The following is a 121,896-nucleotide window of genomic DNA, read 5'->3' as shown; positions in this document are numbered from 1 at the left end:
TGATCGTGTATGGGGTTTTTGACAACATAATAGAGATAAATCAGAGGAGAAATGTTCTGTTTGACTACATGTGAACATGGACACCATGCAGCTCTCACGTGTCTTATCAACGGACCCTTACATGAAAAAGAATTTCTTAGACGTGTTTCCCTGCGATTGGCTCCCTGGCGGCAAGCTGTCTCAGAGACCCCTAGGTTTGGTGGTCAACACGCATCCACACAACCGACCGGGTGAACACTGGCTTGCCGTGTATCTGGTGGAGCGTAACCTTGGAGAGTTTTTTGACTCATACGGGCATCCCCCAAACAGTGTGTTCTTTCCTAAAAGCATTATGAAATTTTTAAACAAAAATGCCACAGACATTGTGTTTCACAACAGACAATTACAAGACCCCAGCTCCGTCGCCCGCGGCTATCACTGCGTGTTTTTCTTACACCATCGTAGCAAGGGTTTATCTTTTGACCGGATTTTAAAATTGTATTCTAATGACTTAGTGCAAAACGACCGGATGGTGATGAATTTTGTAAAAAATAAATTTAAATACTTGGCCATGCCTAGTTCCTCTACGGAACCATCAATGGCATCTTCTACATCAGATACTAATTGAGAGTCAGACTCTGAGACGCCCCCGTGAGGGTCATTGGGAGTAGATGGGACCCCGTCTAGAGAGCCCTCTGGGGAATTTTCTAAACCAGAGTCTGATTTCGCCTCCCCATTTTCAGACATGACAGTTTGAGAGCCTCTGGTAGGGGGCATCTCTTTTTGTTTTTTTTCCCTCATTACCTCTTTAGCCCTTTTTAAAATTTTTACAGCGACCCTGGCCTGGAATTTTTTGGCAGCCATCTTTTTATCTCCCAAGCGCCGTCCGCCCTTTTGTTTACACATGAGCTGATGTGCACCCTTGAGGGTACCCCTTTCCACACCTAGTCATGCCTGATCAGAGCCACCCTTTCCAGCCCCCCTTTCTTTTAGGCCCCCTGAGGATTCAGCGTCCATCAGTTTTCTGAACAAAGCGTCGTATTTTTTCCAAATCTTTTTAGAATGCTGTAGTTTTAGACCCCCCGAGGATACAGCGTCCATCAGTTTTCTGAATGAAGCATCAAACTCTTCCCAAATACTAGAATATGGGGGATCTGTGACAAGCTTATGGTTTTGGGAGAATGGCTTGTCAGTCCTTAGTTTTTTATTCACAACCCCTAGAGCGCCTGCTCTGGGTTTGTGAATGTGTGTGTTTCTGCACATATTCAGAGCCCCTAGTGTGCTTACTCCGGGTTTGTGAATGTGGACGTTTTCGCTCACAGTTTTCTCAGGGCGTGGTGCGGCAGTGGCCGCTGAGGAACTGGAGTTGTGTTTGCATGGTTGCAATACCTTGGCATCGCAGGTGTTTTCAATCCTTGGTTTTTTATTCACAACCCCTAGAGCGCCTGCTCCGGGTTTGTGAATGTGGGCGTTTTCGCTCACAGTTTTCTCAGGGCTTGGCATGGCGGTGGCCGCTGAGGAACTGGAGTTGTGTTTGCATGGATGTTTTTTACCAGAGTGTTTTGTTTTGTCCTGGGGTTTGACGTAAATGAGGTTTGGACTGGGCTGATGCTTCATCTGCACTCTTGTGCTGTTTTGCGTTGTTAAAGGTCTCAAAGCAGATTCCTGGTTCTTTGGTGGTTCTCGGGGAGGGGTCCTTGTAGCTCCCACTACAGCCTTGTCAGAAGGGCTGCATATGCCTGATTGGGGCAGGGGGGAAAAAAAAGCATTTTACAAAAACATAACTTTGCCAGCTTTCTCACCCACACCTATGTATGTACTTAAAATACAAAACCTCATAAATTAACCAGACTAATAAGCAAAATATATTTACCCGGCTTCATCCATCCGTCACTGATACTTGTGAATTTTTCTTTTCAGTTGTCTCTTTCCTTTTTCTTTTGAGCATTTTTACCCGCTCATGTTTTGACCATGCTGTAAAGCAAACAACATTCTAATAAAACACATGAAACTGTCTAGTAAACTTTAAAATAAAATAAAAAATATCCATTAGGGTGTTTTTTCTATTTAAAAAAGCCATAGCTTTAAAACAAAATAATCCATTTCAGGCTGTACAACAAACACAGGTTTTGAGTTTATTTCTACCACTTTGAAAACAACCCCCACAAATATTTTTTTTAAAAAATACATCTCGTTTTGCAAAGTAAAAACCCTGTTAATTGGAAACACACCATCACCATCAGTTTGTAGACATACACTTTTTAAAAACCACCTATGTTTTCACACACACACACACACACAGTTTAAAACACTGTTTGCAACAAAATACTTTTCAATAAACTCACATGCTTTTAAAAAGACCCCTGGTTGTTCTGTCCCCCGCCCCGCCCCAGCCATGTGTGCTTGGGGTCTTTGGGGTAAAAAACAAGCCAAAATGTTAGTTAGTATTAGCTCCCAAATCCCTATTCAACCTATGTAATACCTGAAGTTATTAAGCACAACTACAGTTAAAAATGGTTTTTACCTTGGCCTGGTGATGAACTGCAACTTAAAGTTACTGGCTCCATGCTAAACAGATCACACTGCAATAAAGTAATGCACCATTATTTACTAAGACAGCATAGCCAAAGAATGGCACTATATAATATATATATATATATATATATTTTCAGAGTTAAAAAAACAGGGAACATACCTCCACTTGCAGTCCAGCAGCAATTCAAGAGAGTTTCTGTTGAAAAGAGACAGTCTCCAAGCTACCTGAGGTTTTGTTTTTTTTTACACCATCCTAACTCTTTTGTTTCAAAATAGTTAGCAGGTTGATTGGATCACCCCTCCCTAGCATTCCCTTTTGTGATCGGGAGTGGGGAATAAGTTTTCTGCACAATTGGGCTGCTTTTCTTTTTTTCTTTTTTAAGTTCAAATACTTTTTGTTTTTTTTCCCCCCTGTAGGGCCTTCTTACAGTAACCATTTCAAGTGAGGGGCCTTTGCAGATATCAATGAATGTCTTGGGGCTTGTTTTTGTTTTTGTTTTTAAAAACATGTTTCTTTCATGCTTAAAGTTTGGTGGGGCGGGGGTGCTTTCTAGAAAAAGTGCCCCGTGGCTTTCAACCAACTCCTGGGCCATATTTAAACTGGCCTATAGCGTTCCACCAACTCCAGGGGTTATATTTAAACTGTCGAATAGCATCTGCGAACTCCTGAGGTTTTATTTCACTTCATATTAATCAGAACTCACCATCCTCACCCACCCACCTCCCTTACTATGGGTGCACCCCCATCAAAATTAACCCTATGGCAACAAGGGTGAGTAATCACAGTCACCCTGGCTATTCGGTGAGGGGGGGTGGTTAAACCCGTTCAGTTCAACAGAACCAGTCAGCTCTATTGTACTCAACCACATGTCTGAACCATCCCTGTTTGTTTTATTGTAAACACATTTTTAGGATATTTTTCCTCCTCCCACAACATACATTTCAGCTTTTTTTTTTTTTTTTTTTGCTGTAAATGGGTCTCTCTTACACAAAAGACACAAGAGCTAGGTTCTCACAAACAATTTTTTTTATTATTTAAAAGACATACATCTCCTTGAAAACAAACCAAGATGCTCCATTAAAAAAAGAAAGAAAAAAACCAACAACTTTAAGCTCCCTTAAGGGCCAGAGACCTTTTAACAGAAATACAGATAGTCACAAAGCCCTTTTCAATAGATTTTTTTTTAAAATTTACAGCTACCAAGTTTTATATCGCATGTTTGGCCCCTCACCATTTTCTAACTTAATCCTTTTAGATTTCTTACAAATAGCCTTTTTCTTAAGCAGAGTTCTGTAACTTTTTGTGCGGACCAGACGGTCAATATAACGCTCTAAGCAGGCATCTTCCGGTTTGGTCATTTTCTTTAAAACATGGTCAAGGTCTCCACTGAATTGCACAGCATTTATCAAGGTCACCCCTTGTGCTAAATGTTCTTGGGTTAGGCACAGACATTGCATAGCATCACCTATGGCAATAACAGTGTTTAATAAGCTTTCCAAGCACAGCTCAGCACACAGGCCCTGGAGCTTGCAGTTTATATCCACTGAAGTCCAAGTCACACAGTCATGGTGCCGCTGGCCTGGTGCATCTATGACACAGCCCTCACAATCTTCAAAAAGCTTTTCCCTAAGACAGTGATTAAGAACAGAATAAACAGCAACACGTAAAATAGTCCGCATGACTTTTTTACGCTCACAACGTGGCACTGGCTCAGTCAGTTCCATGCCAAGCCTCCTCCTAAACTCCTCATAGCCGTCATCCTCGGAGTCCTCTTCAACATTTTGTATCGGCGTTGAGCAAAAACAAGGTGGGCCCGGTTCATCTTCGCTGCTTGGTGCAACGCTGTCCAGGGTCTCCGGGTCCGCTAGAAAGGCATCGTCGAACTGTCGAGAGATTTTTTTTTTTTTTTTTTTTTAGAAAAGAAACAGCGTAAGCACCCCACTGCTTGGTTTTTGATTTACACAATCCCTGGTTCCTAGCCCCGTTACACACCCAACCTCGACCGTCACCTCTTCAGCGTTCATTTACCTGAGCGTTGTCTCTTCCGTTCATCTTGTCCACTAGTGACTTCCCCGAGCTGCGATCACCTTCCTCCTCCAGGGGGGTGGACAACAAGAGGCCATCACACTCATCGCGGGGCCCCACAAGCGGCTGGGTTTCAGGGTCCGGGGTATCCATCAATGGCTGGGCCAAAGGGCTCCCCTCAATCGCCCCCTCCTCCTCCTCGGAACTGTCGCTGAGGTAGCGCTTTCTCCGCGGTTTGGCGAAGGCCCTCGGGGCTAAAACAAAGTCCGAAGTTCTCACGGGGGTGGTGAAGGAGTCCATGTTTCCACGATTTGTAAAACACGCGCTCTTGGTAAAAGACAGCTTCTTCCGCCCGACGCTGGGACTTATGGGGTGATGGTGCTTACGCTCGTTGTGACGTGTTGCATTTTTGTCATCATCACACGTCACAACATTTTTGATGATTTTTGTCATCATCACACGTCACAACAACTTACGCTCGTTGTGACGTGTTGCATTTTTGTCATCATCATCAAGCCTGGTGCTTGTTGAAGGTAATATTGTATTCGGAAGCCCAATTAGTAAAATCTTTTGAATAATATTTAGTGTTGAAGGTCCACAAGAAAAAGATACTTGCATTTAAAATGGGCTTTTACTGCTAGAATAAAACAAATCCAACATTAAGATGACTTGCAAGTAGCATGTTGCTATGTAGTCTTTCTCTGACTATGAAAAATACGGACTTGCTAGGATTTAACTGGGGACAGTTTTGAAAGAGAACTATCCTAAATGAGGTAACTCGTCCTCCAAGACATTTTAACCAGAGCTATCTATTAAATAGGAAAAGACATGCACATTAGAGAAGAAAATCAGTACATTGCTTTCTTGCATTCCACTGCGATTTTTACAATGCCCAGACTAGCCCACGTACAACAATGACTTTGTGTGAGAAAACAGGATTCTGACCAACAGTTTCTGATTCAGGACATGGCACAATGTGGCTTGTTTTACTCAACCTTTGTCAAAACACATACACCTTTTTTTTGTGAGAAACAATGATCAAACACACAACTGAAATCTAAAACTCAGAAGTTTTAATGTTGTGTATTGTTTTTGTGTTAACTTAATCCCAGAGACAGTTTGCTGTCTGAAAATGTTAAGCCATAGGTTTTTCCAGTGATTAAAGTTCAGTTTTTAGGAAACACTTTTAAAAGCTTTATACTTGTCTTTAATTAAATTGCATACTGACCAATCTTTTGTCAAACTATTAATAGCTCTTTTGAATGTTTTCCAGAAGAGAAATATGCTTAAATAAATCTGAGACTTCACTCAGTAAAGGGGTACTAGCACATATGCTAATTATAAATTAGTCCTACACACCCAATCATGTGAACCTGAAGCTTGACACCTCTGTTTGCTGCAGTCCCTTGGGGATGTTTGATGGGCAGAAATATGAATATAAATATTGATAGGAAGCTTGAGTTAAAACTGTGCTTCCTTTAAAAGGGGCATAGCTGGGTAGATTGCGTATAGATTTTACCTTGTATGGGATTTCTTTCACAATTGAGTTTTAATAGAAAATTGTACATAAAATTTTATAACATTTTTGGATTTAAACATCCTCTTAGCTTTTACAACACTGCAATGCTGCATTGTACTAGTGCTTGGAAAGTAAATTTTCCCTATGTGCATTGAAAGAAATGCAAAAATAAATAAATAGCATGAACTAATTTTTTAAAAAAAATCTTTCACTTTTTTTAAATCATCAAATGATATGGGAATAACACACAAGGATTTTTTTAAACCAGTTAACCTCATGACTGTAGAATTCTAGAACTCTGAGAGAGAGGACCTGTCGAGTCATCCTGTCCCTGCAAAGGCAGGATTGTTCTCTACAGTACTTTTTTCTACCATTTTAGTCCATGCTAGTTTTAAAAGTTCCAGTTAATAGGGCTTCCACTACTTCCCCCTCCCCTCCCTCCACCCCCCAAAAAAATCCATTGCCATCAAAAAATTTTCTAGTATTAAGCATCAGTTTTCTTTGGAGTTCTAATTATGTAAAAAGCTTCCTTTAAAGAAGCAAAAGCAACTTTGATTTTTACTCTTGAATTCTGGAGTCATATTTTATTGAATTAGTTTCTCTCCTTTCTTGCTGTTCAGCCCATATGATGCAAATCAGCGCTTCAGTGATCTACAGGAACGTGGAAAAAAAACTAACTCGGGTCTTGAAAGGTATTTTTGAAGTAAATATTTTCTATAATGTGAAAAGATGGTGTGGTTCTGATGAACCATTATCTGCAAGAACATAATACAACTGTGCAACATATCAATTAAATATAAATTACTTTGTTACCTTTGTTCTGTGGCCTGAACAGATATGTTGAATGTGACACTTTTGTGAATATCCACTAAATTCTTCATTTCTATGTAACCATTTTGTCAACTACAGCAGTTATGAATGCATTGTGTGCCTTATGTCCTTGTGATGTAACTTGTCATTAACAGCTCTGTCTTAACACATAAAAACGTTACTTCAGTATATTACCATTTTGATAATATAAGAACAGATATTTTCTCCAGAAGAATATTAATGCTATAAAGCCCATGTTAGACTTTCATTTCTGGTGTAAGGTTGCAATTATATCCTTAAATCCGAGACTTCATTCAGTAGATTAGTAGTAACATACAGACTTTATATTTTACAATTTTGTATGCAGAGCTTTCCAGCAGGCAGGAGATGCTAAACAGATCTCTGCTGAAGAAGAGCTCAGGTGGTGTGGGTGTGTTCCATAGTGGGTTCACTGTGAAACCGTGGGCCCTGACAGTGTACAAAAGTACTGTTGACTCTTCAGTAGTGCTCTACGTGGTATTCTTGGGGTGTACAGTTGAATAAGATTCTTCTATAATGTGATTAGTCAGTGAAAGAAACTAATATGTCCTAAAACAGTGTTACGTTATCGATGACCCCCCTCGCCTTTCCAGTGCTCTAAACAGTTGAGCGTTAGGGGAAGGGAGCATAGATAGTCCAGTTCTCTTGTATTTAGGATATGTAATAGCTAACTTATCACGGTTTGCCAACTTTGATTACAGATTAATCCTACTCATGAATTTTTTTCTGCCTCTTTTCTGTTTTGGACATGGCCTCTGAGAAGAAACAGCATGAATGGTGCTTTAATTGGAAATTAGTTAATGTAACTCTAAAATTAACAAAACAAATCTTTCAGACAGAACATAAAATGAAGAAACTCATTAACCTAAACATCTGGAGTGAAGTCAAGATATGCATTTTTACTTTGGTTATAACACTTCCTTTATTTTGGTTTTGCAGGAAAGATGCCTATCATTCTTGCAGTGCTGATTACTAACTTGTTCATCAGACAGTGAACATGATATTGGAAGAAAATAGAAAAATTGTGGGCAACGTCCTATGATTGTACTAAACTTATCTCATGATCCCAGAGTCCTCTCACTACAGTTGTATTCGGGGTTGTAGATTTTGCTATTGCGAGCAAGAGCCTGTTGAGATTTGTATTTGGAGGTTTCTATCTTTAAGTACTTATTATCCCTTTTAAAATACAGATTAATGATGCCAAATATACTCCTTGAACTGCTGTAGGCTTTTATTAATTCAAATGTATCTTCAGTTTTTAAATCACATCTCCAGAATAATCAGTGTTCCTTTGCTATCATGTCCAGGAAACTCCAAAAACAACAATAACAAAAAACAACCCCAAAGTATTCTTACCCCAAGTCTTGTGTTCAGTGTGTCCTCAGTGTAGCATCCCAGGATGAAGTGCGCGGATGTGTGTAAGACTCAAGTGTTCAGAATCCACACGATCAAATTTTTTAAGTTTGTACCGAGAGCCAAAATAAATGATCTCTGTTTCCTTATGAGCACTTTCTGATGAGTAAGCAGTAAAATGGTTATACTTGTGGTTCTGTGCCTAAAGGAAATGTCTTTTATTTTTCTATTTCAGTGGCTGAAAATAAGTTTGGTAGCATTTAAAGCAAGCTTATTACATTCAGGAAATAATTCTCTGCCGTGAGAAGGTATTCATAACCAAATGCTGTTTTGTCACTATCACTGAAAACATAAATTTGTATTTATATAAGTTGTACAGAATTTTACTTGGCAATCTGCATATTTATGAAATGAAAAAACTGGAATTTCTATGTTGTACTTAAGTCTTTTCGCTGAATAAAAGGAATACTGTACAAAGATGACAGCATCCTGATTATTTTTTCCCTTGTGCATTAAAATAGAAACTGTCTTAATAGCGATGTAAAAATGTGTTTGAAATCTACCCCTCTACTATGATCTGGTCGCTGCTTTCTAGAGCAGATGAAACCAGTACTACTTTTTGCACGCATGCTCCCTCCTTCCCTCCCCCCCCCCCAACACACACAAAAATCCATGATTTCCTAGGGCATGGATCTTTCTAGCAAGGGGTAGCACTTTGTCAGCCTTGTAACAATGCACTGCCAGGAAACTACAGGGTGTATACCTTCTGTGGGATCACTTGTGCAGTAAGATACTATCCAAACTGAATAAGAGCATGATAGTGTTACCCACACACCTCCTGGGTGTGGTGTTCTGTCCCATTTAGTGGCACCAAGACCACTTAGAGAGAGACATGAGTCTGCTCTACAGCCTTTGCTAACAGCCAGTTGGCTTTCAGCTCATGCGGTAGAGGCTCATGCACTAAGCTCCAGAGGTCCCTGACTGGGGTCTGTCGGTGTTACAATAGGATTAGGATCTATGTGAAAGAAACAGATTTCTGATACTCATTAGAAACTGCAAAGATGTTTAATCTAATGAACCTTTGCCTTTGCTCAGATTACCTGAAGGATGTGTCTGGATTTAGATGTTGTAATTTGCCACTGTTGCTAAGGTCATAGCTACACTGGGGATGTGTCCTGGTTTTCAGTTAGCAGTTCAAATCCCCAGCATAACATCAGGTTTGCCCTATCAAGCCTTGTTTTGCACGAATACAGTTTATGTTTTCAAGCCTGGGTAGGTGTAAGCAGTTTATAGCAGTTTTCCTGTCTATACTATGGCTGAGCACTGATGGAGCTATATTGGTGTCAGACCACTAGTGGCTGAAAGCAGGACAAAGGCTCAGGCCATGTCTACACTACTGGCTAAATGGGCGCTGCTGCAATTGATGCAGCGGTGTCTATTTTAGCAGGTCTGGTGAAGACGCTAAGTCGATGGGAGAATGGTCTCCTGTTGATGTCTGTACTCCATCTCCCTGAGAGGCAGAAGCTTTGTTGACAGGAGAGTGTTTCCATTGACACAGCTTGGTGCAGACACCACTGTAAGTCAACCCAAGTTATGTCAACTTCAGTTACGTAAATTGCATAACTCAGCTTGACTTACAGCCTTAGTGTAGACCAGCTCCCAGTGTACACAAGGCTACCAACGGCGGTAGCATTGGGAAGCTTAGAGTACATAGGCCAGTGGGTGCTTTTGGCATTTTAAACACAATTAATGGTGTTTTCAAAAGAGCCCAAGTGAGTTAAGGAGGAAAAGTCCTATTGAAAGTTGTTGTGAGCTGACTTGAGATGAAAGGGAGTTGATGTGAGTCACATTAGCTGCCTGTCTCTGTTCCGTAGCATAGTGATTCTGCTCATAACTTTCCATACAATGAGGTTATGAAATGGAAATTGTTGAAAAAACACTTTAAGGTGAAGTTGAGGCTTCTCAACTGCAGGAAAATAGTAAATGCTTTTTTCATAAAATGTGTAGAAATGCATCAAATTTGATAAAGGTTAGTGAGGGGCTGGGATGGTGAAGTAAAACAGATTTAAAAATTTTATTAAAGCTAACAAAATTATATAATTGGGAAGAGTGTCTATACATCTGGGTATAGTGCTTAGATTATCCACAAATACAAAGTTTGTTTTTTAAAGTCATATGATACTTAGAGTACACAATCAACAATAACCCAAATTTAGGTGAATAGATTAAACAATATAGTTTAGATATTAGAATCCAAATGCTCGAGTACATCACTCATGAAAAGTTGTACAGAGATTTAGTTGTGAAAAGCAAAATATATCAATGAGTGGTGGTACTCGTTCAGCCTGGCAGTGTTGTGTGCTTAGACTAAAGTTTCTGCAGGCAGTAGATGCTGTATGTGGCTCTCCATCTCTCATCTTGCTGGTCACCCTGCGCTGCAGGTGGGGGTGTGTGTGTGTGTGTGTGTGTGTGTGAGAGAGAGAGAGAGATGAGACCAGTTTTAACGTGAATCTGTGGGAGGTTAAGGTCTAGCTAACCCAGTGCATGCAGTTTTAAATATGAGATAGAAACTTCAACCTTGTGCATGTTACTTGATAATTAACAGAATGGGTTTTCGATACCTGCCTCTTATGCTGACCTTCAGGAAGGAGAGATGCATGAAAGGAAATGCAACTGAAGCCGCAGATAGACAGCATGCTCCTCTTCAGCTGGTTCCACAGCGCCAGTACTAGTGCGGGACTTACGAGCGTCACTTGCAAGTGCCGCATCCCTCTAGTTGCTCATGAACTGCACAATTCTCACTGACTTGCTCATAGATGAGGAAAATCCTCCTAGCTACACTTTTACCTTAGTTTTGTTTTTGTGCCTTTTTTCTGCCCTTTGCATTGTCTCAGCTTCCTGCCCTGTGCCACTGACTCCCTTGACGCCTTTGAGGAGCAGTGGGCGCTGTCCGGGGTCCTCTGCTCCGTGTCCCCATCCGGTTCCCTTCGTCTGACCCTTTGACCACACTCCTGTCCCTGTTGTTCATTAGTTGTCCCCCATAATTATTTGGTTTTCCAGATCCTGTGGACCACCCCCCCTTAGGCTAGAGGGGGATCCTTTAGCAGTGGGCGGGCGGATTCCAATAAGGCTGTTTACAGCCCTTTGGGACATGGGGGTTACTTTTGACCATGCTAAAAGGGTGCTCTGGGAAGGAGGAACAAGCCCTTCTTCTTGGTAAATTCACAGGTAACCACCCTCTTTGTTCTCTTGAACAATGCAATCACAGTAAACGCCTGTGCCCTTGCAACAGCTGAGCAACTTCTCTTTTTGCAGCAATCACAGACAATTCACTCTGCAAAAATCCCCTTCTCTAAACATAGCCCCCATCCAAGAAAGCACCCATACAGAAGTTTAGTGACCCCCTGCTAGCACGGCTGTTCCCTCGAAGTTTCCCAGCTTTTTTCAAAGGTCAGTTGGCAAAGGTAAATGCCACCAGCAGTGGCAGAATTGCCAAGCCCAAGTCTTTGAAAACCTCAACTCAGGCCTCCAAAAACAGACTCTGCTTTTAGAAAGCTGGAGATGATGCTTCTTAAAGTACACTTTTGGGGGTCTGGGTTTTTTGTTTTTGGCCTTTGGGTCACTCGAGCAACTTTCAGTATTTAAATTTTTAATGTCCCTTGTTCGCGTGGGAGCGGGGTGGTGGTGGTGGTGGATGGATTTGAGAACAAACACCCCCTCGTGTGAGACTGGGGATACAGCGGCCCATGAACGGAGGCTTGGACTTGGGGGCCAGGTTTGTCCAAAAGGGAAAAGGTGAAATCCGCGCCCCACAGCAGTAAATGGCAGAGCTCCCCCCCGACCCCTTGGCTTCCTCCCATGGTTTATGGCCCAGGCCCCCATCGGCCCAGGGCAAAACACAAACCCTGCAGCTCGCCCCGAGGCGTGACCCCTCTCGCCCGCCCCGCGGCGAGGCGGGAACCCGCTGCGCACGCGGCTCCTCAGGGGACCAGCGAGTCTCCCCGCGCGGTTCCCCCGGGGGGGGGCAGCGCTTGTTCCTCTCACGCCGCCCGCGGAAAGACCCGCCGCCTCGCCCTGGTCCCTCCCCGGGGGCGGGGGCGGGGGCGGCTGCCGGGCGATATCTCCCGCCGGCCCCGGGGGGCCCCCGCACTCGCTGCTGCCCCGCCGGGCGGGAGGATGCGCCGCGCCTCGCTCCTGCTCCGCCTTCTGGGCGGCCTCGCTGCGCTTCTGGCCGCCGCCGCCCGGGGTGCAGGTGAGGGGCCGATGCTGGAGCCCTGCGCGTCCCTCTGGTCCCCGCTCCCGCTTCTCCACTCCCGTTCCCCAACCCCCCCGGGTCCATTGCTCTCCCTCCCCTTCGCTCTCTGCCCCCGGGCAGGTGCCTGCGGGTGAGCGGAGCCAGCCCTGGGTGTGTTATCACTCGGGGGGGGGCGTGTTTTCGGGACCCCGCCCCGCAACACCAGAAAAAAGGGGGATTTGGTGCCTCTGAAGGTCGGCGCCCACTCTAAGGGGGCCGTGTCAGGGTCTAGAAGGACACGCCGGGGTTCAAGGCCATGTGTTGACAGCAGCTCTCCCCTTGCATTATCCACACCCTCCTGGGGTCTTAAAGTGGGAAGGGTGGTCACAAAACCATCTCCTGTCTCTCTCTCCCCCTGTGTGCTGCTGGGTGACGTTTGGCCCTTAGCTCCCCTTGGGACAGTGGGACTAGGCTGGGCAGAGTCATTGTCACGTGGGCAAGTCCCTTCATCCTTCTGTGCTTTCCTTTTGCTCCTCCGGGAAATGGGTGTAAGTACTCTGCCATAGGCTCAATGAAGTGTTGTCAGGTAAAAGGTGCTGCTCAGATGCTGGTTTGTTCTTTTAGGTCAGCAGACCAAATTCTGAATTCCCTGACTCAAGCGTTAACTCCCCACTCACAACCACAGGGGTCTTGTTTAACTCGGGAGTATGGAATTTCACCCAGTTGTGACTGGCTAACTAGCTAAAGACAGGTTTCAGAGCAGCAGCCGTGTTGGTCTGTATTCGCAAAAAGAAAAGGAGTACTTGTGGCACCTTAGAGACTAACCAATTTATTTGAGCATAAGCTTTTGTGAGCTCACGAAAGCTTATGCTCAAATAAATTGGTTAGTTTCTAAGGTGCCACAAGTACTCCTTTTCTTTTAACTAGCTAAAGAAAGTCATCATTGCAATGGCATTTATCATGACGATGTGGGAAGTGAGACCTCAGGTTAAGCTCTGATGCACTGTATTTTTGAAATAGAAGGCATACTTTATACATGGATAAATATAGTAGGTCGATGAGCACTGTCAAACCACTACCGTTCATTTGCAGAAGTGAAAGATACGTGAAGAATTAAAATATTACATAGTTGTACCCCATTTCCTTTGTTCACTGCATTAAACTATAGGGTTTCTTAGCTACTGAATGAAATTTGATTCGGGAAGAATCCCTTTGTTTTATCAGGATAATGGTTGCTTCACATAGACAGTCAAAACTCTCGGAGGAGACTATCTTCTAAGACTCTTAATAGAGACAGGGAAGGCCAGATGTAATATTTCTTTTTTTATGGGAACTCTTTAGTGTAATCACTTCAACCCTGATCCTGCAACTAGTTAATAATCCTACAGGATTGTGACGACATAAAGTGCTGTTTAAGTGCTCAGTATTATTAAACTTGGCTGGGAGACTGTAGCGGTGATTCTTGGTTCAGGGTAAGGCTTTTATGTCAGTGTTAAACTGTGAGTCTTCATAACTTTTTATTTTGTTGGTTTCCCACCAGTTCTGAAACCAACTGATTTCTAATTTTGCAGATGTCATTGTGGTATTTCAGTGGCCTTCAGGCAGTTAAAATCTGACTGATAAAGGAGTTTGATATCTGCCTTGAATTCAGAAAGCTCAGAAATTTCATTTTTGTAGCTGCAAGCCTTTTATTTTGACGTCCATTTCTTTCCAATAATTGTACCTTGGGTTCTAAATAATGGCCCCTTTTTCTTGCAGTCTGCAGGTAAGCTGTTAATAATTTTAGGGAAGTGGAGAACCTTCAGGGTTGGTGTAAGAACAGCAAAGCAAGCAGTAGCACTTGAGCGCTATTTAAACGGCTTTCCCTGGGCTAAGTAATGTAGCTTTGCACCATTTAGCAGAACGTTGCAAAACTTGATGCAGAAGAGTTCATGAAAAGCATTTAGAAGGCAGTAGTGTGGCCTCCTAACCCAAAAGAAGCAGGAAGACAAAATACACAAGGAGAAATCGCTCATAGCCACAATAATATTTACTGAAGTAATGAAAAACTCCCTCTGTAAGCCGTTTCCTATAACTGAACCTCTCCAAAAAAGCCCACTCTAAACAGCGTTTCCGATAACTGTGGAAAAGAGAAGCAGAGGAGGTTCTATTATGTCTTCTAGCTGCCTCTTCTCTGCTGATCTATCTAATATGGGAAGTGCTCAGGTACTACAGGCACAAATATAAAGCCCTAAGAAAGAAAGAAAACTGATAAGGGAATCTAATTTAAAAGGGAAACTTTAGTAGACTAAAAGACAGAATTAAAGAAAATGTAATAGGACTGGTGTGAGTTTTTAAATCAGGTATTAATTAATAAAAGTATCAAAGTTTGTACGTAGAGAGGAACAGGCACAGATTGGGGCATTTTAACCCCTGTTTAGTAAAGACTTTTTTGTTACTTTTATATAATCTTGGGTTTTTTTTTAAAGTTGGAAAGTGATGTCTCTGAAATATCATCCCTTGTTTTCTGAGTTTGCAGGGTAAGAGGTATTTCTGTGGGAATATATCCAAACATCCATCGAAAGGAATGGAAAGATTTGCAGAAAATCAGTATAACAGGTGCTCCATGTACACAATCAAAACTGTCGGTGGGGAATAGTCACCAACCCCACTAATAGAGACTGGAGAGCTCAGTCTGAATATTCATTTATTTTTAGGAATGCTTTAGTATAAACAGTTACATCCTGCTCCTGCAATTAGCTGTCACGATGCTCAGGGGTCTGCTTGTTTGGGACCGTTGTAGGATTGGGGTCTAACATATACATATTAAACATTAGATGTTTTGTTCTAGCTTACCAGCCTGATTCAGAGGAAGGAGGCAGTGTGGTCTAGTGGAGAAAGCACTAGACGGGGACTCAAGGGATCTGGTTACAATGGGAATTAATTCATATATTTTAAGGCCAGAAGGGATAATTATAATCATTTAGTCTCCAGCTGATAGTACCACTGAACAAGGGCATAATTTATGACATTGGACTAAGGAAATCCAGTGATGAATCTTTATAACCAGATGGAAATGGGGGGGGTGTGTGTGTGTGTTAATCACTCGTGTAACATCTTGAAGAATGTTATAAGGCAGATCCTCAGTTAGTTTTTTGGCCATGTCTACACTAGTGAGCTGACAGCAGCACAGCTGTACTGATGCAGCTGCACCACTGTTAGATTGCTCAGGTAGTCTCTCTATGCCGACGGGAGACAGCGCTCCCTTTGACAGAATAAAACCACCCCAGAGCGCGGTGGTAGGTATGTTGGCGGGACAAGCACATAGCCCTGTGCACCCTACCACTTATGCCAGTGAAATGTATGTCGCTCAGGGGGTGTTTTGCCAGCATACGTGGTAGCGTGGACATCGCCTTTGTAAAACTGTTGTTTTATCTGCCTGCACCTGCCATGTTTGCATTTTATGTACCATCACAGTAGATGTGGCTTTTCTTTCTCATCTGTGTTTCCTTTCTTGCTAGTTGGCTGTGGAGTCCCAACGAGGTTAAGGTTTGCTGAGCTGAGGAATGAGTATAAAAATCAGAATAACTTTTCTGTTGAGGAGACTGCAAAATACACTTGTCGGCCTGGATATAGAAGAGACCCGCAGCTACAACCCGCTATTACATGCCTTGAAAATGGAAGCTGGTCAAAAGCACTCGAGTTCTGTAAAAGTGAATATTTTGTTTCCATTGTTAGAAAAAGGTCTTAAAGGCACTAGGTTGTGTCCACGCTGCAAAAATGTAACGTATCTTTAAATAGTTAATTGTGACTAGTAAAGCTCTCTAGCTGTGCCTATTCTGGGCCCTTCTAAAGGCCATCTTTTTGGGGAGTGTTAAATAGGACAGATCTTGGAGATAATTGTTGAATTGAAAGAGAGCATCCTAATCCTAGCCTTGTTCTCCACCAGAGAAATCGTGTGGTCATCCAGGAGAGCCGGAGAACGGCAGAGTTATTGTAACAGATATCCATTTTGGGTCAACCGTCAACTTCACGTGTGAAGAAGGGTAAGTTTCAGACTGCCTGAGCTGACTACTTGTGCTTCGCTTTCAGCTGTGGAACACAAATGGATATCCTCATATTCTCCCAACTCCTGAAAGCAGTTTACTCTTCCATACTAAAGCAGCCCTCCATCTCCTTGGCTCAATCAATATAATTTTTATATGCGAGGGAAGAGGGATTGGCATAAGTCTTCTTCTTTTCTTCATTCATGCTCTGCCATTGATTGTACAAACTTTAGTTATAATTTGGCCAGCTGAATGCTCTACCTGCAGGTGCTGGCTGAGCACAGATGTCTCCTGTGGAGAGTAGGATCCAAGTGACCAGGGCAAACCTTGGAATCTCTTGGATTTTACCCCTGCTTGGACATGGGAATAGTTCTTCTTCTGAATAATTGGAAATGGCTGCCTTTCCTCAGGGCCATGCAGAGAAGGGGCTCCTTGGCTAACTTCCCATCTATCTCCAAGGACAAACCCAGCTCGGAGAGCCGTCTGAGTTAGAGCTTTGGGGATATGGTGGCAGAAGAGCTGTTGCCTGCCCCCTCCTTTGAAAGATTAAGACTGTGCTTCAGTGGCCTGAAAAGCAGAGGTCTGCAGCTGCAGGATGGGCTGGAACATTTGTAGGGAGTGTCATGTCTGTATTGAAAAAGGAACAATCTCTTCTTGCATAAATTCCCATGTCATGGAAAACAGCCATAGCAGCTGCTGGTGTTGAACTCTAGACCCAGCTCTGCATTGGTTTATTCAACAATATCTGTGCATAAGGACCTGTGTGATGCGGTGGCTTATATCACCTGCATGGGTTACGACTGGCATGACTGATTATCTCAAGCTAGCCAGACCCCAGCTGGGTCTGCCTGGCCCACAAAAACCTATTCACTCCACTGCGAAAAATATAAAACCAAAATGGAGCAGGCACAATAATAACCCCCCAGCAGCCTGCCCAAAAGTGCAGATGTTACTAGTTTGCCTGTGGCTTGTGATTCCATGGCAGGGAATGACCCTGCTGATGTGGCGAGAAGGACTTGAGAGCACAGGAAGGACATTTGGATCCCCTGGCTCAAAGAATGCCACCTCATTGGGCCTACATAGGATTCTGTTCCAGGGTTTAATTCTTTACGGGGCTGGGGAGTTCTGAGTTGGCAAGGAGCCTTTTCTCCTATGATCATCACTCAGTAGTCAGTGGTGTTGGTCCCCACCTGCTGTGGCTGGGGAGAAGAGCTTCCCAAGTAACTGAGCTTCACAAGAGAACTCCTACACCAAAGGACTAGGTAACAACTGATAACTCCCTCTGCCTAACTCCAGGCACCGGTTGATTGGACAGCCTTACAGACGATGTGAGATTTCTGGCAGGCAAGTTGCATGGACTGGTGCTGTTCCCATTTGTGAGCGTAAGTAAATTACAAACGTCTGTCCAGGTGCTTACGTGGGCACTTCTGTCTCTTATCTGCTTGCCTCTTAAATGTTAAAAAACGGGTAGGGAAGCTTTATGATCACCACTTTAGAGAGGGAGAACTGAGAAATGGAGAGATTAAGTGATGTACCCCGGGTGATACAAGGAGGTGGTCAATAACAGAGCCAACATTTTAATCCAGATCTCCAAGTCCCAGGTATCTTAACCGCAAGAGCATCTTGGGTTGATATGTGTGTGTGTGAAGGGGGTTTATCCTAGGAAGAAGTTTCTTGTTTCAAGGTCCTGACCATAAGAACTTAGTTTTTCTTTGACAGCTGAGTAAATGAAAAAGGCACTGAGCTTGGTGTGGCAACGATGTTCTACCAGGATGGTTATTGGCCATTCTGCATGTTTAAATAAAGTAAGAGGTGTGCCTGATAGGTATTTGTATTAATCCCAAATTAGAGAAGAAGCTCATTACCTGCACTTCAAGGCATGCCTGTGCCCTGGTAGTGTGGCCACCAGCTTATTGTGCAGCAGGAAAATCATGCGTTTTTCCATGCTTGATTGGGATGGAACACCTTGATCTTAAAACAGTACATATTGAAGTACCTTCCTCAATAGAGTGTTAGATAAAACTCCTCCAGAAAGCGTGGAGATGCCACGCTTCCTGTATACTCGGCCAGCAGCTCTCAACCTTTTCAGACTACGGTACCCCTTTCAGCAGTCTGATTTGTCTTGCATATCCCCAAGTTACACCTCATTTAAAATCCGCTTGCTTGCAAAATGAGCCATAAAAGTACGCAACACACTGCTACTGAAAAATTGCTTACTTTCTAATTTTTACCACATATAATTATAAAATAAATCAATTGGAATATAAATATTGTACTGACATTTCAGTGTATAGTATATAGAGCAGTATAAACAAGTCACTGTATGACATTTTAGTTTGCACTGACTTTGCTAGTGCTTTTTATGTAGCCTGTTGTAAAACTAGGCAAATATCTAGATGAGTTGATTGATCATAGAATCGTAGGACTGGAAGGGACCTTGAGAGGTCATCTAGTCCAGTCCCCTGCAGTCATGGGAGGACTAAGTATTATCTAGACCAGTGATTCTCAAACTTTTGTACTGATAACCCCTTTCACATCACAAGCCTCTAAGTGCGACCCCCACCTTATAAGTCAAAAACACTTGAAAATATATTTAACACCATTATAAATGGTGGATGCAAAGCGGGGTCTGGGTGGGGGCTGACAGCTCGTGACCCCCCATGTAATAACCTCACGACCCCCTGAGGGGTCCTGACCCCCAGTTTGAGAACCCCTGATCTAGACCATTCCTGACAGGTGTTTGCCTAACCTGCTCTTAAAAGCCTCCAATGATGGAGATTCCACAACCTCCCGAGGCAATTTATTCCAGTGCTTAACCACCCTGACAGTCAGGAAGTTTTTCTTAATGTCTATCCTAAACCTCCCTTGCTGCAGTGTAAGCCCATTGCTTCTTGTCCTGTGCTCAGAGGTTAACGAGAACAATTTTTCTCCATCCTGCTTCTAACAACCTTTTACGTACTGGAAAACTGTTATCACGTCCCCTCTCAGTCTTCTCTTTTCCAGATTACACAAGCCCAATTTTTTCAATCTTCCCGCATAGGTTATGTTTTTTAGACGTTTAGTCATTTTTGTTGCTCTTCTCTGGACTCTCTCCAGTTTGTTCACATCTTTCCTGAAATGTGGCACCCAGAACTGAACACAGTACTCCAGTTGATACCTAATCACCGCAAGGTAGAGCGGAAGAATTACTTCTCTTGTCTTGCTTACAATACTCCTGCTAATACATCCCAGAATGATGTTCGCTTTTTTTTTTTATTTTGCAACAGCGTTACACTGTTGACTCATATTTAGCTTGTGATCCACGATGACCCCCAGATCCCGTTCCGCAGTACTCCTTCCTAGGCAGTCATTGCCCATTTTATATGTGTGCAACTGATTGTTCCTTCCTAAGTAGAGTACTTTGCATTTGTCCTTACTGAATTTCATCCTATTTACTTCAGACCATTTCTCCAGTTTGTCCAGATCATTTTGAATGTTAATCCTATCCTCCAAAGCACTTCCAACCCCTCCCACCATGGTACTGTCCGCAAACTTTATAAATGTACTCTCTATGCCATTATCTAAATCATTGATGAAGATATTGAACAGAACCGGACCCAGAACTGATCCCTGCAGGACCCCACTCATTATGCCCTTCCAGAATGACTGTGAACCACTGATAACTACTCCCCTGGGAATGGTTTTCCAACCAGTTTTGCACCCACCTTATAGTCGCTCCATCTAGGTTGCATTGCCCTAGTTTGTTTAGGAGAAGGTCATGCAAGAGAGTGTCAAATGCTTTACTAAAGTCAAGATATCCCACGTCTACCACTTCCACCCCATCCACAAGGGTTGTTACCGTGTCAAAGAAAGCTATCAATCAGCTTGGTTTGACAGGATTTGTTCGTTACAAATCCATGCTGCTTGTTACTCATCATCTTATTATTTTCTAGATGTTTGCAAATTGACTGCTTAATTATTTGCTCCATTATCCTTCCGGGTACAGAAGTTAAGCTGACTGGTCTGTAATTCCCTGGGTTGTCCTTATTTCCCTTTTTATAGATGGACACTATATTTGCCCTTTTCCAGTCTTACTCATCAGTAAGCTACTACAGTTAGCACTTGTCTTAGTAAGTCAGCTTGGTGATTTACGGAACATCAGTGCCCAATCAAATCCGACATCCCTGGGCCGTTGCCTGTTGGGCTAGTACATTCTAGTGGTTTCATAGCTCACGCACCTAGTTTTCTTTAGCAGATCCAGTAACTGGAGATGCTTCTTTACCAGTATTGATTCTAAATATCTTGTGTCTCTCCAGGTATTCCGTGTCTTCCGCCTCCTGACATCCCCAATGGAAGGCACACTGGGGTGATAATGGAGGACTTCTCTTATGGCTCAGTTGTAACTTACAAATGTGACAATGGTTACCCACTCATTGGAGAGGCCTCTATTCACTGCACAACCAAGGACGGGCTAAACGGAGAGTGGAGTGCGCGTCCCCCTCGGTGTGGAGGTAGGGTTTGTGTAGGTGAAAAACTCCTGCCAGCTCTGCTGTTTCATGTGTAGAAAGTCCAGGTCCAGACAAACCCACAAAGGTGAGACTCCACTAACCTGCACTTAGTGTGCCTGCCCGTGGCAACATCTCCACAAGATTTGCATGATTCATGTTAGACAGAGAGTGAATAGCTCTGGAGCAGGGCTGAAGTTTGAGGTGGAAACTGGTGCATTTGGATGCACCCATAGAGCAGCTCTGTTAGCAGAGCAGTTAGGGTCACAACTGTATAGGAATGCTGTTAAAGGTCTTTAACCCTTGCGGCAAAGGGATGACACTGGTGAATGTTAGGGAGGTGGTGGGTGTAAGTTTCTAGATCGCATGCCCAGGCAGCTCTCCTAGCTGCTCTGCACCCCAAGCAGATGGCTCTAAGAAGTCCTAATCCAGTGACGTGGGTGACCATGTATGGCACTGGGATAATTGTGTTAATTTGTGCAGGTTTCAAGAACTGAGGGACGTATGCTGCATACAGGGGCTGTGGGTGTCTGGGCTGACTGTGTGTGCTGGTTGTGTTGTGTGGGTGGTTGTTCTGATTTGTGTCTGTGGGTGGCGAGGGAGTGGTGTGTGCTGCGGGGAGAGGCTGTTTTGTGAGGGGTTATTGTGTGTGGCGGTTGTGGTGTTGTGTGGGTGGTTTGGAAGAACTGCGGCAGTTGGGCCAAAGAATCTACTTTCTGTGCAATCTCCTTCACACCAATGATCTGTTCCAACAGCAAGGGTTAACTTATTTCTGATATCCCAATGGTCTTGCGCTGTTGGTGTAGCTAGATACGTACCTTACTGTTTTGTTATAGGTAGATAGATAATCTTGGGATATTTGTAAGTTGTGCAGTTTTGTGTTTGAAGGAGTTTGGTAGGCAAGTTGAAAGACGCTGGCTCTTCTAATGCTAACGAAGAGAGGGTACGTTGCTGGGGCCAGCAGCCTCCTGAAGCATCTTGGGCCTGACTGTGCGGATTGCTGAGCTCCCTCGGTGTCTGATGTCAATGGGTGTTAAGGCCCCTTGGTTCTTTTAGGACTGAGCTCCTTGGCTTTACCCTGGGGGTGCTCCCATGACTTGGAGATTGGTGCACAGGACACTCCATGAGGAGAGAACCCTTGCGAAGTAGCTATGAAGGGACTGAAGCTGTTACCAGTGTATCTCCATCTCCTCCTCTCAGGGTGGCCCTCCACATTTCCCACAACAATCTACAGTTTCAAGTAGGAATAATATAGGCTAGTGCAACAAGTTACAGGGAAAATGTTGAAAGTGTAAAAAAGGCTTGAGAGCAGCATAGGCTGCGGAGATGTTTTTCTTCCTCTCTGGCCCTGTGTTTCAGCTAAAGCGTTTCTTTTTCAGAGGTTAGATGCCCAGCCCCACAAATCCAGAATGGAAGAAGAGTATCTGGTGATAGACATGTCTATTTATATAATGACAGTGTTACCTTTGAGTGCGATCCCGGCTACACCATGAAGGGTCACAGTCTGAGTCAGTGCCAAACTGATGACACGTGGGATCCACCTCTGCCAGTCTGTGAGCCAGGCAAGTGTCAAAACTCTGATTTGTTTGTATTCTGCATCTAGAAACAGGTTTCCCGTCTGTCTGATCCGCGAGCACCTCCAACGCTAACCCCGTCTGGATCTGTCCTGCCTGCTGCTCGCCTCAAATCAGGAGACTTTACAGACTGGTTTGAGGGGAGAGGTGGACGGTCCCAGTTGTTAGGAAGAGACGTAGAGGATAAGAAATGAACCAGGTTGGGGGCGGTGCTGGCAGGGCTCCGAGAGCAGTGGGGATGACAGATGAGTAATTTTGTCCCTTCTGTTTTATTGCAAAGCTTGTGCTTTCCCACAATGCATTTGGGGGTCAGGATTCCTCCAACTGCAGCAGCTGCGAGAAGTGACCCAAGTTGGCAAGAGCCATGGGTCTGCTGAGGGGAATTACTGTACCATAAAGGTGAAAGCAGAGCACTTTTATCTTCTTCTGCTCAGGATCCTCATGTCTGTCCCATCTTGAAATGGGAACTGGAAGTGATTTAGAAGATGATATTCAATAACTTCTTGGTCCACCGCAGCTTTTGCGGGTGGTACTTCTGCTTCCTCTGCTGAATTTCACTATTTTTATCAATTATGAGCAGTCCTTCCAGTAACTACACACGCTTTTCACTCTTCCTTTGGAGGTGGAATATGTCCCTCTAGTTCCTGCCTGTGGAATAATCATGAACTCACTTCTGATTTTCCCTCTCACTCTGGTCTTTCAGTCAAGCTCTTTTCTATAATGGGGTGGGGATGAGAGTGTTACAAATGAGTAAAAGATTCAGAAAAGCAATCGGCCGTTAGCTCTTGCAATGTAACACACTAAATAGGGAGCCTAAATTGTCCAATGATTTTTGGTTGCCCAAAATAAGATGCTTAAAGGGGCTTGATTTTAATTCTGGGTGGTGGATGTTTGTAAATTACGGTTGTGATCCTGACTACTCCCTTCTTGGGGAGGCATCACTTCATTGTACGGCGTCTGGAGCTTGGAGCAACCCCCACGCTCAATGTGAAGGTGCGTTTCTGTTCTGTTTGCTGCTTCCCTTTGTCTCGCTCGGTGCGTCAGACACGCAAAAGGATTTAAATAGATACCCCAAGAACTTTGAGACAAGCCACCAATTCAGCAAATTCCACAGCTGGGGACTAAACCTCCAGGGAGACTCACCGGGCCAAAGTCACTGCTGGCAAGAGGAGCTCCTTTAACTTCAGCGGCATTGCATCCACTCGTACCAGTGGTGAATGATTCTGTGAGTGCAGCCGGGTAATGTTCATGCTGAAAGAATTGCTACAGGTGACAAGAGGACGTGAGAATGTAGAAATACTTATGAAATTGAAGTAAAAGACTTGTCAAAGGCAATGGCTCAGTGGGTAAGCTGCCCATTTCATCCCACACGTGCGTTAGAGACTAAAGGGTTTGTTATGCTTTCCCTTTCAGCCACGTGCGTAAGCCCAGAAGTGGAGAATGGAAGAACAAATGGGGTACAGCGTGCCTACAGACCCAGCTCCTGTGAGGGGCCCACAGTTTGGCGTCTACTCCTTGCACAAGCTCCTATCACAGGATTTAAGATGAAAGACAAGCTCACCAGTGCAACAGAATGAATAGCAGGGAATTAAAGCTCCATTTAATTAGACACATGGTGAAATAAATGCTTTTGAAAATATAGGCATTGTATGCGCACTCTGCGCTTGTGCACACAGATATACCCCCCACGAGGAAAATATTGCGGGGGTTGGGGGGGAAAGCATCTGTCTGAATCCCGAGGCACACTTGACATGAATCACAAAAACTGGAAACTAATATCTACGCTTCCGTCACACACACAGAGAGAAACACATAAACCTCTGCCGCCAATCCCTACCCCTCGCTACAAACTCAGTCAACAGAAAAGATTTGCAGTGGGTACTGGAAAGGCCAACAAGCCTGAACTGTTTCAGACCAAGTGCAAGGAGTAGATCCCAAACTGTGTGCCCCTCACAGGAGCTCTCCTGCCAGCCCTGCTCTCTTTGTCACTGAGAGGGAGCCAACTGGGGCCTCTGCTCCCCACAAGAGGAGCAGTATGGAACCCCGTGGTATGTGGTTTTAGGCAGGCTTGCACGATAGTGTTTGCAGCGGAGAGGTTAAAAGCAACACCATAAACTCTCTTCCCATAAACTGGTAGGGAGTCAGTGCAGAGCACAGGCACCAAGGCCCCACTGAACAGCACTTCTTGCCGGGCAGGCTGACGCCTTCTGCACCTTTTCAATTTCAGAGGTTCTCTGCATCGCCCCAGCAATCCAGAATGGAAGAAAAGTAGCTGGACATGGACCTGTCTACAGACCCAGGGACACTGTTAGGTTTGAATGTGATCCTGGCTACACCCTGAACGGCAGCCGTCAGATTCAGTGCCGAGATGAAGGAACCTGGGATCCTCCTGTTCCAGCCTGCACACAGGGTGAGTGTGAATCAAGGTTGACTGCAGGGTAACTGAGATGATCAACATCTGGTAGGGACGTGCCTGGACGCAAAAAAATAAACGTCCTTTGAATCCAGGGATCCCTTTTCAGCTGTGAATGGGGAACATACAAATATCCGCCCACCCTCTAATCTTTTGACTGTGCTCGTCCCTGTGATAGCTGATCCCCTGCATCCTGCCCTGCCCTCCTGACAGGCAGAGATCTGGCAATGGTCTGTCTCACTGAGCATCCTAAAGCTGTGAATGGAAACACAAATCAGCAGAACTCGTCCCGCTCTCCACAAATTATATTTTGGATTCTTAAGGGAGTGAAGGGCGATTTCTAGGGACCGAAAAGTAGCAGACTGGGAAAATCTGAGTTCCGGGGTGAAGGGGAATCGAGGTCGGTGATATTTAATCTTTTTTGGATGTGTTGCATCACCACTGCGATGCAGGGTTTGACACAACACAGGCATCCTGGGCTTTCCCCCCTCCTGGAGACCAGCCTATTTTATGCTCTTCTTGAACAGGGTTCAGATTTTTTTCACTGAAATATTCTTCATACCCTCTCCCCCCGTTAGTGTTGCTGTGTCCCCCACCTCCGGTCATCGTCAAAGGGAAGCACAATGGCAAGCCACTGGCAGTTTTCCCCAGTGGAGCATATGTGAACTACAGCTGTGACCCCGGCTACGCCCTCCGTGGAGAGGCTTCGATCTATTGTACCACATCTGGAACTTGGAGCCACCCTTCTCCTCTATGTGAAGGTGAATGGATTTTCGGTTGGCTTCTTCCTTTTGTCAGTAACCCAACAGGATTGATAGCGAGAGAAAGAATGTTCAGACACACCAGCTAATGCAACAAAATTCACAGCTGGGAATAGGTTTCAGAGTAGCAGCTGTGTTAGTCTGTATCCGCAAAAAGAACAGGAGGACTTGTGGCACCTTAGAGACTAACAAATTTATTTGAGCATAAGCTTTTGTGAGCTACAGCTCACTTCATCGGATGCATTCAGTGGAAAATACAGCGGGGAGATCTATATACATAGAGAACATGAAACAATGGGTGTTACCATACACACTGTAACGAGAGTGATCAGGTAAGGTGAGCTATTACCAGCAGGAGAGCGACGGGGCGGGGAGGGAAACATATTGCAGTGATAATCAAGGTGGGCCATTTCCAGCAGTTGACAAGAACATCTGAGGAACAGTCATGGGGGAGGGAGGGGAATAAACATGGGGAAACAGTTTTGCTTTGTGGAATGACCCATCCACTCCCAGTCTTTATTCAAGCCTAAGTTAATAGATTCCCCAGGGAGACACACAGGGCTATAATCACTGCCGGCACAAGAAGCTCAGTTAACTTTGGTGGAACTTGCACACCGATGCCGGTGGAAGCGTGGCTCTCTGAGTGCTGCCGGACAAGATTACAGTTGAAAGGATTTATAAAAGTGTCAGGAGGAAGATGGAATAGTGTAGAAATACTCCCGAAAATGAAGTTAAAGGCTCTGCAAAAGAAATGACTCTGTAGACAAACTCCCACGCAGACTCTTAGGGCATGTCCACCCATCGATGTTGCAGTGGTTTCACTAATGGTGTGAACCCAGACACTTGCTGTTATTACAAATGCAAATATATTCTTATGAGACAATTGAATTTGAAAATGTAAACGAAGGAAGTGGCAGAGAGTGCGTTCCCCAGAACAGTCTGAATCTCCCAAGGTGCGAATCTGGGTGTGTACACACTGCTAGATACAATGAGAGGTCAGCGCTCACGGTTGAGGCAGCGCGAGGAGTGGTTATTTATGTTCCCACGTCTGCCGTCGGTGAGGTGTGCTCGTCCTATCGCCTCAGCCGCTAGATGAGAGTAAGGGAGAACTTAAGTGTCTTGAGTCAATGGGATGTCGTATCAGTTTGTGAAGGGCTTGGGCCCTTTAACAGATGATGCTCTATGTGGGTATTAATTCCGTTGGGCATTGCTGAACCTATAGAGTCCTATGCTTTCAGGCCAGAAGCCACGATTGGGACCCTTTCGTCTTTCGCTGACAGTACTTCTGAAAAATGGCACATTTTAGCGTCCTGGGAGTAGGGCAGCCCAAGGATGGATATTAGGACCTGAGGTAAACAGGGCAGGTGTACGTGTTGTTTTAGTTGATTAGGAAATAGAGGTTCTTGTGCCAGCAGTGAGTTTGGCCCAGTGTGTGTTGTTTTAGGTTCAGTGTCCAGCTATGGATTTTGTTGCATTAGCACCTTTGTCTCATCGTTCTTCTTCCCTCGGCTTCAGTCCTAGTGTAACACCTGGAAGAATATTTATAAAGCAGATCTGCAGCTGTTTCTCTGTAACTGTTGTTGTATCTACCTGCACCTGACGTGGTACATGCCAGCAGAGTAGATATGGTTCTTTTTTTCTCATATGTATTTCCTTTCCTCCTAGAGGGCTGTGGAGTCCCAACGAGGTTAAGCTTTGCTGAGCTGAAGAGCGAGTATAAAAATCAGTCTTCCTTTCCTGTTGGGAAGACTATAAACTATACTTGCCGGCCTGGATACAGTAGACACCCGCATATGCAATCCACTGTTACATGCCTTGAAAATCGAACGTGGTCAGAAGCATTCGAGTTCTGTAAAAGTGAATATCATAATGAATTTTGTTTCTATTGTTCAATAAAGGTCTTCGAGGCACTAAGTTGTGTCCACTCTGCAAAATGTTACGTATCTTTAAATAGTTAATAGTGACTAGTAAAGCTCTCTCGCTGTGCCTATTCTGGGCCCTTTTAAATGCCATCTTTATGGGGAGTGTTAAATATGGACAGTTCCTGGCGATAACTGTTGCATTGAAAGAGAGAAGCCTAATCCGAGCCTTGTTCTCCACCAGAGAAGGTCATCCAGGAGAGCCGGAGAACGGCAGAGTTATTGTAACAGATATCCATTTTGGGTCAACCGTCAACTTCACATGTGAAGAAGGGTAAGTTTCAGACTGCCTGAGCTGACTACTTGTGCTTTGCTTACAGCTGTGGAACACAAATGGATATCCTCATATTCTCCCAACTCCTGAAAGCAGTTTACTCTTCCATACTAAAGCAGCCCTCCATCTTCTTGGCTCAATCAATATAACTTTTATATGCGAGGAAAGACGGATTGGAATAAGTCTCCCTCTTTTCTTCATTCATGCTCTGCCATTGATTGTACAAACTTTAGTTGCAGTTTTGGCCAGCTGAATGCTCTGCCTGCACGTGCTGGCTGAGCACAGATGTCTCCTGTGGAGAGTAGGATCCAAGTGACCAGGGCAAACCTTGGAATCTCTTGGATTTTACCCCTGCTTGGACATGGGAATAGTTCTTCTTCGGAATCATTGGAAATGGCTGTTTTCCCGTACGGAGTTGGGTGGAAGGGTTTTCACTGACTAACTGCCCACCTGCCAGACTGATGAGGTGTCTCCAAAGGGAAACCCTGCTGGGGAAGGTGCCCGAGTGAGAATGCTGGGGATACGGTGGCAGAAGAGGGCGTCATATGCCCTCTCCATTTGAAGATGAGGACTGTGCTTCAGGGGTCTGAGAAACAGAGGTGTGCAGCTGTAGTGCTGGCTTGTGACCTTGTAGAGCGTGTCCTATGTGAGGGCGAAAGGGAAGAACCTGTGACCACAGGAAGTCCCATTTCACAGACGCTGCCTGTAACGACAGCTGGCTGCTGAACTCCAGAGCCAGCTCAGCTGAGGTTTGCTGTATAGCGTCTGTGTTTTGGATCTCTCTGCTGGGGTGGGGTGTTACTCCTGCATGCATTACAACAGTCTTGATTGACTTAGTTTATGAATCTCAAGCTAGCCAGACCCCAGCTGGGTCTGCCTGGCCCACACCCACGGAAATGTATCTCAACCATCATGAGAAAATCAAAACCCCTCTTGGCAACCTGCCTGAAAATGCCAGGGGGAAATGCTGTAGTGCTGTTCCTAGTTTGCCTTTGGCTTGTGGTTCAGTGGTGGGGAATGATCCATCTGATGTGGTGAGTAGGACTTGAGGGAACCAGGAGGACATTTGGATCCCCTGTCTCACAAAATAGCAGCTCATTGGTCCGACATAGGCTTCTGTACCAGAGATTAATTCTACAAGAGGCTGGGGAGTTCGGCTCTGGCAAGGAGCATTTCTCCTGTGATGGCCACTCAGAGGTCAGTGGTGTTGGTCCCCACCTGCTGTGGCTGGGGAGAAGAGCTTCCCAGAAGAACTGAGCTTCACAGGAAAGTTCAAACGCCAAAGAAATAGATAAGAACTGATAACCCCCTCTGCCTAACTCCAGGCACCGGTTGATTGGACGGCCTTACAGACGATGTGACATTTCTGGCATGCGTGTTGCATGGAGTGATGATGTTCCCATTTGTGAGCGTAAGTAGGTCACAACTGTCTGTCGAAGTGCTTAGGTGCCCCCCCCCCCCCCAGAAATGTGAATAAACAGATATGGAAGAATTATGATCCCCACCCTGGAAAGTCTCACCTGAGGCACAGAGTGATTATGTGACATATCGTTTAGGGAATCAGTCAGTAGCCAGTCAAAAATTGAACCCAGGTCTCCTGAGTCCAATGCCAGTATCTTAAGAACAAGACCATATTGAAGGGAGGTTGCACCTTAGAGAGAAATGTTTGTGTTAACTTCCTGACAATCAGAATTTGGTCTTTCTTTGATAACTGAGTAATAACAAAAGGCATTCAGCTTGGTATGGCAAAAATGCCCCACCAAGGTGGTTATTGGCCCTTCTGGATTTCTGAATAGCACAACAGGTTTACCTGATACCCACTTATATTCATCCAAAACCAGACACGAAGCTCATTACCTGTGCTTTAAGGCGTTCGCCTGCCCTGGCGTGCTCACCAGCTTATGGTGCAGCAGGAAAATCATGCGTTTTTCAACACCTGGTAGGGATTCAACAGGTTGGTCTTAAAACAGTCCATATGAAGGAAGGTGTAGATCATTAAGACACCATCCTAGTCAGTCTCTTTCACAGTTTACAGACCATCAGTGCGAAAGAGAATTGGGTATAATTACCCGTTGCGCATTACCTGTCGGCCTTGCTCGTTCCAGTGGTTTCATAGTTAGGGCTCCTAAATTTCTTTAGCAGATCAAGTAACTGGAGCTGCTTCTCTACCAGTATTGATTCTAAAATACACTCCTCCTGTGTGTCTCCAGGTATTCCGTGCCTTCCGCCTCCAGACATCCCCAATGGAAGGCACACTGGCGAGTTCACAAAAAACTTCTCTTTTGGGTCAGCTGTAACCTACAAATGTGAAAATGGTTACTTGCTCGCTGGAGAGGCCTCTATTCACTGCACAACCAAGGACGGGCTAAACGGCGTGTGGAGTGCACGTCCCCCTCGGTGTGGAGGTAGGGTTTGTGGAGGTGAAAAACTCCTGCCAGCTCTGCTGTTTCATGTATAGAAAGTTCAGGTCTAGACAAACCCACAAATGTGAGACTCCAGTTAAATCCCTGCACTTAGTGTGCCTGCCCGTGGCAACATCTCCACAAGATTTTCCAGGATTCATGTTGGAGACTGAATAGCTCTGGAGCAGGGTTAAAGATTTGAGATAGAAACTGGTGCCACCGGATGCACCCATAGAGGAGCTCTGTGTTCAGCCCATGTAGGGTCATAACTTCTGTTAAGGTTGTTAAAGATCTTTGATCCCAGCCACAAGGGAATGAAAGTGGGGGATGTTATGGTAGCGCTCTGTTTCCCATTAGTATGGGGATTTCTATTCTTGGCATTTGAAGGGACAACTGAATGCACATCAGGAAAATCTTCCTTAAAAAGAATTAATCCTGCGAGACCTCTGTATGCGGAGCGTGCATAGCGTTTAGTAGTAATTCCTTCAGTGTGGATGCAAAGTCTACCCCGCTATGAGTGAAGGACACAGGCTTGCTGGTGCAGTGGATAATGGGGTGGAGTAAAGCTGTGTCAGTCCCAAGCACTTGACCTCTTATTACTAATGCCCTTGGGATAAAGATAAGCCAGACTTGTGGAATTTTATATTTGGAGGAGTTTGGTAGGCAAGCTGAAAGACCTGGCACTTCTAACGGTAATGAAGAGAGGGTACGTTGCTGGGACCACCAGCTTCCTGAAGCATCTCGGGCTTGACTGTGCAGATTGCTGAGCTCCCTCAATGTCTGAGGTCAATGGCTGTGAAGGCCCCTTGGTTCCTTGTAGGACTGAGCTCCTTGGCTTTACCCTGGGGGTGCTCCCATGACTTGGAGATTGGTACACAGGACACTCCTTGAGGAGATTATCCTTGCGAAGTTGCTATGAAGGGACCTAAGCTGTTACCAGTGTATCTCCATCTCCTCCTCTCAGGGTGGCCCTCCACATTTCCCACAACAATCTGTATTTTCAAGTAGGAATAACATAGACGAGTGCAGCGGTTCTCAAAAACTGTAAGTCAGGACCCCAAAATGGGTTGCGGCCCCGTATTAATGGGGTCACTAGATCTGGCTTTACTTGCTGGGGCCTGAGATTGAAGCCCGAGCCCCGCTGCCTGGGGCCGAAGCCAAAGCCCGAGTCCCACCGCCCATGGCCTAAGCCCGAGGGTGGCCTGGGTGGCTGGGCTCAGGTCACAGGTTCCCTAACTGGGGCTGAAGCTCTTGGGCTATGGCTCCCCCGCCTGGGGAACAGGGGCTCATGCTTTGGCTTTGGCCACCCTGCCCGGGACGGCAGGGCTTAGGCTGGCTCAGTCTTTCTTCCCCCGCTCCCAGGTCGTGTGCTAATTTTTGTTGTCAGAAGGGGGTTGTGGTGTAATGAAGCTTGAGAACACATGGGCTAGTGAAACAAGTTACATGGAAAATACTGAAAGTGTAAAAAAGGCTTGAGAGCTGCGAAGGCTGCGGAGATGTTTTTCTTCCTCTCTGGCCCTGTGTTTCAGCTAAAGTGTTTCTTTTTCAGAGGTTAGATGCCCAGCCCCACAAATCCAGAATGGAAGAAGAGTATCTGGTGATAGACATGTCTATGTATATAATGACAGTGTTACCTTTGAGTGCGATCCCGGCTACACCATGAAGGGTCACAGTCTGAGTCAGTGCCAAACTGATGACACGTGGGATCCACCTCTGCCAGTCTGTGAGCCAGGCAAGTGTCAAAACTCTGATTTGTTTGTATTCTGCATCTAGAAACAGGTTTCCCGTCTGTCTGATCCGCGAGCACCTCTAACGCTAACCCCGTCTGGATCTGTCCTGCCTGCTGCTCGCCTCAAATCAGGAGACTTTACAGACTGGTTTGACGGGAGAGGTGGACCGTCCCAGTTGTTAGGAAGAGACGTAGAGGATAAGAAATGAACCAGGTTGGGGGCGGTGCTGGCAGGGCTCCGAGAGCAGTGGGGATGACAGATGAGTAATTTTGTCCCTTCTGTTTTATTGCAAAGCTTGTGCTTTCCCACAATGCATTTGGGGGTCAGGATTCCTCCAACTGCACCAGCTGGGAGAAGTGACTCAAGTTGGCAAGAGCCATGGGTCTGCTGAGGGGAATTACTCTACCATGAAGGTGAAAGCAGAGCACTTTTATCTTCTTCTGCTCAGGATCCTCATGTCTGTCCCATCTTGAAATGGGAACTGGAAGTGATTTAGAAGATGATATTCAATAACTTCTTGGTCCACCGCAGCTTTTGCGGGTGGTACTTCTGCTTCCTCTGCTGAATTTCACTATTTTTATCAATTATGAGCAGTCCTTCCAGTAACTACACACGCTTTTCACTCTTCCTTTGGAGGTGGAATATGTCCCTCTAGTTCCTGCCTGTGGAATAATCATGAACTCACTTCTGATTTTTCCCTCTCACTCTGGTCTTTCAGTCAAGCTCTTTTCTATAATGGGGTGGGGATGAGAGTGTTACAAATGAGTAAAAGATTCAGAAAGGCAATCGGCCGTTAGCTCTTGCAATGTAACACACTAAATAGGGAGCCTAAATTGTCCAATGATTTTTGGTTGTCCAAAATAAGATGCTTAAAGGGGCTTGATTTTAATTCTGGGTGATGAGTGTCCATACATTACCACTGTGATCCTGACTACTCCCTTCTTGGGGAGGCATCACTTCATTGTACGGCGTCTGGAGCTTGGAGCAACCCCCACGCTCAATGTGAAGGTGCGTTTCTGTTCTGTTTGCTGCTTCCCTTTGTCTCACTCGGTGCGTCAGACACGCAAAAGGATTTAAATAGATACCCCAAGAACTTTGAGACAAGCCACCAATTCAGCAAATTCCACAGCTGGGGACTAAACCTCCAGGGAGACTCACCGGGCCAAAGTCACTGCTGGCAAGAGGAGCTCCTTTAACTTCAGCGGCATTGCATCCAATCGTACCAGTGGTGAATGATTCTGTGAGTGCAGCCGGGTAATGTTCATGCTGAAAGAATTGCTACAGGTGACAAGAGGACGTGAGAATGTAGAAATACTTATGAAATTGAAGTAAAAGACTTGTCAAAGGCAATGGCTCAGTGGGTAAGCTGCCCATTTCATCCCACACGTGCGTTAGAGACTAAAGGGTTTGTTATGCTTTCCCTTTCAGCCACGTGCGTAAGCCCAGAAGTGGAGAATGGAAGAACAAATGGGGTACAGCGTGCCTACAGACCCAGCTCCTGTGAGGGGCCCACAGTTTGGCGTCTACTCCTTGCACAAGCTCCTATCACAGGATTTAAGATGAAAGACAAGCTCACCAGTGCAACAGAATGAATAGCAGGGAATTAAAGCTCCATTTAATTAGACACATGGTGAAATAAATGCTTTTGAAAATATAGGCATTGTATGCGCACTCTGCGCTTGTGCACACAGATATACCCCCCATGAGGAAAATATTGCGGGGGTTGGGGGGGAAAAGCATCTGTCTGAATCCCGAGGCACACTTGACATGAATCACAAAAACTGGAAACTAATATCTACGCTCCCGTCACACACACAGAGAGAAACACATAAACCTCTGTCGCCAATCCCTACCCCTCGCTACACACTCAGTCAACAGAAAAGATTTGCAGTGGGTACTGGAAAGGCCAACAAGCCTGAACTGTTTCAGACCAAGTGCAAGGAGTAGATCCCAAACTGTGGGCCCCTCACAGGAGCTCTCCTGCCAGCCTTGCTCTCTTTGTCACTGAGAGGGAGCCATCTGGGGCCTCTGCTCCCCACAAGAGGAGCAGTATGGAACCCCGTGGTATGTGGTTTTAGGCAGGCTTGCACGATAGTGTTTGCAGTGGAGAGGTTAAAAGCAACACCATAAACTCTCTTCCCATAAACTGGTAGGGAGTCAGTGCAGAGCACAGGCACCAAGGGCCCACCGAACAGCACTGCTTGCCGGGCAGGCTGACGCCTTCTGCACCTTTTCAATTTCAGAGGTTCTCTGCATCGCCCCAGCAATCCAGAATGGAAGAAAAGTAGCTGGACATGGACCTGTCTACAGACCCAGGGACACTGTTAGGTTTGAATGTGATCCTGGCTACACCCTGAACGGCAGCCGTCAGATTCAGTGCCGAGATGAAGGAACCTGGGATCCTCCTGTTCCAGCCTGCACACAAGGTAAGTGTGAATCAAGGTTGACTGCAGGGTAACTGAGATGATCAACATCTGGTAGGGACGTGCCTGGACGCAAAAAAATAAACGTCCTTTGAATCCAGGGGTCCCTTTTCAGCTGTGAATGGGGAACATACAAATATCCGCCCACCCTCTAATCTTTTGACTGTGCTCGTCCCTGTGATAGCTGATCCCCTGCATCCTGCCCTGCCCTCCTGACAGGCAGAGATCTGGCAATGGTCTATCTCACTGAGCATCCTAAAGCTGTGAATGGAAACACAAATCAGCAGAACTCGTCCCGCTCTCCACAAATTATATTTTGGATTCTTAAGGGAGTGAAGGGCGATTTCTAGGGACCGAAAAGTAGCAGACTGGGAAAATCTGAGTTCCGGGGTGAAGGGGAATCGAGGTCGGTGATATTTAATCTTTTTTGGATGTGTTGCATCACCAGTGCGATGCAGGGTTTGACACAACACAGGCATCCTGGGCTTTCCCCCCTCCTGGAGACCAGCCTATTTTATGCTCTTCTTGAACAGGGTTCAGATTTTTTTCACTGAAATATTCTTCATCCCCTCTCCCCCCGTTAGTGTTGCTGTGTCCCCCACCTCCGGTCATCGTCAAAGGGAAGCACAATGGCAAGCCACTGGCAGTTTTCCCCAGTGGAGCATATGTGAACTACAGCTGTGACCCCGGCTACGCCCTCCGTGGAGAGGCTTCGATCTATTGTACCACATCTGGAACTTGGAGCCACCCTTCTCCTCTATGTGAAGGTGAATGGATTTTCGGTTGGCTTCTTCCTTTTGTCAGTAACCCAACAGGATTGATAGCGAGAGAAAGAATGTTCAGACACACCAGCTAATGCAACAAAATTCACAGCTGGGAATAGGTTTCAGAGTAGCAGCTGTGTTAGTCTGTATCCGCAAAAAGAACAGGAGGACTTGTGGCACCTTAGAGACTAACAAATTTATTTGAGCATAAGCTTTTGTGAGCTACAGCTCACTTCATCGGATGCATTCAGTGGAAAATACAGCGGGGAGATCTATATACATAGAGAACATGAAACAATGGGTGTTACCATACACACTGTAACGAGAGTGATCAGGTAAGGTGAGCTATTACCAGCAGGAGAGCGACGGGGCGGGGAGGGAAACATATTGCAGTGATAATCAAGGTGGGCCATTTCCAGCAGTTGACAAGAACATCTGAGGAACAGTCATGGGGGAGGGAGGGGAATAAACATGGGGAAACAGTTTTGCTTTGTGGAATGACCCATCCACTCCCAGTCTTTATTCAAGCCTAAGTTAATAGATTCCCCAGGGAGACACACAGGGCTATAATCACTGCCGGCACAAGAAGCTCAGTTGACTTTGGTGGAACTTGCACACCGATGCCGGTGGAAGCGTGGCTCTCTGAGTGCTGCCGGACAAGATTACAGTTGAAAGGATTTATAAAAGTGTCAGGAGGAAGATGGAATAGTGTAGAAATACTCCCGAAAATGAAGTTAAAGGCTCTGCAAAAGAAATGACTCTGTAGACAAACTCCCACGCAGACTCTTAGGGCATGTCCACCCATCGATGTTGCAGTGGTTTCACTAATGGTGTGAACCCAGACACTTGCTGTTATTACAAATGCAAATATATTCTTATGAGACAATTGAATTTGAAAATGTAAACGAAGGAAGTGGCAGAGAGTGCGTTCCCCAGAACAGTCTGAATCTCCCAAGGTGCGAATCTGGGTGTGTACACACTGCTAGATACAATGAGAGGTCAGCGCTCACGGTTGAGGCAGCGCGAGGAGTGGTTATTTATGTTCCCACGTCTGCCGTCGGTGAGGTGTGCTCGTCCTATCGCCTCAGCCGCTAGATGAGAGTAAGGGAGAACTTAAGTGTCTTGAGTCAATGGGATGTCGTATCAGTTTGTGAAGGGCTTGGGCCCTTTAACAGATGATGCTCTATGTGGGTATTAATTCCGTTGGGCATTGCTGAACCTATAGAGTCCTATGCTTTCAGGCCAGAAGCCACGATTGGGACCCTTTCGTCTTTCGCTGACAGTACTTCTGAAAAATGGCACATTTTAGCGTCCTGGGAGTAGGGCAGCCCAAGGATGGATATTAGGACCTGAGGTAAACAGGGCAGGTGTACGTGTTGTTTTAGTTGATTAGGAAATAGAGGTTCTTGTGCCAGCAGTGAGTTTGGCCCAGTGTGTGTTGTTTTAGGTTCAGTGTCCAGCTATGGATTTTGTTGCATTAGCACCTTTGTCTCATCGTTCTTCTTCCCTCGGCTTCAGTCCTAGTGTAACACCTGGAAGAATATTTATAAAGCAGATCTGCAGCTGTTTCTCTGTAACTGTTGTTGTATCTACCTGCACCTGACGTGGTACATGCCAGCAGAGTAGATATGGTTCTTTTTTTCTCATATGTATTTCCTTTCCTCCTAGAGGGCTGTGGAGTCCCAACGAGGTTAAGCTTTGCTGAGCTGAAGAGCGAGTATAAAAATCAGTCTTCCTTTCCTGTTGGGAAGACTATAAACTATACTTGCCGGCCTGGATACAGTAGACACCCGCATATGCAATCCACTGTTACATGCCTTGAAAATCGAACGTGGTCAGAAGCATTCGAGTTCTGTAAAAGTGAATATCATAATGAATTTTGTTTCTATTGTTCAATAAAGGTCTTCGAGGCACTAAGTTGTGTCCACTCTGCAAAATGTTACGTATCTTTAAATAGTTAATAGTGACTAGTAAAGCTCTCTCGCTGTGCCTATTCTGGGCCCTTTTAAATGCCATCTTTATGGGGAGTGTTAAATATGGACAGTTCCTGGCGATAACTGTTGCATTGAAAGAGAGAAGCCTAATCCGAGCCTTGTTCTCCACCAGAGAAATCGTGTGGTCATCCAGGAGAGCCGGAGAACGGCAGAGTTATTGTAACAGATATCCATTTTGGGTCAACCGTCAACTTCACATGTGAAGAAGGGTAAGTTTCAGACTGCCTGAGCTGACTACTTGTGCTTTGCTTACAGCTGTGGAACACAAATGGATATCCTCATATTCTCCCAACTCCTAAAAGCAGTTTACTCTTCCATACTAAAGCAGCCCTCCATCTTCTTGGCTCAATCAATATAACTTTTATATGCGAGGAAAGACGGATTGGAATAAGTCTCCCTCTTTTCTTCATTCATGCTCTGCCATTGATTGTACAAACTTTAGTTGCAGTTTTGGCCAGCTGAATGCTCTGCCTGCACGTGCTGGCTGAGCACAGATGTCTCCTGTGGAGAGTAGGATCCAAGTGACCAGGGCAAACCTTGGAATCTCTTGGATTTTACCCCTGCTTGGACATGGGAATAGTTCTTCTTCGGAATCATTGGAAATGGCTGTTTTCCCGTACGGAGTTGGGTGGAAGGGTTTTCACTGACTAACTGCCCACCTGCCAGACTGATGAGGTGTCTCCAAAGGGAAACCCTGCTGGGGAAGGTGCCCGAGTGAGAATGCTGGGGATACGGTGGCAGAAGAGGGCGTCATATGCCCTCTCCATTTGAAGATGAGGACTGTGCTTCAGGGGTCTGAGAAACAGAGGTGTGCAGCTGTAGTGCTGGCTTGTGACCTTGTAGAGCGTGTCCTATGTGAGGGCGAAAGGGAAGAACCTGTGACCACAGGAAGTCCCATTTCACAGACGCTGCCTGTAACGACAGCTGGCTGCTGAACTCCAGAGCCAGCTCAGCTGAGGTTTGCTGTATAGCGTCTGTGTTTTGGATCTCTCTGCTGGGGTGGGGTGTTACTCCTGCATGCATTACAACAGTCTTGATTGACTTAGTTTATGAATCTCAAGCTAGCCAGACCCCAGCTGGGTCTGCCTGGCCCACACCCACGGAAATGTATCTCAACCATCATGAGAAAATCAAAACCCCTCTTGGCAACCTGCCTGAAAATGCCAGGGGGAAATGCTGTAGTGCTGTTCCTAGTTTGCGTTTGGCTTGTGGTTCAGTGGTGGGGAATGATCCATCTGATGTGGTGAGTAGGACTTGAGGGAACCAGGAGGACATTTGGATCCCCTGTCTCACAAAATAGCAGCTCATTGGTCCGACATAGGCTTCTGTACCAGAGATTAATTCTACAAGAGGCTGGGGAGTTCGGCTCTGGCAAGGAGCATTTCTCCTGTGATGGCCACTCAGAGGTCAGTGGTGTTGGTCCCCACCTGCTGTGGCTGGGGAGAAGAGCTTCCCAGAAGAACTGAGCTTCACAGGAAAGTTCAAACGCCAAAGAAATAGATAAGAACTGATAACCCCCTCTGCCTAACTCCAGGCACCGGTTGATTGGACGGCCTTACAGACGATGTGACATTTCTGGCATGCGTGTTGCATGGAGTGATGATGTTCCCATTTGTGAGCGTAAGTAGGTCACAACTGTCTGTCGAAGTGCTTAGGTGCCCCCCCCCCCCCCAGAAATGTGAATAAACAGATATGGAAGAATTATGATCCCCACCCCGGAAAGTCTCACCTGAGGCACAGAGTGATTATGTGACATATCGTTTAGGGAATCAGTCAGTAGCCAGTCAAAAATTGAACCCAGGTCTCCTGAGTCCAATGCCAGTATCTTAAGAACAAGACCATATTGAAGGGAGGTTGCACCTTAGAGAGAAATGTTTGTGTTAACTTCCTGACAATCAGAATTTGGTCTTTCTTTGATAACTGAGTAATAACAAAAGGCATTCAGCTTGGTATGGCAAAAATGCCCCACCAAGGTGGTTATTGGCCCTTCTGGATTTCTGAATAGCACAACAGGTTTACCTGATACCCACTTATATTCATCCAAAACCAGACACGAAGCTCATTACCTGTGCTTTAAGGCGTTCGCCTGCCCTGGCGTGCTCACCAGCTTATGGTGCAGCAGGAAAATCATGCGTTTTTCAACACCTGGTAGGGATTCAACAGGTTGGTCTTAAAACAGTCCATATGAAGGAAGGTGTAGATCATTAAGACACCATCCTAGTCAGTCTCTTTCACAGTTTACAGACCATCAGTGCGAAAGAGAATTGGGTATAATTACCCGTTGCGCATTACCTGTCGGCCTTGCTCGTTCCAGTGGTTTCATAGTTAGGGCTCCTAAATTTCTTTAGCAGATCAAGTAACTGGAGCTGCTTCTCTACCAGTATTGATTCTAAAATACACTCCTCCTGTGTGTCTCCAGGTATTCCGTGCCTTCCGCCTCCAGACATCCCCAATGGAAGGCACACTGGCGAGTTCACAAAAAACTTCTCTTTTGGGTCAGCTGTAACCTACAAATGTGAAAATGGTTACTTGCTCGCTGGAGAGGCCTCTATTCACTGCACAACCAAGGACGGGCTAAACGGCGTGTGGAGTGCACGTCCCCCTCGGTGTGGAGGTAGGGTTTGTGGAGGTGAAAAACTCCTGCCAGCTCTGCTGTTTCATGTATAGAAAGTTCAGGTCTAGACAAACCCACAAATGTGAGACTCCAGTTAAATCCCTGCACTTAGTGTGCCTGCCCGTGGCAACATCTCCACAAGATTTTCCAGGATTCATGTTGGAGACTGAATAGCTCTGGAGCAGGGTTAAAGATTTGAGATAGAAACTGGTGCCACCGGATGCACCCATAGAGGAGCTCTGTGTTCAGCCCATGTAGGGTCATAACTTCTGTTAAGGTTGTTAAAGATCTTTGATCCCAGCCACAAGGGAATGAAAGTGGGGGATGTTATGGTAGCGCTCTGTTTCCCATTAGTATGGGGATTTCTATTCTTGGCATTTGAAGGGACAACTGAATGCACATCAGGAAAATCTTCCTTAAAAAGAATTAATCCTGCGAGACCTCTGTATGCGGAGCGTGCATAGCGTTTAGTAGTAATTCCTTCAGTGTGGATGCAAAGTCTACCCCGCTATGAGTGAAGGACACAGGCTTGCTGGTGCAGTGGATAATGGGGTGGAGTAAAGCTGTGTCAGTCCCAAGCACTTGACCTCTTATTACTAATGCCCTTGGGATAAAGATAAGCCAGACTTGTGGAATTTTATATTTGGAGGAGTTTGGTAGGCAAGCTGAAAGACCTGGCACTTCTAACGGTAATGAAGAGAGGGTACGTTGCTGGGACCACCAGCTTCCTGAAGCATCTCGGGCTTGACTGTGCAGATTGCTGAGCTCCCTCAATGTCTGAGGTCAATGGCTGTGAAGGCCCCTTGGTTCCTTGTAGGACTGAGCTCCTTGGCTTTACCCTGGGGGTGCTCCCATGACTTGGAGATTGGTACACAGGACACTCCTTGAGGAGATTATCCTTGCGAAGTTGCTATGAAGGGACCTAAGCTGTTACCAGTGTATCTCCATCTCCTCCTCTCAGGGTGGCCCTCCACATTTCCCACAACAATCTGTATTTTCAAGTAGGAATAACATAGACGAGTGCAGCGGTTCTCAAAAACTGTAAGTCAGGACCCCAAAATGGGTTGCGGCCCCGTATTAATGGGGTCACTAGATCTGGCTTTACTTGCTGGGGCCTGAGATTGAAGCCCGAGCCCCGCTGCCTGGGGCCGAAGCCAAAGCCCGAGTCCCACCGCCCATGGCCTAAGCCCGAGGGTGGCCTGGGTGGCTGGGCTCAGGTCACAGGTTCCCTAACTGGGGCTGAAGCTCTTGGGCTATGGCTCCCCCGCCTGGGGAACAGGGGCTCATGCTTTGGCTTTGGCCACCCTGCCCGGGACGGCAGGGCTTAGGCTGGCTCAGTCTTTCTTCCCCCGCTCCCAGGTCGTGTGCTAATTTTTGTTGTCAGAAGGGGGTTGTGGTGTAATGAAGCTTGAGAACACATGGGCTAGTGAAACAAGTTACATGGAAAATACTGAAAGTGTAAAAAAGGCTTGAGAGCTGCGAAGGCTGCGGAGATGTTTTTCTTCCTCTCTGGCCCTGTGTTTCAGCTAAAGCGTTTCTTTTTCAGAGGTTAGATGCCCAGCCCCACAAATCCAGAATGGAAGAAGAGTATCTGGTGATAGACATGTCTATGTATATAATGACAGTGTTACCTTTGAGTGCGATCCCGGCTACACCATGAAGGGTCACAGTCTGAGTCAGTGCCAAACTGATGACACGTGGGATCCACCTCTGCCAGTCTGTGAGCCAGGCAAGTGTCAAAACTCTGATTTGTTTGTATTCTGCATCTAGAAACAGGTTTCCCGTCTGTCTGATCCGCGAGCACCTCTAACGCTAACCCCGTCTGGATCTGTCCTGCCTGCTGCTCGCCTCAAATCAGGAGACTTTACAGACTGGTTTGACGGGAGAGGTGGACCGTCCCAGTTGTTAGGAAGAGACGTAGAGGATAAGAAATGAACCAGGTTGGGGGCGGTGCTGGCAGGGCTCCGAGAGCAGTGGGGATGACAGATGAGTAATTTTGTCCCTTCTGTTTTATTGCAAAGCTTGTGCTTTCCCACAATGCATTTGGGGGTCAGGATTCCTCCAACTGCACCAGCTGGGAGAAGTGACTCAAGTTGGCAAGAGCCATGGGTCTGCTGAGGGGAATTACTCTACAATGAAGGTGAAAGCAGAGCACTTTTATCTTCTTCTGCTCAGGATCCTCATGTCTGTCCCATCTTGAAATGGGAACTGGAAGTGATTTAGAAGATGATATTCAATAACTTCTTGGTCCACCGCAGCTTTTGCGGGTGGTACTTCTGCTTCCTCTGCTGAATTTCACTATTTTTATCAATTATGAGCAGTCCTTCCAGTAACTACACACGCTTTTCACTCTTCCTTTGGAGGTGGAATATGTCCCTCTAGTTCCTGCCTGTGGAATAATCATGAACTCACTTCTGATTTTCCCTCTCACTCTGGTCTTTCAGTCAAGCTCTTTTCTATAATGGGGTGGGGATGAGAGTGTTACAAATGAGTAAAAGATTCAGAAAGGCAATCGGCCGTTAGCTCTTGCAATGTAACACACTAAATAGGGAGCCTAAATTGTCCAATGATTTTTGGTTGTCCAAAATAAGATGCTTAAAGGGGCTTGATTTTAATTCTGGGTGATGAGTGTCCATACATTACCACTGTGATCCTGACTACTCCCTTCTTGGGGAGGCATCACTTCATTGTACGGCGTCTGGAGCTTGGAGCAACCCCCACGCTCAATGTGAAGGTGCGTTTCTGTTCTGTTTGCTGCTTCCCTTTGTCTCCCTCGGTGCGTCAGACACGCAAAAGGATTTAAATAGATACCCCAAGAACTTTGAGACAAGCCACCAATTCAGCAAATTCCACAGCTGGGGACTAAACCTCCAGGGAGACTCACCGGGCCAAAGTCACTGCTGGCAAGAGGAGCTCCTTTAACTTCAGCGGCATTGCATCCAATCGTACCAGTGGTGAATGATTCTGTGAGTGCAGCCGGGTAATGTTCATGCTGAAAGAATTGCTACAGGTGACAAGAGGACGTGAGAATGTAGAAATACTTATGAAATTGAAGTAAAAGACTTGTCAAAGGCAATGGCTCAGTGGGTAAGCTGCCCATTTCATCCCACACGTGCGTTAGAGACTAAAGGGTTTGTTATGCTTTCCCTTTCAGCCACGTGCGTAAGCCCAGAAGTGGAGAATGGAAGAACAAATGGGGTACAGCGTGCCTACAGACCCAGCTCCTGTGAGGGGCCCACAGTTTGGCGTCTACTCCTTGCACAAGCTCCTATCACAGGATTTAAGATGAAAGACAAGCTCACCAGTGCAACAGAATGAATAGCAGGGAATTAAAGCTCCATTTAATTAGACACATGGTGAAATAAATGCTTTTGAAAATATAGGCATTGTATGCGCACTCTGCGCTTGTGCACACAGATATACCCCCCATGAGGAAAATATTGCGGGGGTTGGGGGGGAAAAGCATCTGTCTGAATCCCGAGGCACTCTTGACATGAATCACAAAAACTGGAAACTAATATCTACGCTCCCGTCACACACACAGAGAGAAACACATAAACCTCTGTCGCCAATCCCTACCCCTCGCTACACACTCAGTCAACAGAAAAGATTTGCAGTGGGTACTGGAAAGGCCAACAAGCCTGAACTGTTTCAGACCAAGTGCAAGGAGTAGATCCCAAACTGTGGGCCCCTCACAGGAGCTCTCCTGCCAGCCTTGCTCTCTTTGTCACTGAGAGGGAGCCATCTGGGGCCTCTGCTCCCCACAAGAGGAGCAGTATGGAACCCCATGGGATGTGGTTTTAGGCAGGCTTGCACGATAGTGTTTGCAGTGGAGAGGTTAAAAGCAACACCATAAACTCTCTTCCCATAAACTGGTAGGGAGTCAGTGCAGAGCACAGGCACCAAGGGCCCACCGAACAGCACTGCTTGCCGGGCAGGCTGACGCCTTCTGCACCTTTTCAATTTCAGAGGTTCTCTGCATCGCCCCAGCAATCCAGAATGGAAGAAAAGTAGCTGGACATGGACCTGTCTACAGACCCAGGGACACTGTTAGGTTTGAATGTGATCCTGGCTACACCCTGAACGGCAGCCGTCAGATTCAGTGCCGAGATGAAGGAACCTGGGATCCTCCTGTTCCAGCCTGCACACAAGGTAAGTGTGAATCAAGGTTGACTGCAGGGTAACTGAGATGATCAACATCTGGTAGGGACGTGCCTGGACGCAAAAAAATAAACGTCCTTTGAATCCAGGGGTCCCTTTTCAGCTGTGAATGGGGAACATACAAATATCCGCCCACCCTCTAATCTTTTGACTGTGCTCGTCCCTGTGATAGCTGATCCCCTGCATCCTGCCCTGCCCTCCTGACAGGCAGAGATCTGGCAATGGTCTATCTCACTGAGCATCCTAAAGCTGTGAATGGAAACACAAATCAGCAGAACTCGTCCCGCTCTCCACAAATTATATTTTGGATTCTTAAGGGAGTGAAGGGCGATTTCTAGGGACCGAAAAGTAGCAGACTGGGAAAATCTGAGTTCCGGGGTGAAGGGGAATCGAGGTCGGTGATATTTAATCTTTTTTGAATGTGTTGCATCACCACTGCGATGCAGGGTTTGACACAACACAGGCATCCTGGGCTTTCCCCCCTCCTGGAGACCAGCCTATTTTATGCTCTTCTTGAACAGGGTTCAGATTTTTTTCACTGAAATATTCTTCATCCCCTCTCCCCCCGTTAGTGTTGCTATGTCCCCCACCTCCGGTCATCGTCAAAGGGAAGCACAATGGCAAGCCACTGGCAGTTTTCCCCAGTGGAGCATATGTGAACTACAGCTGTGACCCCGGCTACGCCCTCCGTGGAGAGGCTTCGATCTATTGTACCACATCTGGAACTTGGAGCCACCCTTCTCCTCTATGTGAAGGTGAATGGATTTTCGGTTGGCTTCTTCCTTTTGTCAGTAACCCAACAGGATTGATAGCGAGAGAAAGAATGTTCAGACACACCAGCTAATGCAACAAAATTCACAGCTGGGAATAGGTTTCAGAGTAGCAGCTGTGTTAGTCTGTATCCGCAAAAAGAACAGGAGGACTTGTGGCACCTTAGAGACTAACAAATTTATTTGAGCATAAGCTTTTGTGAGCTACAGCTCACTTCATCGGATGCATTCAGTGGAAAATACAGCGGGGAGATCTATATACATAGAGAACATGAAACAATGGGTGTTACCATACACACTGTAACGAGAGTGATCAGGTAAGGTGAGCTATTACCAGCAGGAGAGCGACGGGGCGGGGAGGGAAACATATTGCAGTGATAATCAAGGTGGGCCATTTCCAGCAGTTGACAAGAACATCTGAGGAACAGTCATGGGGGAGGGAGGGGAATAAACATGGGGAAACAGTTTTGCTTTGTGGAATGACCCATCCACTCCCAGTCTTTATTCAAGCCTAAGTTAATAGATTCCCCAGGGAGACACACAGGGCTATAATCACTGCCGGCACAAGAAGCTCAGTTGACTTTGGTGGAACTTGCACACCGATGCCGGTGGAAGCGTGGCTCTCTGAGTGCTGCCGGACAAGATTACAGTTGAAAGGATTTATAAAAGTGTCAGGAGGAAGATGGAATAGTGTAGAAATACTCCCGAAAATGAAGTTAAAGGCTCTGCAAAAGAAATGACTCTGTAGACAAACTCCCACGCAGACTCTTAGGGCATGTCCACCCATCGATGTTGCAGTGGTTTCACTAATGGTGTGAACCCAGACACTTGCTGTTATTACAAATGCAAATATATTCTTATGAGACAATTGAATTTGAAAATGTAAACGAAGGAAGTGGCAGAGAGTGCGTTCCCCAGAACAGTCTGAATCTCCCAAGGTGCGAATCTGGGTGTGTACACACTGCTAGATACAATGAGAGGTCAGCGCTCACGGTTGAGGCAGCGCGAGGAGTGGTTATTTATGTTCCCACGTCTGCCGTCGGTGAGGTGTGCTCGTCCTATCGCCTCAGCCGCTAGATGAGAGTAAGGGAGAACTTAAGTGTCTTGAGTCAATGGGATGTCGTATCAGTTTGTGAAGGGCTTGGGCCCTTTAACAGATGATGCTCTATGTGGGTATTAATTCCGTTGGGCATTGCTGAACCTATAGAGTCCTATGCTTTCAGGCCAGAAGCCACGATTGGGACCCTTTCGTCTTTCGCTGACAGTACTTCTGAAAAATGGCACATTTTAGCGTCCTGGGAGTAGGGCAGCCCAAGGATGGATATTAGGACCTGAGGTAAACAGGGCAGGTGTACGTGTTGTTTTAGTTGATTAGGAAATAGAGGTTCTTGTGCCAGCAGTGAGTTTGGCCCAGTGTGTGTTGTTTTAGGTTCAGTGTCCAGCTATGGATTTTGTTGCATTAGCACCTTTGTCTCATCGTTCTTCTTCCCTCGGCTTCAGTCCTAGTGTAACACCTGGAAGAATATTTATAAAGCAGATCTGCAGCTGTTTCTCTGTAACTGTTGTTGTATCTACCTGCACCTGACGTGGTACATGCCAGCAGAGTAGATATGGTTCTTTTTTTCTCATATGTATTTCCTTTCCTCCTAGAGGGCTGTGGAGTCCCAACGAGGTTAAGCTTTGCTGAGCTGAAGAGCGAGTATAAAAATCAGTCTTCCTTTCCTGTTGGGAAGACTATAAACTATACTTGCCGGCCTGGATACAGTAGACACCCGCATATGCAATCCACTGTTACATGCCTTGAAAATCGAACGTGGTCAGAAGCATTCGAGTTCTGTAAAAGTGAATATCATAATGAATTTTGTTTCTATTGTTCAATAAAGGTCTTCGAGGCACTAAGTTGTGTCCACTCTGCAAAATGTTACGTATCTTTAAATAGTTAATAGTGACTAGTAAAGCTCTCTCGCTGTGCCTATTCTGGGCCCTTTTAAATGCCATCTTTATGGGGAGTGTTAAATATGGACAGTTCCTGGCGATAACTGTTGCATTGAAAGAGAGAAGCCTAATCCGAGCCTTGTTCTCCACCAGAGAAATCGTGTGGTCATCCAGGAGAGCCGGAGAACGGCAGAGTTATTGTAACAGATATCCATTTTGGGTCAACCGTCAACTTCACATGTGAAGAAGGGTAAGTTTCAGACTGCCTGAGCTGACTACTTGTGCTTTGCTTACAGCTGTGGAACACAAATGGATATCCTCATATTCTCCCAACTCCTGAAAGCAGTTTACTCTTCCATACTAAAGCAGCCCTCCATCTTCTTGGCTCAATCAATATAACTTTTATATGCGAGGAAAGACGGATTGGAATAAGTCTCCCTCTTTTCTTCATTCATGCTCTGCCATTGATTGTACAAACTTTAGTTGCAGTTTTGGCCAGCTGAATGCTCTGCCTGCACGTGCTGGCTGAGCACAGATGTCTCCTGTGGAGAGTAGGATCCAAGTGACCAGGGCAAACCTTGGAATCTCTTGGATTTTACCCCTGCTTGGACATGGGAATAGTTCTTCTTCGGAATCATTGGAAATGGCTGTTTTCCCGTACGGAGTTGGGTGGAAGGGTTTTCACTGACTAACTGCCCACCTGCCAGACTGATGAGGTGTCTCCAAAGGGAAACCCTGCTGGGGAAGGTGCCCGAGTGAGAATGCTGGGGATACGGTGGCAGAAGAGGGCGTCATATGCCCTCTCCATTTGAAGATGAGGACTGTGCTTCAGGGGTCTGAGAAACAGAGGTGTGCAGCTGTAGTGCTGGCTTGTGACCTTGTAGAGCGTGTCCTATGTGAGGGCGAAAGGGAAGAACCTGTGACCACAGGAAGTCCCATTTCACAGACGCTGCCTGTAACGACAGCTGGCTGCTGAACTCCAGAGCCAGCTCAGCTGAGGTTTGCTGTATAGCGTCTGTGTTTTGGATCTCTCTGCTGGGGTGGGGTGTTACTCCTGCATGCATTACAACAGTCTTGATTGACTTAGTTTATGAATCTCAAGCTAGCCAGACCCCAGCTGGGTCTGCCTGGCCCACACCCACGGAAATGTATCTCAACCATCATGAGAAAATCAAAACCCCTCTTGGCAACCTGCCTGAAAATGCCAGGGGGAAATGCTGTAGTGCTGTTCCTAGTTTGCGTTTGGCTTGTGGTTCAGTGGTGGGGAATGATCCATCTGATGTGGTGAGTAGGACTTGAGGGAACCAGGAGGACATTTGGATCCCCTGTCTCACAAAATAGCAGCTCATTGGTCCGACATAGGCTTCTGTACCAGAGATTAATTCTACAAGAGGCTGGGGAGTTCGGCTCTGGCAAGGAGCATTTCTCCTGTGATGGCCACTCAGAGGTCAGTGGTGTTGGTCCCCACCTGCTGTGGCTGGGGAGAAGAGCTTCCCAGAAGAACTGAGCTTCACAGGAAAGTTCAAACGCCAAAGAAATAGATAAGAACTGATAACCCCCTCTGCCTAACTCCAGGCACCGGTTGATTGGACGGCCTTACAGACGATGTGACATTTCTGGCATGCGTGTTGCATGGAGTGATGATGTTCCCATTTGTGAGCGTAAGTAGGTCACAACTGTCTGTCGAAGTGCTTAGGTGCCCCCCCCCCCCCCAGAAATGTGAATAAACAGATATGGAAGAATTATGATCCCCACCCCGGAAAGTCTCACCTGAGGCACAGAGTGATTATGTGACATATCGTTTAGGGAATCAGTCAGTAGCCAGTCAAAAATTGAACCCAGGTCTCCTGAGTCCAATGCCAGTATCTTAAGAACAAGACCATATTGAAGGGAGGTTGCACCTTAGAGAGAAATGTTTGTGTTAACTTCCTGACAATCAGAATTTGGTCTTTCTTTGATAACTGAGTAATAACAAAAGGCATTCAGCTTGGTATGGCAAAAATGCCCCACCAAGGTGGTTATTGGCCCTTCTGGATTTCTGAATAGCACAACAGGTTTACCTGATACCCACTTATATTCATCCAAAACCAGACACGAAGCTCATTACCTGTGCTTTAAGGCGTTCGCCTGCCCTGGCGTGCTCACCAGCTTATGGTGCAGCAGGAAAATCATGCGTTTTTCAACACCTGGTAGGGATTCAACAGGTTGGTCTTAAAACAGTCCATATGAAGGAAGGTGTAGATCATTAAGACACCATCCTAGTCAGTCTCTTTCACAGTTTACAGACCATCAGTGCGAAAGAGAATTGGGTATAATTACCCGTTGCGCATTACCTGTCGGCCTTGCTCGTTCCAGTGGTTTCATAGTTAGGGCTCCTAAATTTCTTTAGCAGATCAAGTAACTGGAGCTGCTTCTCTACCAGTATTGATTCTAAAATACACTCCTCCTGTGTGTCTCCAGGTATTCCGTGCCTTCCGCCTCCAGACATCCCCAATGGAAGGCACACTGGCGAGTTCACAAAAAACTTCTCTTTTGGGTCAGCTGTAACCTACAAATGTGAAAATGGTTACTTGCTCGCTGGAGAGGCCTCTATTCACTGCACAACCAAGGACGGGCTAAACGGCGTGTGGAGTGCACGTCCCCCTCGGTGTGGAGGTAGGGTTTGTGGAGGTGAAAAACTCCTGCCAGCTCTGCTGTTTCATGTATAGAAAGTTCAGGTCTAGACAAACCCACAAATGTGAGACTCCAGTTAAATCCCTGCACTTAGTGTGCCTGCCCGTGGCAACATCTCCACAAGATTTTCCAGGATTCATGTTGGAGACTGAATAGCTCTGGAGCAGGGTTAAAGATTTGAGATAGAAACTGGTGCCACCGGATGCACCCATAGAGGAGCTCTGTGTTCAGCCCATGTAGGGTCATAACTTCTGTTAAGGTTGTTAAAGATCTTTGATCCCAGCCACAAGGGAATGAAAGTGGGGGATGTTATGGTAGCGCTCTGTTTCCCATTAGTATGGGGATTTCTATTCTTGGCATTTGAAGGGACAACTGAATGCACATCAGGAAAATCTTCCTTAAAAAGAATTAATCCTGCGAGACCTCTGTATGCGGAGCGTGCATAGCGTTTAGTAGTAATTCCTTCAGTGTGGATGCAAAGTCTACCCCGCTATGAGTGAAGGACACAGGCTTGCTGGTGCAGTGGATAATGGGGTGGAGTAAAGCTGTGTCAGTCCCAAGCACTTGACCTCTTATTACTAATGCCCTTGGGATAAAGATAAGCCAGACTTGTGGAATTTTATATTTGGAGGAGTTTGGTAGGCAAGCTGAAAGACCTGGCACTACTAACGGTAATGAAGAGAGGGTACGTTGCTGGGACCACCAGCTTCCTGAAACATCTCGGGCTTGACTGTGCAGATTGCTGAGCTCCCTCAATGTCTGAGGTCAATGGCTGTGAAGGCCCCTTGGTTCCTTGTAGGACTGAGCTCCTTGGCTTTACCCTGGGGGTGCTCCCATGACTTGGAGATTGGTACACAGGACACTCCTTGAGGAGATTACCCTTGCGAAGTTGCTATGAAGGGACCTAAGCTGTTACCAGTGTATCTCCATCTCCTCCTCTCAGGGTGGCCCTCCACATTTCCCACAACAATCTGTATTTTCAAGTAGGAATAACATAGACGAGTGCAGCGGTTCTCAAAAACTGTAAGTCAGGACCCCAAAATGGGTTGCGGCCCCGTATTAATGGGGTCACTAGATCTGGCTTTACTTGCTGGGGCCTGAGATTGAAGCCCGAGCCCCGCTGCCTGGGGCCGAAGCCAAAGCCCGAGTCCCACCGCCCATGGCCTAAGCCCGAGGGTGGCCTGGGTGGCTGGGCTCAGGTCACAGGTTCCCTAACTGGGGCTGAAGCTCTTGGGCTATGGCTCCCCCGCCTGGGGCACAGGGGCTCATGCTTTGGCTTTGGCCACCCTGCCCGGGACGGCAGGGCTTAGGCTGGCTCAGTCTTTCTTCCTCCGCTCCCGGGTCGTGTGCTAATTTTTGTTGTCAGAAGGGGGTTGTGGTGTAATGAAGCTTGAGAACACATGGGCTAGTGAAACAAGTTACATGGAAAATATTGGAAGTGTAAAAAAGGCTTGAGAGCTGCGAAGGCTGCGGAGATGTTTTTCTTCCTCTCTGGCCCTGTGTTTCAGCTAAAGCGTTTCTTTTTCAGAGGTTAGATGCCCAGCCCCACAAATCCAGAATGGAAGAAGAGTATCTGGTGATAGACATGTCTATGTATATAATGACAGTGTTACCTTTGAGTGCGATCCCGGCTACACCATGAAGGGTCACAGTCTGAGTCAGTGCCAAACTGATGACACGTGGGATCCACCTCTGCCAGTCTGTGAGCCAGGCAAGTGTCAAAACTCTGATTTGTTTGTATTCTGCATCTAGAAACAGGTTTCCCGTCTGTCTGATCCGCGAGCACCTCCAACGCTAACCCCGTCTGGATCTGTCCTGCCTGCTGCTCGCCTCAAATCAGGAGACTTTACAGACTGGTTTGACGGGAGAGGTGGACCGTCCCAGTTGTTAGGAAGAGACGTAGAGGATAAGAAATGAACCAGGTTGGGGGCGGTGCTGGCAGGGCTCCGAGAGCAGTGGGGATGACAGATGAGTAATTTTGTCCCTTCTGTTTTATTGCAAAGCTTGTGCTTTCCCACAATGCATATGGGGGTCAGGATTCCTCCAACTGCACCAGCTGCAAGAAGTGACCCAAGTTGGCAAGAGCCATGGGTCTGCTGAGGGGAATTACTGTACCATAAAGGTGAAAGCAGAGCACTTTTATCTTCTTCTGCTCAGGATCCTCATGTCTGTCCCATCTTGAAATGGGAACTGGAAGTGATTTAGAAGATGATATTCAATAACTTCTTGGTCCACCGCAGCTTTTGCGGGTGGTACTTCTGCTTCCTCTGCTGAATTTCACTATTTTTATCAATTATGAGCAGTCTTCCAGTAACTACACACGCTTTTCACTCTTCCTTTGGAGGTGGAATATGTCCCTTTAGTTCCTGCCTGTGGAATAATCATGAACTCACTTCTGATTTTCCCTCTCACTCTGGTCTTTCAGTCAAGCTCTTTTCTATAATGGGGTGGGGATGAGAGTGTTACAAATGAGTAAAAGATTCAGAAAAGCAATCGGCCGTTAGCTCTTGCAAAGTAACACACTAAATAGGGAGCCTAAATTGTCCAATGATTTTTGGTTGCCCAAAATAAGATGCTTAAAGGGGCTTGATTTTAATTCTGGGTGGTGGATGTTTGTAAATTACCGTTGTGATCCTGACTACTCCCTTCTTGGGGAGGCATCACCTCATTGTACGGCGTCTGGAGCTTGGAGCAACCCCCACGCTCAATGTGAAGGTGCGTTTCTGTTCTGTTTGCTGCTTCCCTTTGTCTCGCTCGGTGCGTCAGACACGCAAAAGGATTTAAATAGATACCCCAAGAACTTTGAGACAAGCCACCAATTCAGCAAATTCCAGAGCTGGGGACTAAACCTCCAGGGAGACTCACCGGGCCAAAGTCACTGCTGGCAAGAGGAGCTCCTTTAACTTCAGCGGCATTGCATCCACTCGTACCAGTGGTGAATGATTCTGTGAGTGCAGCCGGGTAATGTTCATGCTGAAAGAATTGCTACAGGTGACAAGAGGACGTGAGAATGTAGAAATACTTATGAAATTGAAGTAAAAGACTTGTCAAAGGCAATGGCTCATTGGGTAAACTGCCCATTTCATCCCACACGTGCGTTAGAGTCTAAAGGGTTTGTTATGCTTTCCCTTTCAGCCACGTGCGTAAGCCCAGAAGTGGAGAATGGAAGAACAAATGGGGTACAGCGTGCCTACAGACCCAGCTCCTGTGAGGGGCCCACAGTTTGGCGTCTACTCCTTGCACAAGCTCCTATCACAGGATTTAAGATGAAAGACAAGCTCACCAGTGCAACAGAATGAATAGCAGGGAATTAAAGCTCCATTTAATTAGACACATGGTGAAATAAATGCTTTTGAAAATATAGGCATTGTATGCGCACTCTGCGCTTGTGCACACAGATATACCCCCCACGAGGAAAATATTGCGGGGGTTGGGGAGAAAAGCATCTGTCTGAATCCCGAGGCACTCTTGACATGAATCACAAAAACTGGAAACTAATATCTACGCTCCCGTCACACACACAGAGAGAAACACATAAACCTCTGTCGCCAATCCCTACCCCTCGCTACACACTCAGTCAACAGAAAAGATTTGCAGTGGGTACTGGAAAGGCCAACAAGCCTGAACTGTTTCAGACCAAGTGCAAGGAGTAGATCCCAAACTGTGTGCCCCTCACAGGAGCTCTCCTGCCAGCCCTGCTCTCTTTGTCACCGAGAGGGAGCCATCTGGGGCCTCTGCTCCCCACAAGAGGAGCAGTATGGAACCCCGTGGGATGTGGTTTTAGGCAGGCTTGCACGATAGTGTTTGCAGTGGAGAGGTTAAAAGCAACACCATAAACTCTCTTCCCAGAAACTTGTAGGGAGTCAGTGCAGAGCACAGGCACCAAGGGCCCACTGAAGAGCACTGCCTGCCGGGCAGGCTGACACCTTCTGCACCTTTTCAATTTCAGAGGTTCTCTGCATCGCCCCAGAAATCCAGAATGGAAGAAAAGTAGCTGGACGTGGACCTGTCTACAGACCCAGGGACACGGTTAGGTTTGAATGTGATCCTGGCTACACCCTGAACGGCAGCCGTCAGATTCAGTGCCGAGATGAAGGAACCTGGGATCCTCCTGTTCCAGCCTGCACACAGAGTGAGTGTGAATCAAGGTTGACTGCAGGGTAACTGAGACGATCAACATCTGGTAGGGATGTGCCTGGATGCAAAAAAACAAACAAACCGTCCTTTGAATCTAGGGGTCACTTTTCAGCTGTGAATGGGGAACATACAAATATCCGCCCACCCCCTAATCTCTTGAGTGTGCTCGTCCCTGTGATAGCTGATCCCCTGCATCCTGCCCTGCCCTCCTGACAGGGAGAAATCTGGCAATGGTCTGTCTCACTAAGCATCCTAAAGCTGTGAATGGAAACACAAATCAGCAGAACTCGTCCCGCTCTCCACAAATTATATTTTGGATTTGCTTTCCCACAATGCATTTGGGGGTCAGGATTCCTCACAGTGCAGCAGCTGCGAAAAGTGACCAAGGTTGGCAAGAGGGGACCTGCTGAGGGGAATTTTTGTAACTTAAAGTTGAAAGCAGAGCACTTTTATCTTCCTCTGCTCAGGATCCTCACGTCTGTCCCATCTTGAAATGGGAACTAGAAGTGATTTAGAAGATGATATTCAATAACTTCTTGGTCCACCGCAGCTTTTGCGGGTGGTACTTCTGCTTCCTCTGCTGAATTTCACTATTTTTATCAATTATGAGCGGTCCTTCCAGTAACGACAGATGCTTTTCACTCTTCCTTTGAACGTACTTAGATTGTACTTAGATTTTCAGAAAGCCTTTGACAAGGTTCCTCACCAAAGGCTCTTTCGTAAATTAAGTTGCCATGGGATAAGAGGGAAGATCCTTTCATGGACAGAGAACTGGTTAAAAGACAGGGAACAAAGGGTAGGAATCAATGGTAATTTTTCAGAACGGAGAGAGGTAACTAGTGGTGTTCCCCAAGGGTCAGTCCTAGGACCAATTCTATTCAACTTATTCATAAATGATCTGGAGGAAGGGGTAAACAGGGGGCTGGCAAAGTTTGCAGATGATACGAAACTGCTCAAGATAGTTAAGACCAAAGCAGACTGTGAAGAACTTCAAAAAGCTCTCACAAAGCTAAGTGATTGGGCAACAAAATGGCAAATGAAATTTCATGTGGATAAATGTAAAGTAATGCACACTGGAAAAAATAACCCCAACTATACATACAATATGATGGGGGCTAATTTAGCTACAACTAATCAGGAAAAAGATCTTGGAGTCATCATGGATAGTTCTCTGAAGACATCCACGCAGTGTGCAGCGGCAGTCAAAAAAGCAAACGGGATGTTAGGAATCATTAAAAAAAGGGATAGAGAATAAGACGGAGAATATCTTCTTGCCCTTATATAAATCCATGGTGCGCCCACATCTTGAATACTGCGTACAGATGTGGTCTTCTCATCTCAAAAAAGATATACTCGCATTAGAAAAGGATCAGAGAAGGGCAACTGAAATGATTAGGGGTTTGGAACGGGTCCCAAAGGAGGAGAGATTAAAGAGGCTAGGACTTTTCAGCTTGGAAAAGAGGAGACTAAGGGGGGATATGATAGAGGTCTGTAAAATTGAGTGGTGTGGAGAAAGTGAATAAGGAAAAGTTATATACTTGTTCCCATAATATAAGAATTAGGGGCCACCAAATGAAATTAATGGACAGCAGGTTCAAAAAAAATAAAAGGAAGTTCTTCTTCACACAGAGCACAGTCAACCTGTGGAACTCCTTGCCTGAGGAGGTTGTGAAGGCTAGGACTATAACGGGGTTTAAAAAAGAACTGGTTAAATTCATGGAGGTAAAGTCAATTAATGGCTATTAGCCAGGATTGGTAAGGAACAGTGTCCCTAGCCTCTGTTTGTCAGAGGCGGGTGATGGATGGCAGGAGAGAGATCACTTGATCATTACCTGTTAGGTGCCCCAGAGTGAGTGACCCTGGCATTGGCCACTGTCGGTAGACAGGATACTGGTCTGGATGGACCTTTGGTCTGACCCAGTATGGCCGTTCTTATGTTCTTATGAAGGTGGAATACGACCCTCTAGTTCCTGTACGCTGAATAATCATGGAACCATTTTTTGTTTTTCCCCCTCACACTGGTATTTCAGTCAAGCTCTTTTCTGTAATGGGGTGGGGACAAGATTGTTACAAATGAGTTAAAGATTCATAAAAAACAACAGGCATTAAGTACTTGCAATATAACGCACTGAATAGTGAGCCGATATTGTCCAGTGATTTTTGGTTGACTAAAATAAGATGCTTAAAGTAGCCTGATTTTTGGGGCTGGGTGGGTGGGTGATGAGTGTCTGTAAATTACCATTGTGATCCTGGCTCCTCCCTTTTTGGGGAGACATAACTTCATTGTACAGTGTCTGCAGCTTGGAACTGCTTCCTCCTTCAATGTGAAGGCGCGTTTCTGTTTTGTTAGTTGCTTCCCTTTGCCTCGCTTGGTGTGTCAGACACACACGAGGGTTTAAATTGAGACCATGAGAACTTTGAGACAAGCCACCAATTCAGCAAATTTCACAGTTATGGACTCCAATGAAACACACGGGCTAAAGTCACTGCTGACAAGAGGAGCTCCTTTAAGTTCAGTGGCATTGCATCCACTTGGAACAGTGGTGATGGATTCTGCGAGTGCAGCTCAGTAATGTTCATGCTGAAAGAATTGATAAAAGTGACAACAGGATGTGATAGTATAGAAATAGTTATGAAATTGAACTACAGTAAAAGACTTGCCAAAGGAAATGGTTCAGTCCATTCCATCCCACGCCTGCGTTAGAGTCTAAAGGGTTTGTTATGCTTTCCCTTTCAGCAACATGCGTAAGCCCAGAAGTGGAGCATGGAAGAACAAATGGGGTACAGCCTGCCTACAGACCCAGAGACATGGTTGTGTTTGAATGTGACCCTGGTTACACCTTGAGTGGCAGCCCTAGGACTCAGTGCCAAGCTGATGGTAGATGGGATCCTCCTGTCCCTGTCTGTGAAAGATGTAAGTGTGACTAAGGCTTTGATCCCATTGTGATGAGTCAGATCTGGCAGGGCTGAGCCGGGAGGCCAAAAGGACTGTGGGATTAGTTTGAGATCTGACAAGGGAAATGCAAATATCTGTTTAGTTATCCCAGTGTTCCCTGTGTTCCTCTCCATTGTATCTGGGCTTTTCCATTCTCCAAAAAGATCCCTGAAAAACTGAGTCCTGGTCCGTTTTATCCACTTAACCTCCCTCCCAAGTTAAGGGAACTTGTGGGTGGGCCCTACCAACGAATAAATAGTCCCAAAGTGGCAGCATTTCCCATATAAACACAAAATATAGAGTGGAAATGGCTCTTGGACCCTTACTTAGGCATCTGGGAAATGTTTGGGGGTTACAAGAAGCATAACTGAGTCATCATTCTTTATAGGCATTTGGGGGGATGTGAATGGATGGAGGTATGTGATCTGCATTTGTCTCACTGCTGTTGTGTTGGGCATGACTCAACACAAGCATGTGGATATTTTCCCTTCTGGAGATCAGCCTGCATCAGCTCTGCTTCAGTTAAAGCTCTCCTCCCTCCCTGCAGCGGTGCAGTGTGTCTCTCCTCCAGCCATCGCCAACGGGAAGCCCAGTGGCCAGGCCTTGGCAGTGTTCACCAGTGGAATGTCTGTAAATTACAGCTGTGAGCCTGGCTACTCCGTAACTGGGCAGGCATCTATTTATTGTTCGGCATCCGGAACCTGGAGCTCTCCCCCTCCTCGGTGTGAAGGTGCGTTTATGTTCTGTTACCTAGAACTAAGAGGAAGAAGCTCCTACCACAGAATGTAACTCAAAAGACAAGGTCACAAGTGCAACTAATTTAACAGCAAGGAATTAAAACTCCGTATAATTAGACACAGGGTGAAATAAATGCTTTTGAAAATAAATGTGCTGTATGCAAACTCTGCACTCCTGTGCATACATACACACCACATTCGTGAAACATTAAAAGCTGCAGCTGTCTGAAACCCGAGGCACCCTTGACATAAATTAGAAACACTAGCAACTAATCTCCACACTCCCCTCACACTCACAGACAGGCACACTATCCCCACTCTTGTCTTGTTACATGCGAGTAAAGAGGAAAGTGTGTCCCCCAAAGGCGAACAGGCCAGTATTGTTAAAGACCATGGTGCCAAAATGAGGGTACCTCACAGGGAGCTCTCCCACCAGCCCTGCTCTCTCTGTCACTGAGAGGGATTACTCTGGGGACTCTATTCACCACGAGAGGAGCAGTAGGGTACCTCGTGGGATGTGGTTTTAGGCAGGCTTGGGCTATACTGTTTGCATTTTAGAGGTTAAAAGCAACACCATAAACTCTTCCCAGACAGTCCAGAGCACAGGTGCGAAGCGCTCACTGAACAGCAGTGCATGCCAGTGCATGCTGATGCCTTCTGCGGCTTTTCAATTTCAGAGGTTCTCTGCATCGCCCCAGAAATCCAGAATGGAAGAAAAGTAGCTGGACGTGGACCTATCTATAGACCCAGGGACATGGTTAGGTTTGAATGTGATCCTGGCTACACCCTAAACGGCAGCCGTCTGATTCAGTGCCAAGATGACGGAAACTGGGATTCTCCTGTTCCAGCCTGCACACAGGGTGAGTGTGAATCAAGGTTGACTGCAGGGTAACTGAGATGATCAACATCTGGTCGGGATGTGCCTGGATGCAAAAAAATAAACATCCTTTGAATCCGGGAGTCACTTTTCAGCTGTGAATGGGGAACATACAAATATCATCCCACCCCCTAATCTCTTGAGTGTGCTCGTCACTGTGATAGCTGATCCCCTGCATCCTGCCCTGCCCTCCTGACAGGGAGAGATCTGGCAATGGTCTGTCTCACTGAGCATCCTAAAGCTGTGAATGGAAACACAAAACAGCAGAACTCGTCCCACTCTCCACAAATTATATTTTGGATTCTTAAGGGAGTGAAGGGAGATTTCTAGGGTCCGAAAAGTAGCAGATTGGGAAAATCTGAGTTCCGGGGTGAAGGGGAATCGAGGTTGGTGATATTTAATCTTTTTTGGATGTGTTGCATCACCAGTGCGATGCAAGGTTTGACACAACACAGGCATCCTGGGCTTTTCCCCCTCCTGGAGACCAGCCTATTTTATGCTCTTCTTGAACAGGATTCAGATTTTCCCTGAAATATTCTTCATCCCTTCTGCCCCCGTTAGTGTTGCTGTGTCCCCCACCTCCGATCATCGTCAAAGGGAAGCACAATGCCAAGCCTTTGGCAGCTTTCCCCAGTGGAACATATGTGAACTACAGCTGTGAACCTGGCTACGCCCTCCGTGGAGAGGCTTCCATCTATTGTACCAGATCTGGAACTTGGAGCCACCCTTCTCCTCTATGTGAAGGTGAATGGATTTTCGGTTGGCTTCTTCCTTTTGTCAGTAACCCAACAGGATTGATAACGAGAGAGAGAATGTTCAGACACACCAGCTAATGCAACAAAATTCACAGCTGGGAATAGATCCCCAGGGACACACACAGGGCTATAATCTCTGCCGGCACAAGAAGCTCAGCCTCAGCCGCTCAATGAGAGTAAGAGAGAACTTAAGTATCTTGAATCAATGGGATGTCGTATCAGTTTGTGAAGGGCTTGAGTCCTTTAACAGATGATGCTCTATGTGGATATTAATTCCGTTGGGCATTGCTGAACCTATAGAGTCATATTCTTTCAGGCCAGAACCCACGATTGGGACCCTTTCGTCTTTCGCTGACAGTACTACTGAAAAATGGCACATTTTAGCATCCTGGGAGTAGGGCAGCCCAAGGATGGATATTAGGACCTGAGGTAAACAGGGCAGGTGCATATGTTGTTTTAGTTGATTCGGAAATAGAGATTCTTGTGCCAGTGGTAAGTTTGGCCGTGTGTGTGTGTTATTTGAGATTCGGTCTCCAGCTATGGATTTTGTTGCATTAGCACCTTTGTCTCATCGTTCTCTTTCCCTCGGCTTCAATCCTAGTGTAACACCTGGAAGAATATTTATAAAGCAGATCTGCAGTTGTTTCTCTGTAACTGTTGTTGTATCTACCTGCACCTGACGTGGTACATGCCAGCAGAGTAGATATGGTTCTTTTTTTCTCATATGTATTTCCTTTCTTCCTAGAGGGCTGTGGAGTCCCAACGAGGTTAAGCTTTGCTGAGCTGAAGAGCGAGTATAAAAATCAGTCTTCCTTTCCTGTTGGGAAGACTATAAACTATACTTGCCGGCCTGGATACAGTAGACACCCGCATATGCAATCCACTGTTACATGCCTTGAAAATCGAACATGGTCAGAAGCACTCAAGTTCTGTAAAAGTGAATATCATTATGAATTTTGTTTCCATTGTTCAGTAAAGGTCTTAATGGCCTTAACATTTTGCAGCGTGGACACAACTAATGTGCCTTTAAATAGTTAATAGTCATTCGTAAAGTTCTCTCTAGCTGTGCCTTTTCTGGGCCTTCTAAATGTCTTCTTTGTGGAGTGTGTTAAATATGGACAGATCCCTGGGATCATTGTTGCACTGAAAGAGAGCATCCTAATCCTAGCCTTGTTCTCTATCAGAGAAATCGTGTGGTCATCCAGGAGAGCCGGAGAACGGCAGAGTTATTGTAACAGATATCCATTTTGGGTCAACCGTCAACTTCACGTGTGAAGAAGGGTAAGTTTCAGACTGCCTGAGCTGACTACTTGTGCTTCGCTTATAGCTGTGGAACACAAATGGATATCCTCATATTCTCCCAACTCCTGAAAGCAGTTTACTCTTCCATACTAAAGCAGCCCTCCATCTTCTTGGCTCAATCAATATAATTTTTATATGCGAGGAAAGACAGATTGGAATAAGTCTCCCTCTTTTCTTCATTCATGCTCTGCCATTGATTGTACAAACTTTAGTTGCAGTTTTGGCCAGCTGAATGCTCTGCCTGCACGTGCTGGCTGAGCACAGATGTCTCCTGTGGAGAGTAGGATCCAAGTGACCAGGGCAAACCTTGGAATCTCTTGGATTTTACCCCTGCTTGGACATGGGAACAGTTCTTCTTCTGAATAATTGGATCTGGCTGTTTTCCCATATGGAGTTGGGTGGAAGGGTTATCACTGACTAACTGCCCACCTGCCAGACTGATGAGGTGTCTCCAAAGGGAAACCCTGCCGGGGAAGGTGCCCGAGTGAGAATGCTGGGGATACAGTGGCAGAAGAGGGCGTCATATGCCCTCTCCATTTGAAGATGAGGACTGTGCTTCAGGGGTCTGAGAAACAAAGGTCTGCAGCTGTAGCGCTGGCTTGTGCACTTGTAGAGCATGTCCTATGTGGGGGCGAAAGGGAAGAACCTGTGACCACAGAAAGTCTCATTTCACTGACACTGCCTGTAACGACAGCTGGCTGCTGAACTCCAGAGCCAGCTCAGCTGAGGTTTGCTGTATAGCGTCTGTGTTTTGGACCTCTCTGCTGGGGTGGGGTGTTACTTCTGCATGCATTACAACAGTCATGATTGACTTAATTTAATTATCTCAAGCTAGCCAGACCCCAGCTGGGTCTGCCTGGCCCACTCCCTCAAAAACTTATCTCATCGGTTATGAGAAAATCAAAACCCCTCTCGATCAGGCATAATAATACCCCTCCGCCAGCAACCTGCCAGAAAGTGCTGGGAGAAAATGTTGTTACTTGTTTGCGTATGGCTTGTGATTCCATGGAGGAGAATGATTCTGCTGATGTGGTAAGTAGGACTTGAGGGCACAGGAAGGACATTTGGATCCCCTGGCTCAAAGAATGCCAGCTCATTGGGCCTACACTGGATTCTGTTCCGTGGTGTAATTCTACAGAAGGCTGGGGAGTTCTGAGTTGGCAAGGAGCCTTTTCTCTTATGATCATCACTCAGTAGTCAGTGGTGTTGGTCCCCATCTGCTGTGGCTGGGGAGAAGAGCTTCACAAATAATTGAGCTTCACAGGAGAACTCATATACCAAAGGAATAGGTAAGAACTAATAACCCCCTTTGCCTAACTCCAGGCACCGGTTGATTGGACAGCCTTACAGACGATGTGAGATTTCTGGCATGCATGTTGCATGGAGTGGTGGTGATCCCATTTGTGAGCGTAAGTAGGTCACAATTGTCTGTCCATGTGGTTATGTGCCCTCTTCTCTCTTTTCTGCTTGCCTCACAAATGTTAATTAAGAGGGAGGAAAGAATTATAATCTCCACTTTACAGAGGGAGAAATGAGGCACAGAGATTAGTGAGTTATCTGGATGATACATGGAGTTGGTCAGTGGCACAGCCAAAAATTTAATCCAGATCACCAAGTCCCGAGCCAGGACTTTAACCACAAGAGCCTCTCAGGGTTATAGGCATGAGGAGGATTGTACACAGGACACTGCTTGAGGAGAGAACCCTTGCAAAGTTGCCATGAAGGGACCTACGCTGTTACCAGTGTATCTCCATCTCCTCCTCACAGGGTGGCCCTCCACATTTCCCACAACAATCTGCAGTTTCAAGTAGGAATAATATAGGCTAGTGCAACAAGTTACAGGGAAAATCTTGAGAGCCTAAAAAAGGCTTGAGAGCTGTCTAGGCTGCGAAGATGTTTTTCTTCCTCTCTGGCCCTGTGTTTCAGCTAAAGCGTTTCTTTTTCAGAGGTTAGATGCCCAGCCCCACAAATCCAGAATGGAAGAAGAGTATCTGGTGATAGACATGTCTATTTATATAATGACAGTGTTACCTTTGAGTGCGATCCCGGCTACACCATGAAGGGTCACAGTCTGAGTCAGTGCCAAACTGATGACACGTGGGATCCACCTCTGCCAGTCTGTGAGCCAGGCAAGTGTCAAAACTCTGATTTGTTTGTATTCTGCATCTAGAAACAGGTTTCCCGTCTGTCTGATCCGCGAGCACCTTCAACGCTAACCCCGTCTGGATCTGTCCTGCCTGCTGCTTGCCTCAAATCCAGAGACTTTACAGACTGGTTTGAGGGGAGAGGTGGACGGTCCCAGTTGTTAGGAAGAGACGTAGAGGATAAGAAATGAACCAGGTTGGGGGCGGTGCTGGCAGGGCTCCGAGAGCAGTGGGGATGAGTTATTTTGTCCCTTCTGTTTTATTGCAATCCTTGTGCTTTCCCACAATGCATTTGGGGGTCAGGATTCCTCCAACTGCACCAGCTGTGAGAAGTGACTCAAGTTGGCAAGAGCTATGGGTCTGCTGAGGGGAATTACTGTACCATAAAGGTGAAAGCAGAGCACTTTTATCTTCTTCTGCTCAGGATCCTCATGTCTGTCCCATCTTGAAATGGGAACTGGAAGTGATTTAGAAGATGATATTCAATAACTTCTTGGTCCACCGCAGCTTTTGCGGGTGGTACTTCTGCTTCCTCTGCTGAATTTCACTATTTTTATCAATTATGAGCAGTCCTTCCAGTAACTACACACGCTTTTCACTCTTCCTTTGGAGGTGGAATATGGCCTCTAGTTCCTGCACGTGGAATAATCATGAACTAACTTCTGATTTTCCCCCTCACACTGGTCTTTCAGTCAAGCTCTTTTCTATAATGGGGTGGGGATGAGAGTGTTACAAATGAGTAAAAGATTCAGAAAAGCAATCGGCCGTTAGCTCTTGCAATGTTAGACACTAAATAGTGAACCTAAATTGTCCAGTGGATTTTGGTTGTCCAACTGAGATGCTTTAAGGAGGCCGATATTTTTTCTGGGTGGTGGATGTTTGTAAATTACCGTTGTGATCCTGACTACTCCCTTCTTGGGGAGACATCATTTCATTGTACAGTGTCTGGACCTTGGAGCAACCCCCACACTCAATGTGAAGGTGCGTTTCTGTTCTGTTTGCTGCTTCCCTATCGCTCGGTGCGTCAGACACACAAAAGGATTTAAGTAGACACCACAAGAACTTTGAGACAAGCCACCAATTCAGCAAATTCCACAGCTGGAAACTAAACTTCCAGTGAGAGACATGGGCCAAAGTCACTGTTGGCAAGAGGAGCTCCTTTAAGTTCAGTGGTATTGCATCCACTTGTACCAGTGGTGAATGGTTCTGTGAGTGCAGCTGGGTAATGTTCATGCTGAAAGAATTGCTACAGAGGATGTGAGAGGATGTGAGAATGTAGAAATACTTATGAAAGTGAAGTAAAAGACTTGTGAAAGGAAATGGCTCAGTGGGTAAACTGCCCATTTCATCCCACAAGTGCATTAGAGTCTAAAGGGTTTGTTATGCTTTCCCTTTCAGCCACGTGCGTAAGCCCAGAAGTGGAGAATGGAAGAACAAATGGGGTACAGCGTGCCTACAGACCCAGCGACATGGTTGTGTTCGAATGCGACCCTGGTTACACCATGAGCGGCAGCCCTGAGACTCAGTGCCAAGATGATGGTAGATGGGATCCTCCTGTCCCTGTCTGTGAAAGATGTAAGTGTGACTAAGGCTTTGAGGTTGATCATCTTTGATCCTGTTGTGATGAGTCAGATCTGGCAGGGCTGAGCCGGAAGGCCAAAAGGACTGTGGGATTAGTTTGAGATCTGAAAAGGGAAATGCAAATATCTGTGTTGCTATCCCAGTGTTTCCCATGCTCCTCTCCAAAGTATCTGGGCTTTTCCACTCTCCGAAAAGATCCCTGAAGAACTGAGTCCTGGCCAGGTTCTCCCACTTAACCTCCCTCCCAAGTTAAGGGAACTTAGAGAAGGCCCCACCCAACTAGCCATCCAACCAATGAATGGTTCCAAAGTGGCAGAATTCTCAATGTAAACACAAAATAAACAATGGAAATAACTGTTGGAGCCTTACTAAGATGGCTGAGAACATGTCTGTAGGTGTCAAGAAGCATGACTGAGTCATCACGCTCCATAGGTATATGGGGGGATGTGAATGAGGTCGAGGGAATGGAGATAGGTAGCTTTACCCTGGTGTGCGTTAGGGTTACTGCTGTCGTGTTGGGTACAACTCAAAATGAGCATGTGGATCTTTTCCCTCCTATAAATTAGCCTGCATGAGCTCTGGTTCAGTTAAGACTCTCTTCCCTCCCTGTAGTGCTGCAGTGTTCCTTTCCTCCAGCCATCACCAATGGGAAGCCCAGCGTCCGGGCCTTGGCAGTGTTCACCACTGGAACGTCCGTAAATTACAGCTGTGAGCCCGGCTATTCTCTTAATGGGCAGGCATCAATTTATTGTGCGGCATCTGGAACATGGAGCCCTCCCCCTCCTCAGTGTGAAGGTGCATTTATTTTCTGTTACCTAGAACTAAGAGGAAGAAGCTCCTACAACAGGTTTTAACTCAAAAGACAAGCTCACCAGTGCAACAGAATTAATAGCAGGGAATTAAAGCTCCATTTAATTAGACTCAAGATGAAATAAATGCTTTTGAAAATAAAGGCATTGTATGCACACTCCGCACTCCTACGTGCGTATGCACAGATATATACTCACGAGGAAAATATTTTTAAAAGCATCTGTCTGAAACCCTAACCACACTTTACATGAATTACAAAAACTAGAAACTAATATTCACGCTCCCCTCACACACACAGCAGACACACAAACCTCTGCCTCCAATCTCTACCCCTGCTACATGCTGAGTGAACAGGAAAGATTTGCAGTGTGTCCCCTAAAGGCCAACAGGCCTGTACTGTCTAACAGCAAGGACAAGGAGTAGGCTCCAAATTGAGGGTCCCTCACAGGAAGCTCTCCCGCCAGCCCTGATCTCTCTGTCACTGAGAGGGATCCCTCTGGGGCCTCTATCCACCATGAGAGGAGCAGTATGGTACCCCGTGGGATGTGGTTTTAGGCAGGCTTGCACGATAGTGTTTGCAGTGGAGAGGTTAAAAGCAACACCATAAACTCTCCCCATAAACTGGTAGGCAGCCAGTGCAGAACACAGGTGCCAAGCGCCCACTGAACAGCACTGCTTGCCGGGCAGGCTGACGCCTTCTGCACCTTTTCAATTTCAGAGGTTCTCTGCATCGCCCCAGCAATCCAGAATGGAAGAAAAGTAGCTGGACATGGACCTGTCTACAGACCCAGGGACACGGTTAGGTTTGAATGTGATCCTGGCTACACCCTGAATGCCAGCCATCAGATTCAGTGCCGAGATGACGGAATGTGGGATCCTCCTGTTCCAGCCTGCACACAGGGTAAGAGAAAATCTAGGCTGACTTCTGAGTAACTGAGATCGAAGCCCGAGCCTCTCTGCCTGGGGCCAAAGCCTGAATCCCACCAGTCAGGACTCACGTTGTGTGAATCGGTGTTGTCTCCTGAGTAACTGAGATGATCAATATCTGGTAGGGATGTGTCTGGATGCAAAAAAAAAAAACGTCCTTTGAATCCTGGGGTCACTTTTCAGCTGAGAATGGGGAACATACAAATATCCGTCCACCCCCTAATCTTTTGACTGTGCTCGTCCCTGTGATAGCTGATCCCCTGCATCCTGCCCTGCCCTCCTGACAGGGAGAGATCTGGCAATGGTCTGTCTCACTGAGCATCCTAAAGCTGTGAATGGAAACACAAAACAGCAGAACTCGTCCCACTCTCCACAAATTATATTTTGGATTCTTAAGGGAGTGAAGGGAGATTTCTAGGGTCCGAAAAGTAGCAGATTGGGAAAATCTGAGTTCCGGGGTGAAGGGGAATCGAGGTCGGTGATATTTAATCCTTTTTGGATGTGTTGCATCACCACTGCGATGCAGGGTTTGACACAACACAGGCATCCTGGGCTTTCCCCCCTCCTGGAGACCAGCCTATTTTATGCTCTTCTTGAACAGGATTCAGATTTTCCCTGAAATATTCTGCATCCCCTCTCCCCCCGTTAGTGTTGCTGTGTCCCCCACCTCCGGTCATCGTCAAAGGGAAGCACAATGGCAAGCCATTGGCAGCTTTCCCCAGTGGAGCATATGTGAACTACAGCTGTGACCCCGGCTACGCCCTCCGTGGAGAGGCTTCCATCTATTGTACCACATCTGGAACTTGGAGCCACCCTTCTCCTCTATGTGAAGGTGAATGGATTTTCGGTTGGCTTGTTCCCTTTGGTTGTAGGTGTGTCAGTCACCCAACGGGATTTAAAATGCAAGAAAGAATGTTCAAACACACCAGCTAATGCAACAAAATTCACAGCTGGGAATAGATCCCCCAGGAAGACACACAGGGATAAAATTACTGCCAGCACAAGAAGCTCAGTTGACTTCAGTAGAACTTGCGTGCTGATGCTGGTGGAGAACGCGGCTCCCTGAGTGTCAGCAGGAAGATGGAATAGTGTAGAAATACTAATAAAATGAAGTTAAAGGTATTTTGGGGGGATGTAAATGTGATGGAGGGGAAGGTAGGTCAGTAACTTTACCTCTGTTGTTTTTTTGCCTCACTGTTGTTAGGCACGACTGAAAATGAGTATGTGGATCTGATATTCAATCTGTGTTCCACTATAACCCCCGAATTCTTTTAATCAGTACTACCACATATAGACTCATAGACTTTGAGGTCAGTAGGGACCATTAGAATCATCTAGTCTGACCTCCAGCACAATGCAGGCCACAGAATCTCACCCACCCACTCCTGTAGTAAACCCCTACCTATGCCTGAGCTACTGAAGTCCTCAAATCATGGTTTAAATACTTCAGGGAGCAGAGAAACCTCCAGCCAATTACTCCACATTTTGTAGTTGTGCATTTGATTTCCTTTTAAAGTGAAGTACTTTGCAATTGTCTTTATTGACTCTCATCTTGTTGGTCTCAGACCAATTCTCGAGTTTGTCAAGGTCACTTTGAATTCTAATCCTGTCCTCCAAATTGCTCACACCGCTCCCAATTTGGTGGCATCTGCACATTTTATAAGCATACTCTCCATTCTATTATCCAAGTCATTAATGCAAATTTTGATTAGTACCAGACCGAGCGCACTGACCCCCTGCAGGACCCCACTAGATATGCCCTCCCAGTTCGACAGCAAACCATTGATAATTACTCTTTGAGTACGGTCTTTCAACCAGTTTTGCACCTACCTTATAGTAAATTAATCTAGACCATATTCTTTATCCTGTTCTTTCCCTGTTTTGACTTGTGATCCTTCCTTCTTCTTGTTAATATTATGTTGAGTATCTGGTCACCATTAACTTTTTTAGTGAAGGCTGAAGCAAAATAGGCATTAAACACCTGAACCTTCTTGATGTCATCAATTAGTTCTCCTTCCCCACTATGTAGATGACCTACAATTTCCGTTGTCTTTCTCCTTGCTCCTAATGTATTTAAAGAACCTCTTCATTTTTCCTTTTATGTCCCTTGCTATGTGTAATTCATTTTGTTCCTTAGCCTTTCTGATTTTGTCCTGTCATGCTTGCGCTGTTCTACAAAACGTTCAGGACAGAAATGACTTAATGTGTTTTTCCCCCGCAAACCAACTAAAAATGAAATGGCAGTTGCCTGCCCTGAAGAGCCTGAAGTCATTCTCCTGCTGTGTTGTGCTCTTCAATGCAGTACTGAGAGAGTGCATAAAAACTAAAGACTGAAACAGACTATGAGTTGAAATCCTGGTAGAACTCCCACTGACTTCAGTGGGCTAGGATTTTGCCCTGTATGTCTGCATTCCTCCAGCGACCAGGCAGCAAATTACACCTTGGTACAGTGGTAGGATTACATGTTTGTTCTTGTCACCTTCATAAGTGAATATAACTACACCCAGAGCCATGCCTTGGGTATAGCGAATTGGGGCGATCGCTCCGGGCCCCGTCCTTTGGGGGCCCTGCAGACTGGTGCATTTGGCCTGGTGGGGTCAGTCCCACACCTCCTAGCGATGGCCCTGATTACACCTAAAAAAATTGCAATCACATCTTCTGCAACATACTTTCTTCCTCGTCTTGAAATACTGTTTTTGCTGACCTTTATTTCAGAGATCAAATGTGCATTCCCAGAAGTTCAAGGTAGCAAGAAGGCAGTAGCGGGAACTACATATCAATTTGGAACTAATGTTACTCTGGAATGTGACAACGGTTATGTGCTGGAAGGCAGCAGTCTGATACAGTGCCAACATGACTTTACCTGGGATCCTCCTGTACCAGTCTCAAGAAAAGGAGGACTTGTGGCACCTTAGAGACTAACAAATTTATTTGAGCGTAAGCTTTCGTGAGCTACAGCTCACTTCATCGGATGCATTCAGTGTTATTTTCCACTGAATGCATCCGATGAAGTGAGCTGTAGCTCACGAAAGCTTACGCTCAGATAAATTGGTTAGTCTCTAAGGTGCCACAAGTCCTCCTTTTCTTTTTGCGGATACAGACTAACACGGCTGCTACTCTGAAACCTGTACCAGTCTGTAGATCCAGTATGTATAGAATAAATGGGAAAAATTCATGCCCTGTGTTAGGTTTCCACCTAGTGGTCAAATGACAATAGAGGTTGAAATAAGATTTGCCCTTTGCAGAATCTGCAACACAAACCCCCTGTCTATTTTGAGGCCTGCTTTACATAGAGATTTCCAACGCTTGACAGGTCTTTTTTTAAACCCAATTTAGTTAAACCAGTGCAAGTTTGTGTGCAGACAAGATAAAATGTATCTTTGGCTGTGCAGACAACACCTGTCTGGGATGGAAAAGAGATTGTATGTAAGGTTTTCAGATTTTTATTTGAACAAAGCTACACAGTTACACAAAATGAACTCAATGTGTATATGTCTCCTGAACATATCTGCATTAGTTGTTTCTAATTCCTGATCCCCACACACAGTTGCAAGGGCTTAACTAAAGGTGCTTTTTTTTTTTTTTTTAAAGCAGATTTAATCATACTATTGCAACTTTGTGTGTGGGCATTCAAAGCAATTCCAACCTGGCTTATATCAGTGTAGCCTGCACCTATAAATTATGAATGCAAGCTCAACTAAGATAAGAATTTTCAAAGAGATAAAAGCATGCCTACACAGGGGCTTGCCCCCAGTTACCTAAATTGATTTAAAGTCTGATTTAACTTAAACCAGTGTGATTTTTGTGTGTAGACAGGCCCTAAATATGGGAAGGTAAAAATCAAACTCTCTCAACTTGAGGCCTGTCTAAAATGTAATATGATATCCTAATATGGTTTGAGTTTTTTTGACTGTGTAGAGACCACCAATCAGTGTTACAACCATGGCTTTTGTTATGTTATTCTGTGTAAAACTCACTGCATTTAGGTTGGAGTTTTCAAAATATGTCTTATTCTCTACTTAAAATATTTCTCCCTATCAGTAAAAGGCAGTTCTCTAAGCAACAGCTTTGTCCTTCCAGCTTAACTCACTGTGTGTGTGTGTGTGTGTGACATGCTCCCAAGACTCAGGTGACCAAACAGCAAATGTGAAACATCGGGACAGGGGGTGGGAGGTAATAGGAGCCTGTATAAGAAAGAGACCCAAAAATTGGGACATCTGGTCACCCTACCCAAGACCCTCACAGTTGATATGTGGTTGATTTAGCAGGTAAACTGAAAGAGCTTCTTTCTTGCTCAGCCAGTCAATACAATGCTGAGCTTTCTCTTGTGCTGGAGGAGGCGATTGGGTTACAGTGGTTTATCTCCCTTTAAAAGTTGCAAGGGCCTTTCTATATAGCTGGCAATATGGGGAGGACTTTTAATAAATTTTGCTTTCTAGCTCTCACCAATAAAATCTAACATGCCTGATACAGAAAATGTTTGGATAAATATTTTTGAAGAAATCATGTGGCTGTGATTCATTTCATATTATAGTAGTTCAATTTTTTTTCCCCTCTCTACCCCCAATTCTAGGTTCCTATAACTTCATCTCAGTAGTCCTCGGTAAGTAGTTTACTAAAAAGACCTGGGGTCAGATTCACAGCTGGGGTAGACAGAAATAGCTCCACTGACTTCAGTGGACCTATGCTGATTTACCCTAGTTGAACATCTGGCCCATTGTTTCTAAACCTTCTTTATGGTAACACCCATTGTTTCGTGTTCTCTGTGTATATAAATCTCCCCTCTGTATTTTCCATTGAATGCATCCGATGAAGTGAGCTGTAGCTCACGAAAGCTTATTTTCAAATAAATTTGTTAGTCTCTACGGTGCCACAAGTCCTCCTTTTCTTTTTGCAGATACAGACTAACACAGCTGCTACTCTGAAATCTGTTATAGAGTCAGTTTCCCAGCTTTCAAACCTTTGCTTCTCCATAAGACTGCATGTGAACCAGGAAAAGTACAGTACCTCCATAATCAGACTCTTTAAAAACCTCACTTCCTGGTGGAGTTCCCTAAGGCTTGAGATTCCATTGTCTAGAACCCAACAACTGTTTTATGTCTAAAAACAGTATGCGCCAAAGCCACTTGGGCTAGGATTTTTGTCAGCTTTGTTAGCATTCTGCAAGTCTGCTGCAGGGCTTCCTCCCTAGAGCACCTGGCTCAGGTCTGGACTAGCCTAAAAAATTAGCTCAGTTTCACTGTGTTGGTAAGGGGTATGAAAAATCCACACCTGAATGGAGTTGGTAAGCTGACCTATGTCCCTGCATAGACAGCGCAAGATCAATGGAAGAATTCTGCCGTTGACCTGGCTAGCACCTTTTGGGGAGGTAAATTACGTACACAAATGGATAGGTAGCATCTACACTAACATGCCACAGGGGTGCAGTAGCTTGGGTTTTTCATATACTGGAACATAGCTGATCTCATCATTTCAAGCAGTCTGAAGTGCTCTCGGTTTTAGATACTGGGTTGTGAATCGTGACCCATTTGTGCATGGTGTAAATCTCCTTTTGCTTGTGCCACTATGAATCCACATATTATACTTAAATACTAATAGGTGGTCTTATTCACAGTGAACTTTTTGAATGTAGTAATGTTATGACTTTGCCTAAAGATCAAAATCTGAAAAGGACACAGTATGAAATGTTAACTTTGTAAACACAGACAATAACTCAGGATTCAGAAACCCTTGTGGGTACAGATAGAGGAATACCATGACCTCTTAACTTTGCTTGGGATATTGAGAGTTAATTAAAAATCTGCAAAGGCCAATAATACTATTTCTGTGTTTCATAAGCCCATTTGTCAGACTAATTCAGTTCTCTCCTTGTTGTCTCTCAGGGATCGCAGGTGGGGCACTGCTGCTTCTCCTGGTTACCATCATTATCTCGAGGATTATGTCTAAGCAGAATGCAGGGTGAGGGATTTTTCTAAATTTCCATTCATTTCAATATATGTATGAACTGTTGTTTGGTTCCACAGTTTAATACTGGCCAAACATTTCATTAAATGACTCATGATCTCCATTTGCAACAATGGGACAAGAGAAACAGGTAATCACTAGTGTAATTTTGTGAGTCTGCAGGTAGTAATAGTTTAGTGTTCTTCACATACCCATCTTTTTATATAATATTTAAAAACTTCTCTCCCTCCTCATCTCTTTGCTCTGGAAGAAGCATTATTATAATGTATTTTTACAAAAATAAACAAACCCTAAACATTCTTCTGTCACCAGGATATTAGCATGATACAAAGAAATAAGGCCCATGATGGATTTTTCCCCTTTAGATCTGAAAGGGTTTTTTGTTTTTGTTTTTTTGGGGGGGCATCTCTGTAATATACTACAGTTTGAAGAGAGGGAGGGAAAGGATGTAAAGTTTGTGGGGGTTTTTTCTGCTTTTTTATGTTTGAAATATCAGCGATGTAACGTGGTTCTCTCAGGTTTTCTGGGACTAGGAATGGAAGTAGTTTTGAGAATATATATTGTGAGCCCTCAAACTTTAATTGCAGCAGCAGAAGGTATTTAAAAATTACAAAAAAAAAAAAAAATACAAAAACCCTTTCCCTCACTTCTCCAAACTGTCAGTCAGACAATGGACTTAAATAGTTGTAAATAAAGGGTCTTAAACAGTCTGGTCCAAAATCCTTTCCACTCTCTCACTTGCTCTATGTTTAGTCTTTTGCAGTGTCCCACCATAGCCTTATTAGTTCTCTAATTGCCAATAACTGCATTTCTAATAATAAAACCCTTGAGCCTGCTTGGCTATGTAACAAAACAGTATTAAAGTGGCATAAGCCCTATTTTTTTCCTATTTTGCATATCACCTTTAAATGAAGATTTCCCTCCCCCCTCACACCATCCCTCTTAAATCAGGCAACTTTAATATAAGAACCCTCCTCATCTTTCGTCTTGGTAAATTAATCAATCTTGGTGTCCTCTGATGGTATCAGTGAGATCTCAAATATCTTCAGATCAGCTTTCCAAACTTCAGCAGCCATAAAACTCTGAAATTAGTTTTGAGGCTGAATATAAATTTACTTCCAGTCTCTCCTTTTAAAATAAACTAAATTAGAGTTTTCCTTTGAAAATGTAACTTATTTTTCCTCTTCACCATTCAGCTATTACTATACACATGAAAACTGCAAGTACCGGATGCCTTTGGCCCACATAACTGAACAAAAAAATTCATTTGCACCATAGCAGGTAGGGGCTTATTTTAAATCACTTTCTTCAACATAAAAATGTCAAAATTGTGGTGAATGATGTCAGCTCTACCTTACTCTAATGCAGTGTTACTCAGACTGAGGCTTGAGAGCTGTAAGTGGCTCTTTAATGTGTCTCCTGTAGTTCTTTGCAGCACCTAAGTTATTAACCAATCAGGATGCTTTTACTATGTTAACCAATTACCAACTTGCACTGAGTTATTAACTTGTTTGCTGTGAGAATAATAATTTTCTACTATTGTGGCTTCTTTGGGTAATGATTGCTAATTTGGCTCCTGAACCACAGAGATCTGAGTATTACTGCTCTAATGCAAAGACACTGTATGTTGAATGGAAAATGACTACTTTTCTCCCAGTCTCCTTGCTCCTATGTTTCTTGAATAAAAATAGCACCTGTTGTAAACACAAACACTTCCGGTTTGGCTAACCTTTTGTTTGTAGCAAACGAGCAGATCACATTTGCAATGTCACAACACTTTTTTGGAAGGTAGTACAACAAAATCAGTTCTGAAGCATTACTTGCATTAATTCTGTTTCCATCTAGTACAAAGGAAGATGGAAATCATGGGTCAAATGTTACCCACCTTAGAAACCATGTTTTGTTTGTAAAGTTGTGGGGAAATCTGCTCTCTATACAACTTACTTCTAACCACTCTAGAATAAGGCTCAAACAGTTCTTTGGGTCTGTCTGCTTAAATGTGTGTTGCGGTGGCTGCTCCGCTTACCGTTGAATCTGCATGTAGTCCTGTGGCTGTCACTGTCCATAATGAAAACCAACTTTTGCTGGTGTTGCTTCTCTTCAGAATACTGACGTTTAACATAATGGCATCAACAGCTACCTGCCTTTATACTTCAAATATACCTACTACCTCATGATTGTGTATGATACAGCATGAAATACATTCTGACATGAACAAGTTCACAATGTGCTATTTATTTTGACTTGTAAACAGATTTTTTTTTAAAAGTAGGCTGATCTGACAATCTTTCCCCAGGAAATGTAAACATTTCAAAAAAGATTACTTTTTGTCCAAGTGAAAGTAATAAAATTGCAATAAAATGTTTCTAAAGATTGGCAGGAGCATAGAAGAACCAAGTTTTGTTTTAACATTGATGTATCCCTTTCTGCAGGCAGGAAACCACTTCTCCTCATGGTGTGCATTTTGCGTGGAGAACATGGAAGCATTTCCTTCACCTTCTTTGTGGGTAATTTACATTCTTGCAATGAAGTTCTCTAGGGGAAAATGCAAAGCCATAGCATATAGTTGACGATGTTATGCAGCTGCTTCCATTAGATCCTTATAGCAGCAGTTTAGTTCATGAAGTTCAACTTTACACAGCACCAGACTGTAGCTTTTAGGCTGCCCTCCTGCTGTTTGTCCATGAAAACGTCTTGCATGCAGACTTCTGAGATGAACAACCACCCTGCAGCATCAAGGATGCTCACTCCTCAGATTATGCTCTGGCCTTCTTTCCCTTTCATGGAACTTCTTGTTTCTGACCAGTTGACTAAGCAATCTATCACCAGGAAGAGGAGATGACGCAAGTGCTGCTGAGCCTGCCTTGATAAGAAATTGCAAGCACAAAACCCTGAACTTCCTCCTGAGCATGCTTCATTAGACTGCCACAGCTGTCTTCTTGAAAAGTTTCGGAAGGCTGTGTGTGAAAAGAACCTTAATTTTGAGGAGTTGCTAGATTTTATAAAAGGGCTTCATGACTGCCAACCCTGTATCTCTTTCCTTTTACTTGCTCTTCAAAGACACAGCACTTAATGTTCTTCACCTTATAGTAGAGATACAATCAACTTCTTTTACAACCCCTTGTAATTTTTAACCCCTCTAAAAATAAGACTCAGATGAAATTTTGCCTTCAATATTTAATTTTTTCTTCTTGGATCACTTACTTTAAAATGACTTCATGGACGTGAAACTACAGATTAAACTTTTTAAATACTGCTTTTAAATCAAAAGCTGTGTATAAAATGTCTGCAATTTATAATGTTGTGCTCTAAAAGAGAAAATATTTGTTTAGAAAGGAGATTGATTTTAAAAATGTGTTGCTGTAAATTCACCAATCTTGGTAATTTTGTGATGCAGATCCTGATGATGCCTCCATCTTCGGAGACCTTGCCATATTTTTGGGCAGAGGTTCCTACCCTGAATTTCTAATCTGAACTACAATTAAAAGAACCTGCACGTGAAGAAGTAAATGCCTCCCTTAAACCCAGTAAAGGGACTGATCTTGCATCTCTGTAAAATCCCTCAATTATACATTAATTGGAGGCATTTGTGAACGCCACCTGCAGTACAAAGAAGGTGTTGTGACTCATTGTGTCCTTGATCCAGGGATTAAGAATGGGCAGTTTCACAAACCAGGCCTCTTGTGCTACCAGGGGAAGACTTGTAACAATGATAGTGGGGTCGTCAGATAGTGGGAAGTAGCCTAATAGCTTTTTGACCTGGGGAAAACGGACTAGCATAACTATAGCAGAATGACTGTTCTAGAACACTTGTATTCCAGTATAACTCCCCCTCACTGTGTCCTGGAATAAAAGTGACTTTATTCTAGAATAATTGTTTATTTCAAACTAGTTACTTTGAAAGTAAGAGTATTCTTCCACAATGAGTGTCCACAAGGGAATTACACCAAAAGCTATTCTGCTACAGCTGTGCCAATCAATTTCCCTCACAAAGGCAAGCCTTAAGTGACATCTTTTTAGGATTCAAAAATGAACCCCAAAAACTGTCAGCTGAAACCAAAGAGAGTAGATTTAAGTCTAAATTCTGGTCCCAGAGGATTAACTGGCAAAACTCCCCTTGATTTCACTGGGCTCAAGCTTTGGCGTTCAGTGTGCAGCCCTTTCTTGCTATGCTTAATGCAGGCTACTGCAGGGTCTCCAATGAATGTGCACTGTTTTATACAAGCAACAGTTAGGGACTCTAAAGGACATCATACATTTTCCAAGCATCTGGATTCCCTTCAGAACTTCCTCTTCCTGGGGTGTTTACACAGTACCCTAGGTTTGTGAGATGCTTTTGGCATGTTAAAGAGGTCTCTACACTGAAGAGCTTCCAGACTAAGACATGCTGCATAGAAATGTCATCAGGCCATGGGTGAGTATCTCTAGACAAAAGAGCCTTTTACCCTTTAAGCCTTGGGCTACTTATTTTTGCTTTGACTATGGGCTCCCTATTTTTCTTCAATATCTTGTATCAGTATAAGCTGGAGTGTGGGTCAGCATTGGTGAAAAGTATCATTGTAAATGCAGAGTGGTTTGAAGAGATCAGACAACCATGCAGTGACATACATTTAGGTTCAATTGTGGAGAAAACAGCTACGGGGACAGGCCTGTTCTGTACACACATTAATCTGTTTTTTGTTTGTTTTTTTTAAACTGGCTTCACACCTTTGCACTGTTAACTGGGAAGGCAATTCAGCTGAGCTTCTCTGACAAGCATTCTACTATATATACTTTAATATGCAACTTTGTGGCATTAGCTTTTAAGAAGGAACAAAAGCCTCATTACTCGTTTCCTGAATGGGTGTAACGCTCCATCTTTCAGCCCATTTTCAGTAACAGATGCAGTGAAGACTATAAAACTGATTGGAACAAGCCAGAGAGCTGTATGGTTGACAAGCATTCTGATAAGTCCAACTAAAAGAGTGGTTTCAATAGAGTAACTGTACTGCAGTCAAACACAAACTAAATGTTGTGGTTAAAGTTGGGACAGTGGGGAGAAGAGGTAGTTAAGGGTAGGGAACGGGAGAGAAACAGAGATATGCAACTGTCACTTACTGGGGGTATGTTCAGTGCTTAGAGCAGAGATACTCAGCCCTCAGTGGTTGAGGAGCCACATTAGCAATCACCTTATCCAACAGAGGCCAAGTACTGTGAATTCATGGTTTCATTTACTGTAAAACTGTCTATTCATATTTAAACAGGAAAACACGAGAAACTGAGTTTTTAAATAGTCTCACAGCAATATGACTGACCACGTATAATCATTTGATCAACTACTAACACGCTGAGCAGCCTGATTGGTTCTGCTACAAAGAGCTGCAAAGGACACAGGTAAGAACCATTTGTAGCTCAAAAGCCTCAATCGAAGTATCGCTGGCCGACAGGAATGGGACTCTGCTCTCCAGTGGGGTCTAGGTACTCATACAAATCTAGCGTAACATTTAGGGGCAGCAGTTAGTGGAGCAAACGTTGCTCTCTCTGGGCTTTTGACCGAGGACTAAAGGCCCTTTTGGTCTTTCTTAAAGCCCGTTTGTCCGACCGGGAAGCGAGAGTGGAACAGTTTTCCTAGGACAAACCAACAGATGACCCGTCTCTAGCCGTCACCCTACCACTGAGAGGGGCCCCGTCCCACCCCCAGCCAATGATTAGCATCAGGCTAAGGGGGGCCCGGGGGGGGAGAATTAACTCACCCTTTGGTCTGAAGCGGGTGGACCTGCGCCATTGAGCAGCGACACAAACTCGGGGAGAAATTCGCCTGCGAGCAGCCCCTTCCGGGCATGCAGCCAGGCAGAGGAAACAAGCGCGGGTAGGAAGGTGCAGCACTTGCCAGCGCCCAAACAGCAGCGCTCAGGCCGAATCCCGCAGGGGCACTGCTGCCCCCCGGCTTGTGCCGTCCCCGGCCGGGGTCCCCCGCTTGGCTGGCGACCTCCCTCCCTCCCTGCCTCGGGCGGGGACCGGGGTCCGGGGACCGGCGCCGCGCTGTGCGAGCCTCGCCGCGGGCTGCCCGGGCGGGGCAGCCGCCGCCTCTCTCGGCCTCGGCCTCGGCCTCGGCCCCGGCCCCGCCCTGCGGCGGCCGCAGCAACCCGCGAGCGCGCTCCCGAGGCGGCGGCTGGGTTCGGCGCATGCGCAGTGCGAAGCAGGCGCGGTGCCTGGGTGCGGCGCTGCTCGGCGCCATGGAGCTGCTTCGGCCGGGCTGGATCCCGCGTTTCTGGGCGCTGCTGGCGCTCGCGCTGCTTCCCAGGGGAGCGCTGGGTGAGTGTCGGGGCGAAGGGGGCTCCCCCCGGCCCCAGCCCCGCCCCCTGAGCTGGCCTCGCCCTCCGCTGGGCTGGCGAGTGGGAGCAGGAGGGGCCGTGGGGAGAGCGGGGCCCGGGGCCCCGGCTCTGTGCCCGGGTGCAGGCGGGGCGTGAATCCGGTGGGGTGGGGGCAGCAGGGGGAAACCGTTCCTGGCGGGCTGGGGTCCGTGGCCCTGTCTGCCATTGACAGCTCCCTGGACTCGACCCGAGTCTGCCGGGCAGGTTTGCGAAGGGGGCTTAGTCATGAGTCAGGGTCACCCGCGGGCTGGAAGCCATTCATGGCTGTGGCATGAGGCATGTGGCTGGCGCTGGGTGGTCCGCAGCGTGGCCGTAGATGCTGGAAGTGGGGCAGTTCTTCTGCATCGCCTCGTGTTTAGACGTTATTGGGCATCCCGTCTGAACACAATCATCAGATCACCCAAAGGGCCGTAACGCATAGAGACCCAGTTGAATGTTGACCAGATTTGGCAGGCCACATGCAGGTTATGCATTTGTCTGGACTGTTTTGCCTTTGGTTACGACAGAAGTCTGTAGTCACAGGACAGTATGAGCTGACAGGAAATATTAATTGGGCTCAAGAAAGAAGGAGAAGCCCTCTCTAGTCTAGTGTGTAGACCCTTCACGTGACGCGGGGGTGGGGGGGGTTTGACCTTGGCATCTGGCACTGTAGGCTCCTCTTTTAATTAGCTGTGACTTGGGGGTCCAAAAATGCGGATCACTCTTTTGCCCCCCATGGGTCAGGCTGTGGGAGACCCCTGTTCAAACCTCTCCTCTGCAAAGGGATTTGAACAGGGGTGTCCCACTTCCCAGGGACCTCTTTCCCCCCCACCTCCACCCCACAACCCCCACACACCACCCCACAACCCCCACGGGAACCTGAGAGGTGGGGGATCATTGTTGAGAGGCCCTCTGTTTCCAGAAAGACAAGGGCCTCCTGAGAAAGGAGGGAATTTAAACAGGGGCCGCTCACCCTCAGCCCTGTCACCTGGGAGGTGATCCATCCTTGTCCAAGCCTCTTCTTAACAGGCCAAGGGAGGATTTGAACTGGGGTCTCCCACTTTCTATGTCAGTAGCCTACCCACTGGGCTACAGAGTGATCCTAATTGTCTTGCTGGTCCAATTGCTATTGACATGAAGTGGAACAGCTTCAAGAGGCAAGAATGAAGGAGCTGCTACTTAAAGTCCTTGTCCTCATCTGGTAGAGGACAGACTTGAACCAGCAACGTTGCGTTTCCCAGGGGAGTAGCCTAACTGCTGTAGCGTAGAGGGCTTCTTGCTTTTCCGTTGGCCCAATCGCCATTTAATTGACGTGGAACAACTGCAAGAGGAAAGACGTAAAGAGCTCCCAACTGAGTCTCTGTCTCCTCTTCAGGGAGGTGCTGGTATTGAACTAGCAACCTTGAGTTTCCCAGGGGAGTAGCCTAACCGCTGTAGCGTAGAGGGCTTCTTGCTTTGCCTTTGGCCCAATTACTATTCAATTGACGTGGAACAACTGCAAGAGGAAAGACCTAAAGAGCTCCCAATTTAATTCCTGTCTCCTCTTCAGGGAGACACAGTGGTATTGAACCGAACACACCAAGTTTCCCAGGCGAGTAGCCGAACCACTTTAGTGTAGATTACTTGTGGGTTTGTTTGGTTTTTTTTGGCCCAATCACTATTTAATTTACATGGAACAGCAGCAAAAGGAAAGACCTAAAGAGCTCCCAATTCAATCCCTGTTTCCTCTTCAGGGAGGCAGTGGTATTGAACCAGTAACCTTGAGTTTCCCAGGGGAGTAGCCTAACAGCTGTAGCGTAGAGGGCTTCTTGCTTTTCCTTTGGCCAAATTACTATTCAATTGACGTGGAACAGCGGCAAGAGGAAAGACCAAAAGAGTTCCCAATTCAGTCCCTGTCTCCTCTTCAGGGAGGCAGTGGCATTGAACCACCAACCTTGAGTTTCCCAAGGGAGTAGCCTAACTGCTGTAGCGTAGAAGGCTTCTTGCTTTTGCTTTGGCCCAGTCGCTATTTAATTGACGTGGAACAACTGCAAGAGGAAAGACATAAGGAGCTCCCAGTTCAATCCCCTTTTCCTCCTTGGGAAGAGGAAGGAATTGAACCAGCAACTCCAAGTGTCCCATAGAAGCCTCTTGTTCTAAGTTTGGCCCAATTAATACTTAATTAAAGTGGAACAGCTTCACGAAAGCTCGAGGGATCTTATCTGCATAACTTCATAAACTAGACAGACTTTTCAGGAATAAGTCCCTTCTGGGCCCAGTAGAGTTGCTGGCAGAACTCCCACTGATTTCACAGGACTCAAGGTGCGGCCTTGAGGATGCAGCCTTTTCTTTCAATGCTTAACGCAGGCTACTGCAGGGTCTCCAAAGAATGTCCACTGTTACAGATGCTAAAGAGCATCCAAGCTTCTGGATTCATTTCAGACCTTACTGTTCCTGTGGTGTTTAGACATTGCCCTAGGTTTGTGCGATGCTTTTGGCAAGTAAAACAGGTCTCCTCGCCCAAGAGCTTGCACCCTAAGAGGTGGTAGAGAGAAAGAGCAAGAGGCACGGGGTGAGAGCCTCTACAGAAGAGAGCCTTTTACCTTCTTGACTTTCGGCTCCATATATCTCCCTCCCCGCCCACCCGCAACATCTTGTAACAGTAGTAAGCTGGTTTGTGGGTCAGCATTAGTGAAGTGTGTCATTTTTAAGTGCAAAGCAGTTTGCCAAGATGAGATAAATGTGCGGTGACTTACATTTCGGTTAACTTGTGCAGAAAAGGGCCCAAATGACAAGGCTGTGGTGAACAGACTACAATGCACATGTCTTTCTCCAACTTCCCACTGTTAACTGGGAAGATAAGTCAGCTCAGTTGCTCTGACACGAGCATTCTACCGTACACTTTAATATACAACTCAGTGGCATTAGTTTTTAAGAAGGAGCAAAAGCCTCATCGCTCCTTTCCTGAATGGGTGTGACACTCCATCTTTCAGCCCATTTTCAATAACTGATGCAGGTAAAATACTATAAAGCTGCTTGGAACAAGCCAGAGAGCCCCGTGGTTGACAAGCATTCCGATAAGTGAAGCTAAAAGAGTGGTTTCAGTAGGATTGCTGTACGGTACTGCAACCAAATTCAAACTAAGTGCCATGCGTAGAGTTGGGCGGGGGGGAGAAGGGGGTAAGGATAAGGAGAGAAACAGATAGGAAACTGTCTCTGACTGGTTGTGTGTTCAATACTTAGGATGGCTGCTCTGAGACCTCAGTAGTTGAGGAGCCAAATTAGCAATCACCATCATCCTAAAGAGCCACAGTGTTAAATTAATGGTTTTATTTACTACAGTAGGCCACAGGAAAGGTTTCAGTTTTATATCGACACATTTTATTCGCCCAGCAAAACAACTGGCCGAGTATTATTATTGTTTTATCAACTATAACGCATTCATCTAGTAAGAGCATCCTGATTGGTTACTTATTTAATATCATGCATTGTTTTCCTCTCGTGCTGCAAGAGAGGCATTCAAGAGCCACTTGCAGCTCAAGAGCCTCAATCTGAGTATCACTGGCCTGCGGCAATGCGCTCTCTAGTGGGGTCTAGGGACTCATACAAATGAAATGTAATATTTAGTGGCAAGCTTTTAAGTGGCATGACTTAGTGGAGCAAACGCTCTCTCTCTCGCTCTGCTTTTGACCGAGGACTAAAGGCCCTTTTGGTCTTTCTTAAAGCCCGTTTGTCCGACCGGGAAGCGAGAGTGGAACAGTTTTCCTAGGACAAACCAACAGATGACCCGTCTCTAGCCGTCACCCTACCACTGAGAGGGGCCCCGTCCCACCCCCAGCCAATGATTAGCATCAGGCTAAGGGGGGCCCGGGGGGGGGGAGAATTAACTCACCCTTTGGTCTGAAGCGGGTGGACCTGCGCCATTGAGCAGCGACACAAACTCGGGGAGAAATTCGCCTGCGAGCAGCCCCTTCCGGGCATGCAGCCAGGCAGAGGAAACAAGCGCGGGTAGGAAGGTGCAGCACTTGCCAGCGCCCAAACAGCAGCGCTCAGGCCGAATCCCGCAGGGGCACTGCTGCCCCCCGGCTTGTGCCGTCCCCGGCCGGGGTCCCCGCTGGGTCGCACCAGAGCGGGGCCGACGGGGGGAGCCGCGGAGCTGGGAGAAAACCGGCGGCGCAGCGAGGCCTTGGCTGGCGGCCTCCCTCCCTCGGGCGGGGACCGGCGCCGCGCTGTGCGAGCCTCGCCGCGGGCTGCCCGGGCGGGGCGGCCGCCGCCTCTCTCGGCCTCGGCCTCGGCTCCGCCCCTGCCCTGCGGCGGCCGCAGCGACCCGCGCGCGCGCTCCCGAGGCGGCGGCGGCGGCGGCTGGGTTCGGCGCATGCGCAGTGCGAAGCAGGCGCGGTGCCCGGGTGCGGCGCTGCTCGGCGCTATGGAGCTGCTTCGGCCGGGCTGGATCCCGCGTCTCTCGGCGCTGCTGGCGCTCGCGCTGCTTCCCAGGGGAGCGCTGGGTGAGTGTCGGGGGGAAGGGGGCTCCCTCCGCCCGGGCCCCGCCCCCTCCGCCCGGGCCCCAGCCCCGCCCCCTGAGCTGGCCTCGCCCTCCGCTGGGCTGGCGAGTGGGAGCAGGAGGGGCCGTGGGGAGAGCGGGGCCCGGGGCGCTGTAGGCTCCTCTTTTAATTAGCTGTGACTTGGGGGTCCAAAAATGCGGATCACTCTTTTGCCCCCCCATGGGTCAGGCTGTGGGAGACCCCTTCTTTCTTTTTCTTTGGCCCAATTACTATTGAATTGACCTGGAACAGCGGCAAGAGGAAAGACCTAAAAGTTCCCAATTCAGTCCCTGTCTCCTCTTCAGGGAGGTGCTGGTATTGAACCAGCAACCTTGAGTTTCCCAGGGAAGTAGCCTAACCGCTGTAGCGTAGAGGGCTTCTTGTTTTTCCTTTGGCCCAATTACTATTGAATTGACACGGAACAGCGGCAAGAGAAAAGACCTAAAGAGTTCCCAATTCAGTCCCTGTCTCCTCTTCAGGGAGGCGCTGGTATTGAACCAGCAACCTTTTGTTTCCCAGGGGGGAAGCCTAACCCACTGTAGCATAGAGGGCTTCTTGCTTTTTCTTTGGCCCAGTCGCTATCTAATTTACGTGGAACAGCTGCAAGAGGAAAGACTAAAGAGCTCCCAATTCAATCCCTGTCTCCTCTTCAGGGAGACAGTGACCTTGAACTACCAACCTTGAGTTTCCCAGGGGGGAAGCCTAACTGCTGTAGTGTAAAGGGGTTCTTGCTTTTCTTTTGGCCGAATTACTATTCAATTGATGTGGAATAGCGGCAAGAGGCAAGACCTAAGGAACTCCCATTTCAATCCCTGTCTCTTCTTCAGGGAGACAGTGGTATTGAACCAAACACACCAAATTTCCCAGGCAAGTAGCCTAACCACTTTAGTGTAGATGGCTTCTGGGTTTGTTTTTTTGGCCCAATCGCTATTTAATTTACATGGAACAGCGGCAAAAGGAAAGACTTAAAGAGCTCCCAATTCAATCCCTGTTTTCTTTTCAGAGAGACAGTGGTATTGAACTAGTAACCTTGAATTTCCCAGGGGAGTAGCCTAACCCCTTTAGTGTAGAGGGCCTCTTGGGTTTTTTTTGGCCCAATCACTATTTAATTTACATGGAACAGCTGCAAGAGGAAAGACCTAAAGAGCTCCCAGTTCAGTCCCCTTCTTCTCAGGGAGACAGTGGTATTGAACCACCCACGCTAAGTTTCCTATGGGAGGAGTCTAACCACTGTAGTGTAGAGGGCTGCTTCTTTTTACTTTTGCCAAATTACTATTTATTTTATATGGAACCACTTCAAGAGGCAAGACAGAAAGAGCTCCCACTTCAAACCCCTTCTCCTTATTCAGCAGTGAAAGGAATTGAACCAGTGACTTTAAGGATTTCAGGGGCGTAACCTAACCACTGTACCGTAGAGAGTTTCTTACATTTGTTTTGGCCCAATTAATATTTAATTAAAGTGGAACAGCTTCCAAGTGGGAAGAGGTCAGGAGCTCCCTGTTCAAACCACTTCTCCTCATCATCCAATAGAGGGAGAAATGGAACTAGCGACTCCAAGTTTCCCCATGCGACTAGCTTAACAAGTGTAACATAGATAGCTGCTTGTTTTTGTTTTGGCCTAATTACTATTTAATTAATGTGGAATAGTTTCAAGAGGAAGGATTTAGGAAGCTCCTGCTTCAAATCCTGTCATCTCAAGGGGAGACTTGAACCTGCTTAATTAGACTCCAAGGGCATCAACTCAGCCACTGCACTATAGTGGCTGCTTGTGTTTTTTATCCCAATTAAAGTGATATAGGTTCAAGAGGTAAGACTGAGGGCACTCCCATTCAAACACCTTCTCCTCATTCTACTATAGAGGACTCTTCATTCTTTGCTTGACCCAAGTAATATTGAGTTAAAGTGGAGCAGCTTCACAAGGCAAGAGCTGCATCATGCCCAGTTTAAATCCCTGCAACAGATAGAGAGAAGACTTGAATCCACAGCTCCAACCGTCCAGGGGAGTAGCCTCACCACTCTGTTGTAGAGTACTTGTCTGTTTTGATTTGGCCCAGTTATTAGTTAATTAAAGTTGAACAGCTTTAAGAGAAACAGAGTTGTTAGTTTATCTGGTACATGTGGAAAATGAACCCACATAAGCTAAGAGTTCTCACAGGGAGAAGCCTAACCACTGTACTATAGAGGCTCCTTGGGGGATTATCAGACCAATTTATAGTTAATTAAAGTAGAACAGCTTTAAGAGAAGAAGCTGAGGGAGTGCCCACTTCAAATCCCTTTTCCTCATCAGGCAAAGGGAAGAATTGAAGCAGGGTTTTTAATGCACCACATGTTTAGCCTCACCACTGTACCACAGAGAGCTTCTCTCTTGGATTTTGGCTCCCTTAATATTTAATTCAAGTGGAACAGCTTCAAGAGGCAAGACTGAAGAAGCTCCCTCTTCAAATCCTTCTTTTCATCAAATAAAGGAAGGAACTGAAGCCACATCTTCAACATCCCACATGAATAATGTAACCACTATACTACAGAGGGCTTCTCACATGTGCTTTGGCCCAGTTAATATTTTCTTCCAGTGGAACTGCTTGAAAAGGAAAGATAACAGGCGCTCCCAGTTCAAATTCCTTCTTTCTCAGCTGGTGGAGGAATTAAATCAGCCTCCCCAAGAGCCTATGAGAGTCGTGTAACCACTCTACTATTGAGTGCTTCTTGGGCTTATTTTGGCCCAGTCAATATTGAATTAAAGTGGAACAGCTTCAAGGGGAAAGCCTGAGGAGCTTCCAGTTCATGTCCCGTCAGCTAGAGGGAGAAATTGTAGCAGGGGGTGTTCTCTAACTCCCACACTGTAGAGGGCTTAATTAACGTAGCCCAGCTTCAACTAGAAAAGAACACCCCACAGTGGACTAGCCCTTAATACAGTAATTAGGGCAGATGCATTATATGCTGGCAGTTCCAGATTCATCTCCCTTCTTTTAAGTTAATTAAACCATCTTTCATGGTACAGGCCACGGCCCTAACCACTAAGCTAACAGCACAATGTAAGACCTCTGTCATCTTCCCCCCCTCCCCTCTTCTGTTTTGTGTGGTGGTGGGCAGGTAGCTAGCAATCTCACAAGAAATGGTTTAGGCACCTAAGTCAGCTGACTTCAGGCAAGGATTTCCTGCCTGTGGATTTCAAGCAGAGAGAAGCACCGCACTCCATGAAAGGCAGCACTTAGCATTGCCCTGGTCATTCTCCTCGCATCATCATTTCCCACTGGCTAGCTTAGGTGGCTCCTAGCCTAGTGTGCTGGCTTTTGTGCATCCCATGCTTAGGTGCCTATCCCTCCCCATTCATTGAAGGGGGAGCCCAGGTGCCTAAGTTAAGCTTCAGGGCACCTGTTGTCATTCCAGTGATTTTCTAGGCATCTGAAAATTAGGGATGGCAACATTGATTATTGCTGTAGCTAAGGCCCTTTGTAGATCTGGCAGAGGGAGTTATGCCTACTCAGAGGCCATCTTACACCCCACAAGGCAGTTATGGAGGACACGGCCTTCCTTACAGTATTTAGCTCAGTGGTTACAGTACTCATCCAGGATAGGGGAGAGCTTGGTGCAGTTTCCTCTCGCTACCCGATGAGGGCCCTGAGACAGTCTATGGTCCTTTGTTTTGGGTGCTCACATGGGATGTGGATAATTGTGGTTCAGTCCCTCTTCTTCTTGATTAGAAATAATTTGAACACCACTCTCCTGCTACTAAAGCAAATGTCCTAAGTAGTGGACTATGAGGTATGCTGGTGTAGGGTACTCTTCGTTGTTCGGTGAAGCTGGTTTCTTTTAATTAAATATTCGTTGGGCCAATGCCACTACGAGACGTCCTCTAGTATGGATACTCTCCAATGCTGTTAGAGATCCTCTTCAATTCCTTCCTCTACCTAGTAAGGTGAAGGGATTTGACCAGTGAGTCCTCTCAGTCTTCCTGCTTTGAGGCTGTTGCACTTTAATTTGGCCAAAACAAGAAGAAGGGGCCCCCCATATAGTTCGTAGTTAAGCTACATACTAGGGATATTGGAGATTTTCCTGTATGAGTTTATTCAAACATGATAAAAGACCAAAAAAAAAAATGCTTATAGGTGAATGCTTTTCACAGAGCGATCGTTGTATGTCTGACCTATCGGTCCTCATCCTCAAAGGTAACCTGCACAACACTTTGAACAGACAAGACTTAGCACTTAGTTCAAAACTCTGCTAGACATTAAAAATCATAGCCTGAACAGAGACTCTGGATTTATGGCTTATTAGAACAAGCTGTAACGCACTGACTCCCACTTTTTGTCCTGTGTTGATGGGCCAGTGTGTATTTCGTGGCCCCTTAGAATAGGGGCTAACTCCTTACGCAAAACAGTCTGTTTCATCTTGGATTAGCTATGATGCTTGGCGTACCCTTCCCAGATCTGAAAGAGCTCTGCATGGCTGGGAAGCTTGTCTCTGCCCTGCTCTACAGTACAAAGTTATGTCAGTATAACTACATCGCTGGGGGCATAGGAAACACACACCCCTGAGCAACCCAGTTATACCAACAGAACTCCCAGTGTAGACAGCGCTGTGTCAATAGGAGGACTTCTCCTGTCGACATAGCTACCACCTCTTGGGGAGGCGGAGCACTTATAGGTATGAAAGTGGTTCTCCCATCGGCATAGGTAGTGTCCTCACTTTGGACTTGTCTACACTTACAGCGTTACAGTAGCAGAGCTGCAGCGCTCTAGTGCTATCTCACCAACAGAAGTTGGTCCAATACAAGAGATTACCTCACCCACCTTGTCTCTCTACCTTCCTGCTGTCATTTATATGCCTGCTTCCATTGCCTTCAGCATGAGCACTTTTGAGGTCAAAGAGCAGAAACACTCAAACATGGTCTCACATCAAAGATGATCCGACCATCTAGTAGGCAACTACATCTCTGCTGGTTGAAGGCTTTATAAATTACGGGCATTACTTTGAATTCATGGCCTGACCTAAGTAGCGTGTGTTCAGTAACACTAGCAAAAGTTAAATATAGGTAACTGCAGTCTAACTCAACTGAAGCGTTTTCAAAGTCACCAGGTTTTGGCTGACTGGTATCTTTATTGTACAGTGGTAAGAACCAAGTATCTCTGGGTAATGTGCACTACGAATTGTTTCAAAATACTTCTGTGGTTTATTTTTAAATGGAATCTAGATATTTAAGCTGACAAAAAGTGCAACAGCCCTTCAGCTGACATTAGCTATATACAAAAGTAGGAAGACTACACTTAACTAGTGACACCACACTGATAAACGAAGGGCAACTGTATTATTTTTTGGAAGTTTTAGACTGTGTAATGTAAAATTACCTTCTTATGTGTTGAAGACTCTTCAATGCGTAAATCAACTCAAAGGAAACTTTCTCTAATTGAACAGTTATAGCAACAGGATGTGAATTCACATCTCCACCCTGTTCACTTCAGAATCTCTCTTAAGACTATTCCAATATTGCAGATGCAAAGTCCCACACCCATGTAATCATTGAAGATCCTGCAACATTCTTAAAGCATTAATCCTAGCTTTCTGCTCAACTTTAAGTACATGAGTGCCAAACTGACTTCAATGGGGCCACTCCCGTGCTTAAAGTTAAACACATGCTTAAGTGCTTCTCTGAACTGGGGCCTTGGTGAAATAGCTGCATTTCTCTGACAGATGAAATAGTCCTAACAGGTTGAAAAGTATAATAGAAATGCAGGATTACTACCATGATTAACAGGCAGGCCACACGCTACCGGCATAGAGGCCCTTCACAAACATTCTTTTTGGTCTCTTCCCCACAGTTCTTCCATCTTAAAAAGAGAGGATACATAAGGGGATTGAATCTATTGTTAGCGTCACAGAAGAAACGCAATTGGTGAATGCTACTGCATGAGTTTACTAATGGTTTTTCAAAAGACTTTGGTACATTCCAGATCTCCCTATGGAGAGCAAGTAGGGTATTCTTCTAGCAGAGTGTCAGCAGCTCTTTGGCAAAAAATAGGAGAAAAGGAATTGGAGAAGGTGGTGGTCTGCGGTGGGCAGGCTGAGTTTCCTTTGACAAGATCTGCAGGGAGAATGGATGTATGAGTGACCATGACAGATCCCATTTTTGAGTGGTGATATTTGTACACAGGAGTCTGTAAAACACAGAAAACAAGATTAATAAATAGTCAGCAGCATTAGAACAAAGGAAAACCAAGTATTTCACATAAGGCACAGACCACCTGCGGAACTTGTTGCCGTGGGATGTAGTGAAGGCCAAAAGCATAACTGGTTTAAAAAACAAATTAGATAAGTTCATGGAGGCTAGGTCTTTCAATGGCTGTTAGCCAAGATGGTCAGTGATACAACCCCATGCATTGTATCCCCCTAAGCCCCCAACTGCCAGAAGCTGGGACTGGATGATAGGATGGATTATTAGTTAATTGCCCTGTTCTGTTCATTTCCTCTGGAGCATCCGGCACTGATCGCCGTCATACACAGGATACTGGGCTAGGTGGACAATTTGGTCTGACCTAGTATGGCTTGGTCCTATAGCTGGATTACTTCCTGACCCCGACTCCATCCTTTTTCAAAATGTGAGTGTGGGGTAGCAGTATTTTCCTTCCACCCCCCAATGAAAGCTGCACCCCACACTTTTATTAGCCAGCTCCAATCTCACACACAAACTTTTCCATGAGATGGTAATGTTGTAGTGCCTAGGAGCTCCAGTGGTACTCTGTGACCCCCATTGTGCTTGGTGTTGTGCAAACACATAACAAAAAGATGGTCCCTGCCCCAAAGATTTTACAGTTTAAAGACAAGAGTTAACAAATGGACATAGACAGACCAATGGAGGAGTACAGGGGAATAGATGATATTGGTCAGCATGATGGACTGTGGTCTCAGCCCACCAGCAGCCTAATTATTACCAATTGTTTTGGTAGGCAGCATGGCACAGGAGATTTGAAGGCAGATAATATATGCAGATGTTACCTGGGAGCGCCTCCCAACTATGAAGAGCAGCATGGCAAAAAACACAAATGTAACAAGTGGGCCTTAGAGGCTGGCATCATAGCCTAATTGGAGGTGGGAGTTGACTTTTGAGACTGAATGAGAGATGATAGGGTTGGGATAGGTCATGAAGGGCCTTGAAAGTGAAGACAAGTAGCTTATGTTCATTACAATGGAGAAGACTGAGCCAGTGGAAGGTTGTAAAGTTTGGGGTGGAAATGATCAAAGCATGAGCTAAAGAAATGATCTTTACAATAGCCTTCTGAATGGTTATGAGTGGGGCAAGATAGCATTTGTCAAGGCCGGAAAAGGATGTGACAGTAATCATGACATGAGGTGATGGGAGCTTAGACGAGAGTTTTAGCTGTGTGGATAGAAGGAAAGTCTATCTTAAAGATGTTATGCAGAAAGAATCTGCGAGACTAAGGCTTTGTCTACCTACAACTACCACTTTTGTCAGTGAAACTTTTTGTCCATCAGGGGTGTGAAAAAAAATACTCCCCCAACCAATATAAGTTTCACCGGCCAAAGTGCTGGTGTTGGCAGGAGAGGCTCTGCTGCTGACATGGGTAACGCTGCTTGTTGGGGGTGGTTTAATTATGCCGGCAGGAGAGCTTTCCTGCCAGCAAGAGCAGCTACACAGGAGACCTTACAGCTCTGCTGCAAGGTCCATAGTGTAGACATAGCCTGGATGTGAAGACTTAGACCTCTCTCCAAGTTCTCCTTTGAATGTTTTTAGTTTTTTTAAATCTGACTCACTGAATATCACTTGACTTCATCTCTATGTTAATGCAATATTAGGATAAACTTTTTTAAAAAAGCTTGTCTATTATTAAAACTGAAAAAAGTATTATACTACATTGTTAACTGTTTACCCTTTACTGTTTACCCTGGTAGCAGATCTTTATTTGGAATCTGGACTTTCAGCATATTAGGTTTCACCATTATTAACAAATGTAACCCATTAGGTACTAGTAACCAAGAAATGACTTTTTTCCAGTTGGAGTTCATATAATTAGGAACATAATAGCATTAATCTTGACTCATTAGGCAGTTGTGATACCAGTACCTTGCCATCTTTTACCAATGCCAAACCAGCAAGTGGTAGTCTTCCAGATTTCCTTCCTGTTAATACCATCTTTAAATACAGGAGCAATAAAAATTATGTTAAAATGTCTGAAAGTGAAGACACTTACCTGTCTTGAAACTGGGTGGGCAGATATCAGAGTTTTGCAATGATAAGCTGTTTTGAACTTTTAACAAACAAACACAACCATTGTTTTTGGAAGGTCTTCTTCCTGAGACTCTGTTATCTTAAGAAAAATTAAAGAGCCAATTTTCTCTTTTTCATTCCATATTTCTTTTCCATTTTAATTGTGATGATATTTAGTGACAAGCTCATCTGTCTTTTCGGGTAACTGAACTTTCTTACTCCTGACTTGAAAAACGTAAGTGTCTCGGAGTACATCTGTACTACAAGCACTATAGTGACACAGCTGCAACTACACTGCTTATTACAGACACTTGCTAAAGTGACCGAAGGGGGTTTTCCATCGCTGTAGTAAATCCACCCCCTCAAGAGGCAGTAGCTAGATCAATGGACGATGTCTAGCAGTGTCTGCATTGTAGGTGGGCAAACTTTTTGGCCCAAGGGCCACATCTGGGTATGGAAATTGTATTGCGAGCCATGAATGCTCACGAAATTGGGGCTTGGGGTGCGGGCTCCAGGGTGGGGCTGGGGATGAGGGGTGTAGGAGGGTGCTCCAGGCTGGGGCCAAGGGGTTCGAAGGGTGGGACGGGGATCAGGAGTGCAGGCTCTGGGCAGCGCTTACCTCAGTAAGCTCCCAGAAGCAGTGGCATGTCCCCCCTCTAGCTGCTACGACCTAAGTTTTATGTTGAGACCAGGCTTAGTCTTCAGAGGTACTAAGGGACCTGCAATTCTTTTGCCTTCCTTGGGATTTATTAATGCTCATCGTCTCTGAAAATAGAACAGGTTTAATGGACCAGGTGCTAACACTGCCAGAGCCCAAAGGACCTTTGTTTATACTATAGCTATGGGCAGGTCTACACTACCCGCCTTCTAGATGCCATAAATTGATCCCCGAGCGCTCTCCCGTCGACTCCGGTAGTCCACCACTGCGAGAGTCGACAGGGGAGTGGCTTCAGCCAACTCACTGCCGTGAAGATGTTGATCCAAGTACGCCGACTTCAGCTACGCTATTCTCGTAGCTGAAGTTGCGTATCTTACATAGATCCCCCCTAGTGTAGACCGGGGCTATGTCTATACTACCAATTACATCGCTCAGATGTGAATGAACCTCCAGCTGAGCGACCTAAGTTACACCAGCCTAAGTGCTGGTGTGAACAGTGCTGTATCAGCGGGAGAGCTTCTCCCATCAACATAATTAATGCCCCCTAAACGAGCAGCAGTAGCTCAGTTGATGGGAGAGGTCTCTCCTGTTGCCTTAGAGCAGCTACACTATCAGCACAGCTGCGTTGCTGCAGCTGGGCCATTGTAAGCTCTCTAGTGCAGTGCTTCTCAAGCTATCTGATGTGGGGGGCTGGCAATTTTTTCTCCCCCAATGTGCGCACAGACCGGCAGCCAATGGCTCGCGGACCGGCACCGGTCTGTGGACCACCACTTTGAGTAGCACTGCGGTAGTGTAGCCATAGCCTAGGTCTCCCACTTTGTATCATACTGCAAGTGCTTCTCAGTACAGAGAATGTTATGGATACTGTGATTCCTAGATTTGTCTGTGACTTCTCTGTATTTGACTTCCTGCAGGAAGGCTCTAGGTGGGTGGGTTGCCAACCCTCAGGAGGGGAGGCCCCATGGGGAGGTGTTGAAAGGAAGCCTGTCACAGGATGTACCACTCACCTCTGGCCTGGTGCCTCCTCCTGATACTCTGGGGATTAGCTCAAGGCCAGTCCCCCCGCAGTTCGCACACCGTCACTCCATCTGCCTTTAGCTCCTCCCGCAGCCTCAGAAACCATAGTGTCCTCTTCCTGGCTCAACGCTCTGGCCATGTCACTGACTGTGCTCCCCGCTTCCAAGGGTGGTTTAGCCATCAATAATCCTAGGCAGTCCTCTTGCTCACTGCCTCAGTATCGTTCAGCCAGTGGCTGGTAGGGGAACGTAGGCTTGCCCTCTGTTCTAGGTTTTAGCCCAGGGACCTTCAGCTTAGCAGTCTGGGCTGTCTCACTGCTCTATCCCTGGGCTACTTCCTACTTCTAGTTCCCTTTTCGTTCCTCGGCCTATCAGTTCCCAAAAGTCTCCTTCTTCTTCCCAGGAAGTGACTGTAGTCTCCATTCGCTCCTCCCTTTCTCCTGAGAGTATCTGCCTTTCAGTTCTGGGCTTTATAGGGCCCGCCTATTGCTGCCCTATTGCTGAGCCTCTTTAATCAGCTGCCGATATTTTTCTTCTGCAAAAACAGATTGTTCTTTGAGTGACTGTTCACATAGATTCCACGATTGGTACACATGCCCCCCAGGGGTTGAAAAGCCAGTTCTTTTTGGCTGGTGGTATCCATTTAGCTGCATCTGTGCCCTTTTCCCCCAATCCTCTCCCCCAGGGGGTACAAAGGGTGGAGTGGGCCCAGCCACCTCTCACTTTCTTCTTACTTCCCATGACTACAAGACAGAACCTCACACACTGGCTTTTCTCTCTGCTACCTCCAAGAAAGTGGACGGAAGATATCAGTGTGATACTCCCAAGGATACAGTCTGGACAGATGGTCAACTGTGTCCCCTCAATTTTCTAGTCTGGGATGCCTTGTACACTGTTTTACTGTGAGAACAATCACCCCTGGCCAGATCACACATAGCCTCAAGCATGCAAAATCATGCCCAGCTCAATTACATGAATGCTCTGGCCAGCCATTCATGAATTACATACAGGGAACCACCTGCAACTTCCCAGTCCCAGATCTTGTCCCTGAAATGTGTTTCTTGTACTGTCAAGCTCTCTACTGAACAACGGAAGCTCACATAAAGGCCATCATTTCATCAGTGGAAAATGATGTGCACAAATGTTCTCTCAAGTGGAGATTCCCCAAATACTTCAATCCAAACACACTGGTTTAGATAAAACAATAAAACAAGTTTATTACCTACAGATAGATGTTAAGTGATTGCAAGTAATGAGGCATAAAAATCAGAATTGGTTACAAAAAAAGAAATAAAAGGTAAAATGCACACTAATACCTAATTTCACAAACTAAGCATGCTTAAAAGCAAAAAGGTTTGCCTCCCCGCCAGCGTATAGCCGTCTGGCTGGATTGCTTCAGCTAGGACCTCCCCCCAGTTCAGTGATGCTTCCTTTATGTTTCAAACATTAGTGATGTCATGAGTGGAGAGAGGTGATTTGGGAGCTTCTGTTTCTCAGTCTTATATCCTTCTCCCCTCTTTGAGGCCTGTCTGCAGCTGGGGTTCAGGCAACAGTCTGTTTACATGGAAAACCCCCAGCTGTTGCACTGCCAGTGTGTAAAGTTCTAGCTCACGCCCTTCTTTCTGACGGAGCATGGCCACATGGTAGTCCATTTGATTATGTTGATGCGTAGCCAGGGCATCAGTGTGTCTCTTGTCTTTGAAGAACTGGTTTGGGCCTGTTTTTCTAACTTTGGAACATGTCACAGCGACATTATACAGTAGAATCTTTTAACTTTACATACAATGTTGCCACATATTTTACCAGGATAATAAGGTCCAGCAGATTATGAATTTTCACATGATGCCTTGTGATGAGGTCTATCTACCCCACACTGGCCCCCATGGGGTTAACTGTGCATTGCATGCTGAGGAAGCCACACCCCTCCATCCCTGCTGAACATGCTCAGCCTGGAGACAGGGTATAAAGGGAAGCAGCGCAGCTCAGTTGGGCTGGACTGCTGAGAAAAGATGACTATTATGAGCTCCTTCAATGGACCTGGGAGAGCCCCAGTTCATAGAGGCTTGGCATGCTGAACCCCTGGTGGACACTGGAAAGCCAGTGGTAACCTGGGGGGGGACTGAGTTGCTGCAGACCTTGCCAACAGGTGTCCCCAGAGCACCCATGGACTGCTGTACTAGGAGACCAGGTAGGAAGTGGCCCAGGGGAAATAGACATTAGTCTGGTCATAGGACTGAGATCTCACTGTGTTTGGGGCAGATTCCTGCTGACCCAGTGACATAACACTCCGTTAGGGTCCTGGGCTGGGTCCCCCTGCTGCTAACCCCCACTGGGGTGGCAGTTCCCCCACCATAGACCTAGAGGTTTACAGTTGTCTACTATTCAGCAGAGTCAAAATGCTAGACTATTGAGACTGTGTGTGTGTTTGCTGCTCTGCCCTGACTGAGGGCCTGAGATCTGGGGTGATGGTGCAATCTACCCTGACTGCTAGGTCATGCTACCCTGGTAGCAAGGGAAGCCCTAGGGGACCGAGACTGCTAGGTCACACACTCCTGTTTTGTGTGTTAAGCTGTCAGAGACACTAGCAGTTGGGGTGTAAAATCCCTGCTGACTATGTGACCAGACGCCCCTTGATGGGCTTTATCTACCCAGGACATGTCTCAAAAGGCATACTTTGTACAAAATTCATCATAGTTTCTAAAAAAGAATGAACATGGCGTGCAGACTGTCAATCAGGTCCCCACAGAGAGGCTTAAATATTTTTGAGCTACCTACACCTGGCTCTGTGATTGTACAAGCAGTTCAGTACAGAACAGAACAGTACGGTCCTCTCAAGTCCACCCCTCAAGAGAGAGACTCCTTGCCTCCTCTCTGAAAAGCTTGACTTCTCTGGCTTAAAGGCCTGTTCTTCCACAAGTCTATAAATGAGGGTAGCAAGTTACCAAGCATTACTGTGTGGTTTACAAAAAAATAAATTAAACTGGGATGAACTGCCCAATTTTGTGGATAAATTATCCAAGGAACATTAGGAAGAACTGAAAACACTTATGGCAGAGAACATCCTCTGCAGACTCACTGTCTGACACTGCAGTGTGAACAGTGGCCATTGCCATTTCTATGAGGCGATTGCCATGACTGCAACCCTCAGGGATTCCAAGAGGCAAAAATTGAAGACCTTCCATTTGAGGGCAACAATGAGGCACTCCAGACTCTGGAGGATTAATTGCAGGGCTGCTTCGAGCCCTAAGGAGTGCAGTGTCCCATCCCGTAAAAGAGAACAACAAAAAACAGCCATAGTTCAGGCAGTGCTCCCTGATTGTCTGAGCCTCTGAAGAAAAAGCAGAGATTTCACCACAGGCAACCTCTGCAACTTCCTCAGGTGCTCCACAGTCTGGGGCTTTGAACAGACAGCTCCGTCTCCGCCCTAATGTGGAGTCCTAATCCTCTGGGATTCTATGTTGGCACATGAACTGAGAGATGGTTAGGTTTCCCTCATCTTTATGCCCTGAGGGTGGTCAGGGATTGATCAAGGATCCAGATATGGCCCCAACAGATACTGCTAGCCAAAAAGATTCCAATCTCTAGTGCATGGTGTTCATGTGCATCAAGAGTGGAATCTGTGTCCAACACATCTGGAACCATAAATACTGTAGATTAAGTAGCTGTTCCTTTACTGCAGAGTAAGCATCATTTAGTGGAAAGTTGAGGTCTGATGTGCAGCCGTATGTTTCTGCAGATTTGTTTGCCTAAGCAAACTGGTCAAAATGCTACAGATTTAGAGAAATGCAGTTGGAAGTGGAGTTGTCACACTGTCATAAGGTGAAGAAGCAGATCAAGAAAAAGGGGAGCGTTTTTTTCTTCAACAAACATCCTTGTTGTTGATTGGACTTGAATCAAATTGCTTCTTGCTGTTGGACATGCAATTAAGTTAAAGGGTTGGTATCTCTGAAAATTGCGTGCCACAGTGGCAGATAACATTTGCTTTAAAATTTCAAGTTCTGTTGATCTTACCACTGCTTAACTACTCACGCTTGTTCTGTGGATTTAGGATTTTCTTTTCAATAAGTTTCTAAACACAGTACTGTATGTTATCTTTTTCTTACCTTGTGCCTCACAGATTGGTAGTGCGAGTTACTGTTTGTACTCCTTGTTTTAAGATTTCAAGCTGGGATTTCAAAAGGGCCTAAGGAAGTTCTATGCCCAGAACCCATTGAAACTTTCCTAGGCTCTTTTGAAAATCCCATCCTCTGTGTCAATTAAGGCTTGTTTAAAATACAAAAACTAAAGAGTTTGGGGTTTTTTCCCCAAAGTTACAATGCTGTTTGTTTGTTTTTTTTATAGGTAGTTGTGGTACCCCACCAAGGCTAAGCTTTGCTGAACTGCAAGATGAGTCTAAGGCCAAAGAAGAGTTTCCAGTTGGGACCACAGTGACATATAACTGCCGCCCAGGTTACCAAAGAGTCGCTGGACAGTCACCCACTCTTACTTGTGAAGGAGAATCGGTGTGGTCAGAACCCAAAATGTTTTGTCAAGGTAAGGTTTTTCTCCTCTCTTCCCTCTGCCACCCCTCCACACTTGGGTCAGAAAACACTAACAGGTTAAAGGCTCTTCTGAACTGGAATGAGGATTTTGTAACATTTCATGATTTGGCGCTTGAAAGGGACACAGTTTTTCAGACAGAATTGTTTGTTTTTTAGGAGGTGCATAAAGCTCCCCTAAAGAATCAAAATGTAAAACTTTAACACAGAAGATGAAGTTCTGGCCTACTTGAAGTCAGTGGCAACACTTCCATTCAATAGGGCCAGGATTGTACATGGAGACTAAACTAATGCAGACATTGCATGTAGTTATTGACAAAAGCATGCCAAGCCCATGAGTTGGTGATACTGATTTGCATTGCTGTGATGATATCAGTTAAATTTTTTTTTTTTTCTCTCTCTCTCTGTGGGTTGGGAGTGCTGTGTGGAGGGTTATGCTTTCCTTGAGAACGGAAATGTTGGATAGAATTCTTTAGCTCTCGCATCCTTCTGGAAGGTAAAAGTGCATCTTGCAGGATAGTGCTCTTTAAGTCTGCCACAAAATTTTTGGCATCTGGTTGTATTTTCTGTGTAATTCACTTGATTTGGGTTCCTAGTAATTTGAATAAGTTGTATGGTATATTAGCAGGACTCAATCTGTAGCTTGGCAATGTGATCGCTTATAACCAATAGGGATGATATTTCACTAGAAGGGCACTGGTCTTATCCATTCCACTCATAACACAATAATATGTAAATTCATCACATTTGAGGGCCTTTTTCTTGTTTTCATAGGCTTTTTAAATTAATATAAACACTTAACTTTACATTAGTCACGTGCGAAAATGTGGGTCACTTATTATTTACCTTTAGTTATCTTTTGTAACAGAACAGAAAGAAAATCTAATTCCCGTTATATTCTCTCTTTAGGGAAATCATGTGGACATCCAAGAGACCTAGCTAATGGCAAGGTTCATATCACAGATCTCCGATTTGGTTCAAACATTACATTTTCTTGTGACGAAGGGTAAGGATGTCGAAGATTCCTCCCCCCCCCCCCCACCCCAATACTACTTCTGTTGTGGTCAGTACAAAGGTCTAGATAGCAAATTATGACAAACCTTCAGTGGGGCATTCTGGAATACGAAGTTCCTGAAATAAATAGCTGCAACCTTTTAGCTGTTCTGCATGTTCAATGCAAAGAAGGTTGGGTCAATGTTTCCATTGTGTGAACCTTCCCTTTTTAGTACCTTGTATTCAAATTTGAAAAGATTTGCTTACAAATACGCCTCCCCTTTATAAAAATTTTTCAATATTATGGTTGGTGTTGATATTTTGGTACACATCTATAATTGTATAATTAAATAGGTACATAGGGCAGAATTTTGTAATTTGTATTAACTTTATCTGCCTCTTTCTAGATGTTTGGGATATAGGGTCATGCATCAAACAAATAAAAACAGAATGCACTGAGCTCTTACACTGAGTTAGTTCTGAATTTGGTAGCCAATTATTTTCCTTCTTCTACAGTATCTTTGGCATTACTTTGGTAATTTTCAAAGAATCAGCAGTGGTGAACTGGGTATCTCTAATATGAAAGTCTCAGATGTCGATACTTGTTAGATGGAGTCACTCTTCTCACTTGCTATTTTCTGGCTTTGATCAGAATACTTAGCAAAATAACAGGTTTCAGAGTAACAGCCGTGTTAGTCTGTATTCGCAAAAAGAAAAGGAGGACTGCTCAAATATATTGGTTAGTCTCTAAGGTGCCACAAGTCCTCCTTTTCTTTTAGCAAAATAAGTAATTCTTGCCTTATAATAAGAATGGCATCACCTGAAATTCAGTGTGTCGTCACCACCTGCTGGCAGAACAGAAGTATACTCAAAATATCTGAGCTGATGGTTTAGAAGTTCGGTAATTTGTTAAGCAATTTTGCCTTTTAAAAAATGTTCTTGTTTAGGTTCAGATTAATTGGACCTAATACTAGTCTGTGTGTGATTGATGAAACAAGGGTCACATGGAATCATGAACTTCCATTTTGTGAAGGTAAGTGGATTTTATACATTTATGATTCAGTTCTGGTATTGCCAGTTCATGCAACTAGTTTAGGTAAATTGTGCTGTAAAAGGAATTCAGTAGTACAGAAAATAAGTATTGTTAAAATGTTTAGTCTTGTGTTTATTTCACCATTTTAAAAGCTAATGGAGGTACCAGTCTGTTGAAAATGCCCAGAGATTACTGATAGCTAGCTCATATGGGTCAAATTCACTCACTCATTGAAAATCAGGAGTAAACTTTACCTGTTGAATAACTGGTAGCACAACTGTCACCTTGTGATTAATAGTTTACGTGGAACTTACGGCAGTGTCAAATTCATTCTGTCTACACTATATTGAAGAAAATAGTTCTACAACGGATTTGAGTTTGACTGATTTTAGGTGAACAGGATATGTTTTCATTTATAATCCTGATACCCAATTATCCTGTTACTTCCTTTGTATCACAGTAGGCTTTTTTCCATGACTTATTTGTAGACAGTTTTATGATTTCAACTTCTGTTTTGCTGTGTTCGGTTTCAGATTTATTGTTCTTATGTAGGAGCTAAACCATGCTTGCTTTTTTCAGACTCTTAAGATATTTTATTCATCCAGTGCCATAAATGTATATTTATTATGGAAATTCTTTTCAGATACATTTTAATGGAAGGCTAGTCAGATTATTTCATTCTAGACTAAGTTTTAGATTTCTGCATACATTAGGGGCTTGTTCTTTTAATAATTTTGAGTAATTATAAGGAAGAGGATTCAAATATAACTTCACCACATACAGGGGTTAATCAAGCATACAGGCTAGCTGCATTTCTAGAAAAAGTTGTATTACGCTAACTTTCCTTTAATGTCCATAACGTTTACATTTTTACTTCTGGTTTCCTAAGTAATAGAAAAGTTTTATCAAAATACATTCAGGTTTTCCAATTAAATAGCCGGAAGATGTTAACATAATATTCATAACTTTCCTTCAGAAGGCACTGAGAAAACAAGTCTGTGATTTCCAGTGCAAATGTATTGACTTTTTTCAGGTTTTCAGAGAGTTCTTTTTTCCTCTGCTTTCTGTTCATCTACCATCTCACCATCTCTTTTCCCCAATACGCTGCTAACATAAAATTGTACATATTTACATCTCCATCTTCTCCTTTTCTGACCTTTTTTGGTGGTTTTGCACTTGTGTTAACCACAAACCCCCTTTATCAAATAGTTTAGCTGATTCAGTGAAATCACTTTTAAAAAATTGTGTATTAGACACCTAAAATAGGTCAGATTGCAGGCTTTCATGCATCAGATCTATTGGAAATCCCCTTGCCTTGAATAATATTGCTGTAAAAATCCGTAGGCTTCTGTAATTCTTTGCGCTCGCCTGAATGACTGTTGCCTTTTTGCCTGTAGACCATGTGCCTTGTTGTTGTTCTGCTTGTTGCTACGGCAGTTTTTCTCCTTTCGGTTAAATGCTTTTTTTCTTAACTTTTAATATTTTCTAGCAATTCCATGTCATCCGCCTCCAGACATTAAGAATGGGAGGCATTCCGGTGACTCCAATTCTGAATACACCTATGGCTCAACAGTAACTTACAGCTGTAATACTGTACCAAGAGGCACAGACCCTTTCTCACTCATTGGAGAGGCATCTATTCACTGTACATCTGACAAAGACCAAAATGGAATTTGGAGTGGAGAGCCCCCTCAGTGTCAAGGTCACTATTTTTTGTAGCTTCTATAAAATCATACCAAAAGGATACTCAAGTTTAAGATTAAACATCTCAGCTGGATAAAATAGGATACCCCAGATGTCATGTTTGTGTTTTGTCTTTAACTTTGAATTCCTTTGCTTCTGTGGTATTTGTTCAAATCCTAAACATTCCCATGTCAGATTTCTTAGTAGTTCAAAGGTGTCGCTGTTTAGTTTTCAGATATGTGGCATCAGGAGACTAGTATTTTTCTTTAAAAATCCCCACTGCTAGACAATTCTCTCTCTTCCCCTGAGTTCCTTAATTTGAAAAAAAGATTCAAACAGAATGTGTTGAACTGTGTGGGACAGGAGGACAAATAGTTTTTGCTGGTTAAAAACTTGTAGTACATCCCTTCAGAACTTTAAAAGTAGTGGTAAAGATCTCTGAGCTCAGTTTTCATCTCCCACTCGCATGATATAGATTACTACTACAAAAAGGAGATCTGGTGTAGCTGATTGTCATAGGGCAGGGTTCCCTCACCGCAAACCGTCCTTGAGCACTCTTTTTGGCAAGCTCAGCGTCATGTGCTTGTATTTATACTGTGAAATAACAATACAAACTCCCCACAGCACAAGGCTCTTACCTTCTCCCTAGGGACAGGCTGAGAGATCTTATCTCCCTGTGATCCTGGGCTTCTCCAACCCTTCCTTCCAGACTACCTCTCTTCCTGTCTTTTAGCTGTCCTCAGCTGGTGAGCTGAACCACCCTGTTAACTGGTTAATCACCCAGTCCTTAACCAGTTATCTCCCCAGTGTGCCTCACATGAGGGCACTTTCCAAGTGCCCAGACTGGTGAGTCAGCTTTAGGCTACTCCCATTCACACAGATGTTATCTTTGTATTTCACTTGACTTTAAACAATGGTATGACATCAGCATTTGACAGATATGTAGGCATGTTGCTTAATGCACTAATGCAGGGGTCTCAAATTCAAATGACCACGAGGGTCACATGAGGACTAGTACATTGGCCGGAGGGCCGCACCACTGACCACCCCCGGCCCCGCCCCACTCCTCCCCTTTGGTGAGGCCCCACCTCTTCCCACCCCTTCCCTGAAATCCCCACCCCAGGGGGTGCAGGGCGTGGCAGGCAGCTCAGGGCAGGGGGTTGGGGTGCAGGAAGGGTGCAGGGTGCAGCAGGGGGCTCAGGGCAGGGGTTTTGGCTACAGGAGGGGCTTGGGGGGCAGGTCCGGGCCGGTGCACACCAGGGGCAGGGCAAGCTGCCTGCCCTGCCCCCGCGCTGCTCTGGGAAGCAGATGGAACCTGGGGGAGGTGGGGGCACAGGGGTCTGTGTGTTGTCCTGGCAGCTCCTCCAGGTACTTCCCCCGAAGCTCCAATTGGCCGGGAACAGGGAACTGCTGCCAATGGGAGCTTCGGGGAAGGTACCTGGAGGAGCGGCCAGGGCAACACACAGACCCCTGTGGGGCCCCCACCAGGTCCCGACCGCTTCCTAGAGCCTGCCCTGCCCCGGTGCATGTGGGGCCGGAACCGCTCTAGGTAAATGCTGGGGGGGTGCCGCGGGGAGCTGGCGGGCCACAGAAAATAACCTTGCGGACCACACAGGCTGCATGTTTGAGACCCCTGCACTAATGGAAGGCAGTCCACTATTATTATGAGCATGGTATTCTAACCTATGTAGAATAGAATCCTAATGAGCCCAACCAGCCAATCCCAAGCTGATTTGGACAACGTTTGTATTAGTGACAAAGCTTGGAATTCTCCCTTCTCTTCGTAGTAGCATTGGATGTGTTAGCTTTGTGTTGCTGTCAAATAGAGAGAATCTCATCCTCTGCAAGGGATAATGAACTAGTAAAGACACAAGGGACCAAATCCTCAGTTGGTATAAACTTATGTAGTGCCCTTGAAATCAATGATTCTGTGCAATTACCCCAGCTGAGAATTTGGACCAGGACCAGGGATCAGTGTTTGTTTGTAAAGAAGATTGATGGAAAGTGTAATCATAGGATGGGCTAGGGGAAATGAGAATATAAAGTTCAATAAAAGCAGGACAACAAAAAGCAAGAATATAGTAGAGTTGGATCTTGGGAGCTGAGGAACAAGAGGGAGAGTAGTGTTGATTGGTCAAGAGCAACAAATCCACTAAATGAAGAGTGAAGAAGCAAAGAAAAGTCCTAGAAGACATAAACCCACTAAGTATGAATAGCAAAGTTAATGTTTTGTCAACTGGACATTTGGCACCCTCAGTAAAATTTAGGGTTTTTTGTCTGAAGTGAAATTGTGTCATTGGTCTACTTAAAGTGTCACACGTAGCATGGTTGTGGTAAACCTAAGGGAATTTCTTCCTTAACCTTGCTAATTCTTAGACTTGTGAATAGGAATCCAATTAAGTGCAGTGTTGTGATTTAATATCTGTATGCATCTGTTCGGTGGTTTAGTTGAAGGCTCATTTTGATATACTTAATTTTTTTCCCCTTTGTCTAGCTCCAAGGTAGCTGTTGGAGAAAAACTTTTAAAATTAGGTCAGGGGGAGAAGGGGATGCAGAATTAAAGCCACTGTTTATTTAAAAAATGTAAAGATATGCTATTCACATGTTTCAGGGCTTTATTTTTTCTTTAGAAGATGAGTTTTTCACATTCTTACCCATTTTCAGTGGTCAAGTGCAGTAACGCAGAAGTTGAAAATGGAAGAAAACTAAGTGGATTTGGTCCTTCCTATTCATATCAAGATGCCATTACGTTTGGATGTGAGGCTGGCTACTTCATGGCTGGCAGTCGTGTGATTGTATGCCAAGCAAATAATTTATGGTCTCCTCCAGTACCAACTTGTGAAAAAAGTAAGTGCAAATGGGATTTGAGAGGTCAACTTCCCTTACACATTGCGCACACAGCATTATAAAAATCTACAGTTGTTCTTCCAAGACTTGGTTAGACTACAAGGTTGTTCAGAGTGAAGAAAGGAAATGCAAACTTTAGACCTAATGTGGGATTTCTCCAAAGCTCCTAAGGGAGTTCATCTCTCCTAGCTGATTTTTTTTTTGGGGGGGGGGCGCGGGGGGAGGCATTCTGACATTTCAGTAGTAGCAGTGGTTGCATCTATTGAGAATGAAAAATACAATTGAGTGTTGGTATACTGTGTTGGCAACTGAGCACATGGTATTTAATTCTCTCTCCCAGAGGTTTCCTGTAGATATTGAAGAGGAAAGGGGATAGCATGGGTCCCTGTGGAATCTCACAGGTGAGGGCCATCCATTAGGAGGAGCCATCAACCATTGAGTTTCAAGCACTTGAGTACTGAGTCATCTGCTCCTGCTATGTCATGTAGATGGATTAGCAGTTTGCTTATGGTCCACTGTCTCAGAGGCAGCAATAGAGGTCAAAGAATATGAGCAAAACTTGTGATCATGGACATAGGCAAGAAGTTTATTGTCTTGTACCCTTAGAACAGTCTCTGTGCTATGTCCTGGTCCAAGCCCTAATTCTGAGGCATCCTGGTCACATGCTGTTGGAACTTCCAGAACACCTTGCTTCTGCTTTGATTTGTAAAAATGTATTTATTTTTTACTACAGTACCTCAAAGTGTCTGCAGTGCTCCACAGTTCCCAAATGGAAAAATGCTTCCATCAAAACCTCAGTATGTCACTGGAGATGGTATTACCTTGACCTGCGAGGCGAATGGTGTCTTGCGCGATGGTGCAAAATCTATGACTAGTCACTGCAAAGGAAACAATGTGTGGGATCCTCCTGTACAAACTTGTCAGTGTAAGTCTAGATAAGAATGTCATGGTCCTTTCCGCTGTTGCTTCACAGGCATGTGCATTAACACAGATGTTTCCTAGTGCCTAGAATCTGCAGAAGCAACATTACCATTAAACTCAAGTTTAAGATAAATAGCTTTTAATTGTCAGCCATTAGGGTTTCTGCATTGAGGGGGGAGTTTAAGGTTTTGATTATCCTTAAATGTACGCAGTGGCTATTATTTTCTAAGTTACTTTGCCCAGGAATGGGATGTTGAAGAGTTTTTCAGGGTCCAGTTATGGCTTCTTGAGGATTGGGAAGCTACTGTTTTGCAAGGGGCTTGGTGATTATGGAAATAGCACTTCTCAGAGAGAAGCAGAAGTAGTGGCTGTAGTTCCCTACTGGCTTTTACTAGGCAGGAAGGCCATGGACCCATTTCACAGCTTGTGGTTTAAATTTTTTTTTAGGGTTTCCTGAGCTATGGCATACATGGTGGAGTCGTGCTGTTGAGTTGTGGAGTGGATAATATGATCTGGTCAGGGATGGATTTGTCTTTCCCAGTTAAGCTTGACTGATTATCAGTGAAGTAAGCTGAGAGTTCTTGGTAATGGTCAATGCTTGGGTCTGATGTCTGGGCTGAGTAACCCGAGGGCTATGTGAAATAGCTTTGCTCGCTGATATTGACTCTCTGATGGCAGAATAGAATGCTCTTTTTGCTGCCTTCACTGCAGTGACATAGTCGTGTAAGAGCCAATGCTGCTGGCAGGTGCATTCAAAATATTGTATTCATTAGTGTGCTTTATCTGCCATAGTTCATCTGTGAACAATGGTGATAGTGGTGGAGAATTGAGCAGCTTGGGGCCAAGGCATCAGTGACAGTGGACGTTAGATGTACTAACTCATTGGCAGCTTGACCTTGCATGTGTGTGACTGTGAAAGTTTAAAACCTAGAGGAGTTCAGGAGTCTTTAGGGGCATACTAGCTGTGGTTGTTCACTACCTTGGTGGAAGGAGGAAGCCTCTGATCTTTGCCTGGATGAGGAGGTGGTGGTGGTTAGACCAGGAGAGTAGTACGCTGGTGGTGTCTCAATAGCCACTGCTAGGCTCAGGATAGGCTCTAACTTATGTCTGGCTGCATGTGTGGGCCCAGAGACTGCCTTGGAGAATCCCACAGAAGCCAAGAGGACAGACCTTTGTGTAGCATCTGCATTGTCTATGGGGAGGACGAGATCTTTAGGACAAGAAATCTTCACCCTTTTCCACCACATCAAGTACAAGTTAGTCTTAGCTTCTAAGGCTGTACACAGTTGTCCCTTGCTTACCTGTCCTTTTTTCATTTGTTAGCCTTGATGTTCCGTGTGACTGCCTCTCTAGCAACTATCTCTATATCCTACCTATAGACCACCCTTCTTGTCTTGCCAAACCAGCTCCTTCTCCTTAGGAGGCCCTTCTAATATGCTTATCAGAAAATCAGGCAAGTAATCTGCTTGCATGTTCTGTTATGTCTCTTAGAACATTAGCTCTTTGGGAGAGATTGGTAGTTATTCCCTGCACTGCCCTTGCCAAAGGACAGTACATCGAGCTGTCCTGTGAATGATAGTTGCCCAGCTTTTGGGATGTATGTCCTTGGCCAGACATGATAAATATTGTTGAGTCATTAAATTATTTAAAATAAATCTGAGTCCAGGGCATGTCACCCCTTTATTTTTACTACAGTACCTCCAAGTGTCTGTGGCGCTCCACAGTTCCCAAATGGAAAAATGCTTCCATTGAAACCTCAGTATGTCACTGGAGATGCTATTATTATCTTGACCTGCGAGGTGAATTATGTCTTGCCTGATGGTGCAAAATCAATGACTGTTCACTGGAAAGGAAACTGTGTGGGATCCCCCTGTACAAACTTGCCTAAATAAGTCTAGATAAGACTGTCATGTTCCTGCTTCAGAGGCACATGCATTAGCACAGATGTTGCTTTTGCAGAGTCTAGGCACGAGGAAACTTTCTCTTACAAGGTAAATAAAGATTCTGTACTGAGGGTGGAGTTAACATTTTACCTTTTTAAATGGACTGAGTGACTATCTTAGAGGTTCTAAAACCATGTGCTTTCTTGTCCTCTTAAATCTGAGGCAAAGGGCTTTTGTTCACAGGAGCACTGCAGGTCTGTCTGTTGCTTTATCATCTGAAGCGCCTTGATGTATACAGGTGTGGAATGGGGGGTTACAGATTTTTTTTAAACTGTTTTTTAAATATGAAAACTATTTTAAAGGGTGGGGCATAGCACAGGTACAACTGAAGTTTTGTTTGGCTTTATTGGTAACTGTTGCTCTAATAGAAAAGGAGGACTTGTGGCACCTTAGAGACTAACCAATTTATTTGAGCATGAGCTTTCGTGAGCTACAGCTCACTTCATTGGATGCATACTGTGGAAACTGCAGAAGACATTATTATATACACAGACACCATGAAACAATACCTCCTCCCACCCCACTCTCCTGCTGGTAATAGCTTATCTAAAGTGATCATCAAGATGGGCCATTTCCAGCACAAATCCAGGTTTTCTCACCCTCCGCCCCCCCCACAGACAAACTCACTCTCTTGCTGGTAATAGCCCATCCAAAGTGACCACTCTCTTCACAATGTGTATGATAATCAAGGTGGGCCATTTCCTGCAGGAATCCAGGTTCTCTCACCCCCTCACCCCCCTCCAAAAACCACACACACACAAACTCTCCTTACAACGTGCATGAAAATCAAGGTGGGCCATTTCCAGCACAAATACAGGTTTTCTCACCCCTCCCCCCCACCCCCATACACACACAAACTCACAGACTAACACGGCTGTTACTCTGAAACCTGTTGCTCTAATGTGATTTTATATAAGATGAGGACTAATGTACCAACAATTAATAGATGCCCTCTGAGTAAAATGCAATATTTAGTATGTGGAGTTTAATTTTCATTTAAGTGGAACTTTCACACCAGCTCTGTCTCTGCTGTCTGTGTCTGATCTTTCGTAAAGCACCAATGCCAAGAGCACCAAAGAATGCACTCCCCACAAGGGGAGTGCATGCTGCATTCTTCATATTGGAGGGGAATGAACTCTTAATAGAGCTCCTTAAGTGACATGACAAACAGCTTTATTAATACAGTTTTTGAGCCTTTTTCTGTCCTAATACTTTCTCTATTGATGAAGATTAGCTCCACGCTGTGTGAGGGGCTTTCAGACTGTTGATTGGATGGCTATTTTAACTCTTCCAGTGCCTCTCATTAGCTCATTTGTTAGGATAAGCATTGTATAAATGCCTTTACATAAATAATAGCAAATCACTGGAAATAAACAGGTCCATGAGACTGTAAGATTCCTGTCTACATAATGTGGCTGTTTTCCACTCCTTCAGTAAATCAGTGCAAAGTAGACAAACATGAAAAATGTTGAGTAAGTTACGGAACAGGTGCTCTGAAATATTTGGTTCTAACCAAACATCTTAAAAGTAGCAGAAAGATTCAATGGGGTATGTATTTTAAAATGCATGTGAATGGAAATATTTTTAAAATGGGAAACCTAATCTCATTTGCACTTGGGGTTTGTATTACTTTGTTTTAACAAGTGTGTGTTTCACTTTTTCATCTTCAGGGGTTTGTCCAGACCTGGTCATCTCTCATGGAAGAGTAAAGTCTGGAGCAAAACCTCATTATGTTGTTGGAGATCATGTGACAATTGAATGTTATGCAGCCTACACAATGCCTGGTGAACCTAAGATTAATTGCACTGATAAATTTAAATGGGAGCCTGTAATTCCAGAATGTAGACTAAGTAAGTATAAATGTGATCAATTCTAAAAAAACATTTTGCAAAAAAAAAAAATGCATATTCCATATTGTCTGACACCCGAATGCTATCTGGGATTCAGGAAGTTGTCACTTGGGCGCACTCTCTCATTTAAGAGGTATTGTTAATGCACATTGTTTAAAGAGTTTGGGGTGAGACATGGCTAATCCCTTTCTATTTGAGAGTTTTATTATATAAATTAGCCTTCTATTAGATTTTATTTATCTAGACACAGTACTTGGAAGACTATTCAGTATGTTTTTTATTTTTAATTGGTTCTTGTCCTAATTTAACACTTATGCTGGATTTTCTTGGAGACAGTCCAGTAGAGATTAATACATGTACACCTCCTTGTATAATTACCATTCATGCTCTTAAATTGAATTCACCCTTTTTTGTTCTAGGTGTGTACATCATAATTATTATTTGTGGTAAGTACTTAATTAACACCTAATGAGATACATGAAATATAAAATAAGCGTCACTGTATAAAATCAGTGTTTTACTTCTATTTCAATTCGTTGTACATGACTGCAGGAACGTACAGTGATTTGGGAGTTTCTCTTATTGAATTACTTGCATACTCCTTTGCAATGCTGTAAAGTTCCTGAAAAAACTGATCAGGTGTATTAGCATCAACTGCTATAAATCATAGTTTTAATGTAAAGTGGGGTTTTTCTTGTTTGTCATGTATGTAATAAAAATCAGAGCAAATTTTTTTTGTTAAATTCTGCAAAGAATTTGAAGCACATTTTTGGCTTTGTTTTGGAACCTGTTTGGGTTTTGTTGGAACTATAATTAGGCAATAACAGGTCCATCATGAACGAGCTGTGCCTCCCCCATCTTACAAAAGGTTTTTCTCCTCTCCCTCCCTCTTTAGTACTTGGTTTTCAACTTTTAAATTTTGTGGACTGCTTAAAACAAAAAGATCCTTTCTTGGACTCTCTCTGGCATTCTTACTTCATTGCCACAACTCTCTGGCCACCCTAGAGCATGGTTATTTTAACAAGCAGCATTAGGCATAGTCACAAGGTTTACTTACCCCTTGTGGTTGCAGCTGGGGATTAACTCTGCTGAGGCTGACATTCCCTTCCATCACTTGCTTAAGCACCATCCCTCTTGGCCTCTAGGACTCAGTGCTTCCTCTCCATTGTTTGGCTCTCCAGCCAGATCACTTATACAGCTTTCCCCTTTCACGTTAACAAAGTCACCAGACCAGGTGTCATTCCAGGCAGTCTTTTGATTCAAGATTGTGCCACTCCCAGTAGCTGGTAAGGAAGGCCAGGCCCTCCCACTACTACAGCTTCTAGCTCAGGGACCATACAATCAGGAGCCAAGGTCTGCACCATCTCAACTCTTACTGCCATTTCCATGGGCTGCTTCCTAGACTCCCCTCTGCTGGCTTTCTTCTCCACCACCCTTCTGAGTAAACCCTTCCCTCAGAGCCTAGGTCTTGGGCTCCTACTTCCGTGAGTTTCCACCTTCTGTCTTCACTAACTCCAACAATAACTGCAAACTTCTACATTACAGCCCTTTTGCTTGCCCTTCCTGGCTTTATACAAGCCCCACCTACTCCTGCCAGATGGGCACTATCTTCAATTAGTGCTTGTCAACCAAGTCCCATGCAGCCTAACAGATTAATTAGTCCCTTCTGAGCCACCTTAACCCCTTCACGGGTGGTTGTGATAAGGTGTTCACAGCAATTCTTAAAAAGAGAATGCCAGTGAAGCTCCCTGTAATGCAATGGGTGCAGCTTTACCATTTTGGGTCTGCTTTTTCCTCCCCCCTGAGATAAGTTCACTAGCTGTGTGTTCCTTTGAGCACTGAATATTTAATACTTTATGATTAAAGATTCAGAGGTGGGGGGAGATTGTATTGTGGTTGAACACGTGCATTGCTAAAAAGCATCATGAACTTCATATCTAAACCTGTGACGTTCGTTAATCACGGGTGTGTTCTTGAGCTAACAGTGACTTGTCACCCAATTTTTTTTTTTTTTCCTTTCAAGTAATTGTAATCGTTGCAGTGATGCTGATAGTAACTTTGGTCTATAAGAAAATTTTTTCACAGAAAAGGTAAGTCTACACCTGTTCCTTGTGCTTGTTTGTCAGCTTCCTGATACCTTTCCTTTTTGCATAAGCCAGTACGGTAGCTACTTGAGCTTTCATTAGCCTTTGTATTCACTAACCTATGAAAAATTCTAGCTTTTAATCTACTTTTACAAATTCAGTGTTGAACCTGTTCTCACTTGGCTCTGATAATTACCCACATAAAAGCTGTGAATTAACCTTAAAGACTGCACATGGCCTTTTCCCATATAGTAAGGGAATTTTAGCTCATAATGCCACTACAATAATCCATGGTACACCCACACATGAAAGGATGCATGCAGTTCTGGTCACCATCTTAAAAAGATACTTAAAATTGTAAAACTATAGCGAAGGGCAACAAAGGATGATGAGGGGGATGGAGCAGCTTCTGTATGAGGAGAGATTAAGACTGGGACTAGTCAGCTTGGAAAAGACCCAGCTGGGGGTGGGGGAATATGATCTACAAAATTATGACTGGTGAGGAGAAAGTGTTCACCCCTGCACATAACACGAGAACTAGGAGTCACCTGATTAAATTAATAGGCAGCCGGTTGAAAACTAGTACGGGAGTACAACAGACGACCTGTGGAACTCGTTGTCAGGGGACATCATGAAGGCCAAAAGTATAACTGGGTTCAAGAAAGAATTAAGTTAATGGAGATGTCCATCAATGGCTATTAGCCACAATGGTGAGGGACACAACCCCACGCTTTGGGCATCCCTAAACTTTCAACTGTCAGAAGCTGGGACTGAACAACAGGGGGTGGATCACTATTAAATTGCCCTGTTCTGTTCATTCCCCATGAAGCATTTGGCACTGGCCACTAGATGGACCGCTAGTTTGACTAAATATGGCCATTCTGAGGTAGGCTTAGTTCTGACACAGGACCCTAGGAATACAATAATTTTCTTGTGGAAGGAATATGCCTGTGCCCTGCTCAGAAGCACACCAGTTTTTCCCCCAGTAATTTAGATGGTAGCACACGCTTGTGCCATCCTCATCAGGTTTTGTTACTCTGCTGCCTCCAGGGCAGCTGACATCAGTAGGGAAGAATCTGTAAGACCCATTGCTTGTCCATTCAAAATACTTTATTTTTCATGTCTGTCTGTTCCTCAAAAGTATCTTTTTCATCTCATCAAGAATCCATTTGAATAAATGTTTAACAGGTAAATTAAATCCCTGCACACCCACAACACAAGGGAAAGCACACGTGTGTAACGTTCCATTTTTATTTTATACAATACTTTCATACTATTCATAATACAAAACAGTAGGTAGTATAGAAAAAAGATGTATAGTGTTTAAATTTTGAAACTACCCAATACAAATGTTTGACATTTCATTTGTATAGATTCCTAGCAAACCTGTATAGTGGCAGAAGTAATTTTTGTAAATTAAAAAAAAAAAAGTGAACATTAGAACCTGACCTTGCTCTGAGAACAGTGGGCCCTGCATCCATGTAGTTCTCAGGTAAGGACTGGAGCCTAACTGAATTCATGAGGAGTTTCCTCTTTGTAATACCTTGCATACACTTTTCATGAGGTCCACTTTCTAGGACAAGTTATTTATTTTTTACGATGGTGATAAGCATTTGTTAGAATCTTATGGGGGGGAGGGGGTTGGGGACAGAACATACTTTCAAAAATATTTAGTGTAGAGAAACTCAAAGGGATGTAAAGAACAAAATACAGGGCTTAAGCCTCATGTCAGCAAAGCACTTAAACACATGCCCAACTTTAAGCAGGTGAATAGTACGGTTGACTTCAGAATTTACCTTTAAGTGCTTTGCTGGATCCAGAGCATTAGCACACCATGTGCTTTTTTCATTAACTATACTCCATGAACCTTTGACACTTAAGTGCAAGAGCCAGGTTAATTTTTAACAAATCAAAATGAGGTTTATGCTCCCACTTGTCTTCTGTGAAGGGCAGGGAGATTTGAAAATGGAGACCATTCAACAGACTGTTTTGGCGCCAATATTAGATATAGACTAGAGCTTATTTTGGAAATCGCTGCAGGCACCAAACTCTGTATTCAATTTCTAAACTTAAGGCTCCTGTAAAAATAATCTCACCAGCTATTTCCCTCTTTCCTCCACTCCCTTGGGCTTAACTCACCATGCATAGAGAATATCAATCAATTAGACTTCCCCCTCCTCTGCTGTTCAGCTCATACCAAACCGATGAAAACGGCCAAGAAGCATGCATGTTAAAGGCTAAAGTACCAGATTAAATTGAAGTATCTGCATTAAAGAATTAATTGAAACATTAAAAGATATAGTTTCTTTAAACTTCCTTTCCACTTGAAAATGTCCAAATTAGATGGCTTATTCATATTTCCAAGGGAAATGTGGTATGTAACTGCTATGTATTGGGTGAAGACCACAAGTTACTTTCATAGGTCTTCCAGTATGGTATGTATTTTTTGGACTAATTCATTCTCATGTGTGACCTCCTTTTGATAAAGGAGAAATATTGTCACTTCAAACCTGGTGATGTACAGTGGTCCTTATCAGATGCAGTTTGGTTTAAAGTGGTTTTTTTTTTTTTAAAGGCATGCATGAAATATTTCAGATTTTCATTTTAAAGTACTAGTGGCTTAAGTTTTTCAGTAAAATTTTCATAAAATACTCTTTAGTCATTACAAGGAAGTAATCATAGCAATGTAAGGCTGGAAGAGGTCATCTAGTCCAGCCCCCTCACCAAGGCAGGACCAGTACAACTAGACCATCCTTGACAGTTTTGTCCTGTCTGTTCTCAAAAGCCTCTAATGATGGGGATTCCACAACTTCCCTTAGAAGCCTATTCTAGTGCTTAACTATCCTTTATAGTTAGAAAGTCTTTCCTAATAGCCAATCTAAATCTTCCTTAGGTACAGATTAAGCCCATTGCTACTTGTCCACCTTCAGTGGACATGGAGAACAATTAATCACCATCCTCTTCGAAACAAAAGAAGTGTCAAAGTTTTTAGTAAACTACTAAAAATAGAAAGTCTAAAAAAGTTTTGACTTGGTAAGGAAACTGTTTCTATGCTTGTCACATTTGAATTAAGATGGTTAAGAGCAGCATTTTTCCTTTTGCATAGGAAAGTTTCAAAGCTGTATTAAGCCAATGTTCAGTTGTAAACTTTAGAAAGAACCATAACATTTTGTTCAGAGTTACAAACATTTCAGTTATGAACAACCTCCATTCCCAAGTTCATAACTGAGGTTCTACTGTACTTTAATTGATAAACCTGGTGGACCTGTATAATTGGCAACAATTGTGGTTATTCTTACACCTCAGTTGAGTCAAAATGTTTATTTCAAAATCATCAGTTATATTTCAAACCTGCTGCTGTTCACTGTGCTCAGTGGTGACAAAGTTCTGGCAGTGTTTTTTAACACTAATATATATTAGTGCAGTGCAAGACAAAACAATACAATTTGGGGTTTACACTCTGGAGGGGGTGTGCACTTGAGTGCTGGACAATCCCAATGCTGGACAGTTTTACATGCAGAGATAACAAGTCCTGTGAAACCAGAGTTTCCCTTTATCCCAGTCTCAAATCCTTCAGTATGGCTTCCAAGAAGGTGGTGGTAATGGACTGGAGATCTAACATCTCAATCCTGGCTGCTTCCAAAAAGTTTATTAGAAGGATCTTCGGTTAAAAAAAAAATTAAGGTTAAACTCTCTTCTGTATTGTAACTGATAAATTTTAGGTATCTAGTTTCAGGTTGGATAGTCTGGACTACAAATTACATCCCTTACAGCCATGCAGCTTTTGGTTCTTAATTTATGCCACTGGTTCACATGTCTCCAACAGTCCTAAATATGCTTAAGGAAGTGACTTCTCAGGAGCATGGGATTCCTAGCTAATTGTAAAATAAACAGCATTAGTGTTTTGTAGTTACCAACATTGTGACAATCTCTTCAACCAAAATAATCCATATATAACAAGCATTTCAGGAGAGCAGAAATGCAGGATGTTAACAGCTTGATAACTGCTTTAGTTTAAAAAACAAAACAAAACACCCCAACGTCATAGCAGCCTATTTGCATTTTAACTTTTTATAAGTGTACCAGCAGCCGGTATGTCTCTGAAGTAATAGAAAAGATGACTTGGAAAATATCGCCAGTTTTGCTGTTAACAGGAAGAAATATGCTAAATTACCAATTAAAACAAATGAGATTATATGAAAAATAAAAATTCTAATTCTTATTTTTGCAGGAAACATGTCTCCACTTCACCTACTGCTGAATACACCTCGTGTAAAACTTGATTGATTGGAGGGGAAGGAGCAGTGCTGAAAGAATTCTTTCACAGATGGAAAAAGGACTGCATTTGCACTATATTTCTGTAGTGGAATATTTAGCACCTACTTTCACCAGAATTGAAGATGCTTTCATCTTAGATTTTTCTTCTCCTTTTGTGATTGACTGCTGTAGACATCTACTGCATCTTTACTAAGGCACAAAGCCAGAATGTATATCAGTACCATCCCTTTTAGCTCACTTGTCTGTGTGAAATTAACTTATACAAAGCTTTGTGCCCATAGCCTTTTCACAGCAGCCTGGAATACTAAAACTCTGCATTCAGGGCATTATGCCAGCTGCCTTCTTTCTCTGCCTTGCAGCATCCTCCTGCTTCCAGAAGAGACTAAGCAATGAGAGAGTGCGTGGTAGGTTCTTGATATGATTTATGTTGCATTAGTGGCCATATTGTTTAAATTTACTTACCTCTATTTTAGGAAGGTGCCTACCTACTGAAAGATATGGTGCCTAGTTTAATTTTCATAACGTAAGTTTTGCACATCATTCCCTTTATATTTGCAAGTACTAAATATGAAACTAAACTACTTCTCTTGCTGTCCACTGCTTTTGGATATACTGTGCATCTAAACCAGGTTTTTGTAACCTTCCTCTTAAGGCAATTAATTGGTCTTGGTGGGCAACATGGGGAGTCTGGGTAGTAATTCTGTCCCAGTTAAGATTGCAAAGGACCACCTTGAATGGGGAATCAAGAGAGTGACCACATCAGAAACATTTCTTGCGCCTCAGCCTTGCTAGATAATGAAGGTTTCCCGATGGAAGATACACACAACTGGACAAAGTGCTGGCACATACACTCTTTTAATTGCAATATAAATACAATCTTGAGGTGGAAGTTGGATGACGACAGACTTTTTTTGCCCCCCTTGCTGAAGGACCAGCAAACACTTGTCAGCTGAAACAGCTCAAAAAAATTATTACATTAGGGATCTTGGATAGGGGGTTTCCTACTGGAGTTGCGGGTCTTGGTGCATATCTGAAATCATATACTTTCCCATATGGTGTGCTCTGAATTGAAGCTTGGATTGAACTCAGCAGCTATAACTCTAAATGTGTATCATTATGAAAACTGTCATGATCTGTTTATCTCATAGCCATGTGTGGCAAAGCTAATAAACCAACCCTTTTTCTTTTACCACAGACCATGTAGGCAGTTCTGTTACAGGTTCACTTTCCCACAGAAGGAAGTGGATGCAATTTAAGTCCATTTTTATTTCAGATATTCATTGTTCTGTGTGATATGGATGTATATATTTGTATTAGTACTTTTAACATTTCTGATCAGAAACATTTGTTTGAATAATTATGATCCCCTAGCACACTATCAAACAGTAATATTCTGCAGGGCATGCTTAACAAGGACGGGCTAGATTCACAAAAACTTTTTGGTGCCTAGAAAATCACTGGAATTCACGAAGTCTAGGCTGGCTGTGCAATGAATTGGGAGACTCAGAAGCCGGAGCATGGGATTCACAAAAACCAGCATGCTTTTAAGATGCTCCTTGCATAAGGTAGCCAGTAGGTGGTACAAAGCCAAGGCATATGTGCTAAGCTCTACCCCTCTCTGAGATTGGTACCTCCTTGCTGTGAATCCTGGGGGGTAAAGTACCTACACTGTTTTTGCAAGAAGCCTGGGGTGTTGCTCAAGCTTGCATATGCTCAGTCAACATTTATCCATCATACAACAGCTTCTACATTGGTCCAGCAAAAGGGAGCATGCACTTGAGAGAGAGGCATCTGCTCCAGTGACTCTTAAAACTATTCACAGTGGAACAGGTTTCAACAAGAGATACAGAAAGACTCCTACCACATGGCTAGGGCACTCACTGAGCAGTGGCAGATCCCTGTTCAAATCCCTTCTCTTCCTCAGGTGGAGGGGGGACTTGAACCATGGGTCTCCCAAGTGAGTACCCTATTCACTGGGCTAAAAGTTGGAAGGAAAATCTGTCCCCTCTTCCCTGTCCTCTAGTCATTTTGTGCAAGCTCATCTATAGGGCCTTGATCCAGCAGGCAAGGTTTGAGCATGCTTACCTGATAGGGCCCCACAGATGAGTTAGAGAACCATCTCCCTTTTCCTGGTTGAGACACCGTTCTGGGGTTTAGGCTTTAGTTGCCTAAAGTGGCAGTTAGATGCATACATCCTTTTGTGAATGTTGCCCAAAATGTCTACTAATCATCAAAATAGCTTTAACAGCTAGGACCCTGGTCCTGCAAAGACTTACATAGTGGGACTATTCACAATGTGTATAAGAAAACATTGTTAGACTGGGGGTAAAATTGTTAATTCCAGGAATTGCTTTTTAAGTACAGGGTATATTAGAAATGCCTATTATATCAATCATTGGATTGTTATATAGTGCCTTTCAGCAGTAAGGGGGCGGGGGGGAGCTATTTAAAATGCAAGGCAATTGTAAAATGCTACAGTGTGATTTTAACTATATTATTTAATACTATTAATGTTCAGTTTATGAACACAAGAAGGATTTGTCTTGTATTCTTAATAAAGTGATGATTTTTAAGTGAAGTGTTTGTCACTCATTCTCCTTTGATTTTTAGTAAGCAGCATGCTATGTGACTACTAGTCTGACTTATTTCAGATTTTGCCATTTCAATTTTACTTTTAAAAAAATGAAAAGTGTTTGATCCAGTTCATCAGTCATCGTTCTGGGGAAAAAAAATACTATTTTGGGTTGTCATAAATCAAAAAATGAGTTACTTGCATAGCTCTACTCCATACATATTTTATACTATGCTCACTTTAGACTTACAGGGATGCAAAGTATCACCATCCAGTAGGTAAATTAAAACTGCATGAAGTAATATTCCATTTTAACTTCATTTGAAATATTCAATCTAAACACAAGTTATTGCAAGTATTAATCTATCAGGGGAGCTATATTCAGATATAAATTTAACTGTCAGTTACTAAAGATGATGGAAACTGGACTGGCGGCGTGAAAATAAACCATGCTTGCACCTGTCCGTCTTTACGTGAGCCAGAGGCCAATACTATCTTGATTTAAAAGAAAAATTAAATCAAAGTAGGTCACCCACAGTTGAAAGACAAATAGCTGTTTTACTGGCTTGCTGAATGTAAGTCACCAAGAAGGTGGGGGAGGGTGGTTTTTTATATATATATATATGTGTGCACGCACGCACGCGCACACACACCCACTCACCCCCCCTGCACCTCCTTGTCCACTGAATAGGAAGAATTTGCACTACCCTATGTGTGACCCAAACACAGGACCCTTCATTGAAACTATTCCTACCAGTTCAACAGAATACAAGCACAAGTATTACATTAATACACACACTTACAGAGCAAGATGACACTTTTGCTGAAAGCATTCTGGGACCTCCGTGATGTGAATATAGGTGCTTGTGGAGAGGGGAAAAAGTGAGTTTCCATTAGTGTTGCTTTTCCCCCTACATCATAACCGATTTCAAATGGTGCTAGACAAAAACAAACTCTGAACACCAAGAGAGATCGGTCAGCCTGTGTAAGAGATGTTTTCCCAGCTGAAAGGAGGGGAGTCCTCTAGGTCACAGCCACGGGTTTGTTTGAAAAAAGACACCTGTACCAATGGTCTGACTGGATGCTTCTGGACATGCCATAAAAGCCTCTGAAACGTAGTCAGTTTGAAGAAACTTGCCTACCGTAGAACTCAGTATCTTCAGTGGTCTGCATTAAATATGGGAGGGTTATGGCTTTACTTGTAACAGGAGCTACTGAAAATAAGTAATCCTTGATTTTTTGTTTTTTAAACGGTAACATCTTTCTCAAGAAAATAGCCTGATATTCAGTACACAAGCTTCCACCACCTACTGGTAAGAGAAGGGGTCAGAATTTCAGAGGTGCTGAGTACCTACAGTTCCAGATAAGCACCTGCAGCTCCCATTGACTTTATCACTACTGAAAAGCAGGCACTAAAATGCCATGATTTATTATGGCACTAATGGATATATGAAATTACCCATCATACCAGTCACTTAAGCTTCCCATATTGCTTATCTAGATACAGTACTAATCACTCTTCAGTCTTCACACAACCTGATAAGTGTTTTCACTGTGGACACTTTGAAGGATGAGGATCCACAAAGGTAACTAAAGCACTTAACTCCTATTGAAATCAGTAAGTACCTTTGTGGATCCCACCCATTATGCTCATCCTTACTTGGGTGAAAATACATTCCAAAGAAGTTCTTCCTTGCAACAACCCTAAATGTGACTGTTACAAATCCAATAGCTAACTAAACTGACAAAACAAGGGATGCTTCAAAACTTGCCACTCAGTCTAAAACTAACCTGAAGAGTTGACCCATTTGATGAAGTTAGCAAGCTGCTTCTTGGATCTTCTTTTCCCATGTTGTAATTCTTACTCCTAGAACACTGATTTCAAATGGTGCTAGATACAAAGATGGGAAAATCTAAGCCACCATGTGAAACCAGCTTCCAGAAGAAGACATCTCTTTGCATGGCCACCATCTAAGACAGAAAAACAGCCTTCTTTAAAGTGTCTTAAAAAAAAAAATGCTATTTTTTAAATTACATCAGTAAATCAGCCACAGCTGTGGGAGCAAACTATGGCAAGTGCTGACAAACTTAATAGCATTAGTCTGTATATTATCTAAAAAGTCTAGACATTCTATATGATGAAAAGTATTATCAAAATGGTAAGATACCTGATTTAAGAAAATCAAAGTGGAATTATAGCAAATACAGTAACTCCCCACTTAACATCCTTTTGCTTAACGTTGTTTTGATCTTACGTCCCTGCTTCATTACAAAACATGCTCCATTTAAAGTTGTGCAATGTTCTGCTAGAACGTCATTTGGCTGCCAGCTTTGTCCACAGCTGGCAGCTCCCCTATGCCTCCCACCCACCGGCAGACCACATGGATCAGCACCTTTTCCCTGCTCCCCCCGCCTCCTGCCCACGGCAATCAGCTGGTTTGCAGCATTCAGGAGGCAAGGGGAGCCTGTGCGCCAAGTCCTGGCTCCTCCTTCCTGAACGCCGCAAACCAGCTGATGGCTGCGGGGAGGGGGGAGGACACAGCATGCGGAGTAAAGGGCGGGGGGAGGGGGGGAGAGAGAAGAGGCGGGTTAAGGCTGGCTTGCAAATCCTGAGTGATGATGACCCTGACAGGGAACGCAGCTCCAAAGTGATTCGGGGAGTTGGTCATCTAATGACTTGCTATAAAGAAATTTACCAAGGAAAAAAAAAGGAAAGCAAAACAATCTCTAGATGTGTTTTTTCGAGTTCAGAAAGTTCAGCAAAAGGAGAAGCCAAACAATCCACCCTCTTCCACTCTGACTCCACCACCTCAACCAAGCTTCATACTCAGCAATGACGACTGTAGTATTGAATTGTTTAAAACTTATACCTGTATTAAATTGCTTGTTTAAAAATGTATATAATACCTTTTGTCTGGCAAAAAAAATATTTCCCTGGAACCTAACCCCCCACCCCTTTATATTAATTCTTATGGGGAAATTGGATTTGCTTATCATCATTTCACTTAACGTTGTAGTTATGTTCCTGAAAAATGCAACTTTAAGTGAGGATTTCAGAGTAACAGCCGTGTTAGTCTGTATTCGCAAAAAGAAAAGGGGTACCTGTGGCACCTTAGAGACTAACCAATTTATTTGAGCATAAGCTTTCGTGAGCTACAGCTTATGCTCAAATAAACTGGTTAGTCTCTAAGGTGCCACAAGTACTCCTTTTCTTTAAGTGAGGAGTTACTGTACTTATCCATTTGACATATTTAGTAAGTAGTTTAAAAAAACAAACCTGAAAATGAAGAGCATAGCAAGCTAATATCACTGTCAATGCACTGTAAATATTCACACTTCTTTTAGTCTAAATGTTGTTACAGGATTATTGTTCCATTTTAGAGCACTGAAAGTATCCTAGTACTAATCACTCTTTGTCCTTAATTTTTTTTAGTTAAGATGGTGTCTTCCATTATTTATTTTTTTTTTTTTTGCTAAAATGGTCACTGTCTCAAAATGTAGGTTCACGAATAGGACAGCATTAAAGACTCTTCTATTACTGAGCCCCTGCTTGACCTGGAAACTGAAAAGAGCAAAACAGCATGTAAGGATCATTAGCCCAGTGTGGGTAGGCTCCTATCTTTAAACCAGGTTTGTAACTGTGTTTAAACTGAAGACCCTTCCAACTAAAAGGATTTATTACAGCATTTGATAGGTCAGTGTGGATGGATCTGAACAGTGTTCTACCATAAGCAACCGTTGATCCACTGGATCATGGTGTACACATAAGAGGTCTAGTCATGTGCCTGCCAAGTCCAATGCGAGAGTGACACAGCTTGCTATAAATTTCAGATCCATGGGTTGTCTGAGTTGGAGTCCAAGATTACAGCACACTTCCTTCTTTCTCACTTTGCTTTCATCCTCTGGGTCAAAGCCGCTTCATGATGAGCTGCACCCATTGCTGGATAGTCCCTCCAGATTGGACAGGATTCTGCTCACTCCTCCCAGCCTTCTACATTGATATTGAACGACTTCATATTATTTTTGCACACATTGTGGTACCACCATAAAAAGCGACCACTTTCTAGGGCCATCTCGAAACTCGCTTTACAAAATATTCTTGGGGATATGGTCTCCTCCCATTCTTCCAACATAACCGAGCCATTGCAACCTCCTCTTCTTGATAGTGGTCTGTAAATGTGTCAGTCCTGCACACTCCAGCACCTCTGCATTTGGTATTTTGTCTTCCTACTTAATTTCCAGGATCTTGTGTAGGCATCTCACGTGGAAGCTATTCAGTCTCCTGTTGTGCCTACCACATGTAGCCCACATTTCTGACAGCATACGAGTCTCGCAGATTTGCATCTTCACCTCAGTCAACCGTTTGCTGTTATTCCATGCACATTTCTCAAATACCCCAAAATTCTTAGCTGCTTTTCCAATCCTGTTGGTTCAGTCTGAGGGTCAAGATTCCTGCCAATCGTAGCAAAAGCTGTTTACGATGCCATGAGATTTACCCTCCAGAGTTATGTCAGGCATCGGTATACGATCATAGAATCCTAGAATATCAGGGTTGGAAGGGACCTCAGGAGGTCATCTAGTCCAACCCCCTGCTCAAAGCAGCACCAATCCCCAACTAAATCATCCCAGCCAGGGCTTTGTCAAGCCTGACCTTAAAAATATCTAAGGAAGGAGATTCCACCACCTCCCTAGGTAACGCATTCCAGTGTTTCACCACCCTCCTAGTGAAAAAGTTTTTCCTAATATCCAACCTAAACCTCCCCCACTGCAACTTGAGACCATTGCTCCTCGCTCTGTCATCCGCTACCACTGAGAACAGTCTAGATC

At 44.8% G+C, this 121,896-nt stretch overlaps 2 protein-coding genes and 1 long non-coding RNA gene across 4 annotated transcripts; 2 read left to right on the top strand and 1 right to left on the bottom strand.

The window, feature by feature from the left end:
• Window positions 1-1,893: 1,893 nt before the first annotated feature.
• Window positions 1,894-77,504, bottom strand: LOC141975653 (uncharacterized). Its single transcript, XR_012635974.1, has 3 exons — window positions 77,313-77,504; window positions 2,504-2,561; window positions 1,894-1,953 (listed from the first exon to the last, which is right to left on the bottom strand). It is a non-coding gene; the product is annotated as an uncharacterized LOC141975653 (long non-coding RNA).
• Window positions 16,138-68,531, top strand: CR1 (complement C3b/C4b receptor 1 (Knops blood group)). The gene is made up of 40 exons (XM_074936299.1): window positions 16,138-16,187; window positions 16,424-16,520; window positions 17,817-17,902; window positions 20,816-21,010; window positions 22,384-22,566; window positions 24,806-24,988; window positions 25,570-25,752; window positions 27,418-27,603; window positions 27,861-27,945; window positions 29,271-29,356; window positions 30,156-30,350; window positions 31,897-32,079; window positions 34,321-34,503; window positions 35,085-35,267; window positions 36,933-37,124; window positions 37,371-37,467; window positions 38,793-38,878; window positions 39,678-39,872; window positions 41,419-41,601; window positions 43,842-44,024; window positions 44,606-44,788; window positions 46,454-46,645; window positions 46,892-46,988; window positions 48,314-48,399; window positions 49,199-49,393; window positions 50,940-51,122; window positions 53,361-53,541; window positions 56,284-56,462; window positions 57,031-57,213; window positions 57,898-58,080; window positions 58,659-58,841; window positions 59,598-59,789; window positions 60,037-60,133; window positions 61,478-61,563; window positions 62,101-62,283; window positions 63,697-63,873; window positions 64,492-64,674; window positions 65,408-65,590; window positions 66,266-66,448; window positions 68,332-68,531. Exons 4-40 carry the CDS (start codon window positions 20,872-20,874, stop codon window positions 68,529-68,531), a joined length of 6,054 nt encoding a protein of 2,017 aa, XP_074792400.1. The 5' UTR covers window positions 16,138-16,187; window positions 16,424-16,520; window positions 17,817-17,902; window positions 20,816-20,871.
• A 223-nt stretch (window positions 77,505-77,727) lies between the features above and the next one.
• On the top strand, window positions 77,728-116,970 carry LOC141975644 (membrane cofactor protein-like). Of its 2 annotated transcripts, none has more exons than XM_074936201.1 (11): window positions 77,728-77,874; window positions 96,669-96,860; window positions 97,775-97,871; window positions 98,806-98,891; window positions 100,381-100,593; window positions 103,239-103,421; window positions 104,155-104,346; window positions 107,956-108,135; window positions 108,555-108,581; window positions 110,159-110,225; window positions 114,451-116,970. In XM_074936201.1, exons 1-11 carry the CDS (start codon window positions 77,745-77,747, stop codon window positions 114,500-114,502), a joined length of 1,419 nt encoding a protein of 472 aa, XP_074792302.1. In that variant the 5' UTR covers window positions 77,728-77,744; the 3' UTR covers window positions 114,503-116,970. The 2 variants fall into 2 exon arrangements, with proteins under 2 accessions (XP_074792302.1, XP_074792301.1); XM_074936200.1 differs by lacking the exon at window positions 77,728-77,874 and adding an exon at window positions 82,252-82,396 and having other exon boundaries at window positions 114,451-116,966.
• The last annotated feature ends 4,926 nt before the right edge of the window (window positions 116,971-121,896 follow it).

Source organism: Natator depressus, chromosome 21 (assembly GCF_965152275.1).
Source record: "Natator depressus isolate rNatDep1 chromosome 21, rNatDep2.hap1, whole genome shotgun sequence".
NCBI lineage: Eukaryota > Metazoa > Chordata > Testudines > Cheloniidae > Natator > Natator depressus.
This window is presented reverse-complemented; position numbering and strand designations above follow the sequence as displayed.

What these genes read in the sequence shown, in the direction of transcription:
- LOC141975644 (XM_074936201.1), top strand. Translation starts at nt 77,745, where the DNA reads ATGCGCAGTGCGAAGCAGGCGCGGTGCCTGGGTGCGGCGCTGCTCGGC. An exon ending in AGAGCCCCCTCAGTGTCAAG is followed by an intron (nt 100,594 to 103,238) that starts GTCACTATTTTT and finishes ACCCATTTTCAG; the next exon opens with TGGTCAAGTGCAGTAACGCA. An exon ending in CATCATAATTATTATTTGTG is followed by an intron (nt 108,582 to 110,158) that starts GTAAGTACTTAA and finishes TTTCCTTTCAAG; the next exon opens with TAATTGTAATCGTTGCAGTG.
- CR1 (XM_074936299.1), top strand. Translation starts at nt 20,872, where the DNA reads ATGGAGGACTTCTCTTATGGCTCAGTTGTAACTTACAAATGTGACAAT. An exon ending in GTCAGAAGCATTCGAGTTCT is followed by an intron (nt 27,604 to 27,860) that starts GTAAAAGTGAAT and finishes CCACCAGAGAAG; the next exon opens with GTCATCCAGGAGAGCCGGAG. An exon ending in TGTCCCTGTCTGTGAAAGAT is followed by an intron (nt 56,463 to 57,030) that starts GTAAGTGTGACT and finishes CCCTCCCTGCAG; the next exon opens with CGGTGCAGTGTGTCTCTCCT.